The sequence below is a fragment of the Eschscholzia californica genome, unplaced genomic scaffold (genome assembly GCF_041429995.1).
Source record: "Eschscholzia californica isolate CP2 unplaced genomic scaffold, dmEscCali1.0.p SCAF_4, whole genome shotgun sequence".
Taxonomy (NCBI): Eukaryota; Viridiplantae; Streptophyta; class Magnoliopsida; order Ranunculales; family Papaveraceae; genus Eschscholzia; species Eschscholzia californica.
The window spans coordinates 2,143,697-2,280,471 of NW_028238461.1; the positions used below are offsets into that span (position 1 = coordinate 2,143,697).

The following is a 136,775-nucleotide window of genomic DNA, read 5'->3' on the forward strand; positions in this document are numbered from 1 at the left end:
TTACAAGGCATTGATACATCATGAAAATGCGATGAGCACGATAACAACCTAACTTAAACAATAATGAAAGAAACCTAAAGCCCGCCAACATAAAAGAAGCCTAAAACTCGACAAACTTATTATATTATTTAGTTTATATATTGCCTAAATTACATGAGATAAATTTTGATGACAAACTGCTTCCACCGAAACTCGATCTCACGATCTCATTGGCTTAAGAGGAGTGTCCAATCATTGCACCAAAGGGCGGTGAACCTTTTGTTTTCCAATGATTTAAACTTCTTTGAAAAGTGATAGGCTAATTCTAAAGGGGCCTTCTCCAAGTGCTCTTACCGTCCCGATTACACATAAAGGCCTTTTGACTTTTACTTCTGAAAGGGTGGTGCCAAAAGCAATAACTAAAGGCTCCTATAGATCCAGTCGATGTTGAGAGGGCCCGGCTAAAGGCCTAGCCTCCGGCAAGTTGTTATTCGCATTCGGGGGAGGAGATTGACTAAGATTACAAATACCTATTGGCGTCTGGGTACGAAGGACATGGTATTTTAATGGTCGTTTTGGAATCTTCGATTTCAAGAAAAGAATGATGCCTCTAACTTCTCGTTGTAGATCAGAGTTGGTTTGAAATCAAAATTCTTTCCATGATGATTTTACTCTCTTTCTCTCTTTAAAATAAAATTCTCTCTCTCTGACTCCTCGATGTGGGTCGGTAATTATAGATTTTGGATAAGGTTGTTTCAATGATATTGTGATGATGATGATAAGAATGGGAAGATATGAATTACGAAGGAGAAGAACAAGAAAAAAAATTAGGGCAGTCAAATGTTGGCGCTTAGGCGCGTTCCCCGTCTTTACTGAGTGAAGATAGACCCTGATTGTGGATAGCAATTCGGCCGGGTGCTATTAGCCAGACCCATGTTGAGAAGGACATTCCCACGGATTCCTCGTGTTTATTGAAGTGACAATTGAACTTCTACTGTAGCGCTTAAGTAATTAGGTGTAGAGCCCACAACTAGAACCCAAACTTGAAATTCATTTTTATGGTTTTCCTAGGAAGCGTAACACATTAGGGTTCCATCAATTTCTTTTGAAACAACAAGATATTACTTGAGTCAGCCGCCCGCGGCCGGCTGCGTCTTGACCCCTATCCAATTTTTGGGCCACTTCCCCCTTCGTAGTACCAAAAATGAGATTCTTGCGGAATCCGAGTTTGCTGCTCCAACCATTACTAAACTAATACCTATTCTGTTTAGTACTTCGGGGGCTTCTGTAGCGTATAATGTAAATCCTGTAGCGAATAAATTCCAACGAGCCTTTTCAAACCTCACCTCTTAAATGGTGAAACATACATATTACCATCAAATTATACCATTAAATTATAGTAGGATTGACATTTTTAAGTTCCAAGGACGACAGAGGCTTTGGGCCTGAACCTGAACTAAGGCCCTAATGTATTCGGTTAGGGAGTACTTAGGAAAATGTCTATGCTTTAAAAGAGTAGAAGTTACTTTAGGAAAATGTCTGCGAGATTCAAATGTCAATAGAGATCAAGTTACATACGTCTTGCTTGATTCTTCATGTGATCAGAAGATAGACTGCAATCTAATGGGCTGGGGTTGTAGCTATGAACTCGTTATCCTTCTCTCAACAACTCATCTCAAGGAGAAGACGACTTCTCTCAATAAGGCAGGAGACAAGCACCTTATCCTCACTCCTTATAATGACACAAGTGGACTTTTTTCCATCACATTGTCCATATAAAATTTATATGTAAGCCCATCTACATTAATGGGTACGCGATACTAGATTAACATTAAAATGTTAATGGGTTGAAGATTGGTTTGGGGGAAAACCCATCACATGTTAACTCATATGGGTCATTCGATAACACATTCTCCCACTTGGTCCATACAACCACTTTCAAGCAAAACAAACTTTATCCATTAAAATTATGTTTATAAAGTCAGACCTCACCATGAGCTTACTTTAGAAAACGACAGACATACATACACGCAATAAATCAATTTAATCCCAATCCTTTCACTATCTAATTAACCATACTATCAACATCAAATGAATCAGTAACTCGTTTTCGATATTTAAGATCCCAGTGTAGTTGCTAGCTAGGTTTTTTTTGTGATGCAAGGTAAGGAATTAAGCAACATCATCTCCGTGGACCACAACTCTGGCGTTTGGTTGGAGACATTTATACGGAAGAAAACAAACATTAGGATAAAATGCCTACATGAAACAATAAAATTCTTTTTCTTGAACTTCCTTTTGCTTTTCTAACATATCTTGCTTGGGTAAATATATCATAACTTCACATGAGATGTTCAAAGTCTGAACTCCGAACCCAATAGATACTGGTTGGTTAACTCAAGTGATAATAACGGTAAGAAAAACGAATACAACCCATTAAGTTTGAACATAACTTTGAATAGTTTATTTATCGTATGCTGCATGTGCTGCCTAACATCCCTAAAAATAATAGACACGATCTAATTGTGGTCATGATACTTTATTGGTAGGTCATATTCTAATGATATCTCAAGCAGAATTTATGACCAACTTTTCACATACTTAATTGAACCAGTGCCAGTGGGGATATCTTTTTCTTTTTGATTTTGAATATTCGTGGCAAGTATGAAGCCACCCTCTCCATCTAACTTTTCTTTGTTGCCCAAGATATAAAAGGAGGAGGACTTAATTTGAATATAATTAAAAATTGAAAATACATAAATAAAATTAAACGTGTCTGTTGTTTATTTGGAAAATAAGCTTCAAATTTAGGTCTTTAAAGTCAAATGTACCACCCGATTAAATTGGACTTTGGTGTAACTGGTATTCTCTTATTAGAAAATACCTATTTGAGTATATAGATAGTATTTAAGAAATGGAACATTTTATGGATTATGGGTCAAGAAGACATGATCTAGGTGGATACTTGACACCCCCCTTATGGGCAAGTCACAAGAGAAACAAAAACCAAAATTTGATGTGTCAACCGGGACATACAAGCAAATATGACATCTTCCAGTAGTATAGATACTGTCTGGTGGATCATAAATGCATGAATATGATGTACCAAAAAATATGAGGTTTTCAATGGAATAGGTAACAAAGCGACTTTGCCGATTATTGCTACTAAACCATCACCTTCCTAAGTCAAGCTGGTGCTGGTTGTTGCACTAAATGTTGAAGCATGAGTGTGTTGTGCACATTGAACAAAGATAACATGATTGTAATTGATAGCCGTATCTGAAAACATATCTTAGTGACGTCCTAAAGCTAGCGCTTACTTATTAGAGGTTTGCATTTAAATATTTTGTTTATTTGCTTCGTCAAGATGCTCTCATTGAAAAGAGAAGATGACATTTAATGTCCTATCGTGTCAACAAAAGAAAAGGTCTAATGCCCTATCTATTTGGTGATGATAACTTGGAGTACGATGGAACACTTATTTAACTATCTAGTTAATATCATTCGTTCAGACAACTAGAGTTAGTTTATACACAGTAGCGTGTGGTGGGGGGTGCAGGGCGTGCTCCCGCACAGGGCCCCCCACCACATGGTCCCCAATTTTTTTTACTTTCCTATACTTGTATAAGGCTAGAGTTACCCAAAGACCCACGTGAGAAGTTATTAAGTTTGTGGTGACTCACAACCTTAGTTACTCTTCCAATTTCACTTTCCTCTCTCCCCTTTTGGCTATATAATATTCTCTCTTATTACCTTCTCTCTGACCAGTAATCCAGTACCCACATTGGGCGAATTCTTGACTCCTTGTTACCTTATCTCTCTCTATCCATGCACATCAAGTAAGTCTTCTTTCTCTAGATTATGTAAAAACTGACAAACTACTACTGCTCACTTAGTTTTGTTTGTTGTTATAAGCAATAAAAAGTAGAGATTGACAGTGAAGGTTTAATTGAATATTTTGTTCAAAAAATGCGAGGAGAAAAAATATCAAATAAGAATATTAAATGTAATCATTTAGTTCAAAATACGACCTTCAGATTCAATTTGTTGATGGAGTATTTTTTTTATAGTTATATTATTTAAAATTTTATGTTTATTATTCTGTGTGAAAAAAATTTATGTATGTAAAAAGTCCCGTTAATATTTTGGCACCGGACTCCCAATTTCTCAGCCACGCCACTGTTTATACATCACCCCACTCGTTTTCTTCAAACTTTGGCGTTTCTAGTATGAATACAACAATTTAACTATATATGTTAATAGTCGAACAAATATTTTTGTTTCTTTTTTAAAAACAGGTGATAGTTAGGAGGCAAGATTTTATACTCAAATTGCTTTTGAAAAGAAAATAAAAAGTGTAAGTGAAGGGTTTCAACCTAGGACATCTTGTGCCTCAACTAAATCAACAACCACTAAATTACCACATTTTTTTAAAAGAGTAATGCATTCACAAATATGTATACACAAGAAACTTTTTTTTTTCTACGGACTACTAAAGAAAAAGGGGCGCAGCCAAGGGAGCCGACACACCCACACCCGTGGATCTACCCTTGTATACAAGTTTAATACCTAATTGGAGTAAAGATATTACTCCGAAATTAAGAAATCCCGTAATAGCCGGGTTCTATTACTTCAATCAAATTTGTATTCTATCATGAATAAAAATACAAACTTAATATTGTGGTCAGGGTGGAACTAATACAAACTTAATACTGTGGTGAGGGTGGAATTAATTAATGTGGGAATAAAAGACATTATATCTTGTCATGCATACTATTATCACATCATCCATCTTTTTCTATTCTGTTATTGTATTTTAATGGGTGACTATGAGATATAGCAAAATGCAAAACAAGTTCTTCTAAAGTAGTAGGAATATGTCTTTCATAATGTACGTCGTGTTAGACGAACGTGTGAATTAGCTCTGGAACAGCCCCGACAAGCAAACAAGGGTTTAGGTGAGCACTAAAAATAGAGATATTTTTGTTGAAGTGGACATTTAATTGGAAATATAGAAAAGAATAACCTTAGTTAGGACCATTATTTAAAATAGTCACATTTTTTTCAATTTTATAGCCGTCTGTGCATCGACTGTACCATCTACGACTACCCTCTATCGTAAAGTCAATGTTGTCCACAGCCTAAGCTTTACAAACCGCGACAACACCATCAATTCTCTCATACAAATTTAATTAAAGTGAACATATTGTTGATAAAAATATTGGAAATTATCAAAACAAAATTCAATATTACCTTCCAACATAGAAATTATAGAGATAAAGATTGTGATTGTCTTACATCGATTAATGAGAGAGCATTTGAAACTTGGGGTTACATGCCTCATCCGTGTGCAGCGTTTTTAAGCTTAGTTAGTGTTATGCCTTTTGGATGGGCTCCTGGAAGTTACATATATCATGAACAAAATCCTGTACTTGGTCCCAACTAATGTTAAATGTATGTAAAATATGTACAAGAGATTGGACTAGAATCAATATTACTATGCATATAAGAATAATAGACCCTCATAGCAAAAAAAAATCTATAATAACTAACTAATAACTAGTCCTCATGTCAAAATATTTGAAAATCCTTGTTCCCAAAATCTCATATTCATACTTGTATTTGTTCTTTTGTGGAAAAATTTACTCTGAGCCGAAATTTTGTTACTATGCTACGCCAACGCCGGCATTATATACTCGCAAATTCCATCATTCTATGTTGAAGAGCACAAATCCATCTAATAATAGAATTCAAAAAGTGATTGTTTGAATAATGATAAAGGGAATGAGAAATTCACATCGAGCTACTACTCGTCAAGCTAAGGCAGCTACTAAACAAATTAATATATAAAAAAAAACAATAACCATTGTTAATGATCAAATATTTTGTTCAAACTATCACTGCTTGACTTTCAAAATCCTAATTAGTTTTTTCTATTGTTTTCTTAGCCTTTTCTACCCACATTCCAATTATTTTAAAGGGTCCATGGGCTTTAAGTCCAAAATAAAGTTCAAAAAGGGTTTAAGGTCCAATCTTCTCAGAAAATGAGTTTTTAGTCCTTTTCCGTTTTGAAAAAACATTGTTGATACATAATGTGTTATGTATGACACATATAAAAAAAATAAAATAAAATATGAAATAAAGTATGAAACTTTAACAATAAATAACAGGTAATTTACGGAACAAAACAAGAATCGATAAACTGAAAAACACTGTAACCTTGACATATAAACATACTTTAACTAAGTTGGACTAAATATCCATTATAATTATTATTTTGGATTAAAATCCTATATTAATATTAGGGTGGACTAAATGTGTGTTTAGGGATAGATTTTTGGACTAGAAACCCAAAATTTAAGACGAAATAGGGCAAGAAATGTAAAGGATGATGCTAGAAAGAAGGTGTTAAAAAAGACTCAACATGGTCTCTCTCAAATTTATATTCTCATTTGGGATTTGTTACAATAAAATAACTTTGCTATTAATAGAGTGGAAATTCATAATGTGTAAGGCAGGTGTAGACATAATTCTTTTTTGTACCCCACCACCCACCAAATGAAACCAACCTGGAAGCTCCTCTCTAAATTTTCCTATAAAAATGGAAATTAATGACATTCACCAAAACATCTCATCTCCTCTCTTCATCAGCTCAATAAACATATATTCATAATTGTCTATTCTGATCAAGAGAAGGAAGACATGGCTGCAGCTATGAATATTGAGATGATAGAGGAAGGAGTAGTACTACCCCAAGAGAACATGCATGCTCAAAATGACAAACTCTCTGATCAATTTGATCATGAAAAGCAAGTAAACCCTAACAAGTCTCTCTTTGCTAAATGGGGTCTTCTCTTACTATATTGTATTTGTAGTGCTGTTGGTACCATTGGAGGCCCTTTACTTCTTAGGTTATACTTCTTACACGGCGGAAACCGAAAATGGATATCAAGCGGATTACAAACTGCAGGATTCCCAATTCTACTCATTCCACTTGGATTTCTTTACTATAAACGCGATCAAACACCCGGTTCTCCCAACTTCTTTGCCTCCCCAAAGCTCTTAATCTCAGGAATTGTATTAGGTTTATTACTTGGAGTTAACAACTTCATGTATTCTTACGGGTTATCGTTCCTTCCTGTATCAACTTCGTCGATCCTAATCTCTACCCAACTCATTTTCACAGCTTTATTTGCTTTCATAATGGTGAAACAAAAGTTTACTTCTTTCTCTATCAATGCCATTGTGGTTATGACTTTGGGTTCAGTACTACTAGGTATAGGAAAGAGCGGTGACCGACCTCAAGGTGTTACTAGTTCACAATACTTGTTAGGGTTTATTCTAAGTATCGGTGCTGCTGGGTTAGGAGGATTCATTTTACCTTGTACTGAAGTTGCTTATGCTAAAGCAAGTAAATTCCTAACTTATTCGATCGTCTTACAATTCCAATTTTGTATGGTATTTTCAGCAACAGTTTTCTGCTTAATTGGGATGATTGTGAACAAAGATTTCTCAGCTATGACAAGAGAAGCAAATGCATCTGATTTAGGTGCAACAAAATACTACTTGGTGTTGGTTTTTAGTGCAATTGTTTGGCAAGTTATGTATATTGGAACACTAGGTATAATCTTTTGTACAACTTCGCTTTTCGCCGGAGTTATCAGTGCAGTTCTCTTACCTATGACCGAGATTGCCGCCGTGATTATCTTCCATGAGAAGTTCACAGGAGAGAAAGGAATGGCTTTGGCTTTGGGATTATGGGGATTCACTTCTTACTTCTATGGTACTTATAAGGAGTCTAAGAATGTAAATCTTGATTATGATCAGAAACCCAACAAGAAAGAAGAGACCCTAGAAGATTAGTATATATATCCAAGGCTCCAACTGAATTTGAATTTTAACCTTCATATATAAAATTTTTCAAGATTTTTTTTTTTCAAAATAATGTAATGACTAAATTAATAAGGTCTTAAAGACAACTAATAGAATTTGTAATGATTTCTCACCTTGATTATAAATAATAAGATTTGGTTTGTTTTAATTTCATGGATTGATTCATTTCTACTTTTGAAGCTCGGGATTATCTTAAGTTGGAGTACTATTCTTGATCTGAAGATGGAATGATTGAGATTGATCAAAGCGATTAAAAAGTTGGATTGAGGTCTGTCTGGGGATACAATGGTTTAGACTTTAGACTGATCACACATGATACTGTGGTGACTCGGTGAAACGATCTATAAAATATATTAATAAATTCTTAGATATTAAATATATTTTGATTTTTTTTAAATATATATTAATTAATGTGAGAGGTGCTCTTTTCTTAAATAGTGACTGAAAATCCAATAATGAACCGCCCAATACTCAAGCAATCTGAAAAGTTTGAGGGATTTAGACAAGTTTTTGACACTAGGATTTCTAAAATAACCCGTGCCATTAAACCCTGAGAGTCCAAATGGACAAAGAGTTTCAAAACCCGACTGAACGTCCCAACTAATGATATAACCTATAAGCCCCGCCCCTATCAAAGCACGGATCAGAGTTGCCCAAATCGCAAAATCAAGATTTATAGGTAACCTATTATGCTATGCACATTTTATCTCAACAAATAGAGAAACTATAGGGGGACTCCAATTATACGTGGCACAACCCCCAACCTCTATTGGGTTCCACTAGTTTGGGTTAATTTTGTTTTGGTCCCTAACTCGTGACCAATTGACTGTTTTGACTTTGTTGAACTATTCAATTTTACCCCTAGACTTTTTATTTGGTCTCTAAACCTTTTTTAACCTCGCAATTCTATTTTTATGACATTTCTGTAATTTATTTACTTTTTTCTTTTTGTCCACCTCACCCAACAATTCTCACCTCACCTTCTTCCACATAAGAAGGTCACCAGTGAAAGTCACCGCCTGACTTTTTTTTTCGACGAAATTCAATTTTTTTCTTCTTTTCCAACCTCTGGTCTCCTCCACTTCCTTTCTCTCCAATCTCTCTCTCCTTCCTTCCTCTTCTCTTTCCCCCTCCGCTCTCTTCTTTGTTCCAGAAAAACTTTAGAAAGATTATTGAGAAAGAAAAAAAAATATTTGCAACAACTACAATTGTATACCGACTATTATTCTAGAAAAATTCTCGTTTCTCTCTCTAAATCTTGTCTGGCTACATACTTCGACAGAAATTCGGTGAAAACAGTCCGCTTGGCATAAAATCATTTCCCATATGAAAAATGACAAAATTTGTTTTTCCAAGGTCAATAGGTATTTGTAAGTCTGTAACTGAATTTTTGAGTGTGGAATTGTTGGTTTATTGGAGACGGGTAGGGCTGGGAAAACGGTCCGGAAACCCGCGATCCGGCCCGTTCGGCCCGAACCGTGAGAGACCGATGACCGAAGCAGCCCCGAGCCGGGCTAACCCGGCCCGATATATCGGGCTAATAGGGCCCGGACTCGGACAGGTTCTCAATTCCGAGTCCCGGCCCGTTAAGCCCGTCCGAAGCCCGGCCCGATAGGTAGCCCGTCCGACCAGCTATATATACCCCTCGTTTCTCAGGTAAAAACCCTAATGCCTCTTAAGTTTTTTTTTTCGCCGAAACCCTATCATCTCTCTCTCTTCCGCCGCTCTCTCTCTCTCTTTCCGCCGCTCTCTCTCTCTCTTTCAGCCTCAAACCATTATCTCTCTCTAGTATCTCCATTAAAGAACACTTCTAGGGTTAAACAATTACACCTTCTCATCTATCCAACTAATGGAAACTAAAGTTTGATTTCTATTAGTAGTTCTTAATCTATTCATTTGATTTCTTTAACATGTTGTGATGTAAATTAAATTTTCGAGATGTAAGTAGTTCTTAACCTTCTTTAAAGTCTTCATCTTCCTTCAATTTCAGATAATTTCTTTTAGCTTTTCGGCATGAGTTTTGTACATTTGAAATGGGTTGAAGAAACTGTGAGAATAGAAAGGGAAATGATGGTGAGACTTGAGAGAATGTAGTTTGTGTATAGATCTATAACTTTTTGTAATTTTTTTGAGATGATGTTCTAAGTTCTAACTACATCTGGAATGGATCGAGAACTTGAGATTGTTTATGTTTTTTTTGGTAATCTAGGGTTTGCTGTTTGATGTATTCTTTTATAAAGATCAAGGCCTAAAAGAGATGTATGATAATTGATTTATTATTTTGATGTTTAGAATAGATGATTCTAGGGTTTGTTTTTTTTTTTTTTTTTGATATATTCTTTTATAAAGATCAAGGCCTAAAAGAGATGTATATGAGTGATCATTGATCTATTATTTTGATGTTCAGGATAGATGATTCTGATGTTTAGGAAATTAGGATAGATATGTATGTTATCAAAAATTAATTTATCATTGATTTAATAAAATTAATAGGCAGATTTTTTTTTAATACTCTTTTAAACAAAATTACCCGAGCCCGTCCGGCCCGAGTCCGATGAAGCCCGTTCGGGCAGGCGGGCTCGGACGGGCTACGGGCCCTGAATTTGGTGAATCTGTCCGGCCCGATCCGCCCGGTAACTAGTAGCGGGCTAGGCATTGTAGTGCTCGATCCGCCCGAGCCCGAGCCCGAGCCCGAATGTATTATGCCCGAGCCCGTTCGCACCCGTCCGATTCCCACCCTTAGAGACGGGGGAGGTTTTTTTGGTCTGTTGACCAGTAAAAAAAACGGAACCGTGAACTACGTTTCAGAAACCAGTAAAAAAAAACGGAAGTTCTTGAAGTAGTAGTTGGAAAGTGCAGGTTGAGTGAGTGGGTAGAAATTCTAATAACCATTCATTCCAACAACCACCACCCACTTCTTAGGGTAAAAAAAGAAACTGAGAGTCGAATATCCGGGAAAACCTAATCTCGGAAAATGGCACTTGCCGGAGTTTTAGCCGGAATCTTTCTTTTGTTAGCTCTCTATTGTGGAACTGATCCTTTCAAGCACAGTTCAATCGCTAATTTCCCTAATTTTGTAACTAATAAGGTCGATTTATATCCATGGTCTGAGCTTCCTAAGGATAAAGATACTGATAATCTTTTGCAGAAATCAGAAATTAGGTTTTTGAATCAGGTTCAAGGACCTGAAAGTATCGTTTTTGATCCACTAGGTCGTGGTCCTTATACTGGTATAGCTGATGGACGGATTGTTTTCTGGAACGGAGATTCTTGGACTGATTTCGCTTATACTTCACCTAATAGGTAGTAACTTTCTTCACCTTGTTCTTCTAACCCTTTTTTTGGCATTTGTTTTTCTCTTGTTCTAAATTTTTTAGGGTTTTAATCTATTGTGCTATTACCTGTCTTGATCCTGACAATGTTTATTAACAACAAGAGACTGTGAATAATGTTATAATTGTGATTGAATTCTTAAAACCAGTAATGGAGATCAAATTGGTTATGGGACGAATCTGTGAGGCGAGCCAAACCGCTCTTGATCTAAATGAACTTACTTGACACTTGTATGCATTTTATCTACACCCAAAATTTGGTAAAAAAATGTTTGATAAATTAAATCTAGAATCCGAGGATGATTGTATAGGTTAAGCCATGCAAGCCTATTGCTTTCTTTTAATGAGCATATCTTGTTAAATTTATGGACATCTAACTCAAAACCAATTGACAATGAGTAGAGAACAAGAGATAACCTAGATATTATATTCTTGGTTAGTGAAGTACCATTTTCCCGTGCGGGACTATTCTCACACGCCCCCTCATGTGTGGGTGTGGCTCTTTTGAGCAACACATGTCTTTTTGTTGGGTGAAGTGGAACATGTGAGGCTATTTTGACCTATCACTTCTGGCCCTAGCTCTGATGCCAAATTAAAAATTTTGACACCCAATTCAAAATTGATTGGCGCATAATAAATTGCACAAGAAAATGGGACTCATATTCCATTGTAGAATCATATACGCTTTATAGAGAACATGATTTTTGACAAATTTCTCCAATAAAAACTGTTCGTTTTTTCTTTTTGCTTTACGAAACAACAATTATCTTCTTCTTTTGTAATGTCTTGTGGACCTGTTACTACATAGGTTCTTTGAGTGTAGTTTCTTTTCTAAATTACGCTATCTTGGTTTGGATTTTTAGGTCAGAGTTGTGTAGCCCGAAACCATCACCTTTTGCTTACTTGAAGAATGAGCATATCTGTGGCCGGCCACTTGGGCTCCGTTTTGACAAGAAATCTGGAGATTTATATATTGCCGATGCTTATTTCGGATTAATGAAGGTGGGTCCAGGAGGTGGTTTGGCCACATCACTTACAACTGAGGCAGAAGGAGTACCTTTTAGATTCACAAATGATCTCGACTTTGATGATGAAGGCAATGTTTATTTTACAGATAGCAGTGTTAACTACCAAAGGAGGTATGTTTTCCTTTCGCACTCTTCCCTACTATGTTACCTCTGCAGTTATTCCTGTTTAGTGTACACTATTGAGATTAGTTCCTGGTTTTCGAGGTAAAATGAGGCTAAAAACCATAATTCAGTATATTCCTTCTTTCTGAGGGTTGTTCTTGTTGGGGTACAATACATGATTCGAGCTGAAGGATATACTATTCTGGAAACTGGGAACATTTGTTGCTTGTCTATGACGTATTATTGGTTATGTTCTTGGTTAAATGGGTCTCACCAAGATGATCTGTTCGCTGAAATGGATCCTGGCGATCTAAGAGACCAATGGTAGGAAAAGAACATAAATGTGTTAATTGATCCATAAGAGAATCAAGACTGCTTTAGTGTCATTTAACTGCTTTTGTACATAATCTTTACATATTTCTTAGAGCATATGGACTTCTATGTTACAGTTCTCATGTTCTAATTGATGTTATTCACATAAAGTTGCAAGCTGACAGCCCGATGAAGAAAAGTTATCGTCCGTGTGAGCCGTTGGTTTCCCTGGTGTCATAAATGGCCGAAATGCTTTCCTTTTCTGTTTTCCTTATTGATCGTAGTGCCAATTTTTTTCTAACTATAACTTATTGTATTTGCTCTTAGGAATTTCATCCAGGTAGTTTTATCCGCAGACAACACAGGGAGGCTTTTGAAATACAATCCAACTACACAAGAAACAACTGTTCTTGTCCGGAGTCTCCAATTCCCCAATGGGGTTTCCATGAGCAAGGACAAGTCTTTCTTTATCTTTTGTGAAGGATCCGTTGGAAGGTCTCTCTCTCTCTCTCTCTCTCCCCCCTCTCTCTCTCTTCTTGTGAAACAGAGAAATTAGTATATAAAAGAAATTTAGTGATGCAAGGGTTCTCACAACAGCTACGAAGTCGTGAAAAAAAAAACAAGAATAGACTCCGAACAGAAAGAAAAAAGTGCAAATTCATAAGGTTGCTTTTAGGGCTTGCCACTTAATTGACAATCCATAAATGACAAATGTCTTCCCCGAAGGTTTTTGTTCTGTAACACATACTTTTCTCAAAATTCTCGACATATGAGCCCTAAGCTTGCTACATGGTTGACATGCATTCTCAGGGTACAAGTTGATGTTGTTTTACTTATTTTTAAGGCAAATAGTTGAAGAAAGTACAAATCTTGTACGTTCTCATATATGAACAACTTTTACTTGTGTTGTTGTTCAGGTTGACGAGATACTGGTTGAAAGGAGAGAAAGCAGGGACCTCAGACGTATTTGCTGTCCTACCCGGATTTCCAGACAACGTGAGAACCAACGAGAAGGGAGAATTCTGGGTTGGAATTCACTGTCGTCGATCCATGTACTCCTATATCACTGGCCTATACCCTCGGTTAAGAATGTTTCTGCTCAAGCTCCCAATTCCAGCCAAGATTCACTTTTTATTGACTATTGGAGGTCGACCTCATGGGGTGATTGTTAAATATAGCCCTGAGGGTAAACTTGTACAAGTACTGGAGGATAGTCAAGGAAAAGTAGTTAAAGCGGTAAGCGAAGTTGAAGAGAAGGATGGGAAGCTCTGGATTGGGAGTGTTTTGATGCCGTTTGTAGCCGTATACAAGTTAGAGTGAGGTAATAGTTCACCACCATGCTGCTTTCTACTTGCCATCTTCGTTTTACATGTCGAACTTGACAATATCGTATTCTAGACTTTATACGTTTGAGTTTGATAGAATTAATATTTGTACTGATTAACAATTGAGAATTATATAGTATATAGTATTAACGAAGATGTTTGTGTTTGAGTTCTATTTTAACTTCTTGATACTTGTTTTTTGCTGGTTGACAAGGACGATGGGGCTCCTGTTAGAAAGGTTGTGAGTTCTAGACACTCAGTTACAACTAAAGTTGAGTTGATAGAAAATACAAAGATTACAAAGATGAGAAGTAGATGGATCTTGCAATAAGAAATAAATTATAGCTTCTCTCTATCTAAGGAGAACACACTCAACAACATTCTCTCTTATCATAGAGAACATTGTAATTATGTTTCTCATACAAAAGGAAAATCACAAGTATTTAGAAAATTGTCTTTCCCTAATAATCTCTCTCCCACTTTCTCTTCTTGTTGATTTGTGAAGATGGATTGGGATGGGGTGAATTTGATTTCAAGATCTTCAACCCTTTTATAGTAGGGAGAAGGAATATCAAGTAGACACCTCACCTATTGAGATGTCATTATGCAATATTGGTGCTTTCACTAGAAGAAAACATCTCATGTGACTATCTCTAATATGAACACTTTTCATAGAATTGACACCTCACCACAATGAGGTGTCTCACACACCATGGGTGTTGCGGCACGTTGTTGTCTGGGAGAGAGTTTAAGCACTTCAAATACAGAATCTGAAATGGCAAAGTAAGAAAAGTAGATTCCTAAATTGTCTCTTTTCTGCTTGGTTAATATTGAAAATCCCCTTAATATTTCGGTCCATGTGCAAAAGCACTTCTTGACGGAGATTTGGCTCTCCCACAAAAATGTTGAAACAAATGCCCAAAAGGGAGAGATTGGAAATCCCCCCCTGTTATTTTCTCGCGATTTCAAATTGAATTTTTTGATGAAAGGCCCAAATTTTGGGCCCAAATACAAAAAAAAATCCAACAAGGATTAATATCCCACCCAAAACCCAATAATCAACTAATAACTCATATCAAACCCAAATACACATCCCTATGCTCCATCCCTTCCCAACTTGTATCTCTAAGACCTAAAGACTTCTTCTAATCCCTCTTTTGCCCTCCCATATATATCCAACTACTCCCTCCCTTTACAAATCAAAATTTCTCTCTCCAAAATATCTCTCTTCCTCTCATAATCTGGGTTTACTTTCTCTCTCTACCTCCCAACACCAAACCCTCTTTTCTCTCTTCTCACCCGAACCTCACCGGCCATCTCTTCATTCTATTCCACCTTCATTCATCATCTTCTTCTCTGTAGACTATAGAAGCCGACATAAACTTCATCTATTCCACCTTCATTCATCATCTTCAATCTATTCCACCTTCATTCATTCATCATCTTCTTCTCTAAAAAAACCGAGACCGAGAGAGATAACCCTTTTCACGTTTTCGTGGTTCAGTCATCACCTTCATTCATCATCTTCTTTAATGGAGGTTAAAAAAAACTTCAAATCTTGTTTTAGGGTGTTTTCATGGTGTTTTCATAGTTTGTAGAGAGTTAAATATATTTAGATTTGTAGATCTACTTATTTGAAGCTCCATTGGTGAGGTTGTTCTTGGTTTTAGGGTATTTTCATGGTGTTTTCATTGTTGTTCCGTACAGATTTGTTAATATTAGCAACCACTTCTCGTTTTGTAAGTAACACTTTACAGTTTGTTTAAACATTTTACGGGATGTGTTAACACTATTCCGTACAGTTATGTTAACAGTAGCAATTGGTTCTCATTTTGTTCAAAACACTTTACAATTTGTATTAACATTTTAAAGGATGTGTGAACATTTTGAAAAATGTTCACCACAATTTTGTATTAAAGATGTTCAGATCAGTCTAACGTTTTCTAAGCATTTTAAGCAGTGTCCAAACATTTGTTAAATTGCAAAGCAGAGTTCAATTTAAAATACCTACTCTTCTTCACTGATGAGAGAACTTTTGATTTTGAAACGGACATACTCCGTCGTTGTGTAACATTTCCGAATATATTCTGAAATGGATGAAGATTAGGTAACTTGCATGCTACATTATACATAATGCTCGAGGAACAATTTATGCAATTCTTAAACATTCTTGAAAATGTTCTAACATTATCGATCATGCTCCAACATTATTCGAATTGTTTGAGAAACAACTGTTGTTATTACCTTGCACCCCTAAACATTATTTACAATGCTAGAACACTGTCAATAATGCGAGATTATTTTACAAATTGTCGGGACACTACCAATAATGCGAACACATTATACTTAATGTTAGACCACAGTCAATAATGAGAGGACATTTCAAAAATCTGATGCCACTGTTTTCCCCAAATTTTATCTTTTTTCACAGAACCTTATGTCATTTCGTATGCATTCTTAAACATTATGCAAAATGTTTAGGAATGCATCTTGCCTTGGTCTGTGATTCAGTCACCTTTAATATTTTTTTTGCCTTTTTTACTAGGCCCTGCAGTTGTTGTCTCTTCACTAACCCTCTTTCTAGAGCTAGCTCTTTGTACAACCTATTGTCTTGCTGCTGCTGCTTCTCTTTTTTAAATGTTTTGCACAAAATATTTCTACACAACCCAAAATATCAAAAACATATCATTTTTTACTCATTAATAACCACAAAATCCATCAACACCCCACTAAATGTTAAAACATAAACCAAATTGTCTACCACATTGACCAATAACATTACTGTAATAATCAAGTAAAACTCCCAAAAATCATAAACAAAGTACTAAATGTCTCAACATAACCCCAATTTCTCGAACACAACTCAAATTATTAAAACAACTCATTCATTTCATCAACATTCCAGAGAACAAAAATTGGACTACAAATGCTTCCAAATTGTCCCTTGCTACCTTGTGAACTGCAATTTTTCTTCTTTTGCTCACTTGACTCTGTACGTTGAGCCTCCACCATCTGCTATTTCGATTTGGATGTCGCAGATCGATGCTTCAAACACAAAGTAATAGATATGTTAGATCATTCAGCAAAATGTTCCAACACGACTACAAATGCTACAACACTGTAAGCTGATGCCAATGATTTTCAGAACTTTTCACAAAACCCTAAGAATAAGAGTACGAATAAGTGAAGCAACATTTTACGAAATGCGAGACCACAAACAATACTGAGAGGACAAACTCCAAAATGTCTCGAAATTATGTAAAATGCTTAAAAATGGTTTGAAATATTTATAAAATATTTAAAGTAGTTTTCTTCTTAAAACAAAGAAGAAATTGAAAATCAAAAATAGTTTTCTTCTTCTGCTCCCTAGCCTCTGTTGGTTGAACCTCCACCATTGGCTCTCTCGTTTTCGATGTATACGATCGATGCTTCACACAAACAGTAACAGATATGTCAGGGCATTCACCAAATTGTCCAACACTACACTGAATGCTACATCACTATAAATAATGACAGATCATTTTGCAATGTGTCTACACAATAAGCCTAGACCAATGGTCTACACAATAATGACAGATCATTAAGTGAAGTAACATTTTACAGAATGACAACACACTAACAAATATGTCAAACCATTATATGAAATGTGAGAGCACAAACATTAATTAGAGGACATTCTCACAGATGTGTATAGACTAACAGACCTTAGCTTGTTTAGGACTCGCTACTTTCTTGCCTTTTTTGCTAGGCCCAGCGGATGATGGCTCTTCACTAGCCCTCTTTCTAGGGCTAGCCCTTACTGGAGTATGTTGTCTGCTTGCTGGACCATCTCCTTTTTTGGTTGCAGCTTTTAACCATCTTGGTAAATTTATCTGCAAAATTTGTTATGTTTGTATTAGACACCCACATGTTTGAAACAAGCCCAAAATGTATGTACACAACCAAAATGGCTAAACATAATACTAATTTCTTTTACACAACCCTGAATCTTAAAAAAAACCATTCATTTCATCAACAAAGCCAAACCCCCATAAATCCAAATCAAAGTACTAAATTTCTCCACAGACACCTAACTTTCGTATCAAACCCCTAAATGTTAAAACAAACCTAACCTAGAAACTTGATGAAGATTCATAAACACCCAAATTACCTTCTGTGAAGATGCATGCTTCTGAAATCACAAACAACTATCAAAATGGCTAAACATAATCCTAAATTTCTTTAACACAACCCAGAATGTTAAAACAAATTATTCATTTCATCACCAAAGACAGACCCCCAAAAATCAAAAACAAAGTACTAAATGTCTCCACAGAAACCTAACTTTCGGATCACACCCCTAAATGTTAAAACAAACCTAACCTAGAAGCTTGATGAAGAACCATAAACACCCAAATTACCTATAGTGAAGATGCATGCTTCCGAAATAACAAAACAACAACCAAAATGTTTTATCACAAACTGGAGAGCAACTTAACCCTAAAACTTTTTTGAAAAACAACCCAAAATATTTTATCACAAACTCAAGATCAGAGTACTGAACTTGAAATAATAAACCCTAATTGTTTGAAAACACACCCAAATTTTCGAACACCCTAAAACTGTACCAACAACCCTAAAATATTACCAACAAACAAGATCTGAAAGAAGAAACCCCAAAAATGTTCTAACAATCCAAATAATTTACCAACAACAGAGAGAGGATCAAGATTTAGAGGAAGATTAGAGGCGTACCTGTGTTTGAAAGAGAGAAATAGAGAGAGAAGCACCAGATTTGTTGAAAGAGAGCGAAATAGAGAGAGAAATAAGTAGATCAAGTTGCTTAAACTGCTTTTCACGAGAGAGAGAGAATCGCCGGTAACGTTTCGATTCTCAGTGGTTAATGGCTGCAATGGTTTCAGTTGAAAAAAAGATAGAGAGAGAGATAGAGAGAGATGGAGAGGAAGCGTTTGAATGAAGAGTGATAGAGAGAGATGGTTTGTGTGTAATCAAGAGAGAGGGTTTGAATGAAGAGAGAGAGCGCGGAGAACGAGAGAGAAAGAGAGAGGCTGGCATGTGAGAGGGGTTGTGTCAATCAAGTCAGGGATAGAAAGAGAGAGGCTGGTTGTTTGGGCGGGAAATGAGTGTGGGACAAGAGAGGTAACGTTTTCTTTAGGAGGGATAGGAAGGTAATCTAACATTTTGGGTTTTTTTTTGGATATAATTCCCTATTGGGTTGGATTTCTTATTTAGGCTCCTTTTTTGGGCCTTAGATTTATCCTCTCTTTCAAATTACTACCGTTAATCACCGCAGGCCAAACCGACCCTAAAAGACAAACACCCTTTTGGGCTCTTCCGATACGGTAAAAAGCTTTCCGCATAATAAGTTCACTTCGAGAAGTTTCTACTGACACGTGCAAAACTCACGGGCGGTGGTGGAAGAAAGGAATTGAAAAGTTGAAGCAGTTATTTAGATTGGGCTCCAAGAAAATAACAAGAGAAGGAAAATGGGTTGGGTATGGAAGGACGAAGGAGACGAAACCAGTTCTCAATTAGGGTTTCGAGGAATTAGCGATATAGATGACGACTCTAACAACAACAACCCTAGATCGGACGATAGGTGTTCTACTAGAAGGATTGTAAAATCTCAATGCAAAACTGAAGAGGTGGAACCTGGAAAATTCATAAGAAAATGCGAGAAGACGGAGCAGATTCTCAAAGATTGTGTTGGAAGGTAAAAAAAAGTTCTACCTGTTTATTTATTTATTTATTTATTCCTTGCTTTCTGTTAGTAGTTCTTTGTTGTGTTCTCTTTTGATCAAGAAATTTGAGAAAAATTAGACAATTTTAGGATTGTTTCAGGTTATTAGTTAAACCCTAATTTTAAAGAAGAAACTAATTACAAACGGAGAAGACACCTCTTTATTTATATATTTATATTTATTTATTTATCGCTAATTACAAACCAATTAGGGATATAGATGAAGACACCTGCTCCGCCTACCAGAGGTCCCAATTTCGATTCCCGTGGAAGTGGAAACCCATGATTTATTGAACTTGGGTATAAATAAAGTAGTAGAGAATGGAATAAATGGGCTCTCATGTCCCGTGGGGTGGTCTTAAGGGTCTTTATATGGCCCTTAGGGCGCAAGATGTCTTTGAGAATGTAGTTCTTGAGCTTATTCAATTCGTGATGTATCCATACCATGTAATGATGTAATGACTCTTGAATGCATATAAAAAACCATTATAGGGTGGTTAGATGTAGTCAAAAGTTTTTAATTTCGTTTAGAGTTGTTTCTCAAGTCTAGAAGTAGATGTAGTTTGAGATGTCAAAGGGTTGGTTGGTTTATGTCTCTTTTAAAGGTTGTATTTGTGATTTTGGAAGGAATATAGAAATTTCAAGAAGTATTCAGCTATTCTAGTTTGTTTATGATGAAAACCTAGGCCTGTGTGTAATGCGGTAGGCATCTAGATGTGTTCCCTAGGTTCTACTAGTGTGATAGTGTAAACCTACCCTTAGATGTGATACTTAGACTGCTAGTAGTGATTCCTAGATTCTGTTAGTGTGATTCTAGTATTTATCTATCATATTATATAGTAATAGTATTCTTGTTTACAAATTACAACCAATACTCGTTTCCCTTCTTGTCTCCCATCATAGTTCTCTATATAATTTTGGGAATGCGAAATTTGGTAAAGTTAACTGTGTAGTTTAGTAATGTCCGATGGAACAGTTTCACTTCTAATAAAAGATATCTTGTTTCAGAACTTTCTTTGCTGTGCTAAAAAGTTAAATTGTTCACAATATGTGAGTCGTACCAAGTGCCTGAATAACATGCCGAGATGAACTATGTGAACAGCTGAACCTTAAAAGTGATTGATCTGCTTCAGTTTGATACATTAAGATGCATGATGTTAGGTACTGCATAACCGACCCATTACTGTTTTTTCGTATTAAGCTTTGTTTTCTATTTATGCACTTTCAGACCCACAGAAGTGGTGAAATCAACTACAGAATACACTGAAGATGATGTTACAGATGACATGGGCAGAGGAGCATTGTCCTTTGATTCTTCAATAGCTGGACCCTTCGACTTCCCTGGACTTCGGAGCGACATTGAAGCTATAGAGAGGAACGTGTTTGGTGGTCTCAGTCGTTTCTTTGACGCAGCTGAAGAGATGAAGAATGAGTTTTGTCAGGTGTTTGGTGCTCCACCGCATATCTTTGAAGATGATTCCCCATCCTCATCTTATTCCAGACGCAACATCCCTATAGAAGACGAAAATGCTCACAAAGAAAAGAACGATGAATCAGTGTATTCTGAGCTTTCTGGGCAGATCAGAGATGTTTGAGTTTTGCTAATGTAACAAGTAATTTTACAGTGGTGAATCTACCTAAACAGTGTTTTAGATAAATATAGTTCTCTCTTATTTACCTTTACTCTTTTTCATAAACAAAGCCGAACCCAACAGGATTGGGATAGGGAGTATCATGGTCACAAAAATTTTAGCAGACCGGGGCATGAATAAAGGGACGCTTGTAACAGATTGAGAGTTCCCGGCGGTGAAGGTGTTGTCAGATTATTTATCTCTCTGAGTTAAATCCTCGAGAGAAATGGTGGTGGTGATGTGAAGGTGGTGATATTAGCGAGAAGATGCACAGAAACAGGAAGATGGAGCGGAAGAGTGCTTTCAGACTTCAAAATTGAGGTGATTTTGAAACCCCGGCCAGTAGTTTTGTTAATAGGTGCGGGGGCTCCATCAGGCGAAGTGGTCGTCCACCTCTCTCCAAACAGGTTTCCCACCTTTCTCTGTTGGGACATTGGCCTAAGTCAAAGGCGGGTGGGAATCATGCCACCCACTACCACCATTATGCTCCAGACCATATCACCACTAGCAAAGGGAACCTGGCATTTGAGAGTCAACTAATCTCATAAAATGATAATAGTGAACTTCTGAAAACTTAACAAATAATTTGAATGAGTCATACGTGCTAACCACTAAATAACTTATAGACTAGGTTCAAATTGGTAGCGGAAACAGAAACTGGAGGGCGCGTTTGTCGTTTAAGTTAGACGGCTACTCTGGCAGTTTAGTGAAAAAAGAAAAGAAAATTGAAGCAGTTTGAACAGTTCTTTCAGTTGGCAGTTAGGAATCCCTCGTCTTCCACTTTTATACTCTTTTCATTTTCAGCACTCTTTGTGCTTCACAAATTGAATTGAACCACAGTTAACAAAAAGACAATCTCGAGCGATCCAACAGTCTACATTATCAGAAACTCCAATTCAAGAATTTTAATCGAACATGAACGAAGAGAACAAGAAGATGAGTAAAGATTTGGAAGTGTTAGAAGCCTCATCTACCTCTACCGCCCAGATCAAGACTTCGAATCTTTCGAAGGTATACTATGTACTAAACTTTGTTGTGTTAATTTGTCTTGTTAAATGGATGGATAATGGATCTATGTCTTTGTAGAATGCTCAAGTTGATGCTGTTGATAGTTTAGAGAAAAATGTTAAGTCAACGGCTCAAGCAATTGAGAAAGGTCAAACCTCAATTACCCGAAACCGAAAACCAAGCCCCTCAAAGAATGTATCTTTTCCATCAAAGCAGAGTCTACACAATGTTTCGAAAAACATTGATGTGAAAGTCATGAAAACCGATGCTAAAAGCTCTCGAGTAAATATATCAGTGGTGGAACGATCCGTCTATAATCGACATCTCGCTTCACATGAGAGTAGTGAAGAGGCAAACTCAAGCGATCGTCAATCTATGGTACAATTGTCGCTCTCTTTCTCATATTTGTGTAATCTATCTTGCCCGACAATTTATGATCTTGAATTGGAATGTTGTTTCAAACTAGACAGGGAAAGTTGTCTCCGTATATGATCAAAACCATAAGCTAATCGGAAGGTTGATTAAGGACAATGAAGATAATCGTTCTACTACCTCGTAATCATTTTCTCTTTCATTTACATCTGTCTGCCAGGTTCTATGTTCCTTCGCAGTTTTTTAATATGTTTATGCTTTGTACAAATAGGACCAGCGCCCCTCGTGAGCCACATAGAAGAAGTGGTTCAGGATTTACCTTCAGGGTGTCTGAACGGGCCGAAAAAAGAAAGGAGGTTAGAGTAGTTTGTATTATGTTACACATTTTAAGCATCTTTTGAATTCGCATTACCACTAAGAATGTTAGTTAACTTCGGTTGAATTCTCTAGTTTTATTCAAAGCTAGAAGAGAAAGCTCGTGCTCGTGAATTGGAAAGGGAAAACCTGCAGGCAAAGTCCAAGGTACAGTGAAGAAGATTTCGTGTTATGAAATCTGACTCGAGATCTGAATTGACTTGACTCGGATTTCAAAGTGGTCACTTTTGTATGTTTTGTGACATCAGTCTTGTCTGAATAGTAGATTCTGATTGTTTTGGGTCCATTTACTCCAAACGAGTCAGATTCAGACAATGAGAAAACTAAGTACCGCCTTAGTTGATTTAGTTAACTCAAAGAGACACTTTACATCTATTTTGCAGAAGTGTGAGGAAGTGGAAATCAAACAACTAAGGAAGAGCATGACTTTCGTAGCTACTCCTATGCCAAGTTTCTATCGAGAACCACCTCCTCCAAAGGTTGAACTAAAGAAGGTAAAGCTTTCAATTTCATTTAATCCAAGCATTAGTTTTTTATTGGGAAACAGTAAGATTCGAATCCCAAATCTCTCTACTGGAGAAACGTACATGTTACCATACCACCCAACCGAACTGGAATATGACAAGTCCAAACACTAGTTGAAAAGGATTAGCCACATAAATGATTCGAAGCCCCATGGCAATCAATACCGAGTAGATAACTATCTTATAAATTATGATGTACTTTCACTCTTGATGTTAATAGCTACCGACAACTCGTCCGATATCACCGAAGCTTGGAAGGCACGTTAAAATCGCTATTGCTGGGTCAAATACTTCAGAAACTAGTCTAGTTGAGAGCTCACGGCGAAGGGCCCATCTAGACCCAAACAAGTCAGAAAAAGCGAACATCATAAAAAATACTAGTGTTTTAAGGAAACCCACACTGAAGTCACTTGCTAAGCTCCCATCCAAGAGATCCAACACCAATAACTCTGAAGCAAAGCCTCTCAATACAAAGACAGAAACAAGTGAACCAGAAAACTGTAACCAGAAAATATTCAGAGAAGAATCTGAGAAACGAAATGAAGCCACCATCAAGAACCCCTCAGAAACCGAAGCTAGAACTTGATCGGGTGCTGCCATATTACCCATCGAAAATGAGATAGCACTGAATTTATCGAGCATTAGTATCATTACTGCAACGAAACTTTGAAAAGGTTTAGGTATGATTCTTGGTCGTGCAGGTGTTTACATTGTGCAGATTAAACATTTGAAGGTCTTGTGACTAGTGAGTGTTGTGTGATTTTGTATGGTGTTCTTCACATATTTCATGTGGTGACCCCGTCGTATCTAACATCCTGTCCATATTGATTTTGCTGTTGACCCAATATCTGACAACTTACTGTACAGGTTTTGGACGCTTCCCTAAGGGATGTGGGACAATGACATTCACTAGTCTCATAGACGAATTAGGAATTTTGATGCTTTAATTATTACTCAATTGTTTACCAAGCATCCAGTAAATTTCAAAAGATTGTTTTTTGTGTCTTTTTTTATAATTTGAGAATATTTTTGTATGTTAGGAAGAGGTGTGTATAAAGTGAAGAAGTGTTTTTTCAGGTATAAAAGGATAACATTGTGAATGATATTGTTCTTCCAATTTTACTAGATCGACAGGCTAAGTATATGTGTGGGGGTAGGGAAATGAGGGGAGTTGAAGAGAGAGAGGTGAGTTGGAGAGAGAGGTGGGATGGAGAGGTGACGTGGAGAGATATGTGGGGGGGGGGGGGGGGGGGTTGAGAAATGAGATGGAATTGAAGTTTTCTTTTTTATTTTATTTTGAAAAAATATTTATAGGAATGATATTTACATCGAAAAAGTGGATCATATTTGAATTTACAGAAAATAGGGGGTCATAAAGGAAGATGCTCACAAAATAGGGGGCAAATAGAAATTAAAGTAAAAAAAATATTTGTATAACCATTTTTCTATTCAATTTAAGATTCGCATGGGTATTAAATGGAGTTATTTTAGAGGTCTTTATTGGAGACACTAGCCAATGCACTAGCATTTCTTCGAAAAAGTCGTGTTCTTAGCCGATAAATCAGTCTCCCACGAAGTGTAGATTCATTGAAAAGATTACCTCGTGATACTATTCAACTTTAGTAGCTAATACATTTCGATCTGCGAGTTCGAATAAGAGAGTCGTCCCGAATACACATGGTAAGACATGGACTTCCCTTATCCTCTCCGGAACCTGGTGATGCATTCTACCGAAGTTCCTAAAGCTGAAGCAAGGGTAGGAAATGCACATATAGAAGCCATCAGAGCAGCTGGTGACGCTGCTGCGGAAATCGTCAAGACTGCTGCTTTAGAGGTGCACCACTCATATTCATGGTTACTCTTTTCGTATTTAAAATACTATTCTTAATTTACTTCAACTGAACTTGGAGGTGTTCAAAAGCACAAATGATGAAGGAGATGCATTTTCATCTGCCGCTGAAGCTACAGAAACTGTGATTGATGCTGCCAATGCAACCGAAGTCTCAAGGTAAAGCTAACATATATTCCAGTCTCATATGTCTTTTGCTCTTGAATTATGCTCTACTAATTATAATTGGTAACATGATCTTCAAGGATGTGAAACAATTTCCAATGCTAACATAGCTTTACCTTGGGGAATATGTTGAATTTCTAAGGTCATTGTTTCATGAGAAGGGGGTAGACGTCTGCATTGCACTACTACAACGGTGTTCCATAGAAAAAGATGTGTCAAAAGTTATGATGCCTCTGCCTGATGGGCTGACGTTTATTAGTTCATTCGGTGCTCGTCGAAAATTTGCAGCACTTTTTGTTGATCGTGGTGGTGTTCACAAACTTCTTGCAGTGGGAAGATCTGGCCATTTCTTTTTTTGGTCTGTCATCTTGCTTATTCACTATTGATTCTCTTCATGTAAAAGTTTGGTGTTCAAGTTGATAGTTCACTCCTATTATCAGGGTTATATTGTTTCACTCATGGTTCTTGAGTTATGACTTTACTTACAAGGGTCATGGAACGTGTTTGTGCATTTCCTGATGAGGTTGTCCACCAAGTTGTTGAGTTATCACTTCAGCTTACCGAGTGCAAGCAAGACCTGGAAAGGAAAAATGCTGCTTTATTTTTTGTTGCTGCTTTTATTTTCAGGACGATTGTTGATTCTTTTGAATCCGATGAGGGTTTGCACAAATTATTGAACATTCTACACGATGCAGCTTCTGTGAGATCATGAAGTAATTCTAGGGCATTAGGCTTATCTAATGGGGGTTCACTGACAGTTTTAGAGAAGCAGGTAGTTTTTCACACCTGTGTTGCACTGAGGCAGTATTTTGCGGATCCATCATCTTCACTGACAACTTCATCGTCATTTAGCTCAACAAAACCATATATCTGCTACTAGATATATTTCTCATTTAGTATTGTTCAAATATTCAAGTTGGATTGTTGGGGCACTTCACAGTTCACCCTCTATCTTTCAAGTTGAGATCCTTTTATGAGGTTGTTACCAAGTCACTCAAGAAGAAGCATGGGCTAAGGTGAAATGGATGTCGCGATAGTCTTTCGTCAAATTTTTTAAATAAACCTGTTATAAATTATAGTTTTGAAGTTTCATATTCTTTTTCAACATTAGCTTCCGTGTCGGAGGCACGGGTCATACCTAGTGATCTTTCAAAATCAAATTCATTCATATAGTTAAAGGAGACGTGTATCTAATTAATGTATTTATCAAACACGAAAATGTAATGACTAAGAGTCATCATACAAAGCAGAGGGTTCCCAATCATGGTTACCACACAATGAGAGCGGTCAAAGTGCACAACCGTAGACCTCCGGTTGGAGGCACGAGCACCAATGGTGAGTGAACCAGACTCACAAGACCTCATGACTAGTGATGAACCGCCTCACTGGCCTCACATGGGTGGCACCCATGTCTTCGTGCAATCAAATTGGGAAGGCACAATCATGGGTCCGATATATACATAATCACAATAAAATAATTGCATGATCTTTCTCAAATCACATCACTATTAGATTGCCCAAAAAAAGTATCAGGATTAGATTTCTTTGACAAAATTTTCGACAAATTTTCATAGTTTAACAAAATTTTGCAACATAATGTACCAGATTGTGCAAATAAAATATCAAAAATAAAGAAATAAGAAAGCTGAGCATCTCTTTTTCTGTTTTGAAATATGAAAATTATGTCACAATGTTCACTTTAAAGATTTCTCTGTTCTATAATTCACCACTACATGGAACCACCTAGCTTTGTTCAAGTTCCAAACCAGATCAACAACCATGACTTGAATTTGATATATTGTTGACCATTCGGGACCGTTGTTTCCGATATTCTTTATTATTAGATGATGGCTCCAAAACATCTGCAGCAAATCTAACTTTCTTTTTCGATTGACATCCTTTTCTTTCCCCTGTAAATAGAAAAAAGGAAATATAAGAACTTATTTGGCATCTCTAATTATTAAAAAAAAAAATTACAACAAAACTTCAAATACTTGATAGATAACGAAAATTAGATAACATAAAACGAAATGACGTGTCCTAAAAATTCTCCCACCAAGGCGTCGCTCTAAAGACTAACAACGTGTAAGAACCTTGAGTCATATCTAATTTCGTTTGAGAGTGAAGTTGATTCTGTAATAAAAATACGCAATATATCACATAATTAAGGAGAGTTTGAATTTAACTTATGAAAAGGGAAACATTTATGACTTGATAGAGAAGGGTCCAAAATGATACTATTAAAATTTCATATATATTATGTAAGTAGATTTTTTTTGTTGAAATATTATGTAAGTATATTAGTACAAAATTATTTCTACCATATATACCTATACCTATTTAATGTACAATGGTGAAGAGATGAGATGAAATGTCTGATAAGGTATTATTGTCTTGACTTAACTTTGTTCTCCTAACTTTTTAGGTAAAGATATGAAGCGATAAAAATAAAACGCTAGTTGTCCAAAAGACAAAGTAATTTGATAAGTCGTACTGACGTTATGTAAAAAGTTTGCCTTGTTGACCAAATGTAGATGAATTTTTGTTGAATCAAATAACATAACGAGGTAAAAATAAAATTGAACAAAAAATGGTTATGGGGAATCAGGCTAATGTAGAGAGAGAAAGATGAGCAAAAACTTGTAGGTGGTCATATAAATCAATGAAGTCAAAGGGAGAGGAAGCCTTCTAACAAAAGAAAAGGTCAAGGGGGAGAATATGATGTCAACCTGTAAAAACCCACATCCCATTTCAAAAGCCCACAGAGAGACATTCCAGATAATATTGTAATTTCAAATAATTTGATTCTTGAAACAAAACCCCCCCATAAATAATATTACAGAATGAATTAGGGAATTTGGGACAGAGAAAAAAAAAAACAGGGGAAAGAAACAGAGAGAGATCAATTGACGATCTAAATAAAAAAAAAAAAACCCAAATCATTGAAAAGGAAGAAAAGGGAAATTTACCACCGAATTCGAATTCAACTTTCTTCATGAAATCAGAGAGAAGACGTTTATGAACTTGAAGAGCAACCAAAACAACGCTTCCTGATACTGCAAAAACCGTCATAAATCCTACTGAACGTTCCATCATTCCTCCTAAATAAATTCTCTCTCTGTCTCTCTTTTCCTCTCTTTCTTTCTCTAACAATTTATCTATCTATCTCTGTCTAACTAGTATCATGAATGAGTTGTCATCAAGATGATTTCAAAACCCAAATCGAGATTGGATTAATTGAAGAATAAAAGAAATTAAAGAACGCCATATTTTAAACCCAAAAATATGAAATTGAAAAAAGGAAAAAGAGTAATGGGGAGGAGAGAAGGAGAAAGAGAGAGGAAAGAGAAAGAATAAGAATTTGAGATGAAGAAGAAGAAAGATATTAAATTACTATTATATGTACGAACATTGGAATCAACACCTACCATTGACTTTCTTTAAACCCTCCAATTTTAAGGCTCTCTCTTTATTTTTATTTTTTTATTTTTTATTTATTTTTTATTTTTTATTTTTTGTGGGGAGGGAGGGTTTTCGTTTTTTTCTTTTAAGGATCTCTCTCATTGTACCCTTGTATTGTGGGGAGGGAGGGTTTTCCTGTTTTTCTTCTAACCTCTTATTAATAATGTAAAACTTTTTCTTACACCCCACTTACACTCTCTTAATGTAAAACAAAAATGATGGCAATGCCATGCCAGTTTCCAGTAACTCGGCACGATGACGTGGTCGGCCCAGATTTAGGAAGGAAAAGTGAAAAACTCTCTCTCTCTCCCTAAATCTGGACTGGCCACGTCACCTGACCGAGATTCAACCAGGAGATTGATCGGACTTACCGTCACCGTTGTTTTTAATAATCTTTGACTTTTTACTATTCAGGAAATTGGGTCGGAGTCCCAATTTCATGTGTTTTTTTGTCAAAAAGACAAGTTATCTTTTTGTCCTTTTAAGCCCCATATATAGTTTGGAAATAGGCTTGAAGGACAATTCTAAAAGCACTCCCATTTCTAATGCCGAAATTGCCCTTGGAATCTTAGCTTGCGAAGCTTTGCAAACTGGTTTGCAGTGCTTTGCAATCTGGTTTACAGAGCTTTGCAAACTGGTTTGCACTGGTTTACAATCTGATTTACAGAGCTTTGCAAACTGGTTTGCAGAGCTTTGCAATCCCGTTTGCATTGCTTTGCAATCTGGTTTGCCTTGCAATGACTTTGCATACACTTTGCAATCTGGTTTGCAGAGCTTTGCAAACTAGTTTGCACTACTTTGCAATTTGATTTGTCTTGCAAACTGGTTTGCAATCTCGTTTGCAAACTAGTTTTCAATAGGGTCAGTTTCGTCTTTTCCCTATATTAGATTATTTACAAAAATGTCACAGGGAACTGAAGCCTATAAAAAGTTGATAAATTCTTTTTAACCAAAACTCAATTTTTTTAGAGAGTTTTAACCAAGTTTCCCATTTTTATTTACCTTATTTTAACAAGATGATATCGAAAATATAATACTATCAGAATCAACAAAGATAAATTTTATACTAATATAGTCGTTACGCAATAACAAGATAAAGCCTAGGAAAAGTGTGAAGGATTTGATATAAAGGATGGTCCAAAAAAGTAGTGGTTGGTGTTACAACATATCATTAAAAAGAGCCGTTCCAACTACCACTAGAAGAAGACAGGGGAGGGGGGAAATCTTAAGAGTTTCACACGTCTTCTTATATATATATACTAGGCATAGCCCGTGCCTCCGGCACGGTAAAAGTCTAATTTCAAACTTATAGTACAACTACCATACGCTTGTGAAAAACCTTAATCTTCTGTTTTTTCGAGCTTCTCCCAGAAGGCACGGTGCAAGTCTAATTTCAAACTTAAAGTGCGATTATCACATGTTTGAGAAAACCCATGATCTTCTATATTTTCGAGCTTCTCTTAGACCCTCTAAATATCGACAAAAGAACACTATTCAAACGTGACTGGAGACATGAATCCCATATGATATAGAGATGTGTAGTTATTGAGAATGAAAGCGAAAAATAAGGGAGACCAATTGAAATAGAACAATGTGAGAAAAATGGTTAGATATACATCCATTTTTAAGGAACATGTCGATTCAAATAATTGAGAAAATTAGTCACACTTATGAAAGGTGAGATTTAGTAGATTTAGATATAAAGGGGTAAGCGTACGATTCAAGAACCAAAACTATATGCCTACTGAGAGAATGAAGAAAATTAGATACAAAAACTGGAATCAAAGGATAATCGTAGTGTGAAGGTGTACTATAAGAGAAAATTAGGGAAATGAGAATAGCTATAAGTATTTCTTATCAAATAAGACTGTCAAATTTAAAGATAACAAAAAAAAATGAGATAAGCTGTAAACTGCAAAACTTTAAGAAGGTACTTCAACAAATTGATTCCATGGATTATAACAAATAGTGATTTTTTACAACATTTTGTCTATTAAGTTTCATTAAAATAAATGCGTATAACACAAAAATTTAAACTTCATCACATGTAGAACATGGCCATTTTCTTGTTTGCTCACCTCAAATTTAATAAAAACCCCAAGCTTTTTGTATCTTAGCTCGAGTATCCACTCCTAATTCATTTTCACATCATTGGAATCAGACATTATAAAGCAAGCAAGAACAACAGAAGCTTTACCAGTACTTGAGGCTCAAGAGTCTTTATATACTCTATTGAATCCTAGTCTACCTAATAATAACAACATAAATCTCGAGTTAGCATTGGAAGACAAACTCTAAACGATACAAATGTAATCAAAAGAAAACAGTTAACACTAACTGCATAACTATTTATAAACAATTAGGTTGATTTGTAGAAGGAGAATATTGTGCCGGAATTGTTGTGGCACTTATAGTATGCCTAATAGGATTTTAGAAAACTTCATTGCCTCAAAACTCGACTAAAAAACTATAACATGAAAGAGAATTATAAGAAAAATATGGTAAAATGCTTCTTCCCCATCTCGATTCATGTAATTCTCTTTTGAATTTGTATAAGGGAAGCTTTGAAACTTAAATTTACAATTAATTCTCAATGAAATAGCAATAGATGCCTCAAATAAGAATTCAGACCAAATCATTCACATAACACCAAAGAGACAGAAGGTCCCTTATTTGTTCAAACAAGAGATGAGATTATCTAACAATAAATTATTAAGTTACCTGTGAGCAATTACGAAAACTATTCACATAACACAAAGTCTAGACTCTAATAACGCAATAACAATCAAGTTTAACTAAAACATAAGGATATACACAAAATTATTTAATTGAATTACACAGAAGAGTACACGGACGAAAACATTGAGCACTCGAAATTAAGAAACGGCTGTAATGTTTCATTTACATAGGACATCACTGAAATCTCAAACACCTATGACCCAAGAAATGATAATCATTCAAATTTTTCAATGTTGAACTACATTAAGACTGAATGTTTGATTGTATAATAAGGCATAGTACGTAGAAGAGATCGCCTTAAAAAGAACATGTTATAGAGCATTACCGGAACCGTGTATGGTTTTCTTTTTTGTACCAATCAACAATAACAAACATGTATAACCTTACTGGTATAAGGAGAGACAGAGAGTAAAGAGATAAAGAGAGTGAGGAACATTACTACCTGAAGAAGGGACCCCTCATTTGTCTCTCAATGACTGAGAGTGAGAGACATTACTACCTGAAGAAGGGATCCATCATTTGACTCTGAATGAGTGAAGATGTAACTTCGATTAGAATGGTAATACATCATCTTCTTTGCCATGTCGCTGTATACGAAAAAAATCATGAGATCCTTGAGTATAATTGTGAAATTTATGCCTTTTATTTTCAAATTGAAATTTTCTTTCTCTATGTTTTAAAATTGGAACCTTACTCTTTTGCGAGCAACAATAATGGAGTGAAGATGATAAAAGGTTTAACGACCAAAAATCTAATCTATCTAACTTATCCAAGAATCAAATTTGTCGATAATGAATAATCTTGTCGTCATCAAAGGATAGGATTGGAGGTGACTCGAACATATGGACAATTTGGAGTTAAATCACTAAACTGATGAACACAATTAATTAGGAACAAGAAAAACATACCCATATTTGTGATTTAGTTCTGGATCCAGAAGGCTTCTTGAGTTAAATATATATGTCTATTTCCATGGGTGCAAGAAGGCAGAGATAATAAGAAGGGAGAGGTAGGGGAAGAGGTCTGAGTTAAATCAATGATCAATTGAACTATCTAATTGAACCATAAGTGAAACTCACTAAATTGGTCGATCAACAATGGAGAACTATCAAGAAAACAAACAAAGGAAAATGAATAAGTTTAAGATCTTTAAAGTGAAAAACATAAATATTCAAGAATCAACCCAAAAATCAAATAAACGCTTAATCTTTTGTTGAATGAAAAATTAAACCCTAATAAGATGAATTTGGTTTTGGAAGTGGCAGAAGAATGAACTGTACCCTAATAAGATGAATTTGTAAGATGAATTTAGTTTTGTAAGTGGCGGAAGAATAAAAGAGAGAGAGGGAGAATGGGTGGAAAGATAGATGGAAATATGAGAGCGTAAATGGAACGTTTGGAGAGAAGGCGGAGTTACAATTAGATTGAAGTAGTTGAAACGTTTTGAGAGGGTACAGTTGGATTGAATTAATAGAAACGTCCGCATAGACTGTAGGGATTTCACAATCTTCTAGTCTGAGTTGGCAGAAAATTTGGAGGGACGGTAGGGACACCGTTAGATTTCACATAATCTTCCAGTCTAGTTGGCAGGTTTGCTCTTTTGGTCCTAATCAGCTTGTCCTAGTCACAACTTTTGTGTTTTGTTATATAGATTAGGTTCCGAGAATAGGTGTGAAGTTAATGAGGGCCTAACGGCACTTGACTATGCCAATTAAGGAACATTGATAGAGGTGAAGTGAATCACTAAACTAAAATACTAGAATTAAGATGTTGATTTTCAATCCCCAATCCTTTGCCTATTTTGTTTGTAGGGAGTAATAAAAAGTCCAAATTTGCCTAACTTAAATTTGGATTTTCAGATTATATAATATGGCTGATTAATTTGATTGTCCATATAAAGATAAGTAGATAACTAAAGATTCTTCTAACATGTGCTTTAACGGGTATATCTTAGTAACTTATAAAAAAAATTACAGTATATCTTTTGATATAATAACTGATTTGGTAAATTTGGAACATTAATTTTAAAAATATGACTGTATAAGTCAAATGATTGGATATAACAAGCAAAAAAATGAGTACTTTTGGAAATTACTATAAATGTCATGTTTATTATGCGTAACTCAGACGTGTTGAGTTAGAAGAGATATTTTTATACTAGTTCATATTTTAAAACGATTAGCTACGTAAACATTGTTATTGTAAATTTTAACAAAAAAGTTGGGATAAATTCTCATCGACAAGACATTGAAGAAGCTCGTGTTGTTCCGACCATAACATTAACTACCTTTCCTATTATAACGAAGAAAAGAAACTACTTGAATCTGAATTTCATCTTTTTAATCTCTTGTAGGGTTGCTCAGGAATGCAACAACATGTGCTCTCCCATGAGACACCACATACATTGACTACATTAGAGGAATTTGAATTAATGTGGACTTGGAAAAGAATAGAGAGCTATATATAAAACCCACCCATTTGAGGGCTAGAGGGAATGCTGGATATGCTATTCCTTCACCTCTCCCATAGGTTATAAGTATAGATGATCTAAAATGAATTGATTGAAAGAGTTTGGAGGCTACATCAAAGAGTCATGCATTTCAACCAAAAAATCAAAGAGTCATGTGAAAGGCAAATGAACAGTTTCACTTGAGATATCAGATATAGCAAAGGCAAATTAAAAAAAAAAAAAAAAAGTTGAGGTGATGTGAAAGTAAGTCTACAGCCTACAGGTGGTGGTGTGGTGATGAGCTTCTTCTCTTAAACCTCTCCCACTCTTCTAACCAAAGGGTTTATGCTTTTTACGAACTCCTCGTGACTGAGTGGTGGAAAGTAGGTGACTACTAGTTGGGTCCCACTTAACACACCCGTCAGGTGTCTTGCCACGTAATCAAATCGTTTGTCCGGTCCCACGGATCTAACATCAAGTGCATAACACACCTCGTAGGATTATTATTACGTGGCAGTGCTTTTTATCAGAAGTCAAACTTCCCAAATGGAACCTAACATCACTTGATAACAGCCATATATATATATATATATATAGGAAAAGCTATAAACATGTAAATCTATACATGGTTTCTTGTTTCTGAGTAAATGAGCTTGTTTGTTAGAATTTGTTCGGAGTGATAAAGAAAAGGGGTGCCTTTAAAGGTGGAGCTCATCTCTCTCCTGTTTGCTTCGGACTGAACAGTCTAAGACCCCACGAATTAGAACAGTTGGAAACCATGAATTAGGGCAGTTTGAGAACCCACATATTGAGGCAGTGTGAAGGCACTCAGACTAGCCTAATCTATGTTCGCTTAAACTCGCCACATATTAGACCCAGTTTGATTACCATGGGATTAGCCACTTACCCCAATTCCTAGGCCTCTTTCATTAATGGTTTAAATTATGCGGTTATCGTGTTTATCACATCTTCATTATATATCAATGCCTTGTAACGACTACCGTAGATCGTAGTCGATTTTTCTCAGAAAAAAATAAAATTAAAGGGATAACGTACTCAACTCCGGCACTCGGCCATGTGACCCAACTAAACTCAATCAACAATGAGGGTTGGCTAGGTTCAGTTTTTAGTTTGATTGTTTGGTTTTCTTTTCTTTTTTGTTGTTGAAAGTTTGATTGTTTGGTTCAACTTATTACAAAACAAGTTGGATCTGATTGGTTCAGTTTAGTTTGAGCCCTTCAACTGTAATGTCTCACTCTATTATTTAGTATTTTGTAGTAATAAAGATGGGAAGCCCTAAATGCTCTCTCTAGCACTTTGTGGCACTCTATTTTATCACCATAAAATTAGTACTACTAGCTACTATACTTGTTTAAAAAAAAAAAGAATCAGCAAAATAAAACTTTAATTAATTGATTATGCTAACTCAAATCAAATATACAAATCCAAATATCATTTAAGTGTAGATCACAAGTAGAAAGAATAATATCCCTAGCTAGCTCCCTTTTCACGAAGGCTAGCTGCTGAATGAAGCCTTGAGTAATCATGAGGGTTTAAAAGATGGAGCTGCCTATGTCAAGCCAGTTTGCAGGGGAAGGCATAAAATCAGCAGTAAATACTACTCCAGAAGGTGAAAGCATATTTGAAGAAGACAACATCATTAGAGATGACGATGAAACACCACCATGAGACGTCCTTATTGTATCTGCTTTCTGTTTAACCATCTTTATATTCTTAACTTCATCACCAGAATTATCAATATCTGTGCAATTTGATGTTAAGATCTCATAACTAGTAGTAGGGTTATAAGAAGTTGAGGAATTCGATTGGATTCCGGTAAGTTGTTGTACCAAGTTCATGAAATCTTGAGGTTTAGTATGGATAATCTTTGGGGACTTCAAGTGAATTACAATGGGTTGGTGCTTCCTAGGTTGACGGCTACCTAATTTATCGTGGGTATATCGCCTACTAGTTCTATCATTTATCAACTGATGATGAGTATGAGAATGATTAAAGGGTGGTACTGGTTTCTTCTTGGTCATGATCATATGGCTGGTAGAGGAGACATTAAGTGGTGGAGGTCTTGGTCCTTGCAATTCTTTCTTTGAGGAGATCATCTTCATATTATCCTCCTCACTACCTAGAACAAAACTACTCTTAAGACTTTGAACTGCTTTGTTAACTCTCTTTGGAATTCAAAGAGAGAGAGAAAGAGATTCTGTGGAGTAAGTGAAGAGAGAAAGGTGGTTTTTGTAAGTTCTCTTTGAACTCTAACTTGTCTCCCTATTTAGCAAGAGAGAGAAAGAGAGAGAGAGAGAGATAGGTCAAAGGATTAGAAGGTCTTCAAATCACTGCTAGCATAAATAAAGTTGGAGTGCATGGCCCAATTTATAAAGACAGAGACCTCCTTGATGAAATAGGACACATTACTTGACCATAACCATGACCTTTAGTTAGGTCTACAATAAATTGTATAGAAAAATGTTATTGTAAGACAGTAGAAAGTAAAAAACCAAATAAGAGAGGTAACAGGCTAAGTTGAAATTAAACTAGAGGAAAATTTAAATTGCAGTTTTAGTAATAGACTTTTAGCTGTAGATATATCTCATTCTCTCTATCGTGTCAGATGTATATGAAACTTATGCATTTAAATATGATTTTAATGATCCTTGAAACGAGACTTATTTTTATTTAGTTTTATTGTTTTCTTATTTTGGCAAATAGCCATAAGAACTTTTACCAATATATTGTGAAATTGTCAAACTCTATTCATTTGTGAAATTATAATACAAGTGTAAGAATGAATTATGCCAGATAGATATGAGGGAAACTATCAAAGTCTTAGCAATTATTTGAAAAAGTTCAACCACAAAAGTCAAAATTGTCAAGTCAGCAAATTATAAAATAAAATGTATAATAGGACTGAGAATTAGGTTTTGTTAGTATTCTCTAAGGGTCAAAGCCGAGTTACTTTGACTTTTGACTTGGTATAGTCTATTTCCCATGACTTTTGAAAATTAAACAGTCAGACTTCTCAAATCCTCCTAGGACTTGAGTGACCTGGCCAAATTTCACCCACATAGACATAATGATGTCAAAACTCATAAAAAACAACACATTTTCAATGTCCTTCTTATCTAATGGAACCCTAGAATTTGTGATGCTTGTAGTTTTTTTTTTTTTTGTTGTTGAAAATGTGATACTTGTAGTTGGGTAACTTAGGTTTGCCTTGTGTAAAGCTTACAAATGCCATAGTTTGAGACAATTTATGTCAATGTTCAATTAACACTACTGCATTTAAAATTATTCATTTTTGTACAAAAGTCCGAGGGTTAAACCGAAAAAGTGAAGTTGTTCCTGGTTATGTAGTTGAATTACCCGAACAAGATAAACCTTTCCAATGGATACAGAACCTAGTGCTCTTTGTGCAATTACAACAAAAATAGTACAAAAATGTCTTTTTTTTTCATTAGGTAATTAAAAATCTTATTGACCTTATTTGAAGTTTGAGCCTTTAGAACTCTCTCTATATTGGGAGTTGATGGACAAACAAATACTAAAGAGGACAAGAAGTCTCATATAGCTAAAAGTGAGGACCAGAGAGCATGGAACACTTCTAGGAAAGAGTTCATTTGGAAAATTTTGATCTCTTCATCTAAAAGCAGTTTTTGTGCATGAAAGTTGTAAGGCTCTATTATTGGTAAAAAGAAAAAAAAAAAGTTCTACCTTCTCTTTTTGTTAAGGTTTTCTTTTGTAGGATCCACAAAGAGATTGAAAATTCTATTACTCAAGAATCAAAAAAAAAAACTGAAATGAAAACAATCCAAGTAGAAGACATTTTTTCGAACTGCTTTTTTGTTTGATTGCCCCAAAATTCAAAGATTATAACTTTTCACCCCACAATGACATTTTCATGATAAATTCAACCGTAGTTCTTCAAGCTTTCTAGAACCTTCTATTTAGTTCTACTGCAATGTCATCTTTTCAACCACGGAAAAAGTTTTATACTTCTTTAAAAGGGTAGAAGTTCCATTTTACGTGTAAATTTGGAAACCTGACTCACATCCTTATTTGATTCAAGACAAATGTTAGATCTGTTATAATTATGGTAGACGATATATAGATAACTTATGTGGACAATTATTTTATATGATAATGGAAAGAGACAACAATTTTTAAAGAGACATCAATCTAAACATTTAATTCATGCCCTCTAAATATCAGATTTTTATTTTAAATCTTCTTCTTCTTTCTTCCATGAATTATAGCATTCAGTGATGTGTTCAGTGTTGAATGAAATGATAGAATCTACGGTTAAAAATTGTATTCTGTCCATAATGTTGAAAATTTGGCATTGAGTTCAGTGAATTATAGCTTACCCAGCTTGTTAGATAATTTGTTGTAAAAACCTAGAAAGTTGAATTCATCTGCATGAAAGGAAGCTAATGCCCAAATAGAATTCATTTAAGTAGAGCTTGTAGACTACACATATATAATTGCAGAAACAAATAGATTAATAACACACGTATCAATTGGTGAAGTTCCAAACTTGTCGTGAGATGTGGAACTACTTAGCAGATATGTTTACGCGGTCGAACTTTGCGAGTTGCAACACCGATATAAGTAGGAAGCTGATATTAGAGATATAAGTATTCAAGAATTTCATTCCGTAATGCTTGATCTTTGGGATTAGTTAGTTCTTACATAATCTGAAAAGTTGCAGGCGTTTTTAACTCCTTATAGTGCTCGAAGGGAGAAATGTCGTTTTGTTCAGTTGGTGATGGCTTTGCGTAGTTATTTTGAATCAATTTGTAGCACAATTTTGCATAGTAAGCCACTTCCATTTGTTGCTAAAGTTGTAATGAGCTTATGGCTGAAGATACACGTCTCAAATACCAAGCAGGAAAGACATTCTTCAAACACCTATCAACTGTGCTAGATGTTCATTCTAAGCCAAATCAGAATAGTCAGAACCCTATACAAGGGTTGCTATGAACGAATGCAGCTTCTGTAAGCAAAAAGGTCATTGGAAGGCTCAATATCCCAAGTTTCAGACTGAACAAGACAACTAAAATCAGCAAAAGCACAAGTCTTTTGAGTATAACACTAAAGGGCGGAGAGGATTTAGATATTATATGCTTAGTTACTAGAGTATCATTTTCTCATGTGGACTATTTTCACATATCTATAATCAACCTGAATTAGCCATACAAATTAATCAGACATCACAAATTAGATAAAAACAGACGATCTGGAATCTAACTTAGACTCAATTCAAACTGCGAGTGAAGTGAGCTTATGTGCAGAAAAATAACACTACCTAAAAGAAGGATTTCATCTGGTTTTATACATTTGAGTCAGACCTTCATCCCAAATTCAGTACAATGTTGAAGTTCAACAATCATCTTAAAGAACTGACTCGACGGAAGGTGTAAGAATTCAAGGAAACCAGATTAAAACACAAATATACATTAGTCATATTCAGATGCCTAAAGCACAGAATGACAAAAACCACCAAACCCAGAGATACTACTGCAAAAGTGGATCCCTAATACTCAGATTTCAAGCAGAAGTTCTCGCCAAGGGCCTTTGAGAAGCTAGCTAGGCAGCTGAATTATCTAAAAAGCAACTTCATTCAGGGTGAAATGTTTCCTATGTAATAACGGATGTCTTACCAATCTAATAGATGCATTTGAAGTTTAAGAGTTTCCTACTTTTTTGATATAAAAACAAGATCAATGAAATATAACTGAATTAAAAATCGATTAGTTTCTAGATGAATGGCTAACGATTAACAACAAGATAAACAGCATTGCTTTATTCAAAATGATTAAAGAAGATTCGATCATACATTCAACGTACCAAATTCGACAAGAGATCCGGTTATTTCATTAATCTTCGACTTTCTAGCCCCCACTTATCGGAGGAATGATAGCTAACTCGTCTTTGTTTCTAACAACTGTAGACTCTGGTTTATATTCTTCGTTCAGAGCAACGACCATGCAGTGTCGGATTTCTTCCAGTTTAGGGAACTTATCAAAGATCTTAGTTAGACAATCTTGAGCTGTACTACCAAATGGAACTTGTAGTATCATATCGGTCAAGCCAGTAAGATCTCGAGCTCTTGCAAAGAACATAACCTTTATCACAATATAAGAATTGTTATTTGCTTTCTCTCCATCATCCATGGTTGGGATCTCCTCCTGCCTACATACATATAATCATCAATGTAATACTGCAAAATCATCCTAAAAAACGAAGAAAAATGGGTTGTTGTTGTTGTTGTTCACAAAGTCCGGACGGAAATAGCTAACGGTGAGAACACAAGTAAGGACTCCTAAAAAGTCAATGAACCCAAGTTCAAAAATGAATTAAGCAAGACAAGGGGTGGGTTTTTCTCAAATTTTGATTGCAAAAATTGGAACCTAATAAAACTCGAAAGAATCAAAGAGATTATTATACCTAAGAACTGAAATTTGCTCCAATCCATCGGAATTGTTTTTTGTGTTGGGTACACTGCTTGCTTGTGGATGATACTCAATCTCCATGATTGATATCCTCCCTGCAAAACAGAAAATTCGAACCCGAAAACAGCAATCCCTTTAAATTCCAAAAGAGAATAATATAGTTCATAAATCAAGCTGAATTAAGCCTCTCCTTGGTTTAAAATAAAAGTTATAAAACCAAAATATTGATTGAGCATTAACTTAGTGAGTTTCAACTTTCAGGTTTAAAGAATAAAATTCTAGGGTATACCCAAAAATTAACAATGATTTAAATGGTGATTCATATCAAAAGGAGCTCATAGTATTATGCTTTTCCAATAATTAAGCAACCAGTTAGTAATCAATGCAGAAACCCCTTCTTTAATCTAGAGATGAGGTATGCCCTAAAAGACCTGAGATTTGTCAACACCTCCATCACTAAAATGGAGTATAAGAAATTTACAAATAACTAGAAGACGAGATGAAAGTAAGGTGGGTGGGAGAAGAAAAGGGATAATTTTGGAGTACCTACCTGATCAGTTACAGCTGATTTTGTTCTTCCGAGGAAGTGACAAATTGAAGTAGCAAGTAGCCTAGGCCTTAGGTTTTGGTCAAGTCTTACTCACCATACACACTAGATACAACTTAACCCTAACAATTCTTTGCCATCACTCTATTGTATATAGTGGTTTGTTTCTCAGTTTCTTACTTTCTTCTAAACAATAATCTCAATGGCTTCACAATGTCTGTTTTTAGTGTTTTAATGGTTGACTTGGATTGATTTTAGAGCTATTCGAGTCAGACCCAAATTATGTATAAATTGAGATTCATTATCTAAAACAAAATTGATATGACTATTGTACTCTTGAGAAAAATAAGACGGATTTAGACTCGAACAATAAAAAGAATCACCAAACTGTAGACTCGAACAATAAAAAGAATCACCAAACTGTAGACTCCGACAATAAAAAGAATCACCAAACTGTAGTCTCGAACAATAAAAAGAATCAGCAAACTGTAGACTCGGACAATAAAAAGAATCACCAAACTGTACGTCTGTACGCACATGAATCCCGCAAGTAACCAATGTGTTTTTTTAGGTGGGCTTACGAGAGCTCAGACAAAGAAGAAAACTCCAACTTATGTTCATGTACGGATACATATTAGAAGTTGCAAATTTTGGTTCAACTTGCTTTTGAGCAAATGATTTAGAACATATTGAGAGAGCAAGAGTTTTTTTTTTTTCGCAACTACAATATTAGTCAAGATGCATATTAGTGAGGATGGTTAAGAAATAATCATTTCCTTTGTTATAATCAGTTTTTTTCTTGAAACTGAAACTGAATTTTGTCGAACATGAATGCCCTTGTTTATAAATTTGAAACAGATTAATCCAATTAACAATACAAAAACACAATAAACATCAAAATTTTGAGTTCAGCTACCCTCTTAATATCAGCATCCTTCCTGGTTTTTTTATCTTCCAGTCACAGGTGCTGCTGTTTCAGAAAGAAAACTTGAAAGCTCCAAACTTAGCATCTGTTACAGATTCCCAGAAGGTTGGTTTCTTCTTTTCAGCTGCTTTCTCTTCAGCTTTCAGTTTTAGGTCTTCAATAGTTCCAGGGAAAGAAGCTTCAATTGCGTTTTTGAATTTGTCGTACAAATTTACTCTATCTTTTGTTCCTGAAACAAGCTCACACGCATTTGGTTTCTTTAGGAAATCCAAAACATTCAACAAATTCCTCCTGCATCACAACAGATAAAATGCTTTATTAGGCCCAAAAATCGTTCAAGCCGAAGTAATCAATTTCGTTGTTCACTCTGACAATAAGAGAGATTGGAGGAACTACTTATGCATAAATTTTAGTTCCTTACTCTCTTATATATATATATATATATAGTTGGCATTAATTAAAGAAGTATAACCAATTCACCAAGTGCCAAAGCCTCTTTTTTTTATCATCATTTTAGTGTTACCATCAAATATCAATGAATAAGCAAAGATATCCATAAAAGACGAGTTAACTTCCAATTCTAAAAACAGTTTTTTGTTCCCTCACGACCTCGGACCTCTAAAATTTTTAACGTTAACAGCACTATATTGTACTATCAGATATCAAGTGCTTCATACACTAGTGGGTTCAATCATAGCCTTATCCGGTCTCCACAATGAGCTCGGATGCTTTTGGTCCATCTTTGGTCTTCGCTGAATGCAGACGGAAGGGATCTCTTCTTTTAGTTTTTTCCGCTTGTTATAGTTTTTGTATGTGGGTGTTGCCTTGCACCTCCGTTGCCCCCAAGTTCTCTTGCGCTTCTCTCACCCCAAAAGCTAGCTCAAGAGGTGAGGTTTTCCCTCTTGCGTATAAAGTGACCACCACCCCTCCTACAACCTAAGTAGAACTAACTCCAACGGTCTTTCCCTTCGCACACTGGACCTGGAAGGCTGGAATACTATTTTGACCACTCCACAATAGCACCTGGTTCGGTAAATTTGGACTCTGATATGTTCTTGGCGACCTTCCCCCCCCCCCTCCCAAGAGCAACCTCAAGAGATGGAGTGTTCCCCTAGAGTTATAAAATCACAAAAATGACAACCACACCCTCCCACACCCAGTATCGGACTAACTCCAACATTGTCAATATAGCGCACGCGTGATCCGAGAGAACATTTTTTTCCAAAAACTTCGATAAATGAAAAGTATTAAATGTTAAACATCTGTGAAGTTAAAAGATGTCGAACTAGATGTCATCGTCGAGTAAACCATGAGGCGAATTCAGGTAAGAAACCACAAAAAAAGTACAGAAGAACATTACCTGCTAACATAATTCTGAGTAATGGCAATGGATTCCTCAAGATTGATAACAAGATGCCACCATCCATTAGGCACAAAAATCACCTCTCCGGCCTTGCAAACACACTCTACAGGCCTCCTCTTCCAATTCTTAGTTGCTCCATAAAAATTCATGAACCATTCAATTATTGATACAGGACAAGCAACCTCGGCACCATCTGGGCTAGGATGAACTCCTGGTGGTACAACTTCAGGTGGAAACAAGATCCATTTTTTAGACCCCTTGATTATAGCGTTCCAAGCTGAAGTTGAATTCGGATCAATGTGAAACGAAGAACCTGATCCTGCTGGCCCGATTATAACCCATCTATAATCTGGTCTCTCATTACCCAAAACAGCAAACAAATCTTCCCTAAAGTATATCGGAACTTCATAATCAGAATCCAGTATAGGAACTTTCTCTGCGAATTTGGGATCGAATAGATATAAAGGTCGTTCTTCTTTCGCTCCCTCTGAATACTTGAAGTACTCATTGAGCTTCATCTCTACAGGCCCAACAGAAAACTGAGCATCCCCACAAACCCTAATTAGATAATCCTTGTCCCATTTCTCCAAAGCTGGCCAATTGTCAATACATCCTTCTAGTAAAACTGGTTTATTTGGTTCCTCATAGTTTAATACAAATTCCTCAAATGAAATTCCATGTTTACGATCAATATTATCCCTTTCAAGCCATTCAGGTTTCATTTCAAGATTAGCACATAACCAGCTCTGAAAAAGATAATCTGAATAAAAATCTCTAACTTTGAAACTTGAAGAACCCAAATTTGACAAATCAAAAGAAGGATTGAAAGTGGAAACATAAGTAGTTTTCCAAGATGAATTAAAAGAAAACCCATCTTTGAGATTATCCAAAACTAAATTTCTCCATAGAGGTTCATGATTGCTGAAAATATAAAAGGATTTACTCACTGTAGCTAAAATACCTAAATGGGTACCATCTAAATACCCTAAAACATCAATAACAAGTTCATCAGTGAGTGTAAAAAGATTACCCAACCCTGTGTTTCTTGAGTTGCATGAAGAAGAACTGAGTAGGAAATTTCCTAAAGGTTGAACACCATAACTCTGTGAAGGGGCAGAGCTTTTTAAGCTAAACCCTTCATCTCTTTCTTCTTCATCTTCTTCTTCTTCATCTTCTTCAATTGATTCTTGCCTCTCAAAATGTTGGTTTTTGTTTTTGATAAAGGTGGGATTTTTATTCTTCTTTTTGTTCTTCTTCTTTCTCTTCTTCTTCTTCTTCATTAGGGTTTGAGATAGTAAGTTCCTCTTGCAGCTTAACATTCCTACGCTGGAAGAAGCTCCTCTGCTACAAGTTTTGGTGTTCGGAATTTGGAAGAGAAACTAAGAAAGAGATTATTTATACCAGGCCAAGGACATTAGTGGAACTGGATCCGGGTCGGGTTATGCATTTTGGATTATTTATACCCAAGCCTATGGAAAATGCAGTATGGTATCTGATTTAGGGCAGACACCCAAAAGACCAAACCCAAAATTGCGTAGTAACTGTCTTACTAGTGTGTTCTTCTCATAAGTTAAATCTCTTTGGACTATTCAGTTTTCTCATCGATTAAGGGGATCGGTTGTGGGTCGTGTTGCATAGACACAACACTTTTGGGGCTTCAGAAGGGACGCGGTGTGTGTTACTGTTGAAACAGCTCCTTGCGCCAAGCTTCGCGCCCTTCCCGAACTGCGTCAATGCGCAGCGGAATGCCTTCTGGCCACAACAATACAGGATGTTCGTCGTTGGCTGCAATAAAATCAGCTCGGAAACATCGTGACTTGTGATTGACTTGATGATTGAAGAAAGAGTAAAGGAGAGAAAGAAGACCATAATTGAACCAGAATGACTGTAATTGGAGAGTAAGAAGACCAAACCTCTTAATGGTGGAAGATGAGAAATCAAAATGGAGGAATTATAATTGGTAATATAGGAGAGAAATTAAGTGAGAAGTTATGGGAGAGATATATTAAGAGGTAGTGGGAGGAGATACATGGGAGAGAACTTAAGAAAACAAGGGAAGATGAGGGGATTTAAGGTTGATATCATCAACAAACTCTGTTTTGATATATAGGTGGGCATTGTACACTAATGTAACAGAAGCTCTTAGATTGTAAAGGTTATTATCAAGGAGCTGAGCCTCTCGGCCAATGGAATTGGTAGGTAGTTCCGTTTCGCCAAATTCTACTGTGAAGTCCTGGATTATGTCTAGCTTCTATATTTACCAAGCATTGAGACGAAATGAAAAGCTTGTCCAAATTAAAAGAAGAAAAGATCTTTATAACGAATCATAGTTGGTGCAACTCTCTGGTGATGGAGCAAAAAAAGATAGAACTTTAAATCTGATTAAACCCATAAGAAAATATTCTGCCCCTTGTTAAAAATGAATACACAACAAGAATACTGCACAAAGCAATCAAACTCCCAACCTTGCAACACTATTATGGAGTTCAAAACAAATTGAACAAACATATTTCTAAGTGGGAGATTATAAACAAGAATCCACACGACAGACAAACATACAAGACGTAGAGATGGGCATTGGGTCTGCAGGTTACTTCAGAAGACTTGCTTCACATTTGGGCTCTTGTAAGACATCTTCGTTGTCTCATGTTGCGACCTCTCTCGAGCAGCAATAGTAGACCCACATTATTGGCCGACAATCCAAACATGTACCTGCCATTCAGTTTAAAAAGTATGAGCCAATATTCTTATATTTATGGGAGGATTTAGCAAGCACAGTTAAAACCATATATCCTATATTTTCTGAACTCAAAGTGAAGAAAACCAATGATGTTCATAATCAGTTTGATGATTAATCAAATATACTTGTGCTTTCTTGGTTATAATACACCGGAGTGAAATAACATAAATGACGATGTTCTTATTTTCGTCATTGTGTTTGAAAGAAGTGTTCACAAGATAGCATAAAGGACTTGAAAAATCTCTCAATCAATAAACATTGCCGATGATTATCATTTTGAGGCAAGGAATGAGTAACTTACTTGCTTCGGTGTGCTTTGTTTTTCCGGAAAGCAAAGGATACGATCCACTGGAAATAAAGCAAAACAAGAGATTGTAACCCGTGTATGAAGAAATCTTAAAGAAAAACAACTGCGACATGAATGAGTTAGATTGAACTATATAAGAATGCAGGAAATCTAAAATCCGTCATCGCAACAAGTAACGTATTTAATGAATGTTGAGAATTCAACATCATAAGAACTTTCTCGTGCTATTAATTATTACTTCGGCGGCCCCAAATTAATAGGAGTCGAGGTTCACATTATCCATAAGATTCACTACATATCAGGCAATCACGTTTTGGATAAGAAAAACAATCACATCAATGAGTTTCCACATTCAGCACTCCATGGTCTTCTTGGGTAGTGATGTTGATTGGAATGTCCCACACAAGCCAGACCACCTCAAAATCCTAATGGTGATGGGAGTACTAGGCCACTAGAGAAATATGTATTTGCATTCTATTGGGATAAAGCTTAATGATAGTGAAGCACGTGGGAAGGAATGAAAAGAGAAGCACTTAAACCATGCATGGAGGAACCTAGGTAGATGCAAATCACCGAGCTTCGAGTCTCAAGGAGAAAGAAAACCTAATACAGGCTACCAACCAAAACGAGCAATTGTCGTTAAAGATGAAAATGTAAGGTAACTCCCGACGTTATTTAAACGTGTAGCCGTGTAGGCTGACTCCTCCTTCCTCTAGCAACTTGTTTTGATGCTCAAGATTATTTGGACTTTTCCTGCCAATTTTACTAGATATAATCTATCTCACGATACAAATGAGTAATAAACTAAGTTTCCCCTATTTTAGATTTGGATTATTTAACCAGAAGAGGAAAGATAAGATGGAGACATAAAAGGATAAGAAAAATAAATAACAGAAACTATTCATTGCAAATTACTTCCATATATAAGGCTTAAATAGGATTCGAGAATCGTATAAGGTAACCATAAAGAAACTATTTGGTAGAACTTATAGCACTGCGAGGTTCTTATTATTAGTCATTGGAAGATAACCATAAAAGAAAAGTTACTTATTAATGAAGGAGCTACTAAAACGCAAATAGTACAAAAAAACAGATGATAGATAAGTAACATGCAACAGACAATATAAAATGAAATTACCTTCACTGCTGACATAAAGGAGAAACGGCCAAGTAGTGATGTCTTCTTCACAGGCATCCTCCTTTCTGGTGCCAAGTCTTTATATAAATGCTGAGCTATTTCTCTCAGTAAGACCAACTGAGCTTTCTCAGTCCGCATGGAAATAATTGCCTGCTGCATCGACTCCCTATCCGCCTCAAGCAACTGAAGTCTCGTGTAAAGTTTTTTGATATCTGGATTTCCTATATCAGTCTGATCTATTGACTCCCTAGGGGTAGTCACATAATCATCACAGATTCCAGCAGCACTTTTGCCTCCAGAAAAATTACTAGTGTGAGTTCCGGGATGGATGGAATCAATTGTATACACTCGATCACTCATGTCATCTCTCAAATTAGTACAATCCTCTGTTTGAGGAAAGTATTCTGTCTTTCTGAAGCTACTACTGGCTAACGGACTTCCCTTGTTATAATAATCCTGACCAATCTCTTTTACGAGCCCTGAAAATGAACTTGAACTATCGTTTGATAACCTTCTATTGTGCCTTGATCGCCTTGGAGATTGCCCAATTACTACTTTTTCTAGAATAACTTTTGTGCTACTTTTGGGGGTTTCATCAAAAGTAGAACGAGGGACCTCATAAATATGAGGAGTACCACCTAAAGGAGCAATAGGGGTTTCACTGGAAGGACACTGCATCTCTGGAGGGATGTTTGAGATGTCCTCAACATTTTTGGAACCATGGTTCTCATTCATGTTGCATCTTAAGGGAGGATAATCATAAGGAGGGAGTTCAAACTCGGCGTCATCGTTTTCAGCCATGCTTCTAGTACGACTATAAACACCTTTTTCACCTTCTATCTCTTCCTCTGTGAACCCATAACTCAACATCCTGTGTTTATACATCTGAATCTCACAGCTGAGAGACTGAATAACTTCTTCTCTCTTAAACAACATATCTTCCAAAAGAAGAAGCTCTTGTTGATCATGGGTCATTTTCTCTTCCACATATCGTTTAAATTGTCGAGCTTCCATCTGAATTTCAGCCTTTTCTCTCTGTAATCTCAATATCATCGACATAGCCTCATTAGCAGCTGAAGCTGAAGCATTTCTTTCCTCTTCTAATTCAGTATAAAGGGCGTGTATAGATTCTTGCTGACTACTGAGTACCTCTCTTAGAGCTACGCATTCATTCTCAATTTCAACCCTAGCCACAGTGTTTTCAGACACAGGCGTTCCATTTCGCCTATTTTCTTCGATCTGCTCAAGCTTCCTCTTAACAGAACGAGACCACGTACAAAGAGCTGAATTTTTAACCAATGAACAACTACAACCACAACTAGAACATTCCAACGGATTACTCGAGGGAGAATCCATATTCCCTCGGACATCAAATTATAGCACTAACCAAATTCAATCCAACAAATTGAACTATCATTCTATTGAAGAAATTACAAAGAAGGAGGAATATCTAATCCTCCTAAAAATCATTGATCCCAATTGTTTCAATTCCTCCATTTCAAATAACAACCAAGCTCTCTTTCCAGATAAAAATATCCATGAAAACTCATCCAGAACAGATATAAAAAAAAAACCCTAGATATACAGGAAATCCAATACCAATTTAAAAACTTGTTGTTCTTCCACCTTCAACAACAATCCTAGAACCGAAAACAAAATCAAAATGTGTCCTTATAAACAGTTTTGAACATAAAGAAATCTTCACAATAACAAACAACGAAAACGCAAGAATATCTACTTACCTTAAATGGAATTCGAAAAGATCAAGAACCAAACAAGGGGAAAGATAGCTCAAAATGGAGATAATTTCCTGTAGTATTCAGATCTATAAACCCTTCAAACGGCCAAACCTGATTAATTCCTCAAGTTCTTGGAATCCTATATGGAATTTAGCAGGAATGTCGTTTGAGGAGCGGGAGCTGGAACGACAGAGAGGAATTTGAAACCCTAGATTTATTTGTTTTGTTGTATTTCTTCATTTTCGATTTTTTATTTTTATTTCTTTCCTTTTTTTTCTCATAGAAAGAAAGACAGAGATATGATATTGACTGGCGGGTAGTTACCGAGGAGATTTCAGTTTTCAAATCGCAAGCCAGGAGAACAACACGTGCGAAATGTTACTGTCTAGATAGGGTAGGCCCCGTAGTAAAGTTGTGATTATTTTCGCCGGATGCTGCGAGATCTAAATTTTATTGTCGCAGATTTGTAATAAAAACTAATTTATGTTTATCACTGACGACAGGAATCCCTTCCCATACCGATAAAATAAGTTGGGTTGGATGGTGCCAAAATTGGGCCACAACGTCCCAAAATGCTAGGACGTAGCATTCTCGTACTCAGAAAATGAGTATACTACATCACCTTTGATTTCATACTCTAAACGACATTTTCGAACTGTATAGTATTTTGATTCTTGAGCAGATCCATTGAAAAAGCTCTCAAAACTATTAAAAGAGATTTTCACGAAATGTTGTGGACTTGTAGTTGTGACTTGTGATGCATTGAGAAAAAGTGTTTTCAATGGTGAAATCACCAGATCAACATCTCGAACTAAACACACAAATACGAAAAGTAATTAATATTTTGTTGTTGTCTTCGAAACCAGTCAAGTTGACTGGTTTTATACGAGAATCAAAAACCTCCCTGTATTATTTATATTTTATTCTTACATTGATTTGTAAGAAGTCAATGATAACAATATCAATAAGAAGCCAACACTTGATTTTCTAAGTGGTTGATAGTGTTAATAAAAATTGCGAAATTATGAAGGTTTCAAGTTCTATTTTTTATTTGACGGATTTTAGACCACTAGTTTAGATGCCCTTTAAGCCTGATAATTTAAAATGTTTATTACAACAGTTATAAACATAACAAATCAATGTAGTGAGTTATAGCGATCCTGTTACGGTGAAAACATATGCTATAATGCTCAATTGGGTGACGTTTGGGAATTAGATCGTGCCACTTTCCAATTCGATGGTGTTTTCCGTAACAGTCTAAGGGGTTGGTTTACTTTCGGACATACTGCATTTGCTTTTCTAAACGTGTTTATCACATCTTGATGATGTATCAATAATACCTTTATAATGACTTCGTGGACTCGTAATCAACCTTCCAAAAAACAATATCAATAAAAAGGTAATAATACCTTTAACAAAAAAAAAGGTAATAATAATAATACTCCCTTGATGGACATAGATGTCGAAGATAACCAACATTATTAAAATTACTTTAATTCAAATAATAAAATAAAATAAAATATTCACCGCTATCACGAAATAATTTTGAACTATTAGTAAAAATACATTGTTCCATATGATAAAATGATAAAAATATTATAAAAATAAATATCCACTAAATTATCTATTAACATCTACAAATATTCACGAAAGTGAGATGATAATTTTGAAATGTCATTAAAATTATTTTATTTATATGATACGATAGTAATAGTAATAATAAATATCTACAAATTATGTATCGATGTCCAAATATTACACGAAAATCAACAAATATTTTTAACAATATGAGTACAAGTATGTTTTTTTTTTTGTTGAAAAATACAAGTATGTTGTTATTATGATAACAATACAAATATGATAGTAAATATCTAATAATTGTCTATCAACGTCCATGAAAGGCCACATAAATTTTTGAATAGAGTTGTTCATTACACATTTTGTGTAAAGTAATGTCTTGAAAATATATTCAAAGCTTTTTTTTTTTTTTTTTTTTTTTTTTGGAAGTCGACTAAGATCTACGTATGTCGTTACATTTGGCATTGATACATCAAAGATGTGATACGCTCAATAACTGCCCACTCAAACTGAAACAAGAACCGGGCCTATAGCCCAACATGACAATGACCTAAAGCCCAACTACATTATTTACACCCTAATAATCCCAAATCAAATAACCAAAGATTCCACCTTCTCTGGGATTCGAACCTGAGACCTCCAGGGATTTCTGGAGTTTATGTCAACACCTTGGAACCACTTGGACTACCAACTGTTGACATATTCAAAGCATTTTGTATGTGAACTCAATGTCTTGAGAATATCTAGAAACTTAACAAATACCTCCACACTTTGGTTCAAGCTTTCATGATACAACTTATAACATGACATTAAAAACATTTTAATTTAATAAATAGTTAGATGACATAGTTCAACAAAAAAAAAAATAGTTAGATGACAATGATTAATAACTTATTTTCTCTTAGTTTATTTCGACTAATTATTTAACCAAATTTTGGGTACACCAAAGAAAATGGGTAGACTTTCATGAAAAAAAAAGAAAAAAGAAAATGGGTAGTTTCATAAGCACTCCCTATTATTGCTACTTTTGAGTAAAATTTGAGACCTTAAGAAAGAAGACTCGTCGGGTCGAAGAGAGACAAAATGGATCCAACCTCATTTTCAACAATACCCACCATTGACCCGAATAACCTGTCCATTAACCCATTCACTAGCATCCCCAGCCAAAAATCCAACAACTGGAGCCACATCTTTTGTCTCACCGAGTCGACTCAGTGGACACTCATCAATCACCTTCTTCACTTGTTCTTCCCCTTTTCCGGCAAAAAACATATCAGTGGCTATTGGACCCGGAGCTACACAATTAGCAGTAATCTTTGTTCCTTTCAATTCCTTCGCCAATATTTTCATCATGGTTTCCACCGCCGCTTTAGACGCCGCATAAGCTCCAAACCCAGGTTTTAACCCACCAACCATGGAAGATGAAAGCAATATAATCCGACCACCACCACCACGTTTCAGACGATTCGCAGCTTCTTTACTGCATATAAAAGCTCCCCTTGTATTAACTCTGAAAATGGTATCGAAATCTTCGATTTCTGTGTTTGAGATGGTTGGGTATTTGGGATCTAATACTCCAGCTGAGTTAACCAGGATATAAGGTTGTGAGTTGAATACCTGTTCGGCTTTGTCGAAAAGGGTTTTTACTTGGTCTGGATCGGAGACATCGGCTTGGATTGCTATCGCTCTAGGGTTGGAAGAGGAAGATGAAGAATTGATCTCGGCGGCAAGGAGGTCGGCTTGGGTGGAGTTGGTGGAGTAATTAATGACGAGTTTAGCGCCGAGAGAGGCGAGATGGAGGGCGATTTCACGTCCGATTCCACGGGAGGCACCGGTGACGATGGCCACTCTATCGACCAGTGGGAGAAGAGGGGAAGAAGGAATTTCGGCCATTTCTAGGGTTGTTGATGATGAGAAGTTTTTTTCTAAAGAATTGGTAGTATAGATGTTTAATTTCCAAAAGAGTAAAGCTTACCAATTCAAACTCATGGTCATTCGAACTCCCGATGAGTGATTTTATCAGTCACACTCACCCAACTCACTACTTAGACCCGTTTTTACGACCAGTGCTCTTTTCAATTAAATTGGAAAGATGCATTTGACTCTGATGTTTGAATGTCAGTACTCATCTTACTCAATCTCAATCGAAGCAGTTTATCACCAAGATTTATCTCATGTAATTTAGGTACTAAATAAAATAGATGTCGTCGGGTTTTACGTTCTTTGTTGTAGAACTTTAGGCCTCTTTAATTATTGATTTAACTTAGGTGGTTATCGTGCTTATCACATCTTATTGATGTATCAACGCCTTGTAACGACTAACGTAGATAGTTGTTACATTAAAACAACATTAAAACATTAGGTGGTTTATAAGGCAATTGCCGACTCCATATAAACCAAATGTGAAAAACATTAAAACATGGAAGTGCATATAAACACAATGTAAACTTTCTTTCACACTCATTTGTCAGTCGTTGAGCAATTTACTCAGTGTATATAACTTTGATCATGAATAAAAAATTAGAAAATAGTTGTATTTTATTACTGATGAAATAGTTGATTAATACAATCTCACGATTTTCAATAATGCACAAAATAGATCTGAGCGTATCGGATACTTGAGAAGCAATAACGTACATGGTAGCTCACGAATATGTTCTCTTACCCATTGACAGTTTACTGTCAAAGAGTCTATGTACCTATCAAACTAGTGCGTCTGATAAGTTACCTTGTTCATGTTTTTTCTAACTAATGCACCACTTTCATTGAAAAAATCACTTGAACTGAAGATTATTGGATGTTTCTATACTTTTTAGTGGGTAACTATCTTCTATTTATCATTTTGTTTAGATTATACGAAGGGTTTGAACTTTCTCAATTTTCCATGGTTTTCACCATTTTAAAATGCAAAATGACAATATAGAAGATGACATTGGAGGAACACAATTGTGTGATCGTGTTTCCTTAACTTACTAGATCTTTGACCATTTAGGAGTTGGGGTCTCTCTAGTTTGCCACTGTAAAATAGTCTTAAAGGTCTTTATATGACTTTTAGGGCTCAAGATGTGTTTAGTGACGGTAGTTACATGATATATTCAAATTCATGTACCCATGACATATTGAATGTAATGAATCTGGGAGTCCAGGTCGGAAAAAAAAAAAGAAACAAACTATCGGCTAACAAGATTGTGGTAGATCATATCTCGGTTTTTACGAGTAAACTATTTTTCAATATTCCCTGAATGCGTCTGACGTGATGTCTATGCTCGCTTCATTTGACATCACGAGGGCCCGAGCTTATACAGAGACGTGCATGCACAATGATGTTCATTTCACAATTTTTTGGCGGTATGTGGTTATCTGTCGTTAGAAATCAGTACGTGATTTCATTCGAACTAGTACATGATTTCAGATGACAGAAACTCTTATGACCCTACTACATAGTGTGAAAACGAGCATCACTGCGTTACTGCGTATGAACGTCTGCACTTAAACTCGACTCAACGTCGCGTCAGACGACGCACACATTCGTTCCAGTTCCACAATACCCACGCTCTAAGAATGCTGGAAACACCTTGCCCGTAAACCGAGCAATGATCTAGTACAATGACTTTAGCCTAGAAGTTTATCTATTGCCCCATGGGAGCTTTGGTCAGAAACAAAATACTAGTAGTAATTTCAAGTTATTCCCGACAATATAATAAAATTGCCAACACCAATCAGGAAGAAGTGTTCTCAACAAAAAAAAAAAAAAAAAATCAGGAAGAAGTGAATTTAGCTCTTCAATCAATTTCCGGAAAGGAAAAATAAACACCATCTCCCTCCGCGTCAAACAAGACCGTCTATCCTTTCCACTCGACGAGTATTCGAAAGAAAAAAAGAGGAATTTCTGAATAAACCCTAGAAACTGAGAAACAATGGCGATTGCAAGAACAGGAGTCTTCGTTGACGATTATTTGGAATGTAAGTAAAAAAAGCTTCAATTTTATCTTCAATATCTTAATCAATTACTGTTCCTTCGTTTTTTTGTTATTTTTCTTCGGTTCTTCTCTAACATTTTCTGAACCCTAATATAACTTTCTTGAATTTCACAGATGCAAGCACCTTACCAGCGGAGCTTCAAAGGCTTCTTAACACCATGAGGGAGCTTGACGAGAGATCCCAATGTTCACTTTCTCTCACTAAACATTTGTGATTTATTATGTTTTCATCCTTCTTTTCTGGATCCGTTTGAAGTATAATTTATTTATTTTTTCGTTTGTTGATGTTAATGGAAGCCATGATTAATCAGACGAGAGAGCAAACAAAGTACTGTTTAAGATACCCATCTTCTCATAGTTCAAAGAAAGGTAACCAGGAGGATGAAGAAGCAACACTTGAGAAAATGAGAAAGGATATCGAGGTGAACCAGGAAAATGCATTGAGTCTTTGCACTGAGAAGGTTTTGCTCGCGAAACAAGCCTATGATCTTGTAAGCATTTCTGGAACTTATCTATCTAGTCTAAAATTGACATTGCTTGATTGAATTATACATGCATGAAATTTGTTTTAGGATTAGATTTGAGTTATGTTCAATGTTGAATGAAATGATATAATCTACTGTAAAATTGGTATTTCTGTCGATAATGTTGAAAATTTGGGACTTGGTTCAGTGAATTATAGCTTATTCGGATGCATTTATTAGATGATTTGTAGTAAAAACATAGAAAACCGAATTCATCTGCATGGGAGAAAGCTAATGCCAAATAGAATTCCTTTTAGTAGAGCTTGTAGACTACACATATATATTGCAAAAACATTTAGATGAAATTACTCATAAAATGTTTAGAGTTGGCATTCAACTTTTCAAGATAAACAATCTTCAAGTTGGTCATCTTTGTGTTGGAACTTTGGCATTATCTCTTTAACCTGCATGACCCCAAGGTTTAGTTGCTTTAGGCATCACATGTTATGAATGGAAGAATTTAATAAAAGCAGAGGGAAAGATGGTTGTATTGATTAACTTGAAGTGTTAGGGTGATACTTATAGAGTTCACAAAAGAGATTTTATAAAAATATATTGAATGTGGAACGATTTCCTCACACTCCTTACGCTATCTCCTTAGACTCCTGTCAAGCGAATAATTCTTGCAACTACGGAAAATCATGAGTTTGCGCTAAAGGAAGAGTTGAAATTGCTTTTTAAATGGGTTTAAAGGAGATTTAGAAGTATTTCTTGATGTAGGTAAAATTACAATGGGACTCAAATGTGAGAAAAGTTTAAGGGTATATCGGACGGTTCATAAGTGTTCAGATCGTCAACTTTCTTATCGTTCATCATCATTTGTAAGGATTATCCTTTAGAGGTTTTGCATATCTTGTCGTAATCGTCCTTTTTGTTTCTTCTTCATCCATAACTTCCTTACAGCCCCCCCTCTGGCTTTGCAACCAAATATGTTAAGAAGACATCTTTCAGAAATCTCCCTTCCTACCCTTTATATTTCTTTGAATTTAGTTTCGGGTTTAGGTTAAACATTTCCGGTCGTTGTGATCTTGGTGAACTAGATCGCTTTAACTCGTGGCTACTATGACATTAAGACCCGTGACTTCATTTTTAGAAATTTCGTGGAGATACAAATGAGTTCTTCAGCTTTGGCTGCAACAATGAATCACTGATCATCGCATAAACTCAACCATTTCTCATCAGCATTGTCCCGTTTCTACCACCATTCTTAGGTAGGTTGTTGACAAAAATTGACCGAAAATTTCGATAAGATACCCATAAATTGTCCAAACGTGATTTGAGAACAATAGAACATGAAAACAAAAGAGATGTTGGCCCGTCCATATGATTGCAACCATCGAGTCTATTCGCAGAGCAGTAGGCTTGCTATTGCAGAAAACAATTCGTTTGCAATCAACCTGGAGCTCTGATACCATGTAAGAGTCAAGTAGAGTAGATAATTTGATGATTGATGATTGATTTGAGGTGTTACCTTAGGTGATATTTATAGAGTTTACAAGAGAAACTTTGGAGAACAAATACTCAGTGTGGAAATACTTTCTTGCACTTGTTAAACTATGCCCTTACATGTAAAGAATTGTAAAATGAGCGTAACAATAGTAAAATAGGATACATCCTTATTCTATTATTGCATGAAAAAATAGTCGCTCATAGGCATACTCCATGTTATCCTCACTCTTGTTTATATTATAAATAACTCATCATGTAATGCCTCAAATTCACTCAATGCAATTATCATTTTCTCCGCCTTATTGAATTCTTTCATGGTATTTGAGCTTGAGGTTGATTGTGGACCTTCATTCTGCAGTCGGAAGTAGCAAGTCCATTATCCTATGTCCAACTTTTTTTTTTTTTAATGTTCTTGTTCTTAAACAATCTCTGGGTGTCATTTACAAGATTTTGTCCTTCCCTTTCGAAGTCATACACATTTTCTTCCTCACCGTAACAATCTTTGTTGGAAGAACAAGTGGAGAAGAACATAAGTGATTCATGGAGCTTCAAGCCCATTTGGCCAAGCCATAAGCCCAAAACCAAAACAAAAACCCTATGACTTTCATTTTAGGTTTCAAAGACTTTCATCATTTTCAGTATAAATGAAACTAGGACCAAATCAAAACAAATGACAATATCAAAACAAAAGTGATACTGCACTCTAACAAGAGCAACAGAAAACAACAACGCAAGGCAAGCAAACACAATCCAAGAAGAATACAAGAGCAACACAACAATAACGACACACACAACAACAATTTCGACTCAGCTTCCGAAGCAAACTCATGACCTTCAGGGGGAGTGTGAGGATTATAAGCAGAGTGACAATGGTAAAGAAATTTAGTATCACTAAAATAGGATTTTCACTTCTTATTCTATTATACACGAGAGAATAGTCTGATATGGGCATATTATCTCTTCTCTTTACTCTTGCAAGCAATTTAAGTAGCAAATAATGTAATGCCTCAAATTACTCAATTCATATATTCTATAGTTTATCAAATTCTCAAATTATGTTTTAAGACTTCGAGCCAGGATAATGAATTGTTATTTTTTGCTAGAAATATTGTTCAGATGACGAGTCTTCTTTTATTTATGAATTTAATTATCATTGTAAATGTATAATAAATTCACCACCTCATCTTACTAAAGGTTTATAGGATTCGTTAGTAATAAATGCTATTAGTATATTAATATATCGCTTTTACAGTACATCATTATTGATAATTTTCTCAAGATTGAGAACATTTTTGTACTTCCTGTAGATAGATAGCCATGTAAAAAGGCTCGACGAAGATCTAAATAACTTTGCAGAAGACTTAAAGCAAGGTACGACTTACTAATCTAATATGGTCTACAATACCATCATCAGTTTTAAATTCTCAACTGAAATGCAAATTGGCAGCTGTATGATATAATTGTCCAAAAATGTGGAACTATAACATATGAAACAGCTTCACTCCAGCTACATCTTTTTTCCGGCTCGTAGTTGCATTTGGCAATAGAGTGGCCAAATAGGCAATTTTCAAAAAATTCAAAGTTTCCTCGTGTCCCATTCTTCAAAAACGATCTTGTTGACATGTTTTAGCAGCCTTTGGTTGTGTAGTGTATATCATATTTCTAGAACTTCAACTTGGCAACTAATGTTATTTTTGCACCAAAACTGGGGTATGCAACTTGTGCTGCTTTCGTAGAAATTTTTTCTAAAGATCTCTCTCTCAACCAACACCCTACAAATCATTATGCTAGAACGTAGTATTGGAGTGGTGGGGCCCATGTGTCGTATAGTAGTTTAGACCAATATTTTTAAAAAAATTCAAGGCGCACGCCTTGAGGCAAGGCGCACGCCTTGAGGCAAGGCGGGATCACCCGATGCCTCGAGGCGTATGTATTTGAACTCGAAAAGAAAGCTTGCGCATTTGAACTTGAAATCACCTGTTATTTTTGAATCGTAAGCCAACACGAAGTTATTATTATTTTTTGTTTATTAAACACTTAAACTTTATATTATGGTAGTAAAGTAGAAAAACTATGTTATGTTTTTAGTAATTGATTTCATTTTCCTTACAAAAAAATATTTTACGCGTTTTACGCATTGAGGCGCCGGCCTCGCCTTGTGGGAGCAAACCGCTTTGAGGCGTAAAAACGTGTTTCAAAACATTGGTCTAGATTATGGTCTTACATATTAATAATTTTATATTAAGGTGATTTAAGGAGAGGTTTCTGTCATTTTCTCTTTTCTCCTTTCATTCAGAGGGAAAATTACCACTAGATGAGCCAGCTATACTTCCTCCACTACCTTTAGTCCCAAAGGATGAAAAGCGGAAATCCTTCTTTGGGACACCTCAATCCAAGAGACTTGACTTCAGGGACAGAGAGTGGGATAGAGAGCGTGATAGAGATTTTGAGCTAATGCCACCTCCAGGCAGCCTTAAGAAGAATGTTCCTGCACCTGTTGATGTTGATCAACCAATTGATCCAAATGAACCAACCTACTGCATTTGTCACCAGGTACCAACTACCTAGATTTTTCACTTTCATGCTTTGTACAGATTGACCAGAGTCAATTACCTCTTCTCATATCTGTATTGTTTTTTAATTTTTGTTTCTGAATCTCAGGTGTCTTTCGGAGACATGATTGCCTGTGACAATGATAACGTGAGTCCCATTTTCCTTCCCATAATCTTATATGCAGTTTTAAATCGTTATAGATGTCAGACTTTTGCATTTACTTAACATTATAAATGTCCTCCTTTTTTTTGTATTGCGTACAAAAGCCAAGAAACACATACAGAACCACATAGAAGATTATATATAGCAGTATAGTCTGAAGTTATAAGATACTAATAATGTAAATGTTTGATATGATTCAGCAACAATTAAGGAACACAATAGAAAGTTTTCGATTAGTACACGAATATGTAACAGACAAAAACTTCAAAATTTGTTCTATTCTTGTCATGGCCCATCCTGAAATGTGGGTCTTGTTGTTACATAAATATAAACGTGTGTATGGTTGATTTTGCTAATTACCAAACTTGAACTTTTCATGGACAGTGCCAAGGCGGCGAGTGGTTCCATTACTCTTGCGTTGGGTTAACACCAGAGACGAGATTCAAGGGGAAGTGGTATTGTCCAACCTGCAGATTGCTACCATCTTGAATTAATTGTATACATACTTTAGATCCTGAAGGCGATGACTATAGATAGAGTTAAAAAAACATGCGTACATGTTCTTTCTTGAAAAATAGGACATGTTCTCACTGTCAAATCTGTGCAAAGAGAATTACATAGTTCATATTTGAGTCATTGGTTCGATCTTTTTGTCGACTTCTCTGTAATTGCTTTGCTCTCTCTGCTTATTAAGGTCTTTTTATTTGGGGAACTCTCTTTTGTTGAAATTTCAATGATAAATGAGATTTTAGACAACTAAGTTGTTTACTTCTATATGGTGTGTTGCTTACTTATAAACTGAAGGATAAAAAGAACAAATTATCAAACATAACAGCCAATTTGATTTTCAGTTTATGTTATCTAGCTCTTTTGGATGTGGATTTCAGTACTAGTAAAGAAGTCAGTCGGGTCAGAAGACTATGATCTTCTCATCTCTAGAGTTTAATGCCCGTTTCCAAAGATGAAAACTTGGTGAGATACTAATCCTCTCACTGTGGAGATCCTTGCTATAGGCGAATAATATTAAGTTTGTATATTACGTTTGTTGGTTCGGTGCCACAGATTCTAACGGAAAGTGTTTCTCTTGAATTATCAAATTCCACATCTTTATTTGAAGTTTTCTCTCAAATGATCAAATTCAACATATTCAATAGAAGTTCTACACAACAGGAAACCATATGGTTAATTACTGGAAGAAACACTTTAATGGAAAACTATGGTTTTATTGAAAAACAAGAATCATTGTTGAGTTTTACATGGAGGGATGCTCATTCTATTTGAAACCCCTAATCTTTTACAGTATTATTTTTGTACACATTTCTCTTAGACATCTTCTTCCTTGTCTTGTTTCTCTCGGTTGAGATACGAGATGCATGAGACGGATCGAGAAGGAGAAGATCCGACGATCAAGTCTAATCCAGGATATTAGAAGATATGGATCAAAATATCTCTTATAACTATGTAATGGAAATAATAGATAGATATTATCTAGTATTCTAGTTTAGTTAGGAGAAACTAGAAAAGCCTAAACCCTAATTTACTCTATAAATGAGAGATGAGTTCTAGAAGTTTATTCATTCGATTACTTTTCAATTTATTGTAACGAATTACCACAATTGTGAGGAATAAAGTATGTAGTATTGTAGTTTTATCGAGGATGTAGGTCACGAATATCCGACTGAACCTTGTTAAACACACACACACACATATATATATATATATATATATATATATATATATATATATATTTTTTTTTTTTTTTTGTTTTGCATTAACCTTGTTAAATATTGTGTCATCTATTTCATGTTCACCTACATCTGATTAATATAATCATGAATTTAATATTGTCAATTTAACCCTTTCTATAGAGCTCAAAGATCGAATTACTAAAATCAAAGCGCCATCCATTTCTCAAAAAAACAAATACTAAGTAAAGAAAATCACTTACTCGTTCTAAATCCTATACCAATTTAGATTTGTTTGTAGTTATTTCTTTTTTGACCTCCTAGTTCGTGACTATCTTTTTTGCCTCTCGTTTTTCGTAAATTTAAAATTTATCCACTTTTGTTAACATCATCAGTTAATTTTAATGGTTATTTTTTTGTTTTCATAATTGCCCTTCTTATAAAAGAGACTTTGTAAATTCAAAATTGGTACCCTTTTTAATATAGGTTAACTCCAAAAAAAAAATTCAACTTTGGGGCAAAAATGAAATTCATTTAAAAAAATGTAACAACATTAAAGACACCTCATCTCTCCATCTCTCTCCTCCATTTCATCACTTCTCGTCACCTCATCATCTTCTCTAACAAAGGTCGCCGATCAATCAAATTTTCCAGTCAATTTTGAATTTACTGAAAACATAAAGTCAAAAAAGAAATTAGTCACAAATTGGAGAGGCAAAAAAGAAATACAGTAACTTATTTTTACATTGTTTTAATCTAACTTGTCTTAAATAAACTTAGTTTTTTTTTTTTTTTTTTTTGGAAGTCGACTATGATCTACGTATGCAGTTATCTAACTCGAATTGTTTCCCTAAAAAAAAGAAGGGAAGAAAAAAAACTCAATGTTGCTAAAGTGATGTAGATTGTTGCGGAAGCGAATTAACTAAAGAACTCATTGCTAAATAACTAAATTAAACAAGATCAAACTAAATAATAATAAGAAGAACAATGCAATCAAGGAGGATTTTATTCGATATTCAATTCAATGTTTTAATAGACAGACTGAACTTCTCTTTTATAGAGATTATTATTTTCTAAATAGACTCAAATAAGGAAGAAAATAAAAAGAAGATAACAACTTATGGACACTTTCCTTGATTGCTAGGACTCTTAATTATAGAAACTCATAATACTAAAATACGGAAACTATATTAATATAGCAACTTGGCCATTGGGCCCCATAGTGTCTTGGCCGAGAGGCCCACTTGCCGGATGGTCTCCATCATACTCCCCCACCGAGGCAGAACTCGTCCCCGAGTTGTCATAAATAGGTTCATCCGGGTGATAAGGAAAGATGTCAGAGACGTTGAACGTGGACGAAATATTGAATTCCGGAGGAAGATCGATAACAAATGCGTTGTCGTTTATCTTAGTAAGAATCTTGAAAGGGCCGAACTTCTTTTGACCAAGCTTCTTGTAAGTCCCGGCTGGAGTTCTTTGCCTAGAAATATGGACCATAACCGAATCACCCACTTCGAAGGACCGAATCGTCCTATGTTTGTCGGCCGAAAGTTTGTACGCCGAATTAGCCAAATCAATGTTCCGTCGAACCTCATCACGGAGGCGGAGGATGGACGATGCTAGGGACTCGGCATTGGAGTCGAATTCCGGTATTACCGGTAGTGGGACGAGATCCAACACGTGTTTAGGGGTGGACGTATACACAATATCAAACGGAGCCTTCTTCGTCGTTCGGTTAATAGTACTATTGTACACAAATTCGGCATGCGGAAGAGCAGTTTCCCAATTAACTCCCTTGTCACTTGTAATATAACGAAGTAAATTCCCTAATGAACGATTAACGACCTCAGTTTGCCCATCAGTTTGAGGGTGACAAGTACTGCTGAAATTTAATCTAGTATTGAGACGTTTCCATAAAAATCGCCAAAAGTGGCTTTGAAATTTCACATCGCGATCGGAAACAATACTCTTCGGTAAGCCATGAAGACGAACAATTTCCCAAAAAAATAAATTCGCAATGTTAGAAGCATTATCTGTCTTCTTACAAGCGATGAAGTGAGCCATCTTACTGAATCGATCAACCACTACTAAAATTGAATCCCTACCTTTCTGTGAACGGGGAAGACCTAGTACGAAGTCCATTGACAAATCTTCCCAAATAGTTACCGGAGTCGGTAGTGGTGTATAAAGACCTGTATTCTGAGTATTACCTTTACTTGTCTGACATGTATAACAACGTTCAACTATACGGGTTACATCCCGTCGTAATTTCGGCCAAAAAAAACGATCAGGCACAAGTGTATAAGTCTTATCTCTTCCCACATGACCCTCGTTATGTAATTCCCGAATAATATGTTCACGAAGAGAAGAATTAGGAATACATAACTGCTGTCCATGAAAAAGATAACCGTCAGAAATAAAAAACTCACCCGTAGACCGGTTTGTAGTGCAAGCCTCCCAAATAGGGCCAAAATCCGGATCATCTTTGTAGGAGGTAGGAAGTGATTCGAACCCCGGAACGTGGACTGCCATAGTCGTTAGTAGACTAGCTCGACGGCTCAAGGCATCGGCTACCGTATTAGTTTTTCCCGATTTGTGTTTAATCACAAAATTAAATCTTTGAATATACGAAATCCATCTCATATGCATTGGGTCAGCGGTACGTTGATCATTCAATGTTTGTAATGCTTTATGGTCTGTATATAACACAAATTCCACACCAATAAGAAAACGGTTCCAATGTCTCAATGCCCGGTAAAGGGCATAAAATTCGGACTCGTACACGGTCCACTTACGACGGGCTTCACCGAGTTTTTCACTCATAAACTCTGTAGGACGTTTCTCTTGGGAGAGAACTGCGCCAATCCCGAGGCCTGAAGCGTCACATTCCACTTCAAATAATTTAGAGAAATCCGGAAAAGCTAATACCGGAGCTGAACATAATCTTTGTTTAATTAAGTGAAAACTCTCTTCCTGTTGACTTTCCCAGGAGAATTTTCCTTTCTTCAAACAATCAGTTAAAGGGGCCATTATAGTACTGAAGTCTCGTATAAATCTTCGATAGAAAGAAGCTAAACCGTTGAAACTACGTACCTCAGATGGTGAAGAAGGGGTTGGCCACTCAGAAATTGCCTGAACTTTTGCCTGATCAACTTTCATACCTTCTTTACTAATAAAAAAACCTAAGAAATATACCTCATTGAGGAAAAAGTGGCTCTTCGGAACATTCATAAATAATGAATTAAGACGCATTGCGTCGAAAACTTCTCTAATATGTTGAAGGTGGTCACTTCTAGTTTTACTGAAGATGAGTATATCATCAAAGTAAACAACCACGAATTTATTCAAGAATGGCTTAAGAACTTGATTCATGAATCGCATGAAAGTACTGGGTGCATTAGAGAGTCCAAAGGGCATAACCAACCATTCATAAAGACCCTCCTTTGTTTTGAAAGCTGTTTTCCATTCGTCTCCCTCACGAATACGGATTTGATGATAACCTGCTTTTAGATCAATTTTTGAGAATACTGTAGCCCCGGAAAGGTGATCCAACATATCTTCAAGTCTTGGAATCGGAAAACCGTATTTAATTGTAATTTTGTTAATAGCCCGACTATCAACACACATTCGCCAGGTTCCGTCTTTCTTTGGTACTAATAATGTTGGAACTGCGCAAGGACTAAGACTTTCACGGATAAAACCTTTGTTCAATAATTCTTCCACCTGTTCTTGTAGTAATTTATGCTCTTGCGGGCTCATCTTGTGATGTGGTAAGTTTGGTAAGTTAGCTCCAGGTATAAGATCGATTTGGTGTTGAATTTCTCTTAATGGAGGTAACGACGGTTGGGAAGAGGAGGGGTTGAGATCGTTGTACTCATCGAGCAATGTTTGGACCTCCGGTGGTGGGTGGTTGCCGACGGTGGGAGAGTCCTTCGTTGCGAGGAGGAAGCCCCTCGGTTCGGTTGCTCTCGGTGGAGACCGATCATCCTTCCTTGTTGGTTGGTGAGGATGTTCGTCCGGTAGTGGTAGAAGACAAATTCGTTTATTTAACCAAAGGAATTCGAAGGTGTTATCTCTACAATGGTGAGTAGCATCTACGTCATAAATCCAAGGTCTTCCAAAAATAATATGACAATTATCCATGTCCACCACGTCACAAGTAATTGTATCATGGTAATGAGTACCGATGGAGAAGGAAAACGAGCATTGTTTAGTAACTGACAGCTCTCTCTGATTAGATATCCAACCTATTTTATAAGGAACCGGGTGATTAATTGCCTGTAGTTGTAGTACTGCAACCAAACGACTAGAAACCATGTTTTCTTCACTACCGTTGTCGATTATGAAGTCGCAAACTTTGTTGTTAATTGTTAGGCGTGATTTAAACACCTTGTTTCGTTCTGGATGTGTTGGTGAAGAAAAAAAATTTGTTATTTTCTCCTCAGGATTTTGAGGGCTCATGATACCAGCTGATGTAGATTGTTGCGGAAGCGAATTAACTAAAGAACTCATTGCTAAATAACTAAATTAAACAAGATCAAACTAAATAATAATAAGAAGAACAATGCAATCAAGGAGGATTTTATTCGATATTCAATTCAATGTTTTAATAGACAGACTGAACTTCTCTTTTATAGAGATTATTATTTTCTAAATAGACTCAAATAAGGAAGAAAATAAAAAGAAGATAACAACTTATGGACACTTTCCTTGATTGCTAGGACTCTTAATTATAGAAACTCATAATACTAAAATACGGAAACTATATTAATATAGCAACTTGGCCATTGGACCCCATAGTGTCTTGGCCGAGAGGCCCACTTGCCGGATGGTCTCCATCATAAAGGTTGGGCTCACATGGCTCGAACCAATAGCTATATCTGGAGATGATCTATTCCTCTATTACATTCTTGGTTGCTGGATGACCATTCTCCACTGTGGACTATTTTATACACATAAACATTCTATTTGTCGGGTTTTAGGCCTCTTTCACGTTATTAAATTTTAAGTCTCTTTCATTATGGTTTAAATTAGGCCGTTATCGTGATCATAACATTTTCGTGATGTATTAATGCCTTGTAACGAGTAACGTGGAACTTAGTGGATCTCTGGACAAAAAAAAAAAAAAAAAAACACATTCAATTTCTCTTCTCTTATTCCAGTCAGAGTTTGATAGATTCAATAAAAAGCCAATAACATAAGAATCCCTAAGAGTCCCGGTCCATATTCATGCATACCTCACTGCTTAGTAGGAAATTGAAATACCTAATTTGTCAAACTTCAGCCCAGATGAAGTTGCCCAATATTGTGTTCCAATGCGGCTTGCTATGATAGAATGCCGTGATTGAGGTATAACCATCAACTTCAGATTCTGTCCATTTTCATTTCTGAATCTTAATCTGTTTTCATTTTTTACATCCATGGAATTGAAATGTTATACATTTTGTTTAATCAATTAAGCATGAGATTATGTGGGTGTTTGTTATTCTTTCTATATGATTCTTTTGAATTTGAGATGTTCCACCTAAATGGACCTAAACCTAACCCAACATATATTTGAAACTGAATTGTTTGATTCAAATAGACTTCAAATCAACTCAAATAAATCACAAATGAGATAAAATATATAAACTCTAAAATCTTACTTAAAACAACTTAGACATCATGTGATAGTCCCACATCGCTTACGAGAGCATCCAGAATCTGGGCTATAAGTGTAAGCTCAAGTTTAATAAGTACTGATGTCTTTTGGGTTGTCTTGAGGAGCTTTCGTCAAGATCGAAACCCATACTTGTGGACTGGGTTTGATGTGGTTAAAGCGGAGACAATATCGACAACTGCTAAGGTTGGGGCCTTGGGGGCGTCACAAGTGAAAATTTAGATTGGACTCAGAAAACACATAAACAAACACTTACCTATGTTAAAATAGGTCAAACTTTTCGTAAATTTTGCAACCATCTACAGCAAAGCTAGAAGAGTCAATGTCATTCGTATGATACTCCATGAATGAATGCGATTGTAAATATCTTATTTAATATTGGTGGTTACATATAAACTAGTAGAATGAGATTGTAGCTCTCTTATTTAATACAATGATATATCTTAAGTTGTGCATTATGACAAAGCAGTACTCTATTGATTTAGCGACTCTTGAAGTTGAAAAGTACCTTTTATACCTATCCAGTTTAAGTTCCTCCCATGAATGGGCGCATCTGTTTCTCGATCAAATGGGTATGGCTTCATTCTTGGCTTAGTTGCTTCTAAGAGCTTCTCAATTGGAATCTTTGGTTTTGATCTTTGTAATGGAACAATGGGGTGGTAGTAAATTGATGGGTCTGGACATTGTAACTGAAATTAGAAAAACACCTAGGTAAGCATTTGACCTCATTATGAATGTATTCTCAAAATATTTTGTTTTTAATGAATGGGTTACCCACCTGATCAGCATGAAGTTTCATCACAAATTTCTTGAACCTCGTGAAATTGTTGTCTCTTATGATACTGTTGTGTCGGACTCGGAGTAGTTCATCTGACAAACGGAGGTACGTTATAGCAGCCAGCCGCAGTTTCGGCGGTCCGTATCTGTTAATACCGTTCGGCCTTGCATTCTTCAACATCTGATTGTAAGCGTGCTCATCGTATCTTGATCGGGCATTCTCTCCAACTTCTATCCCCTCTCTCCAGCCTGCACTAAGGACCTATACCAGCCAAATAGTTCAAATACTTAGAACTTCCAATTGCAAAAAAATCCCATAAAACTTTCAAATAGTTCACTGAGATGATGAGACCTAGGGCCTCACTGGTAATTACATAAAGTTCCATTATGTTTAAAATCTAGAGTTCATAATGTTTAATTTTTCTCTATTTCTCACATAAGTCGTGGTTAGAAACGAAGTTTTTAAAACTAAAATGTATATTATGATATGCTAGTCAATTTTGACTTCCGAGCCATGTTCTTTCTGCTCTACGAGCAAAAAAATTTATACCTGTTGAACAAGATTCTCAGGTGCAGACGCTCCAGTGCGTTCCGTGTTTCTCACTTCTAGACAAGTGAAATTCAAAATGGCATAATGCCTTGATAACATCCTTGCTATGGGTCTGTACCCATCTCTATCGTCCAAGTTGTAATATCCTGTAGTAAGCTCAATTGCATGACTCGGATCCTTATACCTCCAATGAGTTCCCGCGAGCTGTTTCAAAATCAATAAGGTTCTATTGGTTAGTATATAGTCTCAGTTTTAAATTTTAATAACTAGTTAAAGCTTATGTTGTTGGTTTTGCTTACTTTTATTGCAAGTTTAACTTCATATCCTAAGAAGACCTTATTAGCTTCGTCAAGGATCTGATCACCATGGTTTATTAACTTGTTGGAGTACCATGTTAGGAAGAACTTGCCTTTCTCAGTTACATAAGTGCCATTCGATTTGAAAAACCCTGTTTCTTCAGGTTTGCTATTATATGTCCCTGCATCATCTGGCATTTCCCATTCACTGTGGCCAGCACATACCACTGCTTTTTTGAATTCTGCCTTGAGATATATGTCATAGCACTACAAAATTATGACTTTCAAGTATGTCAATCAAGTGTTGTTAGTTGTGACGGCAATATTTACAGATACACACGTCTCACAATCTGTTTTACCTGGAACTCTCCAATTCCGGGGGATGCCCAACCCAGATTTTGTTGATAGGAGGGATACCTGAGCTCCCCAGCTGGGCCTAGTCCTATTTCAATATCTGCTATGAGCCCAGCCTCCAGCAAACATGCCATGTTCTTTCTAAAGCTCTTCATATAGTCGGTATACATCTAAACAAGCAGTTACAAACATCGGATAAACATAATAGATATAAACTAGAATATATGATAAGGATAAGGCTTGTTTCATGGCCTCTTCCTTATCAAACAAGTTTTGTAAATCAAATTGGCCATTCTGTTAAAAGTCGGCCATGACCAAGTAAGATTTCATGGTTATATCTATACCTTGAACATATCCAATTTGTTAGCTCATTATGTCTATATACCTATAAATATGTTGGGTGACCGGATGAGCCAAATGAACGCTCCGAATTGTCCTAGGCAGTATATTCTTTAAAATTGACTAAGATAAAGCTCGACTTATTATTTATTTGGCATGTTTCCATGATTTCTCAGAACTCCTATACCCAACATTCAGATTTATATTTGTATCTTTTTTGTTCTTCTTTTTTACTTTTACTGATTTATGATGAACTTGTTTTGCTTGTTCCTCTTCTTAACTTGTTTCCGTATTTTACACAATTTTGTGCCTAAGTTATATGGTTTTCCTTTGAGTAACATTGCCATTTTGATTTACCTCGAATTGGCTACCAACGTCGTTTAAATTGGTTCACGTCTGAATACCGATTCAACTACCTGCTCTAGCTTAGCCAACAATGGGATGGTTCAGATTAACTAAAATCCGTGAAGATCAAGTTCAAATGAACTTAGATTCCCATGTATCAACGTTTAGATGAAAGTATTTATAGTTCCTTATACATGAATCAAATAGACTTCTGATTAATCAAATCAAACCTCAACTGCAGTTCGTCCTCCGAAGAGTGCCAGGTTATCCACACCAATTGTCAGATATTCGGTGTCCCTGTTACCTTCTTTGTCAGTGTAGAAGATATCAGGGTTCGAAGCTCCAACGGCAAGGACCCATTTTGGTAACGGTATATTCACAACGTCTCCTATGTTTCCACCACATCGATGGAACGACATTATGGCCTGTACTTTCAAGTTTCAATCCAAATGTTTGGGCTAGTTGAAACAAGCTCTTGTAAGCATTCCAGTCATACTGTTTAGGACCCTTGGCTTCAACAATCCCCCACCACACGTCTACCATGATCCCATCAACTCGTGCTTCTCTTAGCATCATCAAGTCTTTCACAAGTTTACATTTGTTTTTGAAAACATTTTTTTCATCAATCACATCCAGCTTTATCCATTACCCAAGAACGCAAACATAAATTTCAAAAATAAGATATAAATGTTAGAAATTAGATGATCAGTATACAGTATCAGAATTACCATATGAAGGCCTTGAGATATACTTACAGGAAGCATGACATAGAGAGGAACATAGTTTGGAAACAAGTTCTGTTTTTGATTGCAAAACAATACTGGTGACTGCATTTTTATTTGTTGTAAAGAGAGGTAAGATTTCTTCAGTTTTATCGTCCTTGCTATGAATATGTTATGTTTTCTGTATTAGTAACAGTTTTCTATTTATACAGAAATAAAGCTTTATTTCTAATGTCGTCTTCTGCGTACTTTACCAAATGATTATTAAGAGTGTATTTGAGAAAAATTCTCTACTATTTGGGATGGGACATATGAAACCATTATCTTGAAATGAACGTGATCTTTTTTGTATCCGCTCTGAAATTTCTTTGATGAATGTGGAAGACGATTTTTTTAGTGGACTGGATTTGTCATTGGGGGACCAGTTCTGTATTCAACTTAACTGCAATCTCTATGTGTACGAAACTATATTCAGGCACATAATAAAATGTGTAAGGTCACATAAGAAACTAGGTATTTGAGACAAAGGCTTTTTTATGTGCATTCGTCATTTCGCCAATCGCCAAATCTATGAGACATTTTGTTTTAGTCTGCACTGCAGGTGCTGGCTTGATACAACGTGGATCGAGTTTCATTATGATAAGGTTATATGCAATGTAATTTTTTTTCATGAATATGTTATTTTTATTGAAGAATTATGTGGGCAGATAGCAAAATCATAAATTCCTTTCTTTTCAGATTCTTTCCTTTTCTGTTTTATCACCGCAAACCGACAATACCCCTTTTTTGTTGTTTGATTCTCATTTATCCTCACTTTACTATCCATATGACAAAAATTATTGTTCACCCGCGTTCCTCACAAGGACCTCTCTTATCTCCCTCATCTCTTCATTATCATCAATGATGGTCTAGGTAGCTTCTAGTTTATTCCTAGTCAAGTTTCAGGCATTGTATATTCAAAAAAAAAAAAGTTTCAGGCATTGAGTAAAATTCATAAGCATTCACAGGAAAAAATGTATTTGAGACAGTAGTTTTTTTCCTATATGCATCCATTGTTTCTCCATTTCTTGTACGCAGGTGCTGGCCTAATACAATGTGGAGTGAGTTTCACGAACATTAGGTAATGCAATTTTTTTCCTGTGTTAATATTTTAACTGCAGATATGGGCAATCATCAAAAGTCATAAATTCTTTTCTTTTCAGATTCTTTCCTTTTTTCCTTTTTTATCCTTGCCAACCCACGATATAGATACTCTTTTCTTGTTGTTTGATTCCTGTTTATCATCACCTTAGAATCCATGTGATAAAATTCACCCTTAGCCCAAGTTCTCCACTACCGTCATCCTTATCTCCTTTATTTGTGCACCAGCATCAATGCCATGATTCTGATGATGGTTACGGTAGTTTATATCCATGGTTTCTCGGATATTCTTAGTCCATGTTCGGCTATTCTCAAAAAGTAGATATAAAGTTAGTATAAAGGCTTTTATTTCAATTGTAACCAACTATTGCGTAATGCTCGCTAGGGACAGTTCACAGTCTTCTCAGCTTCAGAAGGAAGCTTAACCCTGAAACAATCACAGGGTAATGCAAACAATAACAATGATCCTTGACAAGGTAAAGTCCCAAGAAAAGTGTATTGAGTGTACCATTCAAGCGTATGAACTTAATTTTTGACATTTCCCTGACTAGTGTGCTGATATGTCAGCATCTATGATACAGAACTTAAGCGCCTCAAATGACGAGTTACCATGTAGTGTACATCTTATCATTTTTTTCTCAACGCACTGTTTTGAGTTTTAAACTGTGTACGAGGTTTTTCCGTCACACAATTGATGGGACTTCTCTTTCTTATTAGAGAAAGTTACTGACTATGATAATTCCTAATATGAACAAATATATAAGTGGAGATAAACATAACTAATTAGATCTAAAGTTTTAGTCACTTAGTCTGATTTTATCGAAGGTATATGTGTACCCAAATGAGGTCTTAACATCTTATTATTAAATTTATATGACACTCAGCAGGCATATTCTTGGTATTACATTATCATTGCTGATGGGGCGACCAAGGGGTGGGATTTTGGCGCGGGACCCGTATCCGTCCACAACCAAGTGGACGGTCGCTGGTAAGAAGGCTAATAGGGTGTTTGGTCTTTGCACTTATTAAGTGATTTTCATTTATCAAGTGCGAGTAAAAAATTGTAGGTCGTTTGTTTTTTCACTTCTAAGTGGTGGTGGCAAAGTAGGTATGGAAATGAGTTCCAACTTCCACCCAGAAGTATACAATTTTCTTTTTGTAGGGTTCACATCACACATTCAATTTGTCTTCTCTTGTGGCAGTCAGAGTTTGATAGATTCAATAAAAATCCAAGAACATAAGAATCCTTTACTGTCCATATTCATGCATACCTCACTGCTTTGTCAAACTACAACCAAGACGGAAGTTGCACAACATTGGGTTCCAATGCGGCTTACTATGATATAATACCGTGATTGAGGTATAACCACGAAATTCAGATTCTGTCCATTTTCATTTCTGATTCTTAATCTGTTTTCTTGTTTTCATTTTTTGGATGATCCCATTGTAGTTCTGCTAGTCTATTACTCTATTAGTCTTCTGATGGACTAGGAATTTGGTTTTGTGATATAAAGATAAAGAAAACTTGGTGAGAGAAATAACAAACAGATAGATCTTTATCACTCAAGTGTTTCTATGAGCAGCATTTTTGGATTTCAAAGATTTTCGAAGATGAAGATGAAGAGAGAAAGAGAGGGAGAGAGAAAGAATGGAGTAAGAGAGAAAACACAGGGCAAAAAGTATTTATCTCTTTATTTTCAGGTCCTTGAAAAATGCATCACGATAGCAAAAAAAGTATGAATAATTCAATCGTTGCCACGAAGTGTTGGATAATATGTGTCTTGGGAGATCTAATTATTTTACCTGATGGAATTGAAATGATATACATTTTTCTTATCCATTAAACATGAGATTATGTTAAAATGGGTCAATTTTTTCCGTAAATGATGAAACCATCTAGAACAGAGGCATATGTCATTCTTATGATACTCCATGAATGAATGTATTATCTTTAATTGGTAGTGGTATTAATAATATCGGCGGTTACATGTAAACTAGTAAAATGAGATTGTAAATCACTTATTTAATACAAGGATATATCTTAAGTAGTACATAAAAAGCAGTACTCGATTGATTTAGCCTACACTTGAAGTGTTAGTTTATCTTTTATATTGAAAACACCTTCCAATTTAAGTTCCTTGGTATTTCCATCAATGGGCATATCCGTTTCTCGATCAAATGGGTAGGGCTTCAATCTTGGCTTAGTTGCTTCTAAGAGCTTCTCAATTGGAATCTTTGGTTTTGACCTTTGTAGTGGAACAATGGGGTGGTAGTACATTGATGGGTCTGGACAGTAGGCCTGAAATAAGAAAAACACCCAGGTAAGCATTTGATCTCATTATGAATGTAGTCACATTTTCACATATCTCGAAATATTTTGTTTTCAACGAATGATGTTACCCACCTGATCAGCATGAAGTCTCATCACAAATTTCTTGAATGTCCTGAAATTTTCTTGTTCAAGTAGGTCGTCTGACAAACGGAGGTATGTTATAGCAGCCAGCCGCAGTTTCGGCGGGCCGGTTCTGTTAACACCGTTTGGCCTTGCATTCTTCAACATCTGATTATAAGCTTTCTTATCGTATCGTGATCGGGCATTCTCCCCTGCAACTTCTATTCTCTCTCTCCAGCCTGCACTAAGCACCTATACCAGCCAAATAATTCAAATACTTAGAACTTCCAATTGCGAAAAATCCCATAAATAACTTCAATAAAGAAAGCAAACAATTACCATGGTTCGCTGAGATGATGAGATCTAGGGCCACACCGATAATTATGTATTGTTCCACTATGTTTAAAATCTAGATTTCATTAAGTGTAAGTTTTCTCTATTTCTCACATAAGACTTGGTTAGAAACGAAGTTTTACAAACTTAAACGTATATTATGATATGCTAGTCAATTTTGACTTCCCATAACACTGAACCATGTTCTTTTTGGTATACGAGCAAACAAAAGTTATACCTGTTGAACAAGATTCTCAGGTGCAGCCGCTCCAGTGCGTTCCGAGTTTCTCACTTCAAGACAAGTAAAATTCAAAATGGCATAATGCCTTGATAACATCCTTGCTATGGATCTGTACCCATCTCTATCATCCAAGTTGTAGTATCCTGCAGTAAGCTCAATTGCATGACTCGGATCCTTATACCACCAATGAGTCCCCGAGAGCTGTTTAAGAATCAATGAGGTTCTATTGGTTAGTATATAGTACGAGTTCTAATAACTAGTTAGAACTTATGTTGTTGGTTTTGCTTACTTTTATTGCAAGTTTGAGTTTACATCCTAGGAAGACCTTATTAGCTTCCTCAAGGATTTGATCACCATGGGTTATTAACTTGTTGGAGTACCATGTTAGGAAGAACTTGCCTTTCTCAGTTACATAAGTTCCAGTTGATTTGAAAAACCCTGTTTCGTCAGGTTTGCTATTATATGTCCCTGCATCATCCGGGAATCCCCAGTCACTATGGCCTGCACATACCGCTGCTTTTTTGAATTCTGCCTTGAGATATTTGTCATAGCACTGCAATATTATGACGTTCAAGTTTGTTAGTTAAGTTTTGAATGCTTTAAACTATGAAAGTGAAAATTCTCCTATCCGTTTTACCTGGAACTCTCCAATTCCTGGGGATTTCCATCCGAGATTTTGTTGATAGGAAGGATATCTGAGCTCTCCGGCTGGACCTAGTCCTATTTCAATATCTGATATGAGCCCAGCCTCCAAGAAACATGCCATGTTCTTTCTAAAGCTCTTCATATAGTCGGTATACATCTAAACAAGCAGTTACAAACATCGGATAAACAGAACATATATAAACTAGAATATATGATAAGGATAAGGCTTGTTTGATGATCTCTCCCTTATCAAACAAATTTTGTAAGTCAAATTGGCCATTCTGCTAAAAATAGGCCATGCCCAAGTCAGGTTTCATGTTTATATCTATACCTTGAACAGATCCAATTTGTTAGCTCATTCTGTCTGTTTACCTATAAATGTTGGGTGACCGGATGAGCCAATTGAACGCTCCGAATTGTTCTAGGCAGTATATTCTTTAAAAGAAGGAATAGAAATTCGCAAAACGTTTCCTAAATTTAGGTTAGGTGCACGAAATCACACTTACAACTATTTCTTGCATAGTTTCCACCAACATGAGGGAAATTTCGACCAAAATTGTTGAAAATTTCAAAATTTCCACCGAGGTGATGGAAGTTTCGACCGACATATTAGGAATCTAGCAAAAAATTTGGAGAAACTAATACTAGAAAAATATCTCTCCCTTCATCTTTTTCATCTTCATTTCTCATAGATATCTCTTTACTTTTATGTTATGTTTTATTGTTTTTTAAATCTATTTGAATGATTTACCCTCTGATTTAACTGCCTAATTGATTTTATCTTAGTAATACCTCTGATATAACTGTGTAACTAATATAGTTTGCTAACTATTAACTAATAATCAGTAAGAATGTTATCTTTTGGGTGTTATAGCCGAAAAGTTATTCAATTTACCCCCGAACGTAACTGTCTAATTGTTAATATTCCCTCAAACTAATAGATTATGTAAACAGTAAACTAATAGATTATGTTAATCCGTTAGAAACATCAATTTTATGCTTCATTATAGTTTGACGATCTTATTATACATAATTGCATCGTATTTTTATCATTTCTGCAGATTTGTAAGATTTCCACACTGACTGAAACGTTTCTACTTTTGGACCGACCGAAATTTCATTCCTTGCTTTAAAATAGACTAAGATAATGGCTCGCCTCATGGCCAATATGGCATGTTGCCATGATTTCTCAGAACTCCTATACCCAACATTCAGATTTATATATGTAACTGTTTTCTTCTTTTTTTTACTTTTACTGATTTATGATGAAGTTATTTAGCTCGTTCCTCTTCTCAACTTGTTTCCGTGTTCTACTCAATTTCGTGCCCAAGTTATATGGTTTTCTTTGAGTAACATGGCCATTTTGACTCGGGTACCAACGTCATTTAAACTGGTCGACGTTGCAATACTGGTTCAACTACCTACTCTAGATTAGCCAATAATGGATGGTTCAAATGAACTAAAATCCTTATAGATCAAGTTCAGATGAAGTTAGATCCCTATTATCAACATTTAGTTGAAACTCTTGATAATTCCTTGAACATAAACCAAATAGACTTCTGATTAATCAAACCTCAACAGCAGTTCGTCCTCCAAAGAGTGCCAGGTTATCGACACCAATTGTCAGATATTCGGCGTCTCTGTTACTCTCCTTGTCCGTGTAGAAGATATCAGGGTTTGAATTTCCAACCGCAAGGACCCATTCTGGTAACGGTATGTTCACAACGTCTCCTATGTTTCCACCACATCGATGGAACGACATTATAGCCTGCACTTTCAATCCAAATGTTTGGGCTAGTAGAAACAAGGTCTTGTAAGCATTCCAGTCATACTGCTTAGGACCCTTAGCTTCTACAATCCCCCACCACACGTCCACCATGATCCCATCAACTTGGGCTTCTCTTAGCATCATCAACTTCCTCGCAATTTCACATTCGTTCTTCAAAACATTGTTATTGTCGATCACATCCAGCTTTATCCACCACCCGAGAACGCAAACATAAATTGCAAATACAAAAAAAAAAAATGTTAAACATTAGCTTATTTAGATGATCAATTACAATATCAAAATTACCATATTAAGGCCTTGAGTCGTACTTACAGGAAGCATGACATAGAGAGGAACATAGTTTGCAAGCATGTTTTTTCTTTGATTGCAAAACAATACTGGTGACTGCATTTTTATTTGTTGTAAAGAGAGGTAAGATTTCTTCAGTTTTATCTTCCTTGCTATGAATATGATATGTTTTCTGTATTAGTAACAGTTTTCTATTTATACAGAAATAAAGATTTATCTCTGATGTCGTCTTCTGCGTACCTTTTCAAATGATTCATAAGATTCCTTTATTAAGAGTGTATTGGAGAAAAGTTCTCTACCATTTTGGGTGGGAGGTATGAAACCGATATTTTGAAATGGACGTGATCGGCATTTGGATCCGCCCTGAAATGTCTTTGATGAATGTAGGAGACCATTTTATTAAGTGAACTGGTTTAGTTATTGGATTCGAATCAATACTTTTAGCAATTACCCAAAGTCTTAAATTCCCTTCTTTTTAGATTCTTTCTTTTTCTGTTTTATCCCCGCGGTCCCCGCCAACCCTCGCTAGATACCCCTTTTTGTTGTTTGATTCTCGTTTATCCTCAGTTTACTATCCATAAAACAAAAATCACCGTTAAACCGCTTTCTATACAACCACCACTCTTATCTCCCTCATCTCTTCACCATCATCAATGATGGTGTAGGTAGTTTATATCCATGGCTACTGGGTTATTCTTAGTTAATTTTCAGGCATTGAGTAAAATGCATAAGCATTCACAAAAGAAAATACATATTTGAGACAATAGGCTTTGTTTAAGTGCATTACCGTTTCACCAATTCTAGTATGCAGGTGCTGGCCTAATACAACGTGGAGTAAGTTTCACGAACATAAGGTAATGTCCAACTTTTCCTATGTTAATATTTTTATTGCAGTCCACCAGCCTTTGGTGCAGTGGTTGGACACCACTCTTAAGCCCATAAGGTTGTGGGATCGAGTCTCGCTGGAAGCAGTTTGCCATCAAGATTTAGCCCATGTAATTTAGGCTATAAATAACGTAATAATTTGTCGGGTTTTAGGCCTCTTTGTTGTTGGGCTTTAGGCCTCTTTCATTCTTGGTTTAAATTAGGCGGTTATGGTGCTTATTACATCTTCATGATGTATCAATGCCTTGTAACGACTAACGTAGATCGTAGTCAAATTCTCAAAAAAAGAAATATTTTTATTGCAGATGTGGGCAATCATCAAAAGTCATAAATTCTTTCTTTCAGATTCTTTCTTTTTTCCTTTCTTTTGTTCTCGCCGACCCACGATATAGATGCCCTTTTGTTGTTGTTCGGTTCTTGTTTACATCAGTGTGATAAATTCACTCTTAGCCCAAGTTCTCCACTACCACCATCCTTATCCCCCTTATCCGTTCACCAGCATCAATGCCATGATTCTGATGATAGTGACGGTAGTTTATATCAATTGCTTGTAGGTCATTGTTAGTCAATGTTCAGGCACAGAATAAAATGCGTAAGCGTTCACAAAAGTAATCACATATTTGAGACAATAAGCTTTTCGTTTATGTGCATTTATCGTTTTGCCAGTTCTATGAGAAATTTTGTTCTAATATTGCAGGTTCTGGCTCAATACAACTTGAAATGGGTTTCATGAAAATTAATATTCAATGATGTTTCTCTTCTGTTATTATTTTAATTGCAGAAGTATGTGGGCAATCATCAAAAGTCATAAATTCTTTTCGTTTCAGATTCTTGCCTTTTCCCGTATCCCTGTCGACCCACAACATGGATACCTTTTTTCTTTATTCTTGTTTATCATCACCTTAGTATCCATATGATAGAATTCCCCCTTAACCCAAGCTCTCCACTATCACCGCCCTTATCTTCCTTATCCCTTCATTGACATCGATGAAATGAACCTTATGATGGTGAAGGTAATTTATATCCTCCTTTCTAGGCTATCCTTAGTATATGTTGGAATATTATCATAAAGTGCATCTAAAATCAGTAAATAAAGGCTTTCATTTTCATGTTTAACCAATTATGGCATAATAGTTTAGTCACTTGGGACAATCTTCTCAGTTTCCGAAGGAAGATTAACCCTGAAACAGTCACAGGGTTATACAATAACGTAGATTCTTGACAAAAAAATTGTATTGAGTGTACCATTCAAGCGTATGAACTTAAGTTTCAACGCTTCCTTGACCAGTGATATGCTAATTTGTCAGCATCCATGAATTTTAAGTGACATAAACTTAGTGCCTCAAATGATGGGCCACCATGTATTTGTACATCTTTTAATTTTTTTTTATTCTCAACGTACTGTTTTGAGTTTTGACACTGCATGCAAGGTTTTCTAGTCATGAAATTGATGGGATTTTTCTTTTTTTTATTAGAAAAAGTTGCTACCTATGAGAAATCCTACTATGAACAAATAAATAAGTGGAGATAAACGTAATTAGATAATCTACAGTTGTAGTCTCACAGTCTAATTTTTTTTTTTTGAAAGGTCAGCATGCCTTAAGGGGTATGACTATGTGACTCAAACCCTTAACCTAGAGGGTGGAAACCAACTTGGTAACCACTCCAACCGAAGGTTCTTGACCTAACAGCCTAATTTTAATCTAAGGTTTCAACATATAATGTTATTTATTAAATTTATATTATACTCGGTGTGCGTATTTTTTGCATTACGTCATCATAGCTGATAATAAACATAAACTTATCAAATAAACTACTAATGCGAGCAATTTCTTTTTGAGAATAAATGTTGTAAAAGTAAACAAAACCAAAGGAATTAGCCTACCGTTACATCATATTAACTTTTGCTGATTATATAATTTTATATTAAAATTTTAAAATGTTTCGTGTGGATTTCAGGTAATGCAACAACCCACAACCAACTGACCAAGGAGAAGCAATATCTAATCTTGATAACTGAAGGAATGAATTCTGTTTTCTTGAATTCACAAGGTAAGTACGTATTCTTATTAATATTGCTTGTTACATTCAAACTAGTAGGAGATTGCTATCTCATATTTTATAGGATAATAGCTTAAGTTGTAAATTATGACAGTAGTACATTAGGAGCTGTAACTTATTCTTAGGTATTATTCCGCCTTTAATATTAAGAAAGCATTCCTTAAATATTTCCCAGCCAGCCCCTTAATCAGTTAATCGTCATCAACGGGAATATCTGTTTCTGGATCAAATTCGAATGGTGGCAGTGGCTTTGTTGCTTCTAAAAGTTCCTCAATCGGGATCTTTTCTTTTGACTTTTGCAGTGGAACAATGGGGTTGTAGTACTTTGCTGGATCTTGACTGTATGACTGAATCAGAAATGACATACTCTGTTAAGCATTTTGATCTCATTATGAATTGCATTAACACATAAATCATATTTAGTTTTTCAAATTATTGTACCTGATTAACGTGCAGTTTCTTCACAAAGTTTTTGAATATCTTGAAGTTCTTTTGTTTAAGTAGCACATCTGATAATCTGAGATATGTTATACCAGCCAATCGCAAGTTTCCATGAACACCATGTGGCCTTGCATTCTTAAGCATCTGGTTGTAAGCTTTCGTATCGTACCTCGGAAAGGCATTCTCTCCTGCGACTTCTATTTTCTCTCTCCAGCCTGCAGTAAGCACCTATGCAACACAGATATTTCGAATACTAAAACCAATCTATTATTTACCAAAACAAACCCATACTTGAGTGTGATAAAGAAAGAGAACACCATAGACCATGAAGATTTACATTGTTCGCTTAAATCTGTAGCCGCTTTTATTACGTTTGTTAGGCCATAGATAAGATCTAGTCATCTAGAGTTCATAGAGTTTATAATTCTGTCTCTTCCTTAGTGACCAAACTCTTAATATGAGGCGAAATTGCAAATAAAGCGAATAGTATATTATAATACGCTAGTTGAGTTTTGAGATAGGAAAACACTAGAACTTTACCTGCCGTACAAGTTCTTCAGGTCCACTCTTAGCTATGGGACTTTGTTCTGAGTCTCTCATTTCAATACATGTGAAATTCAAGATGGCATTATGCCTTGCTAGCATCCTTGCTATGGGTCTATACCCATCTCGTCCCTTTAAGTTGTAGTATCCTGCAGTAAGCTCAGCTGCATGACTCGAATCCTTATACCACCAGTGTATTCCTGATACCTGTTTAAGAATCGATAATGTTCTATTCTTTAGTAAATTATCTAAGTTTCAATATCTAGTGATAAAAATATTGTTTTTGGTTTGAAAATTTGGCTTACTTTAGCTGCAAGTTTGACTTCACATCTTAGGAAGATGTTATTAGCTTCGTCAAGAATCTGATCACCATGGCTTATTAACTTGTTTGAGTACCATCTTAGAAAGAACTTGCCTCTCTCAGTTACATAAGTCCCATTCGATTTGAAAAACCCTGTCTCGTTGGGCTTGTTATTATAAGTTCCTGCATTATCTGGCAATTCCCATTCACGATGTCCTGCAAGTGCCGCCGCTTTTTTGAATTCAGCCTTGAGATATTTGTCATAGCACTGCAATTTTATGACTTTTAAGTATGTCAAAGAGAAGAAGCCTTCTTTAGACTAAAAAAAATGAGAAGAAAAAGGTTCAGTTTCACCTGGAATTCTCCAATTCCTGGGAACTTCCACCCTAGTGTTTGTTGATAGGATGGATATCTGAGCTCCCCGGCCGGACCTAGTCCTACTTCAATATCTGTTAGGAGCCCAACCCTTAAAAAATCTGACATGTTATCCCTAAAGCTCCTCATATAGTCAGTATAAATCTGCATAAACAGTAGTCACATGCTTAGGGTATATATATATATATATATATATATATATATATATGTTGCCTTAGATGATTTGAAGGGGTGAATATTCTAAATTGTCACTGGCAATAGATTTTCTAAAGCTATCTTAGATAAAATGGAGTTCCGCTTAATCCAACCTCAATAGCAGTTCGTCCGTAAAAGTATGGGAGGTTATCCACACCAATCGAGATGTATTCTTCGTCTCTGTTACCTTCCTTGTCAGTGTAGAAGATATCGGGGTTCAACCTTCCAATTTCAAGGACCCATTTTGGTATGGGTATGTTCACTTTGTCTCCAACGTTTCCACCACATCGATGGAACGACATTATCGCTTGCACTTTCAACCCACATTCTTGAACCAGTTGAAACAAACTCCTATAAGCATTCCAGTCATACTCCTTGGGACCCTTAGCTTCTACAATCCCCCACCATACATCCACCATAACCCCATCTGCTTCAGCTTCTCTTAGTTGCTTCAACTGCTTCGCGAGTTCAAATTTGTTTTCAAAAACATTATCATTGCTAATCACGTCCAACTTTTCCCATCACCCCAAAATCACAAACAACACAAGAGCTTATTTAGTTATTTTGATGGTCAATATAAACTATATTTGTTATCGAAGTAACCATATTAAAGGCTTGAAATGTACTTACAGGAAGCATCACATAGAGAGGAACGTAGTTCGAAAGCAACTTCATGTTTCCAGGGCAGAGAGATGGTGCCTGCATTCTTTCAAGTTAGAAAATGTAAGATTTCTTTATTTCTTACTTTCTTATAAATGAATATGCTTTGGTTTCGAGATTAGTTTTACTTCGTAATTTATAGACAAAAATGAAAAGCTTTATCTCGGATTCTCGGGTGTGGTTTTTCCCAGTACCTTCCAAAAGGATGAAGGTTCCGTCACTTGGGTAGAAATTTTAGCGCTAAGGAATGACCAAGAAGTATGTGATCGCTAATCAAAAAGTCGTAAATTTTCTTTATGTCCTTTTCAGATTCTTTATTCGTTCCATCCGAACATAGATAAACAAAATTCGTTCCTTTTTTCAGATTCTCATCAATCATAACTTGCTTTCCATATGACAAACTTTGTCCTTAACTCCATTACCGCCTCCCGCATTTTCCTTCACCCCTTCATCCTCATCATGATAAGGATGTAGTGAATGAGTGATAGTGACTTTGGTTTGTATGCTTATTAATTTCCCAAGTTATATAGTCTATGTGAAACTAATCTCAGCAAGTAGATAAAATGTCAGGGAAATAAACCTTACAGTTTAGGACTAACCAAAAAGAATGCTCTATGTTTTATATTTCATTCTATCTTCTTTACGGTATGTTGTGTCGCTACATTCTTACTATAGGTGAAAATCATTCTTATCCATCCGCGAAAGGGCAAGTAGCATCTCATACAAATTCCCTGAATTCCGATGAGAATCGACAAACTGTACATCATTGATCGATTACTCCACTTCATAGTATGCATCATTCCTAGTGATAGATGATTGGAAACCTACCAGGCTAGCAATTTCTAGCATTATCTGATTTCCGCGTTTGGATTGGACCTAGTGAAACATATGTTCAATTGTAATTTTGAGGGAGATCTTGAAGCATCTCTTCGATTATAAGGTGGTGTAAAAACTACTTTAGTTTGTCATGTTGATTTCTGATCACCATAAACCCCGTCTTTTCTTTCCCAAAATCATCAGCTTTAAATCATTAGTTGTTCTTTCCGCTTTAATTCCTTTCAGGTCGGAAACAAGAAGAAGATGAAGAAAATTTTGGTTCTGCCATTTGGGTGTGTACTTATGAGAGTTCATGTCAAAAGCAAGGTGGTGGCTCATCGAGGTAAAATGTAGAAAAGAACCAAAGTAGTTTAACTAAAATGAATCAAAGTAGTAGCTAACAATGAACAACCCAAATAACTAATGACATACAAACCCTAACATACAATCACAAAAAAAGAAGTACATTTGAGATGATTTCTATATATGTAAATCTACACAAAACATGTCACCAGAAGGAGAACCAGATAATTGTCACAAACTGTAACAAAGCAAAAGGAGAAGCAAGAAAGGAAGAAGTTGAAGCAATCTGAATAATAAAATTGCAGGTCCCTTGTGATGCATTCTGTGTCGTTGTTATAGCTAAACCTTCAAAATTACAGCTATCTTCCATCTGATTCTTAGCTTGAAAATACATATTGAATGCATAAGATGCATTCCCTTGTGCATCTAAGTTATTACATGATGATCCAAACCCAAGTGAAGTACAATCTGAGTTACTACAAGCATAAGTAACAGTATCTCCTAGTTTACTTAAATCATTATTTGAGTTAGGGTTAAAAACACACCATTTCTGAGGTAAATATTTGACGTTTTTAGCTCCAACTAGGTATGTATTTAAACCCTGACCTGAGAAGTCCATAGGAAACTTGGGTTGTCCGTCGTACCGAAAAATACCCCAGTGTCGTTCAAAATTCCCCGGATCAATACTTTTAGCATCTTCATCGATTAATCCGAACAAGTAAATTTCGATATCACTAGGTCTCATTGGTGTTCCTTGTTTCATTGCTAGTTTCTTCAAAAGTCCTGTGTAAAATCTTTGGGCATAAAGTATATTTGCATTTTTATCTCCATCAGTAGGCCAACCTACTTCTCCAACTAAGATTGGCATATCTCCAAATCCTGCACCTCTTAGAGCCCAAACTAGAGTATCGAAATTGGCATCGAAAACATTAGTATAAGAAATTCCATTATCGTTAATTGGGTTATTGACACCATCAAAGAAGGCGTAATCTAAAGGAAAATCATCGTTAGCGTAGAGACTAAGAAACGGATAGATGTTAACAGTGAAAGGAGCATTGTTTTTGTTAAGGAATTGAACAATTTGAATCATGAGGTCACTTATATCGGTTCTAAAACGGCCGGTAGAAGGGACAGGGTTGCTTGTTGGTGAGTTATAGACATCGGCGTTTAAGGGCACAGTGGCCTTAATTGTGTCACCTGCACCGACATCGTTTAGGGCATTTTGAATGTTCTGCAAGGCTGGGAAAGTGGTGTTTAAGAATGAATTGTTGTATGATGATAGGAATGGCTCATTTCCAACTGCTACATATCTGCAATCGTAAAACATCAAAAAGAAAAACACAGAAAAAAGAAGAAGAAAAAGGAGTCAGATTCAGACAACGAGAAAAAATAGAACACCACCATTGAAGTAAAGATTTAGCTGATAAGATCAGTATGTTTGATATTCAAATTACTTAAAAATTGAACTGAAAGATGGAAAATTTCGAAGAAGAAGAAGAAGGGTTATACATACTTGATGTTTACTCCTCCATTGAAATTATATCGACTAACGTTTTCGCTAACCCATTGTTTAGCTTTTTTGTAATCAGTCATGTCATCAAGCTGATCATTTGGAATGGCTACCATGACTTCAAGTCCACTTCCAGCTAAAGCTTTCATGGTAGATTCATCAGCATCAAATAGTTTTACTTTCTGAATTCCATTATCTTTCAACATCTGAACTACGATTTTCGGTGGTAATGGATGAGTTGCCATAGTTCCCCAGTTCACTCCTAAACCTTCAACACAAACTAAATCTAGAAAACCAACTATAAGGAAATTTGAAATCCACCATAGGAAAAAGAATTTCCTACCCATTTCGAGTTCAACCCAAGTTGGAAATTTGATCCAGGAAAAGGAAATCAATAGAATTGGAAGTCTGAAACAGTTCTTCTTCACTGAAACTGATTATTGAAACTTGAAAGATCAGAATTTCCTTGATAACCAGGAAATCATGAAAAGCTCAGATTAGAAACAGAGGAAAGAAAATGAAAAGTGAAAAATCAATAGACAGGTAGAGAACCCACTAGAAATTAAACACCACGATGGAATGACGTGGAAATCGGATTACAAAAGGTGGGTTTGCAGGGGATTATAAGAATCTTAATTACTTTTTATACGATGAGTTCATCAGAGATTGAAGATGAGAGAGATTTTTAAAAAGAAAAAGAGGGAAAAAAACAGAGCAGAGAAAGCAAATTTTATACTTTTTTTGCTTAGTAGAATTGCTTTAGCCTTTAGAGGTAGTACTATTTTAGAGGCAGTTTTTTTAATATCAATTTTATGAATTCAAATAAAATATAATATTTTATATGTTTAAAGAAACTCAAATTGATATCAAACGTGAAATCCACAAACAAGTTAAAAGAAAATGTCAATTGAGGTCACTATCCAAGTTCTCAACTCAAGCACAATTGGAAGGCGTTTGCTTTTCTAGCTTGTTCTCGAGTCATACTATCTAGGGTCACGACTCTTCTTTGGTATTCCTTGTCTTTCTATACTTTTCTTTGTCTCTACTATATTTCTTGTATAAAGACATCCAGTCATCACAAGTTTTAGAATTTTAACCAGTCTAGATGACCCGTCTCTTTGGACTCCCACTTGAATCGCCTATAAGAGAAACAAGGGTTTCTCTCTCCTCTCACATGTTCAGTCACGTGGAGAGAGAAATCCTCGTTTCTCTCTCATGTGGTTCAAGTGGGAGTCCTTGGAAGCGGGTTGAGTATCTTCTTTGTTAGAATTTAGGTATGTTGTTTGGGCGGTTAGTTAAATCTCTTCGCGAGCCAAATGTTCTTTGGTTGAGAATATAATCGTTAATATGTACTGATCTCTGATGTTCTTCTGTGTTTTTTCTCCACTGATGATGATCTGTCATTTAAAAAATACATTACGAACGAATAATTTCCCTTATGTTAGTGGTTATTAAACTCAAAACTAATTGAAAATGACAATAATAGAAGAATGTGATCTTAGATTACTTAGTGATCAGATTATCTTTTTTCATATTGGGTTTATCACGTACATGCGTTCTTTCTTTTGCCATATTAATTTCTCGAAATGTAATTCAAATCAACATGCAATGAGTTAAATATCCTATATAAATATTCTCTTGATAATAAGACTTCACTGTGTTAATGTAAGAACATTCTCACAATGATCCAGTTGTAGTGATACCTTGTAGACTCCTAAGATGGTTGGTTGTATCAAGTAAGAGTTCCTCAACATCAGAAGGAGATATATGTTTTAGACTCGTCAGATGCAATTTGATACACTATAATATGATTATTTCTCCTTATAGTTCATTTATGAGATTTGTTTTTCAATAATGATAGGGAAGAAGAATTTACGGACAGAACCTAGGCAGAATGGCCACGTGTCTCTGCCACGTCGGCATTCTGCGCTGGTTGGCGCATGACCGTTCCCACTTCTCCAATATTACAAGTTGGTCCGTCAGTTGAGGCGGATTTCAAAACGGTCCCTATACATATATTAATCTGGACCGTTGATTTTATCAGCGGTTCAGATTTGATCTACTAACCCTAAAGAGGAAAAAAACCCAAATCTTTTGCTCAGCTCTATTTGATCTTACCTCTATCTGTTTCTTTTTCTTTCTTCATTAATCCCTCCAACAACATTATTGATTTTCTAAACAATAATGTTCCCATTCTTACTGTTGGAGTATTACTAAAGGTAACAACGTCCATTTTACACATCAAACATTACGAGCCAAAAATAGAGATGATTATGCTTGATGAGTTAAGCTAGTTTTTTGACAAAAGAATTCCAATTCGTCTGATAACAACATTCATAAAGAAGGATTTGTATTTTGAATTCAACTTTAAAAATGGAATGATTAACTTTATGAAATGTTGCAAAAAGATGTCCAATCAAACAAATGAGGAAATAAGAAAAAAAAGAAAGAATCAGTGAAAAACTCAAAATCTACACTCTCATAGGAAAAAAAAAGAGTTATTTCCTATTTGGCCCCCTAGTTTGTGACCAGCTTCTCTTTTGGCCCCCTTTTTTTCCTAAATTCAAAAATGGCCCTTTTTTTGTAAAATCGTCAGTTAACTTTAGCACCTGATTGTTTTGTTTCTTTTATTACCCTTCCACTAAAATTAATCCTTTTTTCATTCTTCTCTCTCTAACCCTTTCTCTCACTAATCTTTTTTTTTATTATTATTTGTTGGTCAACAAACTTACCTTTGTCCGTGGGAGAATATTTTGACAAATTATAAGAACAGACATGAACTTGACCAAAAGCAAAAATGCATAAATCAAACAACTAGTTGGGAACGGTGTGAAATTATTACTAGTTGTTGAATACTTTCAGCGAGTTATTCAACTCTATCAACCTGCCTAAATAAGTTTTAGAGTGCCTGGATTTGCCTATTTCATCTCTTCTTGAAATCCTGAGATATTTTCATGGTATAGTAAAAAGGGATGAATCAATAGTGGTACCTTGACAAAAATAATAACAATCTAGAAAGATGAAAAAGCTTGCTTGTACAATAAACTCAACACCACCTTCATCAAATCTTAGCAACTCCAGTGCATAGTTAGCAAAACCGGGCATATAATATGCCATTAGATTTTAAAAATACAGACTTGGAGGAATAACACAACAACCTTTCCGAAAAAACTTTGAGCAGGTAGTAGTTGCTACTCCCGATTTAGCAGTTCTGTAATTTCAAATATGGAATCAAAACCCTTCCCAATACCATCTAATACTGCAAGAACAAAAACTATGTTATGAGAAAGAAGTTCACAACCAACAGTAAATACCTATCAAGGTTACTTCAGCTCTATACTAGAAAATGTTCAAATGACCAATGTGAAGGTGGCAGGAAAATGAAAAGGTTGGTACACATCAATGGTCGATAAATCTTCTCCTGTAACTGATAACAACACTATTGTGTACCAAAAATCCTCGTATTCGTACCATTTGAGAGTATAAACAGATAGAGAGAGAGAGAGAGAGAGAGGGGGAAACACTTCAACTTCCCCAAAATTGGAACCTGAACTGATACAAAATGAATAAGCCTTCCATCTTCTTTACTAAAAATTGGAGTTAAACTAAACAAAACAAAACCCAGAATTGAGTTGCCATCTTTCTTATAACTCAACGAACTTATCTAAATTGCTTTTTCTTCCCTAATTGCCTCTCGAATTTCCCGTACTGATCTCCTATTAGTTTAGGTCCTTGAAGTGTTCTCCATTTCTTCTTATAACTTCATCTCTCAAAACCCCAGACATTGAGAAATCCTTTACTAGCAAACACAATTGGGTGCCCAGAAATTGAAGGATCTGTTATGGTAAAGTAATGTGATAATTCATCAAGAGTTTATGAACTTCATGGAGCCACAATGTATAACAAGAAATAATTCATCAAGAGCTTCCTGTACTTTTATGTTATGAAAATAATACCCAATGGACCAAGGTAAGTTTGTTGACCAACCAATAATAAAAAAGGGCCAGAGAGAGAAAAGGGTTAGAGAGAGGAAAATGAAAAAGAATTAATTTTAGTGGAAGGGTAATAAAGGAAACAAAACAATCAGGTGTCAAAGTTAACTGACGATTTTACAAAAAGGGGGCCATTTTTGAATTTATAAAAAATAGGGGGGCCAAAAAAGAAGCTGGTCACAAACTAGGGGGCCAAATAAGAAATAACTCAAAAAAAAAACATTCAAAAATAATTATTCAAAAAAGAACCCAATTTTTGAACATTTTACAAAATGTTGACAATATATGTAATTATATTGTTAACAAGACAACCATATTTTCTTCCATAATTTTATTTTTACCCTCATATGTTGACAACATATATAAATATGTTGTTATAAATTGTTGACAACATATATAATTGTATTGTTGTAAAATGTTGACAACATGTGTAATGATGTTCTGACTTGCTATAAAATGTTGACAACATATATAATTATGCTATTAACAACATATACAATGCATTAGTCAAAATATTATTTGTCCATTAGTGGGCGTGTCAAATACAAATGATAATATGCATAACATTTTAATTTTTGCAAAAGACAAATAAAAAAAATGCTTCGTCTAAATATTTTCGTCGAAAGCAAAAAAAAAAATGCGGTAACCATTTCTTTCTTCACAAGACAAATCAGAAAATGCTTTAGCCAAAATGTTAGTGTCAATTTGTGTATGTCAAATGCAAAAGACCAAATGCGAAACATTTTTCCAAAACAATTTTGAACAAAAACAAATTTGTTCAGAAATTTACAAAATTTTTGAGAGCAAACTAATATTTGTTCAGAAATTTCCAAAAATGTTTTTGACATTGATTTGGGCGGAAAATTTCATTTTGAGAGTAAAATTGTATTTTTACAAAAATGAATTTTTTTTTAAAATATTATTCGACTTTGGACCTAATTTCCTATTATCCCCCAAATTTTGGATCTTGTAATCCTCCCATCCTGGGATTGCTAGGCCTTCTGTTTAAAATGATCTGCTCGATAGCTTCAACCTCCAGATGGCAAGATTAGATGCAAGAGTATCCAAGGGTGGATCACTAAATGAGCTAGTATTACATCTTCTCAAATAGCAATATCCAAATACTTAGAGAGACCAACAAATGTCACATAGGATCACAATGGACCCAATGGTGAATATCTATCTACAATGGAAACTGTTCATTATAACAACTCTTGAGATCACTATAAAGGACCTTCTAAATCTAATTAGAAAAGCATGTCAGGCCGTCAGGACAGGATTAGGACACGACATTTCATTGTTACATTTTTCGGAACAACTGATAAAAGGTTATAATAATTTTTTTTTCTTGCATGAAAAAACACATACTGTTATTTTTTTTTTTGATGAAAGACACATACTGTTATTTTTCTTTTTGTTGAACTGACACATACTGTTATTTGGTAAAAAAAACGAATGAAACACAACTTTTTGCAAGAAATAAAAACACATCGAAATAGAGACACGAAAAAAACATCCCCCCAACTCCAACCCCATCACCACTTGTTGTGTTGGGTCTTCTCTCTCTAAGTTGGAGCAAGAAAAAAAAAGGTTCGATCTTTCCGAGCTAAGGAAGGAGAAGGACCCCTTTTCTGTTTTGATCTCTCTACTAAAATTCATTGAAAAGAAGAGAGAGAGAGAGAGAGAAATCAGCCACTGGTGAAGAATTTTGATGTCGACTCCTGCAAGGAAACGATTGATGAGGGATTTCAAGAGGTTACAACAAGATCCACCAGCTGGTATCAGTGGTGCTCCCCAAGATAACAATATCACCCACTGGAACGCTGTCATTTTTGGGTACCCCCATCATCACTTTTTGTTTCTTTAATTTTCATTCATTTTTCTTCAACTATTGATTTTGGGGTTTGTTTTGTTTTTGCAGACCTGATGATACCCCTTGGGATGGAGGTAAGGGGATTTCATTTCCTTTTTTTCTTTTCTGTTTTGATTTAGATGCTTACAAGAAGGAACCCTAAGTTCATTTTTCTTCTAGGGGTTTTGATTGTTAATGAGTTTCAACATACCCCTATAGATTGACTCAAGATCAGGAGTATAGTAATAATCTGAACTATTATTACCACAACAATAAATTACATAGCTTTTGAGCTTCACAAATTTCAATTTGATTACCCAAACAAATAACCTCTTCTAGATTCATTTATGTTCTGATTGTGAAGTCTGATTGGAAAGAGAAATTTAATTAAAATGGTCACTCTTTAATTTCCTTTGTTTAGCTTCTAATTTTCTTTGGCTGGGAATTTTGATGATTTACATTGTTAGTATTTTTCCTACTAGTTGGTTAGGTAAACCACGAAAAAGTTCACATACATACATGCTTAAAGTGTCTGGGTTTTTCTTCCTAGGTTTGAACTGTTTCATAATTTACGTGTTTTATAATTTTCATAATTCAAGTCTGCACATTTATATCTGGAGTTTGCTGACTATTGCTTGTTCTTATTGGTTATGTTTTGCATTGGCCATTGATTGCATCTAATTACTCTTTTTATCTCCACAGGTACGTTTAAGTTGACACTGCAGTTCACAGAGGAATACCCTAATAAACCTCCAACAGTGCGGTTTGTCTCGAGGATGTTTCATCCAAACAGTAAGTTCTTACACGTCACTAGCTTATCTTTCTTTCTTCAGTTTGGTTGCTTTCGATGCTCATAAATGCACATATACACCCATACAAATATGTACATAGATATATATTTGTCACACAAATGATTATGTTAATGTGTCCCCTGAAATTGCTTTTGTGAACTGGTCAGTCTATGCAGATGGAAGCATTTGCTTGGATATTTTGCAGAATCAGTGGAGTCCCATTTATGATGTTGCAGCTATACTGACTTCTATTCAGGTACGACTTCTTCTGATATATCAGGTTTTTCTTTGAGCAACGAAATAACCTCGTGCAATAGCAATTTAGTAAGTGTGGCAAAGATTTTCGCACCGTAACCTTGAAATTTTGAACCTATACTCCTATATATAAGACGGAAATGCTCTTTCAAAATTTTTAAAAATATGATATTTCATTCAGAACCAAGTCATTTTTTGTGAAGAGATGTAACATGTAAACTCCATAGTTGACAATGATTAATATCAAAATTTCTTTATCCGTCTTTTGTCCTTAACCTCTTATTTCAATGATAGTGATAGATATTTGTGTCTTTCTTTCCCTTCAGTCTCTGCTTTGTGATCCAAATCCAAACTCTCCTGCAAACTCAGAGGCAGCACGAATGTTCAGTGAGAACAAGCGTGAATACAATCGGAAAGTACGTGAAATTGTCGAGCAGAGCTGGACAGCCGACTGATAAACGTAAAAGGTAAGTGGTGATGCTGTTGGTCTATAGACAGATTATGTTCCGTCAAGTTGCACACAGATGTTATTGTTCTTAACAGTTCTATGCACTTAAGACTATTATATACTGTTTGATTTAAGTAACCAAAACTCACTTTTATTTTCTACTTGACTTTCTCTCTCTCTCTCTCTCTCTCTCTCTCTCTCTCTCTCTCTCTCTCTCTCTGGATCAATGTGAGTCATCGTCATAAGCCTTGGGGCTGTTTTCTTTTTCATATCGTTTGTTAAGGTGTTAAAGTTTAGCTGGAGTGGCTTGTCTTTTACTTGGGGGTTCAACTCGGGAGAGTTGGTTTAGGTTTTAAGTTTGCCCGAGTCCAATCGAAATTTCAAATCAAACAACTGATTGTTGGTTTGCTAAGTCGAGAAAAGAATGACAACGAAGAACGAGAAATATATTCTTTATAGTTTATTCTTTACTTAAAGATATCACATAACAGCCTGTTCGCAAACTAAAACATTATCTTTAGGGTCTGAAAACTGCTTCTAGTAAGAAGTTGCAGGGATTAGAGTTGGGAAGGCGAGATAGGGGAACTCTTGATGCTGTCAGAATCCCCACTCCATTCTTCTTGAACTTGAGCTGCAAACTGCAAGTTCCAGAGAATATCTTCAATAGATGGTCTCTCTGTTGCTTCATTTGATAGAGTCCCGAGGCAGATATTTATAACTGTCTTCATTGATTCATCAGAATATTTCTTTTGAAGTACTGGATCGACCATTTTCTTTCGAGAGTCATCATTGATAAGGGCTACTTGTATCTGCATATAATATGATAATCAAATCATGGCTCTAGATAATGCTTTGGAAAAGGACAATGAAAGTTTCCTCTGATATCCATAGAAGCAATAAAACTAGTTTGACAATGTGCTGGCCAGTGGCAGTCCGTGAGGCAGCACAGGAGCGACCAGTTTACAGGAGGCACGGCTTGTCCGCCCATGAGGGTGTTTTTACCAAAATGCTCCTACCCCCCCCCCCCCCCCCCCCCCCCCCCCCACCCACCCACCCACCACCAGCCATGTAACAGCCTGTTCTGAAACAGTAGATCAAGGCAATAGTCTAGAATTTTGTGTACCTGATCTTTCGCGATATTAACTTCATTCCTAGTCACAATTGATCTTCCTAAGATGATTTCTAGTAGGATTACTCCAAAATCGTAGATTTCGATCTTATCTTCATCCCTTTTACTGCATCTCAGCAGAATAGAGGTCAGTACATAGAATAGTCTGAATCACTACACAATTTTTACAACCTTGTTCTTGTACAGTAGTAGTTGTTACAATCAGATAACGTAAACTAAAACGGTGATTTGTCACAGTTTTACAAACCTTCCTGGAAGAAAACAGTCTCTCGCTATGCTAGAAGGAACTCCACCCACCTGCAAAAGGTATAAACCATACAAAAACTATCAACAAAAGAAATATTTTTGTTCATACAAACCAAGAGCAGAGAAGAACCTGTCTGGAGTCTGGACATACATTGATCGTATTTTCAGGTAATAAAGGAAGATTATAACTGTTGATTTTCGAAACAAGACCTTGATCCAACAAAACATCAGTTATCTTCAAATTAGTTGAAAATACACCAGGGACAATTCCACTATGAAGATATTGAATCCCCTTCGCTATGCCAACTGCAGCTCCAATCCTTTCTGCCCAGTTTAGCTTTTCTCTTTCTTTTCCTTCTGCAGAATGAACAACCAAAAACATTACTTCCCATTTTTCGGATGTTATCTGAATATATATATGATGTGGAAGATCGTTATACTTGTAACATGGTCTCGGAGTGTTCCATTTGAGATGTATTCGAAAACAAGAAATATTCTGCTCACACTTGAATCATCCAGGTAGCATTCAAAACAATGCCCAAGAGAACTAACCAAATGCTGATGTCTGAGTTTTGAAATTAGTTCAATATGATGCTTAAAGCTCTCAGTACTTCGGTTTCCTTTCACTTTCAAACATCTAATTACGACAAGAGACCCGTTCCTTAAAATACCTCTGTACATCTGACACCAAAGTAGAAGAAAGTTAGACCTACTAAATTCATAATGTCACAGATTGTACTTCGATTTTAAATTATCAAGATTTCAACTTGAACTTGATGAAGTATGTGGTCAAGATGATGCTACACCAACTTCTGAATCAAACCCTGAGTAAGACTAGCTAAAGAAGCATTTCTTATATCCGAAACGGGAGATGGGAGACTTACCTGACCATGAGAACCATCCCCTAAGAAAGCTGAAGAATCGAAGTTGTTCGTAGCTTCCTCAAGTTCCTCAAGAGCAAATGCTCGATAAGAAGGAAGGTCGAGTGATATTTGTCTCATCCTTTGAGATATATACCCTTCAAACAAGAAAGTGAATAAATGGAAATGATGAAAAATTCATGTTATAAGTGAGAAAATGCGAAGTGAAAGATGACACCTTACTTGCATCTAAATGCAGGTTTTCAGTATAACCAGTTGAGATATTCTCCTTCATTAACCCTTTCGATGATGTTTTCATTGTCTTCTTGCCACGTTCGTTCCTCAGATACCAGAAAACCAAAAGACCAACAAGAGTGATTCCTGCTACAACTCCTCCAACTATAACTAATGGAATCAGTCTTCGCTTTTTTCGCTTAGAAGGTAATATACCCACAGCTAAAGCTTCATTCTGGCAATGGAAATACGGATGCTGATATTGATTTTCAGTAGTTAGACAGTTCCCACCATACCGAACAATTCTGTTCTTAGAATTAGAAACCAGACAAGTAGGCAATTTCCCAATCAAAAGATTTGATGACAAATCGACAAACCCAAGTTCCGAATTGCAAGTCATATTCTCCAACAGCATTCCAGTGAACATGTTATTTGCAATATTAAGATAAGTAATTGAAGGTAGAGACAATAATGATGTTGGAAATGGCCCTACGAATCTGTTCGAAGAAATGTCCAGCCGTTTGAGTTGATAATAAGAGCTTACTTCGTCGGCTTTAATTGCAGAACTAAACCTGTTCTTCCTCAACACAAGGGTAACAAGTTTACTCCCCAAACTAGGGAAATTAGGTCCAAAATAGTTATCTTCTAAATCCAAAACTTGAAGATTTGTCAAACCACTAAGATCAGGAACTTCCCCTGACAGTCGATTCTTCGAAACTGCAAGAACTCTAAGAGTTCCCAAAGAACTTAATGATTTTGGAAAAGACCCACTAAATGAATTGTTCCTCAAACTCAAAACAGTAAGAATTGGAAGCTCATTAAGCCAATCAGGGACATGACCAGTGAAGAAATTATCATCTAGTACAAGTGTTTGAAGATTAATCAGTGATGAAATTTCTTGAGGAATTTCACCATAAAAGAAATTTGAACTTATATTGAGAATCTCAAGGGAAGATAGAAGATTGATTTTAGAGGGAAGGGTACCCCATAAACCAAGAGAAACTAGTGAGAGAACTTTCAATGTGGGTAGTTTAGTAAGTGTTGAAAAAAAGGATTTGATTGAGAAATTTGGAGGTAATGAGGGAGTTCCTCCTTTATTCCCATAAATGTGGAGTTGGGTTATGCTTTTTTCATAACAAACAACAGTTAGAAATGGAGTGGGTTCGATGTTGCAGAAATCTGTGGTGTTATTCCAGCTGATTAATGGAGTAGGAAAATTTAGAAGTTTGTGGAGTTTTTTGAGTGTTTGGGTCTGAGAAGATGGCAAGTGTTCTGTATAAGAAAGGTCTGAAAATGAACATATAATCAGAAGAAGAAGAAGGATTGAAATGGGGATCCTTTGTCTAGCCATGACCATGATTCCTTAGCTACTTAACAAGTGAAGACTCTCTCTCTCTCTCTTTCTGAATACTGATTAGTTGGATTAGGGTTTAAGAAGCTTAAAAAATGGAAGATGAGACAGTCCCAAGTGAGAACTCACCTACCCAAGACCATATAATCTCTGCAACAACTAAGACAAAGCAATTAGGAGCTTATAAAGGATTAATAAGATAAATTCCAACTTCTAGTTGTTGAGAGCTTGTGATATTTCTTGGGTTAATAAAAGTTAAGGGTAAATGTTACTTCAATAGAAGAAGAGAAAGAGACATTTTAAAAGCACGGATTAATAAACAGGCAATCGTCCAAAATAAATAATTGATGGAATTGAGTAATGGCAAACAAAAGAAGACAGTCTCTCTGTTTCTTTTCCAAAAAAACAGAGTAATCTTTCATTTCTTTCATGTCAAACTGTCAAATAGACGCCACCAGTTTTTTTTTTTTTGGATATGAAAAAGCAAAAGAAAAAGAAACTTAAACAAGAATCATAATGAGAAGAAAGAAGTTGTTATAGAGATTTTGTTTAGGTATGGGGGAAAATCAAAAAAAGAGAAGGTTTTTCTTTCTCTTTTAGGAACAGAGTTTAGTCTATTAAGCTTTTACTTTTATCACATTTTAGTGGCCCCCCTTGCTTTGATTTCCTCTCCTTGGGTTTGATATTCTTCACCTTTGCCCTTCTGAATCTTTAGCCATTCAAAGGTGGAGATAGTGAGGGTAAACGGTAAAAAGAACATCCTGGATAGATTAAGAAGTATGTCCTTTCAACAACAAAAAAAAAAGTATGTCACCCCAGTGGAGGGTCTAGGGTTCAAATTTTTGTGTTTCTAAAACAAATAAATATACGAACTTGACGAAGTTAAAGTAAATCTTTGGTCGTATGGTCCATAAAGTGCCACATAGAATTGTAAAAAAATTTAGGTCTTCAATTTTTAACCAACACATAATTTGTGTGCATCCACAAAAATCTTGTTACTTTTAGTGAATCTTTACGAAAATTTTCGGTGCTACCTTCTCCTTCATCTAATCAACATAGAGAAATACTATGTGTACAAAAGTTTTGACTTAGTCTGTGACTAGTTGACATCTCTCGGGTAAAAGAACAATCCAGATCGTAGTTAAATTTTTCAACCATTTTGTCTAGTAAGTCACAAAATTAAGTCAATTTTTTTGTACACATAGCACTAAAGATCCAACGAAAGCAACCACTTGTTTCCTACCACTCCCCCAAAAGCAACCAATTTTTTGTATACATAGTACTTGAACAACTTATTCATTTTCATACTATATTCCTTTATGTCTTAACAACACCTACCTGTCCAAAACAATTAGGTTAAACCAGAAGCCCATAAAGTTAAAATGTTACAACAATGTATAATGAACCTCACGAGGACCCTACAAGTAGATAATCTCCTTCCTGCAGCGTGTCAAGTTAACACATTAGTCGATGAAACATAGTAATAGATCTTTCTACCAACATAGCTTCTTCTCTCGCTGACACTGCCAGAGCTGCCAAACCTTTGAAGCAGAATAACTCTGATTACAGTAAGCCTAGCTGAACCATGATCTATGAGAACTTGGTCTTCCAAAAATAATTAAGGTTGGCCGTTCCCCAATTTGCCATCTATAAGTTCCCGGGTTTCAAAAATCTACTGGATCATCACTCATCCACCAAACTGGTTGCTTCTACTACACACGGGTCATGAGATCCTAGACCCACTTCATCATACTCGATGCCCTTTTTGTGAGGTTTCCTGATATCATCAGGTAAAGATTTAACACCATTAGGATCTTCAACTTCTCTTGTAAACCTCTGAACTGGTGTCGAGAATTCACCCATCTTCCAATCAGGCTACAAAAGCATAACAAAATTAGAAACCATACAACCTGAATTAAGAAAAGACAACAAAAATTATGTAAGAGAAATTAGACCTTGGAATAATTCATGCATTCTCGTGCAAAATGTCCTTCCTCCCCACATTTGAAGCACAAAGTAGGTGACTTTGAAGTACTCGTATCCCCACGTTGTTTTGGACAGTCCTGTATTAGTACATTTGCTTAAGAATTGAGTGTTGGGTAAATGTAGACATTCTGTAGTGTCTGCAAGTTTTTCTCAGTCAGATCTAAAATTTGACTTGAGGTCTGACATGACTTGAGCTAAATTTTAGAGTGTGGTTTGTTTTTTGTCTGACTCATAATGTCTGAATCGTTTGAATGGTTGATTCCGGATGCATTTGGTTTACTTCATTCAGGCGATTCAGATTCAAACAGTGAGAAAAAAAACACCACCGTCAATATAAGGGACAGAGTACCTAGGAGCTTATATTAATTGAGTAGCAAAATGACTTACCAAACCATTATGGCCAGACTGACCACAGTGATAACAAGAAACCTCTCTTCGACCAGTAGCTATGAACTCAACACAACAAAGGTGACCAGGACTTTTGCAAATATAACATTCTATGTCCTGTCCAAGTAAGTAACAACACAAAAAACGATTAAACTTTACCAAATACCAAAATGAAATAGTAATTAGTTAAAATTAGTGTTGAGAAGTTTGTATATACCTTGAGATCCTCAGGGGCATAATCCCCGGTGCATGAGAATAGAGTATGCCCAGGATCTCCGCATCTTAAGCAGATACTAGAACTCGGGGAGCTCCCTTGGTGTCTGTCTGGACATCTTTTGGCACAATGGCCTGCCTTATTGCATACGTAGCAAACTCTTCCCTGAAAAAATACCGAGCGAATAACTTAATGACTGATCAGCTAGCAGTTGGGGGTGGGAACAGGTCGTTGGACAGCAGTTGGTCTTCGATTCCCCTCGACCGAGCTGAGCCGAGTAACTCGGACGGAATTTCATTAAATTATACGTACACCCATATGGAAATATAGTTATCAGTAATGTGACCTGAAGCTAGGAAACCCCATTTTCTGTGAAGCAATAAACTCTTAGAGAGAGTAGGGAAATTTGAAATTCTTGAGGTATACAGGTAGAGATGGTCCATATTGGACATTTGGTAACATGAGCTAGCAAAAGCTTAAACACTTCAAAGTAAAAATCGCAAGATCATGACATAATTATCTAGGCAACCCTAAATCTCTAAGATGAATCCGAGTTTACAGTATATAAGCCAAACACATTAATACAATATACTTGTTAGATCATGTTTTAAACTCAATGACCCTGTAATGAAATTTTGAACTCATTTTTAAACATATGGAGCTAGATAACTATTGATAGTGATCCCGTGACGAAATTTTGAACTCAATGACCATCACAAAAATGGTTGAGTTTCCTAGCTACAGAATTTCTTAATGCATCGGGAAACCCTTCTTCCCCTTCCACATCCCTGTGGCACAAAGAGTGGAAGAAAAATTCTCTGATTAATCAACATCTCCATTTTGTGAAAGAAAGTCAAGGTAAGTGCCCACCATTTTGAGATTAGCCAAGCTAATCCAAATGGTAATACTAGAGAATTGGCCTCGACCACATGTATGACCCGTTAATTCGAGTATCAATGGGAATAGCGTGAAACAAAAAGAAGCTTGTAAAACAGAATACCTGTTTGCAATGCCTGGGAGCATGCCGAATACTCCCACAAATATAGCAAGGTTTCCTACGCCTTTTAGCTCTACAGCTAACGGCCGTATGACCTTCTCCACCGCAGTTATAGCATGCATGCGTACTCCAATTGTTATTTTGAGGATCGAAATACCTTGGGCCTCTCTAAAACCAACAAGAAGAATAAAAACGGAGCTGAATTCATATGCATATGGATTCAGCTTTATAAACTTACTCAAAATTTATATCTCAACAGTTCGACTCACAAGAAGTTTTCGCATCACTATATTATCCACCATATCAAGACCTTCTGTTTCTGTGGGTTTAGCTCCCACTTCTACACCTCTGTCGATACCAACTGTTCCTACGAGCTTAGCTCTTTCAGTTACTTCTACAGCTCCAAACATACCAACTATTTCTGGTTCCTTAAGTTTATCTCGCTCTACTACTTCCGTCACGACAATACCGACTGGTTCTGGTCCCACAGATTTAACTTCCTCTGACCTCTCTCCACCCACAAAATTGAGCTACATATCAAATAAAACACTATTGGAGATTTGCAATCTAAAAATTACTATATCGAAAAACAGAAGCACAATATCATATTCAAATCAAAGCAATATACTTTAACCAACTAAATCATGATTGCCAAATTTTCAACAGTGATTGAGAAAAGATCTAAAATTCCTTTTTTTTTCTAGTGCCAATTGAGTGGAATTCAAATTTAGGCATTGTTAAGTGAAATTTTAATTAGGCATGTCCAAGTTAAATTAAAAAGAACTGCAACAAGATAAGTGAATATACTTACAATTTCCCCCTTTAGGGTTTCTTCTTCTTGTTTGTTATTATTATCTTCATAGTTTTTCTCCTCGGAAATGAATGTACTTCCGCCATTGCTTAGATCTGCAATTACCAATTCATCTGAAAAAGAAGAAGATAAATCTTCACCTCGTTTCCTCTTACCCTCTCTAACTTCATCTCTTTCCGGGATTTCAAGTGCCAGATCCACATTAACCTCTTCGTCATTACTAAATAAAAGTAGAGACTTTTCCGTCGTATCTTCATTATTTTCCACTACCTTGGGTTTAATTTCCTCTTCAGTCATCACTTTCAGATAAAAAGTAGAAAAGAGTATGACCAATCGAAGAAGAAGATCAATCGGAAGTCAAATGAACAGAGGAATGAACAAAATTGAGAAAAAAAATTCAACTTTAACTGAAAAATTTGAAACCCTAGCCTTTGAATACTTCAAAAATGTTGAATTGGGAAAGAAGGAAAAAGATCAGAAGATGAAGAAAACCATGGCGGAAGTAATCAGAGAAGATCCTGCAGCATTTCTAGGGTTTCTTGTTTAGATTCAGATGACGTTTACGGTTGGGTTGTTGTTTTTGGTTTGACTCGTTGACTATTAATACATCATCGGCGTTGACTATTAATTTAAGTACCAAAATTGTACATTTTTTTTTTTTTTTGTTGAGGAACCAAAATTGTACATAATGGCCAGAAGGCTGAAGCCCTGAACTTCCCTTTCCTCATAACATCATGAACTTCCCTTTCCTCATAACATCATCTGGGTGAGTTGGATTTGATTGGGAGAAAATAGAGCATCTCTCGCCCAATATTCAAAAAAAAATATATGTACATTAAGGTTATTTTTCAAAAGGCCAGCGCTCTCGGAAAGCTAAATAGTTTCCGGGGTGTGAAATTTTAAAAGAAATATGTAGAATTTTGAAAATTTTTCGGAAAAACATATTTTATGGGGAATATTTTCTAACACCTCATGTATTCGCCACCTCATCGTCTTCACCGGTGAAGGTCGTCGGCCGACGACCTTCAACCTTAAATTTTTTTTTTTTCCTTCTCCTCTCTCTAGATCAGATCTAGAGAGAGGAGACCTCCATCAATGGGTCTGTTCGGACCTTCAATGGGTCTATTTTGCTTTCCACCTAAATAAAATTGTCGAACAAAATTGACCAATTTTTAACCAAGTCTTCACACCCCGGAAACTATTTTGCTTTCCCCAAAGCGCTGGCCTTTCAAAAGGCCCGCTACTTTATGACCAACTTCACGTGTCGCCCCATTACTTTATCAAAAGTATCTAGATGATCCCCTTTTTCTGTTACCGTTAACTCTCTCTCCTCCATCTCATCACCTCTTTGTCACGTCATCTCTCTCGCCAACTCATCTTCTGCGATAAGGTCACCGACCAGACAAAATTTCTGGCGACCGGTCGGCGACCTTCACACTTAACAAAAAATCTGTCTCTCTCTCCACTAGGATTTGAAGGATATGGTGCCTGAAGTCTGAAGGAATGGTATCCTTCCGAAGGAGTGTCCTTCGACCAAGGATGCAATGCGTGCAATTTGGCTATTAGGATCTTAATGACCTTATTCGGAAGATCATTAGTCCGGTCCAATTAGGGGTCGTAATGCTTAGCTAGAAGCCAACTACGATCGTCGAATCAAGAGTTGATTCGCGGCTAACATAGACCGGATCCTACAAGGGTTACACAACAGAATAATGATTTGAACGGAGAGAATTGACTAGATGGATAATGGCAAATAAGTGGATTGGATCCGTTATTGGTAAGTCCAGAAAGATTCGGAGAAGTCCGAAAGAGATAAACATGTCCGGGCCCAAAAGGGAGGCCCGGAATGGCTTTAGGGAAGCCGGCCATGTGATGGCCGGCCAAGGCAATAGGGCCGGCCATGTGATGGCCGGCTAGGCCCTAAGTGGGCCGGCCAAGGAAGCCCATAAAGGGCTATGTTGGCCGGCCACACTTAAGTGACCCAATGGAGGGTATTTTGGGTGTTGCCTAATAATTAGGTTTATGGAATCCTAGGTTGAGTCTAATACCTCTTCTAGGGAATTCTATATATACCTAATTATACAACCTAAAGAAAGAGCAATGCAACTGAGTGTCTGAAAGAGTTTCAGAATATACATCTCAGAGAGAGAGAGAAAAGGAGTTTTCTCAAATATCTAGTCAAGAAGAAGGAGTTCTTCATCTCAACCTTCAAGAAGGTCCTAGCTGACTGAAAGGAGGGAGTTCAAGTCATTATTCGGTGTCTCAAGTAGAGGAGCTACACTTGGAGCTCTTATCTTCCGAATACTGATCGGAATTTAGTTCGTGGGAAAGCGATTAAGAGGTAATCTTCTTTCCAATCTAGTTCATTGGTATGTTCATGTATAGATCCTGGAATTAGTGTTAAACATATGATGTTTGAGATTCCGCTACCAACACTAATAGACAATTAGGTGTATGAGATACACTAGGTTATTCCCATCAGTGGCATCACGAGCCGTTTGCATGAACTATCTTTGACTAGATGAATTAGATTCATACTTGAACAACTAGATATTAGTGTTTTAATGTTTGAATAGAGATTTAAACATAAGTTTGATGAGATCAAATTAGGGTTTTGGATGAGATTCATGGCCTAGAAACACTAGAAACAAAGTTTTATGAAAAGAGTTTTCATAAACAAGTGTTAGGGTTTTAGAATTTTGATAGAAATCATCAAAACCATGAAGATTGGTTGATGAATTGATCAAAAACAGTACCTAACAGCAGCTGGAACAGAAAGAAAGAAAAGAAAAAGAAGTTGGAACGGCAGGAATTTCCAAAAAATTTGGAAACCCTACTGGCCGGACCGGCCAGGACGCGTCCAGGACGCGTCCGGGCCGGACCAGTACGTCTCGGACAGACAGTCCGAGACAGACAGGGACACGGACTGGAAATCCCAGTCCGTGAAGGACCGGGAATCCTAGTCCGAGCTGGACTAGGAGTCCGAGACTCTCGGGTCTCGGACATCCCAGAGCGTCTAGGACGCGTCTGGGAATCCCAGTCCAACACGGACTAGGAGTCCGAGACTCTCGGGTCTCGGACGTCCCAGCGCGTGGGACGCGTCTGGGACATCCCAGTCCGAGACGGAATAGGATTCCGAGACAGGAGCGTCTCGGATATCCCTGACGCGTCTGGGACGCGCTCGAGGGAACCTATTTAGAGTCTCGGTCTAGGACCGAGACACTGGACGGGCGTCCGGATGCATCGAGGATGCGTCTGGAGCAACCAGAAGCATCTCGGATGCGACTGGAAGCTTCCGGACGCAACTCGGATGCGACCGGAGCATCCAGAAGCGTCTAGGACGCGTCTGGACGCGTCCAGAAGGCATCCCAGATGGGATGGCCTAGCCGTCTGTGCACAGAAGCGTCTGGGACGCGACTGTGGGGCACGGATGCATCCTGGACCAAAAATCCGAGATGGCACGTGTGCTGTCCCGAGACCAGACACGTCGGGGACGCGTCTGGGAGTTCCAACAGCTCTCGGATTAAGCGTCCGAGAGGCATATGCAGCAACCGGATGGTCTGGACGCGTCTAGGACGCGACCAGGACGCATCCTAGACATCTCACCCGAGATGTCTATGGTCTGTCCTAGGACAGATGCGTCTAGCTGGGCTAGGACGCGTCTGCCCGAGAGACATAGCACGGCAGGAAGGTGCTGTCTCTAGGACCGGACCTTGACCAGGCTGAGTCAAGAGTTGACCAGAGACCAGTCAAGGGGCTTTGACCAGGGTTGACTCAGATTCTTTTGAGTGAGACTCAAGGGCCTTTTGGGCCATGATCTGAAAGGGAGTTTTTCAGACTTTTCTCCCGGTTCCGAGCATAATTTTTCCGACTTAGACCCGGGTTAGAGGAGTACCCGAACAGAGTTTTTCCTTATTTTGATTTTGGAAACAATTAAGGAAGAAACGTAATGTTTTAGTTTAAGTATTGAGAATACGAAACTTTAGAAACATTAGACATAGAGATGTCACAAAATCCCACGAATAGCTATGCGATAGCAAAATCTAGAAACGAATCTAGGATACATACTTTATTTATTATGATTGTCATATTTTTGTATGTATGGATGTATGTGATTGCGTAGAATAGTATACCTTTAGATAGGATTATCGTTTCTTGTTCTAAGCGCAAGGAGTTGTGCCCGAATAATACTTAGAGTATAGGGTCTTAGAATCTATTGACGAACTGAATGATGAGATCATGGTTCAAGTGGGAGTAGTCAATAGAGGTTCTTGGATAAGAATCCAATCGAACCATAGGCGAACAAGAAATAAACTTAAAAGATGGGATCTTTTAAGGGGTAATACTAAGATTTAACAAATCATTACGCAAACCCACATAAACTTTTACGTAATAAATCATGAATGGTTATGCAAGAGTTCACAGTAACGCAACTTGATAAATTACGTAATAAGTCCCAAAAAGAATTTTGAGTAAAGCCTACCCAGATTAAGACACCTGTTGAGCCCTTGTTCATCGATGGTGGGTCATGCCAAAGCAGGGTGCCATCTTTTACCTCGGGACAATACGAGTAGATCTATGAAGAGGTCTACATGTCTAAATGGTTATTCTCAAACGAGTCAGCAAAAGGGTTTTGGATTTCGAGGCTAAAGGACGATTTAATGTTTAAATCGTTAACCAAGAGTCATATGAGATATGATCAGTAAGGAGTTACTCACCCAGGAGGGTGAAGTTAAGGGCAGTGCCAAAGTACGCTTAGCTTCACAGGAATGGGATCTTGGAATTATATTATTCTAAGGGGACAACAAAAGTAGAATAATATAGGCAAATTAGGAAAATTGCCAGGATAACAAGTTTAATCACTTTCGCATTTCTTACATGTAGTTTAATTATGACAACAAACATCTTCAACCTCTACACCATACTTGAGAAATTGAACGACACCAACTTCGTTCAATGGGAGAGGAACCTGAGAAAGGTTCTAGGAAAAAGCGCAGAAATATTGGACATTCCGATCCCCGTGCTTTCAGAAACTTCTTCTGATGAAGAACGTAAGCAAGTAGACGATATTCGAAGGAAGTCAGCGCCAGTAACCGGTTTAATGCTAATGGCCATGGAAAGAAAATATATAGATATGTTCATTGAAATGGAGGCATACACCATTATTCGACGGCTAAGAGAAGTGTTTGGAACACAATGTCGAATAGAAAGATTTAGAATCACAATGGTGATACTGGGGATGAGACTGGAGAAAGGGAAACCCGTTCGTTATCATGTTTTGGAGATGATTGATCACTTCAAAGACATGGAATGGATGGGATCTCCTATGCCAGTCGAACTGGCTGTTGACATTATCCTGAATTCATTGGATGAAAGGTTTAAGGATGTAGTAGCAAACTTTGAAGATAAGTTTGGACGGGTATCCTTCGAAAGTCTACTGGCGATTCTGGAAGTTGCTGAAAGTGGTTTCAGCACCCCTGAAACTCTAGAAGAGATTCTAGGGATTCAGGAAACTATAAACACGGGAACGGAAGACGTTAGGAGAAGGAAGCCATCTGGCAGGAGAATGGGCAAGAAAGCACCAAGACCCAGAACCATCCTTCCTAACAAGAGATGTCTTGTGTGCGGTAGTACATCTCATATTCGATTAAGAGATTGCCCGCGATTCTTGGAAGAACAAAACGACGGAGCTGGGAGTTCCGGTCAAGGTAAAAATTGTTAAAAGTTATTCAATTAAATACACATTCCTCAAGGTATGCGATACCTAAAAGACTCTTATCATTGTGAATGACAGGAGCGAGAGGGAGCTGAGTATTTATTGAAGAGGAGATGAACCTGTCGAAAGCTGAAGAAGGCAAGAGTTGCTGGAAAAGCTCAAGAAGGATCATAGACTCGATAGGCAATACTTTAAAGTAGTTTTAGTATTTCTATTTCTTTTTAGAACATTGACTCTGTAATGAGATTATGGGAGTGAATAAAATATGAGATATTTTATGATGTTCTTAAAAGAGCCTATCTAACTTTTAAGTAAATTTTAACGGACGATCCGACTTAGTCATTCTAAATCTTGTAAGAGTATACAAGAGTACAGTTAATCGTAGAAAACAATGTTGGACATGAAAGTCTGCGATTAGTGTGATTAGAATGGACATAAGACTTGATTGTGGAGGAGTTTTAGAAACAAATCCAAAATCGAGAAGTGGATCTGGATGATTAAAGAATATGATGAGATCATGAGTTCGATAGTCATCGGTCTTCCAAAACACAAAGTCTAATACGTATCTGCCAAACCACTAAAAACCTAAAAGCTATAGTGAATAATTGAGTCCATACGGATATGGACATCATTTTAGAAGGAGTTCTAAAATTATCAATTATTCCAATGTCTAAAGCGTGTTAGACATAGGTTCTTCAAGAAGAAGAACGGGGTTTTTCTCGCCAAACATCGGAACACAATGAGATTGTTGCTCTCGATGGTGTCTTCATTAAAAGGAGGGTCCTTCTAAGAAGACAAGTGGGAGGAAAAATCGAATGGGATTCGATAAAGAGCAACAAGAGGAAGTAAGGAGTTACTTGCCTTTAAACAAAAGAGAGTAAGAGTTACTCGACTTAAAACGAAAGAGAGTAAGAGTTACTCGTCTTACGTGACAAGGGATGTCGACTTGAATGGTTCAAGGGACGATCGCCTAGAAACTTCTTAAGGAGTTAAGAAGGTTGCTCAAAAACCCCAATGAGTCTTGGGAAGATTCAAAAGAACTATAGCAGAAACCACTCTGAAATTGGATCGGAAATCCAAAGAGATAAGAGTAAGAATGGTTGAATCTTGTGAGACAAGAAGGTAAGTGGGAGTGAAACAAGAGTTGTTTCAGGTCCTGTATGTGGGAGACATACAAGAAAGGACAAGAAGACGAGGGTGAATTAACCATGGGCATCATAAGTCTATGGAGATAGACCTTAGATGATAAAGACTCGTTCAAAAGGAGTTTTGGAGAGGTCTGAATAAGAAGTTCTCTTGGAGAGAAATTCTACCCAACTCCCGTGATAAACACAGGAGAGACACTTATGTTAGGAAACATAAGAACGATCATGAGATGATTGTTGTTTACCCGTACATCTAAAAGGTACTTGGAGTACGAAAAGATGTCGTCGCCCATACAAGTCAGAAGATTGAAGAAAGTCATAAAAGTAATCTTCCGAAAACAAAGATAGGAATCTTTTAGGAAGGGCTAACAGATGGGAAAGAGTTTTCCATGCTGGGAGTCGTTACTTAACTCTACTAGATAAGAAAGTAAAATTAGAACTTGGGAAGTACTAATTTCAGTGGGAGAAAACTGATAATATCATAACAGCTTACGAAGAGTTCGAAAGCAAGATAGTTACAAAGCGAAGTGAAAAGGAAACTAAACTGTCACCTTAGAACGATCATGAGATGCTCGGGTCTAAGGAATTAGGATCCAGGAGGAGAATCCTAAAAAGACTTGTAAAATTGAGAACGTGAAGGAGTTCACGCGGGTGCTCAAATTTTACAAACTCTTGTTATCCGAAATAAACTGGGTTTATTTCGTCATCTAAATTGTGGTTTAGAATTTAGACGACAGTCCAAAAGGATGGAGTGTTCCAGGTAGGTTTATTAGATACGTGATCTAATGAAAGAAACCCTACTAAGTGAACATGGAAGCACATCATCCTACTATCCCTAGTCCAGGTCATTAGTTGGACAATAATGACTTATGAAGACTAGCATGAGTGATTGACAAGATAGCGCTGTTTCTTGGGCTATGGGAATAGGAGTATTCAAAGGTCAACTTCATGGGTGTATAGTTGATACACTGGAAACCCGCCGAATGAGAGTACTTCAAGAGTTGAAGTTATAAGATGTCATAACTCTCATTTAAGCAAATTGGAGAGATTCCTCAAAACATGAGTACTCACTCAGTTTATGGAAGGAATGTCGAACTTTGGTACCGTCAAACGCCATCCGTAAAAAGTGGTTATAAAAGCGGCATACTGGGGGAGACAGGATAGACATGAAATTGAGTGGGAGTACAAGAATGGATTATGTTTTCCTGAGTAAAATCGGGATAAAGTATCTCCGGGCCACTTGATGAGAAACAACTGAAAAATGCATGGCCGTGCTCAAACGGATTAAGAGTTAATCGTTTGGATTGGAAGTTGTTCTCGGGATCAAGAGAGTCTGATAAATATGACATATCAGATGAGATACGAAAAAACATGGGAATCGAGCATTGCACTTGTTCTAAGTACAAGTGGGAGACTGAAGGATATGGTGCCTGAAGTCTGAAGGAATGGTATCCTTCCGAAGGAGTGTCCTTCGACCAAGGATGCAATGCGTGCAATTTGGCTATTAGGATCTTAATGACCTTATTCGGAAGATCATTAGTCCGGTCCAATTAGGGGTCGTAATCCTTAGCTAGAAGCCAACTACGATCGTCGAATCAAGAGTTGATTCGCGGCTAACATAGACCGGATCCTACAAGGGTTACACAACAGAATAATGATTTGAACGGAGAGAATTGACTAGATGGATAATGGCAAATAAGTGGATTTGATCCGTTATTGGTAAGTCCAGAAAGATTCGGAGAAGTCCGAAAGAGATAAACATGTCCGGGCCCAAAAGGGAGGCCCGGAATGGCTTTAGGGAAGCCGGCCATGTGATGGCCGGCCAAGGCAATAGGGCCGGCCATGTGATGGCCGGCTAGGCCCTAAGTGGGCCGGCCAAGGAAGCCCATAAAGGGCTATGTTGGCCGGCCACACTTAAGTGACCCAATGGAGGGTATTTTGGGTGTTGCCTAATAATTAGGTTTATGGAATCCTAGGTTGAGTCTAATACCTCTTCTAGGGAATTCTATATATACCTAATTATACAACCTAAAGAAAGAGCAATGCAACTGAGTGTCTGAAAGAGTTTCAGAATATACATCTCAGAGAGAGAGAGAAAAGGAGTTTTCTCAAATATCTAGTCAAGAAGAAGGAGTTCTTCATCTCAACCTTCAAGAAGGTCCTAGCTGACTGAAAGGAGGGAGTTCAAGTCATTATTCGGTGTCTCAAGTAGAGGAGCTACACTTGGAGCTCTTATCTTCCGAATACTGATCGGAATTTAGTTCGTGGGAAAGCGATTAAGAGGTAATCTTCTTTCCAATCTAGTTCATTGGTATGTTCATGTATAGATCCTGGAATTAGTGTTAAACATATGATGTTTGAGATTCCGCTACCAACACTAATAGACAATTAGGTGTATGAGATACACTAGGTTATTCCCATCAGGATTTGGGGAAAAGCCAAACCAGATCTGATGAAGCTTCACTGTTGAACCTTCAACAGATCTATGGTTTGCCCAGACCCTAATAGAGAGAGATTATTTTATTTTATTTTAAGTATGAAGGGCGTTGGAAATTTTGACAGGTCAGCGACCTTATCGGAAAAGATGACGGGTTGGCGATAGAGATGACGTGGTAGTGAGAGGTGATGAGATGGAGGAGAGAGAGTTAACAGACATTTAACGGAAAAAGAAGACCATCTGGGTATTTTTGATAAAGTAGGGGGCTACGCAAGAAGCTGGTTATAAAGTAGCGGGACTTTTGGAAAATAACCCCAATTATTAAGATTTTTCATTCCAGTATAGCAAAATAGAAAACCTTCAACCTTTTCATTTCTCTAATGTAAATTTTTAAAATTATTTTGTTTATTTTTATCGCGTTATAGTTTTTCTAAAGATATAAAAATTTGATATCTATTGGCCTAAATTAAAAAAAAAATTATGAATTGGATCATTAGAGGATATCTAAAAAAGACACTCTGAAATTCTGATATTTATTATCACCACGTTATCTTAGAGATCCAAATTGAATTTTGAATTGGAGATAATCTTTCAATAAAAACTATAAAATTCTAAGTAGCACTTAGAGCATCTCCAATGCAACACTCAAATTGAAAAACTTAAAATGTCCCTTTGGCGAAAGCCTATGATAGAATTAGTTGGACTTTTCTTGAGTCCATCCTTAAGGCCACTGGGTTTAATGGTACTATGCTGTCTCTTATTATGTCTTGTGTCACCACCACGCACTTTAATATTCAACTTAATGGCAATCTAGTGGGAGATTTTACAGCCTCTATAGGCCTTAGGCAAGGATGCCCTCTCTCCCCATACCTATTTATCCTAGCCTCACAATCTCTCTCTCTCTTGATTTCTATTTATGAATCACAGGGAAAGTTTACAGGATACAAGGTAAATCAGGTCGCCCCAACTATTTCACATCTCCTATTTGCGGATGACCTGATTATTTTTGGGAAAGCAAATACTGAAAACCTTGAATCTATATTACAAATTATGGAGATATACTCTAAATTCTCAGGACAAAGTGTCAACTTCAGCAAGTCATCTATCCATTTCAGCAAAGGTGTGCCTTCCAATATTAAGAATGATTACACGGCCAGACTTCAAGCTCCTCTTATGGATGATCAATCCAAATACCTCGGGTCTTACCCATTTAGAAGGAAAATACACAAAGTCTCTTGCAAATTGGAAGCAAAAATTCATTACCCAGGCAGGCAGAACAGTACTAATAAAGTCTATTTTATCTTCCTTTTGTACTTACCCATTTAGTTTCCAAATCTTACCCCATACAGTTATACAAAGATTAGAAAAAGCTGAAAGGAACTTTTGGTGGGGGCATGACATTAATGACAGGAAACTACATTTCATTAGATGGGAAATATTATGCAGTCCAAAGAAAATGGGTGGATTAGGCTTTCGATCTCTCAAAGAAGTTAATGAATCCTTGTTAGCTAAAATGACATGGAAGTTACTAAATAATCCAGATAGTATATGGGTTAAATTGGTCAAGGCTAAATATGTATATGAAGACAATTTTTGGACCTCTCAGAGTCCAATGTCAACATCAAACTTTTGGAAGGGGATTCTGCGCACTAGAGAGGTCATGTATAATAATGTCATTTGGATCATTGGAGATGGCACAACAGTTAAAATCAAACATGACCCATGGATTCCACAAATTCAAGGTCATAAACCACAATGTATTCAAGAACTACCACAAAACATATTTTGGGTCGCCGATCTAATCAAGACAGACTCGTCTACTTATGAATGGGATACAGACATGCTTACAACATACTTTGATGAAGCTACAGTTCAGGCTATTAGAAATATCAGACTTCCGCAACATCAACAGAGAGATAAACTTATTTGGAGTTGTGTAGATAGTGGAAAATTCTCAACTAAATCGTACTATCATCAAATTAAAACAACTCCTATTCTGACAGAGGAAGCATACAATTTTCCATGGAAATTATTTTGGAAACAAAACAATATGGATCCTAATATTCGATTGTTCATTTGGAAGTTGGTTCATAATGGTTTGCCAAACTTAACTAACATTAGCAGTAAGGTTGACAACGTACCAAATTTTTGCCAGCTTTGTGATAGACAGGAGATAGAAACTAGAGATCATCTGTTTAGTACCTGCGCCAAATTCAAGGAGCTTATCATATACACAAATATCCCAGATCTGGAGCAACTTACTGTCGATTTGCTTGGAACACTCAAAGGTATGCTTTTAAAAGCTAATGAAAATAATATGTGGTTACAGGCTACTTATCTTCTCTGGTCATGGTGGAAGTCAAGAAATGACTTGATCTTCAATGGAAACCCAATTGACATAGCTACTTGCTGGAATCATACTCGAGCATCTCTAAGGTATGTCATCTTTAACTCAGTTTCTGAAAACCCTGATCAAGATTTGCAGGAAACACAATGGATTCCGCCTCCAGACAACCAAATAAAGATAAATTGTGATGGATCGTTCCGATCAAATGGTGGTTCATGTGCTGCAGTAGCAAGAAATAGCTTCGGTTTTGTTTTAAAACAAAAGACAAGACTCATCTCTCCATTAACTGCCTTAGAATGTGAAATGGAAGCCATCTTCTTAGGGTTAGAAATGGTGGCTGAAATGGAAATGGGAGCTTATATAATAGAGACGGATTCTAGGGTTTTAGTTAAGCTAATCTCCACCGTAGATCCCATCATACCTTGGCGCATCTGGACGGCTATCAATCATCTGCGTGACATCTTCTCGGGAGCCCACGTTCATATCACTTACTGCCCACGTATACAGAATCGGTTGGCACACGACTTGGCTGCCTCCTGCTTTAACCCTCCATGATTTCTAGGTGTTGGTTATGGTACCTGATGTTAACTTACTTTACAGTTTGATCCTTCTTTTGTAATCCATCCTTTAATAGGATTAACTCTGTAATATTTTTAGTTTTATTGTATTTCCGTTTCAAAAAAAAAAAAAAAAAAAAAAAAAAAAACTTAAAATGTCCCCTAATGTGACATCATTTAATGTTGAGATATCTCAAGAAGAAACTCAATATTTGAGATTTCTTTTGATGATCTCAATTTACCACTCAGTATTAAAAACAAATCTACTCATCTAGGAAATGACACCTAAGTTATTTTTAAGTTTTTAGAGTGTTGTATTGGAGATGTCTTTTGAATTGAAGATATCAAAATTGACATCTAGGAAAGAAAAATTCAATTGAACCTTGACACATAAGACAATTTGAGTTTTTTGAAATTTTGCATTGAAAATACTCTTAGTGTTAAGATAAGGGTTATTTCCCTAATGGCCCCCAACTTTGTGACCAGCTTCCTGCCTAGCCCCCTACTTTACGAGAAATGCTCATATGGCCCCCTCCCGTTATAACACCGTTACTCTCTCTCTTCCATTTCTTTTCTCTCTCCTCCAACATGTTTTCTCTCTCTACCACCTCGTTAAAACCTGCCAACTCATCATCTTCTCCGGGAAGGTGAAAAAAAATTTTAGTTGAGCTAATCTCCACCGTAGATCCCATCATACCTTGGCGCATCTGGACGGCTATCAATCATCTGCGTGACATCTTCTCGGGAGCCCACGTTCATATCACTTACTGCCCACGTATACAGAATCGGTTGGCACACGACTTGGCTGCCTCCTGCTTTAACCCTCCATGATTTCTAGGTGTTGGTTATGGTACCTGATGTTAACTTACTTTACAGTTTGATCCTTCTTTTGTAATCCATCCTTTAATAGGATTAACTCTGTAATATTTTTAGTTTTATTGTATTTCCGTTTCAAACGAGGTTTTAACGAGGTGGCAGAGAGAGAAGATGATGAGTTGGCAGGTTTTAACGAGGTGGCAGAGAGAGAAAACATGTTGGAGGAGAGAGAAAAGAAATGGAAGAGAGAGAGTAATGGTGTTATAACGGGAGGGGGCCATATGGGCATTTCTCGTAAAGTAGGGGGCTAGGCAGGAAGCTGGGCCATTAGGGAAATAACCCTTAAGATAATCCCACATTGATTGTGGAAGAAACATGAGGTGAGTTTATAAATGTGGAAAAAATCTCAATACGGTATATTAATGTTGGGTGATTTTGAGTCTCTCTCGCACACTTACTATATACTCACCCTGTGGCCCCTCCACAACCAATGTGGTATTATTGCAACACTACGAATTGCTAAAATCGAATGTCACTTCGAAAATGGTTTTACCCAAATCGACCCAACCAATTTAACCGAACAAGACGATCACTGGTTTTAAAAAAACCAAACCAGCGAACCAGATTGCATACGAACTATTATATTGTGTACACATGTATTCAAGAATTTAAAATGTATGCTTCTGCACTGAGTAACTGATAGGAAGTTTTCAGATAATGATTCGTGTTAGTGAAAATAGAGACAAAACGACACCTTTTGGGTTGGATTTTGGTTCCAACTTAGGGTACATGATTTCTCTTTTTTTTGATGAACGATGTGAAACATGTGTGGCAATAAATATGATCCATATATTATAATCTTGATTACTAATTCACTCTTTTTTCGTGGTGGAATTATTCCCACACCTGAAACAAATTTCTACGTAATACTGATCTTGGCTCCACAGGAGGCCCTTTTCTTTTGGAGCTAGAACCCAAAAATTAGTCAGAAACTCTAATCATAGATTTTGAGACTATTTACAGAACTAACAAATACTTCTAGTTTCAGAACTCTGATCTTATATTATTACTCATATTTCAGCTCTCTTCTCTCTTATTGTACTTCTTAATACAAACACAGTTCACCTAGACTCTACATCCCTTATTTACTACGGCCTATAAGCTTCATCTTCACTTGGGTGGCTTCACAATAAGGATGGGGCACTTCACATGGTGCGCGCAATAGTCACTAACACTTCCAAGAAAAGCTCTGCAAATACAATCATATATTACAAATCAATAAAGTTTACTTTAGTAGGGTAATAGCATATGTCTCTATCCAAGGCAGAGACCGGAGTCTGAATTTTACTGCCAAAAAATATATTATAACCAAACCATAGCCTGGATTGTCTCTCAAATGCCAGTCCACTGGCTCTCCTCCAATTTGAGGAGAAATTGGTGGGTTTGGAGGGGAGACTTCCAAGTGTATTTGAGGGGTAGATTGCCCTTGGGCCTGTGGCCCTTGCAGAACCTATTGTTCTGTACAAAATTATAACAATATTTTCACGAGGAAGAAGCATAAATACAGAGTTCGCACCTTACAATCTCTTAAACAAAATGAAGAACTTACCTTTTGATTTTGCTCAGACCACGACTCCCCACGACAAGAAGATCCGAGTTAATCTGCTCCACCGCTTGACATATCATGTCCTTCGGATCTCCGTCCAGAATTAGTGTCTCCGTTTTGATCTAGTATAATTCAATGACTGTTAATGACCTTTGGACCGTCGCCTATGGTCCTAGCTATGATACCATATTAAGTTTAAGACTTTTCAACTTAAAAAAACTAATAGGTAATGAGTGGAGGGAGATGCCCAACCACCTAATCTACCCATTATCGAAATAACACAAATTCAATCATGCACTGATCTTAGAGAAGGGAAAAGATTGCTGAAACTTACTGGTCTGTCTTTGCAGATTTGTAGTGCACGTGACAGCAACGTGGAAGAGTTTTGTTGTTGAGCCTTCCTTGCAGTCTCTATCATCGAAGTTGTTGCGTAAACAGCGCCTCCATGTACATATGTATAAAAGAAGGGAAAATTGTTAAAATTGTACATAAATACACATTTCACCATGCATTTCATAAGTAAGCATAGTCATCATCTGTGAAATCATTCATAACTAATTTTAGATTAAGAGACTGGACGGATCAAGAAAACTCGATTAACAATTGAGATGGAACGCCTAAACCCGCTTACTTAAAGGGTAGAAGTTACCCGGCCGAATTGTCCCATTTACATCCCTAGATGAAACTACAAAAACTCTTAGTGAACCGCCCAAACCGCCTTTCTCTCTCCTCATGTGACTTTACACGTGAGGAGAGAGAAACATGGGTTCCTCTCTCGGGCGGTTCACGAAGCCTTGTTGATGAAACTATACATGCTAAATTTCCACTAGTTGGTGTCGGGAACTGCACTTTTTTGTTGGGGAGCTATTGTGGTTGGGAAAAGTTAGTCACATTTAAACCTCATAACTTCGGAGGGTTTAAATTAGAACTTCTCAACTCCAAAAAAAAAATGGTTTTGTACTACAGTTCCGCAACAAATGTTCTTAGATCCCATACCAGCTGATTTTCAAAATTCAATTAATCGGCCTAAGTTAAGGACTTATTTTCACCGAGTAGTATTCATTTCAAGTTTTTCAAAAAAAAAATTTAAATTAACAATTAAAGATAATACCAAACAAGAAGAAATAACTTTTATTGACTACTAACAAGATTAAAAAAAAAAAGTAAAAGAACTTCTATAACTACTAATCCATTATATATTTACTAAGGATTGAAAATCTGAAACTTAATGTTGAAGAATGTGGAAGCTGATGGAGCTATCCCTCTCTCTATGTTCTTTAATTTCACTACTTTCACTAATATCACTTTCTTTGTCTCTTTCTTTCTATCAACCTTTATGTCCAGTAACTCACTGGAGAGAAGCGAAAGATCCATATAATTATTCTGATCATATGTTAATACCCTAGAGTAACTCTATAGTCTTCTTCCTCGTGCATTTAGATTATGTTCAGGGAGCAATATGAGAGAAACATTTGTTAGAGAGAGAAAATTATATTATTTTTCTCTCATATTAGAGCATTTCTAATGCAACAATCAAACTCTAAAACTCAGAGTGTCACAAAAACTCAAATTTAATCTCTAAAATGATAAGGTAACATTTATTATAGAGATCCTTAAGAGAACACTTAGATGTAGATGTCCTCTTGAGTATCTCGTGCCACATAAGCAAAACAATTAATTTTACAATTAAGTCTGGACAACCCTTCATTTGGAACCGTCTCCTTGACACCTTGCCGAGGTGGAAAAAACACATAAAAAATTGAATCCCGAGTGAATTTGTTGTTCCACATGAGAAGAGAGGAATGAGGATAAGAAATGAAAGACTTCACCCTATTTTCTCTCTCCTAACGTGGATAAGAAATGAAACACTTTTACCCTTCCCACGTAAAGTTTGGACTTTCAATCTTCCCACGTGAAGTTTGGACTTTCAATCTCAGACATCTAAAAAATGAACGATTGAGACTAAAAGTCCCAAACTTCACCGGGAAAAGATATAAATCTGTTCATTTCTTATCCATGTTAAGAGAGAGAAATTATTATTTTTCTCCTCACGTAGAACAATTTGTCTTTTGTCCACCTCGACAAGACGGTCGAAGAGCCGTTCCTAAATTACGAATTCTCTAGACTTATTGTTAATTTTATAGTCAAAATATAAACTTCAGAGTTGTTGCATTGGAGAAGGCTTCCCACTAGAGTATCTCTAAACGGAAACGCTATGGTGCCTTAGAGGGTGACTTAAAGGATGTCCAGTCCGGTCACCCTTGTGACGTGGGATTTCCATTGAAAATTTTGACCGAGATCTGGTCGTTCAATCTTGAACGGCCAAGATTAAAAAAACTCCAATACCACGCAACAAACCCAAATCAGAACCCGACATCTCCTCCCGCCCGGCAGTCTCTCTCGTCCCTCTCAATCTCTAAGCAATAGCTTCAATGGTGATTGATACATAACATCAAGACTTCCTCACCTCCCTAAAAATGTTATGAACAAACCCTAGAAATGTTATGGACATCCCCTAGAAGTGTTATGAACGAACCCTAGAAATGTTATGATCAAAACTCTAATTGTTATGTGTCAATCATCTTCTTTTAAAACAGTATAGTAAATGTATCAATTGTAAGAACAACCTCTAGAAATGTTACGCCCAAAACTCTAATTGTTACGTATCAATCATTTTCTTCTAAAACAGTATAGTAAATGTATCGTATCATTTGTTATGAACAAACCCTAGAAATGTTATGATCAAACCCTAACGGTTATGTATCAATTATCTTCTTCTAAAACATTTCAGTAAATGCATCAATTGCTATGAACAACCCCTAAAATTTTTTTTGGTCACTACAAAAGAAACCTACCATCTCTTGATCTAATTTGAAAAGATTAGACTAGCTACAAAACCATCTCTTGATTCTGATTTAAGCAACAACACACCTTGAAAGATCACCAAACTCAATGCTCCTGACTTCAATCTCTTTTTTTTTTTTTTTTTTTTTTTTGGAAACCGATTACATTGTCGTACAATTGGCATTGAATACATCAAAGATGTGATAAGCTTGCTACCCGCCCACTCAAACTCTAACATGACCTGGCCTATAGCCCACTCAAACATAACCTGGCCTATAGCCCAACTACACTACCTTATTTATACCCTAATAATCCCAATTCAAATAACCAAAGATTCCACCTTTGGATTCGAACTTGGGACCTCCAGGGATTTCTGGAGTATATGTCAACACCTTGGAACCACTTGGGCTACCAACCGTTGACTTCAATCTCTTTTCGGTGTTAGGATTTTCGATTGGGCCTTGATTAAAGAGAGAGGTAAGGATAGAGAGGGAGAAAGCTTTGATGTTATGTATCAATCACCATTGAAGATCCTTAAGAGACGGGAGAGGGACTGTCAGATCTCGCTCTAAAGTTTTTTTTTTTTTTTTTTTTTTTTAATCTTGGCCGTTCAAGATTGAACGCCAGATCTCGCTCAAAATTTTCAACGGAAATGCCACGAGGGTGACTGGACTGGGCATCTTTAATTCAACCTGTAACTCTCTAAGGCACCATGGCATTTCCTATCTCTGAATGACCAAGTAGTAAAGGATTTTTTTTTTTCGGAGTGTTCCACCGGAGATGCTTAAGAGAAACATGTAGGAAAGAGAATCGTACGTTCTTTCTCCTTATATAGGACCTTGTGATGCAATAAATTGAAAGGGATTTAAGGAAATAGTATTATCTTTCCTAGTGAGAAACTAAAAGGAGGTTTATTCTTTTAAAGGAAATTTAATTGAGAGTAAAAAAAAACTCTATAATTGAGAGTTACCAGGTCCTGCCGAGAACATGAAGTGCTGGAAAGGTTGTTGGACATGAAGGAGTACCACCATTCCTAAGCTCTGATTTTGATCATCATCATTATCAGGTACTGATAGGGTTGTTGAACCACCAGCAGCAGCAGCTGAAGCTGAGATGAACAAATTATCAAGAGCCCATTTGAGAGCATAAAAACTTCCTTCACTATCATCAATTGCAACCAACACCTTTATCTGTTTCTTCTCATCCAGCACCGGTACCTGTACCGGCATCATCACTTGCTCCTCCTCCTCATCCATTCTCCCCTCTCCTTTCGAATACTCACTGCTACTTGCCATTCTTCTCTTTTTCTCTCTCTCTCTACTGTTTTTCTACTACAGTATTAATCGAGGAGGAGGAACCCCATGCCATCATCGACGTGTCGATCTACTAAAGACACGTCTCCTACATGCATTGGTTGATTTGATACTTCCAGGTACGGGTACAAAACAGGCGGGTCCCCATGGGGTGGAATTGGTCGGGTCGGACCGCTGATTTACTAAACCCACACATCTCAGTATCTCACAATTCCTTCGACCGTTCAAATTTGCCAGATAAAACACAAAGGGAATTCGTCAACAGTTGATAGCCCAAGTGGTTCCAAGGTCCAGAAAGTCTTGGAGGTCTCAGGTTCGAATCCCAAATAATGTGGAATCTTTAGTTATTTGATTTGGGATTATTAAGGTGTAAATAATGTATTTGGGCTTTAGGCCATAATTAAGTTGCGCTATAGGGCCGGTCTTGTAAGAATTTGAATGGATGGTTATCGAGCTTATCACATCTTTGATGTATCAATACCAAATGTAGTGACTATCATTGATCATAGTCAATTTTCAAAAAAAAAACTCAAAGGATATTTAGGTATGAAAATCCTCACTCTCTTCTTAAAGGAATGGTGGCCATTTTTCTTCTGTTTCCTTCATCGCATGACTCTTTGCAGAGGTCGTCGGACGTGCCTGCAAATACAAGTCACTGCTCTGACCGACCAGATTGTCACTCGTTGACCTTGACTGTTGACCCGTTGGTTTTTGATCTTTTGATCGTGGATACTTTTTACTGTCTATAGTTCGACGTCCACCCGAAACACTGGTAACTAACAACTGAAGATATCAACGGAATGGAAGTCTCAACGTAATTCAAGCCACTGCTCTGACCGACCAGATGTGCTAAAACACCGAAAAGCTTAAAGTTCTGGAGGAAGAAAACACCCAGATGAAGACACACTAAAAGAGAGAGTTACAGAACTCACGGATGCCACTCCGGAGAGAACAACAACTCAAATTTTATATTTCCGTACACCTAAAAAATAAGAGGTCTTTCAAGCCAGTTAATTCCTTGGAGAAACACCCCCCCCCCCCCCCCCCCCCCACCGGATTCACCATTTGTATACACCATTCTTTTGGTAGAAATGCCGAAAAAGTTATCATTCTCCGGCGGTACATCAGATCCTAAGGATCACATCACTTCCTAGAAACAACGTCAGTGCACCACAACTATACCAAGATACCTTAGGAAACGTTTATAGGCAAAACCTTCAAGTCTCTAGCCTGACCGATCTAGCTCTGCAATGGTACACTAACTTACCAAACAACTCAATCACCTCATTCGCCAAGCTCACCGACACCAACATCGAACAGTTCACAAGCATTAAGAAATTGGAAAAGTTATCTGATGAGTCCAATAGAGGAGAAACGAGCCACTTCACGACTTTGTAGGTTGATTCAACCGAGAGAAAGTATGTATCCCCTACTGCAACCAAGAGACAACAGTAGGCACCTTCAGGTAGAGGTTCCTCTCCAATGTTGCGTTATACAAGGAACTCACCAAGTTCAGTTGACTTAAATGACCAAGCGGAGAGCAAAACCCAGAACTAGAGAACCATATAGAGGACCTCGTACACGAGACAACCAGAGATTGTACAACGATCGAGTGAAAATCGTTATGAACCCACTTGTGCCAGAGTTCTAAAATACAACCCCAACATAGAACAATGCATGTATTATGTTAGGCAAAAGTTTTACGAGCGTGATATCCCGTAATTTGTTACAAATTCAGTTTGTTGAAGTGTGTACCAATATGGTAATATATTTTGGAAAATGGCTAAGAACATATGGTAATATATCTTTGATAATGTCTAAGAACATTTTATGAATGAGAATCCACAAATGTTTGGCCCCATCATCTTCCCCTTCATAGTCTATCAAGTAGTATTTGGGAAGGCCACGTTTTGTTTGTGCTCCCAAGTTTTTCCCCACATATAAAAAACCAAGAACTTTCTATTCCCCCAAACAGAAAATAAGCATACAAAAAAAACCATATTAGATTTTCTTGTTTCCTCTTCATCATCATCAGAATTCTAAATCGTCACCCAAATTCCTCCCGTTTGGAACCCTAATTTACTCGATCCCGGACAAACCCATTATCGATTTCTTTGTTCTTCCAACTATTATTGGTATATCATTGTAATGCCTGACTTAAAATTATATCACTCTGAATTTTAACACAGGGTTTATTTCCCATTGAAGAACTAACAGAACTTCTTTTAGGTTTTTTCTGTTCGATTCTGTAATCTCTGTTTTACCGATTTCCACCAATCGATCTGTAAGTACTTACTCTATTTCTTTCTAATCTCGTGCTTTAATTTCAATCGTCATTTCCCCATTTCATTATTGTTTGTTTCCGATCATCATATTATTCTACTCAAGATATTCCTAATTAAAGACCATTTGAGCAAAAAGCAAGTGAAAAGTTTCAATTTTTATCTATATTTATTCATTCATGGGGAAGGTTGATGATCATAGTAATTGTTCTGATAAAGATTATATGTTTGTGGGTGTTCAAAAAATTTTAGAGAGAGATCAAGAGATTACTCAAATGTTATTGATCCTTTTCTTCTCTTAATTATTAGTACAGTATAACTTTTCATTATCTCTAATGTGAAGGTAAAACATAAGTTCTGTTTCTTGCAAATATGAATGGTGGAGCTTTTAATCTTATAGTCTAGTGGGTAGTCAAGTTTTCTTTTCTTTTCTGTTTTTTTGTGGTATCAGGTTTTAGTCCTATTTGTTACTGAAGTTGAATGATTTCAAACTAGGAAGTAATATTTGAATGATTAGTGTTTGAAAGCCAACTAATTTTCATGGTGATAGGATGCCAGAGCTACGAAGTGCAGTCCGTAAAGATCGACCAGCAAACGACCTTCCAGAAGACGACATTGAGCCCACACAAAACAGAACCAGAAGGGGAGTTGGTGGTGGGGTAGGAAGAGGTAGGGGAAGGGGAAGGGGAAGGGGTAGGGGAAGGGGCAGGGGTAGGGGAAGGAGTAACAATCCTGAAGAACTACAAGTGCCTGCAGCAACACCAGCAAGGGCAACTGGTGCTGGTAGAGGACGGGGTGTTAACCGGACTTTACCAAATCCAGCATTTCAAGGTGAAATTCATGAAGGAGGATTTCGAGTAGAACAGGATTTGGATGTAGTGGAGGTGGTGGCAGAAAAAAACCTAATGGAGGTGGTGGGTGATAGAAACTTAGTGGGAGGTGGATGTGCAGATAACCATGTACAAGTTGAAGAAGAACCAAGTGATCCAATTCCGGAACGGGTATGTCTATTCCTGAACCCCTCTTGTTTACTACTCCTCAGCATATATAATGGTCTTTCTACACTGATGTTGTGAAGTTCGAAGCTTTCATCTGGTTGTAAATTTCTAAATGGAGAAGAGTATTACCCCCTTTTGTTTTCAGGATGTTACATATGTAGCTCGTTATAAGTACTCCATGATAAGATTGAAACTCTCAGCTTGATTGCCTCTCTGTAGTATTGATTCTTCAAAATTTGTTATTGTCCTTGAGTCATTTATCTCAAAGTATATCCATTCTTGTCTGCTTACAGGTACAAGTAGGCGGTTCCCCTGTATATAAGATTGAGAAGAAGCTGGGCAAAGGTGGTTTTGGTCAAGTGTTTCTAGGTAGAAGGGAAACTTGTGGTAGAGATCGCATTGGTCAAAATGCAACTGAGGTAATATTCAGCAATAAGCATCAAACTTGACTGGTTTTTCTCAAGATAGGATTTGTATATAACATGATCTTGAAACTTACAAATCCTCGATAATGACTACAGTAATTTTTTTTTTGTAATTTGTAATGTCTATGATCTTTCAGGTTGCATTAAAGTTTGAACACTGTCAGAGTAAAGGATGCGTTCTTGGACCTCCTAGCGAGTGGGGTGCTTACAGGTAAACACATTATTTTTTATCTTCAAACTTACAATACCAGGTTACTTTTGTTGAACCTTTTCATACTCCGATATTGATTTTTTTTTTTACCACGAAGCTCTCTCAATGGTTGCTACGGACTGCCATGGGTTCACTACAAGGGTCGCCAGGGAGATTATTACATTATGGTGAGTTTGAGTTTAGACGTTAGAGCTTCGTATTTTACTACATGACTGATGGGTTATAAGGTGATGGAAATTTTAAACATACTTCAGGTAATGGATATGCTTGGACCTAGTCTTTGGGATGTTTGGAGTTCAACTGGACAATCGTAAGAACTTGAACTCTTCTCTATTCATTTTGAACCGATCAACTATGAGATTTATCTTTTCCTCGTATTGTCCTTGCATGTTTAAATGTTTCATCTTTGCTGCAGAATGCCTGTAGTTATGGTAGCTTGCATTGCTATGGAAGCAATATCGATTCTTGAAAAGCTGCACTTGAAGGGGTATTTTCTTTAAACAATTTGTGTCTCAAATTTATTTCATGGTTTTCAATCGTTTCCGATGGTTAGGTGTTAAGGTTATTACCTATTCGAAGTGTTCTTGTTTAGGTTCATCCATGGAGATGTGAAGCCAGAAAATTTTCTATTTGGCCCATCTGGAACTGATAACGAGAAGAAGTTATACCTTGTAGACCTCGGTTTGGGTATGCCATCTTTTTTCATCCCTCGTAGACCTTGTTTATTCTTTGTGCTGCAAGATCAATTAATATTTGTTAACTTTGTGGACATCCAACTCATTAAAAATTGGTAATAAGTGGAAAGGCGCTAGACACTAGACATTATATAGACAGTCCTTGGTCCATTGTCCATGTGGGGATATTCTCACACACCCCTACTTATGGCATTTTTTTAGCCTAACACGTGTGTTTGTTGGAACATGTATTACCATTGGGCGTATCATGTGTTAGCGGAGCTCTGATGTCATATCAAGTTTGTTGGCATCAAGCTTAAAACCAATTGGCAATGACTGGACATGTCCTAGAAATCATATTTTCTTAATCATGGGAATTTCTTTGGTCCATGTGAACTATTCTCACAATATGTCTATATGTGGTTTAGCATCTAGATGGAAGGATACCTCTTCCAATCAACATGTCGACTATGATCAAAGACCCGACATTTTCAGGTTTGTCCCTTCCTGATGTTTCTTCCTCAGTTTTTTTTCCATGCCTCCCTCTATATCGATAATTCTCTTCGGCAGGGGAACTGTGAGATATGCTAGCGTACATGCACATTTGGGTCGAACAGGAAGTAGGAGGGATGACTTGGAGTCTCTAGCATACTCATTGATATTTCTGTTAAAAGGAAAATTACCATGGCAAGGTTATGTGGTAAACTATCGTTCTAGCTCTTTAAAAACATGTTTTGTTTGTTTAGTCTGTTTTTTGTTTTTAAATTTTAAGGTAATATCGTGCAGGGAGACAAAAAGAATTTCTTCGTTTCCAAAACAAAGGCGGGTACTTCCGCAGATATGCTATGCTTTTCCTGCCCTGCTCCATTCAAACAGTTTCTTGAAATCGTTGTGAATATGAAATTTGATGAAGAACCAAATTATCCTAAACTTATTTCCCTCTTCGAAAGCATTACACGTCCATGCATAGATTTTCTGCCGATGAAGATTGATGGAGCCTTAAAGGTAACAAGTTCGAGAACATGTATGATATATTTTATTTATTACATGGAAATATACAGTAGCTCTTTCATTGTGTTTACTCTTTCTATGTATATATAATAGGTCGGACAGAAGCGTGGAAGATTACTTGTAAATCTCGAAGCAAATGAACAAACTAAGAAAAGAGTACGATTGGGTAATCCAGTTTGCCAGTGGATTTCAGTTTATAATTCACACAAGCCCATGAAACAAAGGTAAAGTTACACATGATTTTCTTATTAACACAATTCACTTTGGTTTTAATCACCTTAGGTTTACGCTTCTCTGTTTCTATTAGCACTTCTTTTCTTATATTATTTTTTCTTTCTTTCATACTTGTTCCTGCTCGTACCTTATGCAGGTTAATCTTCTATTTTGAATCGATCTAATAGATTTAATTCGTTAGGAAGAATTAAAATAAAGCTTTTTTAGTTCCCGCATATGCATTTTTTTCACCCTTAAATGCTGTTAGCTTTAACTAATAATTCATCTTTTTTCCCATTGGTTTTATTGCAGATACCATTTTAATGTAACAGATTCGAGGCTTCCTGGTCATCTAGACAAGGGTAGGGAAGATGGTTTATTTCTCAGCTCTGTTTCTTCTGCATTAGATGTTTGGGCCTTCGTCATGGATGCTGGAACAGGTTATACCGACCAGGTTTATAAGTTATCAGATTCGTTCCTCCACAAGGTTGGTCTTATTATTCCCCAAGTATATTACCATTTTCTCTGAGCAGATCAGTTCTGAATTCAACTTATATTGCTTTTATGATTCTCACCAGGATTTCATAGTGGAACACTGGGAAAAGAATTACTACATTAGTTCACTGTCTGGTTCGGATAATGGGAAGTCTTTGGTAGTTATGTCCAAAGGTTTGTTTGAACTTACCTTCATCAAATGAAACTACCGCTCTTTCATGAACAAATTCTTATCCAAATTGGTTATCTTCAGATATTCTGTTATTCTATGTGATCGATATTCAGGGTCATCCCAAGGCCCAAAGCAGCAAAAGTGTCTGTTCTCGTTTCCAACTAATTAAGAGCACCCATAATTCCTTATATTTTGCAGGAACCCCTTATACCCAACAATGTTACAAAGTCTGTGATTCATTTCCCTATAAATGGATTAACAAAAAATGGAAAGAAGGTTTACAAGTGACATCAATGGCCACTTCTGGCTGCAATTGGGCCGTAGTTGTGTCTAAAAACTCCGGTTATTCCCATCAGGTATTGTTGTGGTTTTCGTACTATACTACTATCTTTACGTTTACCAACAACTTCATCAGTTATCTATGTGAAAACCCTAATTACCTTTTTCCGTGTATGGAGGTTGTGGAGCTTGATTTTATGTACCCAAGTGAAGGAATACACTCTAGATGGGAGAGTGGGTATCGGATAACTGCAATTGCTGCCACTCCAGATCAATCAGCTTTTATACTTAGCTTCCCAAAACACAGAGTACTAGACGATACACAACAAGAAACGTTGCGTACCTCTACTTTCCCGAACAACCATATCAAGGTGAGTTCTTTCGGCTTACAAGTGGGTTTACACTTCACCACCTAACGTTCTAAAGCACCCATTAGTTCGTTGAATACATGTGTAGTGGATGTAAGTTCGAATGAATCATCGAGTTGATCTGTGTGATAATAACACTCTTGTTCTATATAGTCTGATTTGATCATATTGCAGGAAAAATGGGCGAAGAATCTTTATATTGGGGCAATTTGCTATGGAAGAACAATGTGTTAATAAATCCAGATGTAAGTGTATGTTTGGAGAAAAAGTATTCCATGTCACTTCTTTTTTACAGGAAAGTTGACGTAATCGACAGACCATTTTGAGGATCTTTTTCATCAGGTCCATGAAAACCGAAGGGCGAGATGGGGTGAATTAGTAAAATTTGGGCTGGTTAAAATAACTTATCTGTAGTAGGAAGTACTAGTCAATTTTGGATGTTGGGGATGAATTGTTCTACTTTTGACTTGTATTTATGGGGAGGTAATGAATGCACAAAGAAGGTTTTTGTGATCATTATTTTCTTCTGTTGGGGATCTTAATGTATAGAATGGTCACATCAACATAGAATGCCAAATAAATAAAATCTCAAAGCAGTTTAATTTTTGAAAATAGTTTTATGGGATTAAAGGTGCTCTCTCTATGTAATTTAGTGAGTTTAAACAAGTTTTTGACTTGATTTATGACATACACTAATTCGACATAAGAATTCAGAAGTTCGATACGATCTAGACCATTTTTTTTATGTGAGTGAACAACATGTGACAAATTAAGTCGAGACGTTTTTTTTTTGTTGAGAACATTTCCAAACTTCCCTGACAGAGCAGTATTTATGGAAGTATTTGTAGTGTGAATCGATTTATCAGTTAAATTTTAGATATCATCTCTAATTAATTTTTTTTTTTTACTTGCACTCCAAAAACCATTACATTCATTAGTACTTAGAATGGACAAATCATGAATATAAAATATACAATTACATCATAAATTGAATAATGACGGAACTAAGAATTGCACTGGGAGGGACTAAAATTAGATACAATAGGTCGAATCAAATAAGTTGGGTCTGATTGACAAAACACAAACACTTTCTTTTTATATACACTTCACATGAAAGATTTTGTTCAATTCAAAGAAAATGTGTGCATATGGCAAAAAATGATGTTGAAGAAAAAGGCCAGCGCTTTAACACAAAAGAAAAAGGCCAGCGCTTTGGGGAAAGCTAAATAGTTTTCGGGGTGTGAAATTTTAAAAGGAATATGTAGAATTTTAAAAATTTTCCGAGGAAATAAATTTTAAGGGAAAATAAAAAAAACACTCCACCTCACCTCACTCTCTCTCCACCTCACCTCTTTGTCTTCTCCGATTAGGTCGCCGGCCGGATCGGAGAAGATAAAGAGGTGAGGTGGAGAGAGAGTGAGGTGAGGTGGAGAGAGAGAGAGAGCCGAGATGGAGAAGTATTTTGCTTTTCCCCTAAATAAAATTGTCAAACAAAATTGATCAATTTTTGACCAAGTCTTCACACCCCGGATACTATTTAGCTTTCCCCAAAGCGCTGGCCAAGAAAAATATGGAACATCATATATTCCTTTCCACCAATTCCAACATTATTGTGTTTTTCTTAGATGTTCCTCATTTAAATTTTCACAAACCTTAATGCTCGTGGGACTCGATATAATATGAAATCGGCCTACTTGACATAGTAAATCGGATGTTAGAATAAGAACGGGTCACGTGAATCTGGATCTGGTACATGTAAGATCTTTAAATGAGTTTAGGAACCAGCTCAATCAAAATTAATATCTAATCCACAAGATGTGACACACAATTATGATAATTTAATAAGTCAACTTGCAATACATTTCCACTAACACACTATGGAAGCATATATATTGAGAACTTAGCAAGTAACCACAGTTGATAAATTTTGTCAAATGATCTTATTTTTATTTTTGTATTTATTTATTTGGTGAGGTACACATTTGCTATTTGACCATATTTAACCATTAAGGCATTAATATGAATTTATTTAGTCAACCATTATCTTTAATTATGGCATTTGCTAAACAAACTACAGTATTTAATTTATTAACTCCCTCTCCAGATTAGCTGATGCATCTTTATCTCCAATTTGGTTAAGGTCATGCCAACTTCAATCCTAATGTTATGGAGGGAAATTTAAGAGCTTATTTCAGCTTTCCAACATAAACAAAATGGTTAACATTTGGTAGTTCAAGTGGTCGATAATGTTGGCATAAATTCTTTTGAGATTCGAAACAGGGACTTCAACGGTTTCAAAGTTTATATCAACCACTTAGGTTATGTTTGATAGCAGTGTAGGGAAAGGAAAAAAATTAGAGAAAATTTTACTCGGGGAAACTTTTTCTTCGAGAATCATTTTCTCTAATTATATTTTCCTACTTTTCACCGTTTGGGTCGCCAAGGGAAAAATGTTTCTTTGATTTTTTTTTTTACTCTTTACTTTACTACTGAAAAATAATTAACATCAATTAATAAATCATAAACACAAATAAAGAAGTTGATGAGTTCAATATTCTTGTGTATTTCAAATCATAAAGTATTTAATACAAACTTAACAAATAAATTTGGGGCATCCATTAGTTCAAAACAAAACCCTGAGAGATGGATTCTTCCTCCATAACGTTTCCATGGTTGCATCTCTTTTCAATAAGCTTCATCACCATTCAACAATTACAATTTTTACAAAAAAAAGGAGTTGTATGATGAACATCAACCTTATTGACCATTAACCCTGACTTTATTTCTATTTTCTACCTTAGATATTGTATTTTAATCACAAACTTCTTCTTACTTCTACAATGGAAAAAGTAGAACCAGCCAAATCCTAACTTTTACTTGTTCCCGAATTTGATCTTCTTGAGAGATATAATTATTGTGGTTTTGCTTTGAGTTGTTCTTAGTGGGTTTCTAACTACAAAACCAACTCTTTCTTGCATTCCAGAGAGAGAGTAGAAAATACCCATGATATATTCTTCACACACTTATATGACTATATGAGTTTAGAGAGAGATATATTCAGAAAAAAAAAAAAAAAGTTTAGTTTAGTTTGAATGAAAAAGAATGAAAAGAAGAATCAGAGATTACCTTGACGAAGAAGAGAAAAGCTTGCAATGGTGATAGAGATTCTCCATAGCTGCATCTCTTACTAATTCACTAGAACAATTTCACATTCAAGACAACATAAAATATTAATCCTGCTTGTTTAGAGAGAGAGAGAGAGAGAAAGAAAGGGAGAGAGTTCTAGCGAGAGAAGAGTGTGGTAATGGGTAGCAAGTGAAATATAGACACCATAACTTTACATAGAATTGTCAAGCTCGATTTAGATTGTCGATGGCTCTCTGAGAGCTAAGCAGGGAGACTTCTGTAGAGAAAGTTTTTCTTTCATGAGAGTGGGGTCAAGAGATTCCCTCTTTTAAGGGAAAAACGGAAAAAAATGGTCACGTGAGGCCATTATATTTTTCCCTTAAATTGCATCAGCAAACATGAGAAAAGTTAGAGTTCGAAGAAATTTTTTTTATTTTCTCCGAAGGAAAACCCTATCAAACATAACCTTAGGAAACAAAGTGTTGACAATTCTATGATTTATCTAATTTTAGTTATTAAAGTATAAATAATGTAGTTAGACTTTAGGTCATAGTTAAATTGGGTTTTAGACGTGTTCTTATGAGAGTTTAATAAGTGTATATTTTTACTTGTAAACTAGTTCTTTGAGCAAAAGAATTTTACCCAAATTTGGGCACAATTCTTGCCACTATCTGTAATGGAGCCTTTGTCATCATGATTAGTAAACAAAATGGTATCAATTATCATGCATCTTCTTTCGAATTATTTTACAATTTACTCTTACTTATTTATTTTTGTAAAGATCACCAAGCTCACCCATTAGTACTTACTTTAAAAAGTATTGTAGTATGTCAATAAAAATTCAATTATTTGGTTAAAGATTGGAACTATACTTTTGACAAAGTTTTCTCACCTTTTTCTGGTCTCGCAAGTGTCGCAATTTTTAGTTTTTTTTTCCTTTTTAAAATTAAAATATTTCTTAGAAAATTAATATATTTTTTAGGATTTGATTAATAGACCTTGTGTTCCCTACTTTTTAGGACTTGGAAAATAAGTTCTTTTTGTTGAAAGAACTTGGAAAATAAGTTGGTGCTTAGAAACGAGTCACATTATAAGATATAGAGGTTTAAAGACTTCTAAATTTATTCATAAACATTAAATTATGTTTATTTTTATTTTTTGATGATAAATTATGTTTATTTCATTTTTGTTCTTTTTATAATTTTTGAGTCTATAGACCAAAAATAGGGTCCTAATAGGAGATTTAATCCTCTATAATCCTAAAAAGGATTTAAAAACCAAAATATTAATCTAAATGGATATCTAGTCCTTTTGGGTACATCTAGAGGGAAAATACAAATCCCTATAATACATATTAATTCATAATACCTAAATTAACCTTCCTTATATATAAAAACGGTTTTTCTCCCAAAATCCCTAAATATCTCTTTCCTATTTTATCTCCCACTTTCTCTCTCCAATCTCCTCCGTAACAGAAACCATATATTCTTTCTATCTAAAACTAAAATCCAAATCATTTTTCTCTCTCTCTAAAACCGCAACCCTAATGTGATTCAGAAAAGATTTTTCATCCTCCATTTTTTGAAGATCGAACTCTTCTTCCAATCTATTTCACCAACTCAATCCACAATCGTTTATTAATTGTTCCATCATCAAATTTCCAGGTTCGTATTCATCTTTCTGTTTAATATTTGATTAATCTTTGATTTCCATCGTCATTGAATCTGGTTCATCTAATTTCCAGGTTCGTATTCATCTTTCTGTTTAATATTTTATGTTTTGTATCATCATCTTTAAAGTTATCCATGATTTTCAGTATAATCTGGTTCATCTACCTCGTTTGATCTTTTAATCTGTATCATCTATGCAAATATTCATCATTATTTGTGATTTTCTCTCTCTAAGATCTTCATAATCGATTTATGATGTTCTCATTTTTTTTTCTCCAGATCCGGTTTTCAATCCGTACGGATTTATGAAACATTTGTTCTTTCGTACGGTTACTAATAACAGAATTTACAGTACATGTACTTTATCGTAAATTACCACAATTTAGAGGAAATTATGGGTAATTTACAGAACATTACTCGTGCTTTAACACCAAAACAGTACTCATTTCATTAGTAGAAATACTTCTCTTTATTATCAAATCTCGTGTACTTTACAATAAATTATATATAATTTACGTATATCTTCATGTTCTTACCATTATGTATATAATTTACGTATAAGTGCACATAAATTGTATATTATTTATTTACCATTACGTGTACTTTTCACCCAAAACAGTAGCCTTGATAAGTTTACCAAACTACTCAAAACCTTCAAATGATGTCAAAATTTGACAAACATTATATATAATTTACGAAACTATACATGTAGTTTATAATACAATATATGTTTTTTTTTTCTTTAATGTATGTGTATTTATGTGTGTAGATACCAGATGAAATTTCAAAGAGAATCATCAAATCAAAGTGAGTCAACGAAACTAATGGAGAGTACATGGATGGGCATCATTTTTGAACCAAAGAAGATTTTGTACTTTTTTTGTAACAGAATGTAAAGGACGTGTAATGTAAAAGAAATTATGTGTAATGTAAAAGAAATTATGTGTAATCTATTGAACAAGACCCACATACATTTGATAAATTATGTTGTATACTTGACAAATGATGGTTTCCTCGTCATAAATAATACATAATTTACGTATTTGTTTCATAATTTGTATTCAATGTGTATTTATGTATGAGTAAAAACGAAAACAAATGCTGCTTTAATGTTTCCAGAAAAATATACTATTTCCAAAACTGAAAGTTAAGTGAGAGAAAGTGATATATATGTTTTGTATATTAACCCCCAAATCACGCTAAATTGATCCTAGATTGATTCAGATAATAGGAAAGAGAAAATTTGATTTCCAAATCTGTTTAGAAGAGAGAGAAATTATGATTTGTTTCTATCTTTTTTTTTCTAATAAATCTCCATATTTTTGGCTAATAAATCTCCATATTAAATCTTGAAAGAAGAGAGAGAAAATTGATTTGGGAAAGTTTAGATTTTGTTTCTAAACAGATTATAGAAGAGAGAGAAATTTTCGTGAGAATCTAACCGTTTTTTCTTAAATTTATCCTAAAATCAAGGTACATTAAACCGATTGAAATCCCAAATGAAGTAGGTTTAGAGAGAAATTTTCGTGAGAATCTAACCGTTTTTTCCTAAATTTTTATCCTAAAATTTATCCTAAATTTTTTCCCAAATGAAGATTGGTATCCAATCTGTTTCGGCTGAATAAAGATCCCCCACAAATCACGCCCACGGGTTTTGGGAAAGTTTCCTAAAACCCTCGTAAATTCAAAAAACCCGGGGTTTTTTGATTTGAGATACATTTGGTATTACCCAATAAATTAGCCATACTTTATACCCTTCTTGTAAAAGGACCAAAAATCCATAATCTAAGAAGAATGGTCTATAGACCTATTATCAAATTAATTTTGGTCTATATACCCATGGACTCTTCTTTTTATTGCCCTTTCACTTTCCAAAAGAATTCTTTTACCTACAAGTCTAAAGATGTTCTTTTTTTATTTGACTTTTTGGTCCTCTTTTTCGATAGTTGGCCATCTTTGAGTAGTACAGTATAAATAAAGCCTTCTAGAATTGAATGCAGTTAAACTTTCTCTCCAATGAATTTACTTGAGCGGTTATGCACAAAAGAGTTACACTATCTATCCATACAACTCTAACATCAATCAGAATCAGGGGTGAAAATCAGGCACGTTCGAGACACCTATAGGTAGTTACGAATCGAATTTGGGCAGGTCCGATGGGCAAATAAAGTACACGACGCCCGAGGCGAGTTTTGTCCACCCGACCCGTTACACTGTGGTGTGTGGGCTTGGTCTCTACCTAAAAAATCCTCAGTTGAGTGCATAGCCCGAATCACGCACCCGGTTCACAAGGGTCGTTTTATTATGAGTAGTTCTAGGGCTTAATTCTAGGAACTACAAAAGGTTATCTGTTCGTTTCCTTTACCTTACCTAGTTTTCTTGGCTCTTGCCTTACGATTACGAATATTTGGAGCCCTGTTGTATGCTAACACTACGTGGACTTGGTGATAAAGAGATGATAATCCATTTGATCTAAATATTCTTACGAGTAAGAGCAAGATAATTGAATGACAATGGAAACAAAAAAGGTTTGGAAATGACGAGTTTATAAACCAAATGATTTTATAAACCGAATTAGTTTCATATTTGAAAAAATATGTAGGATAGTAGTGTGAACTAAATTAGATTTAGATTTTAGAGAGGTTGTTAGTTGTTACTGATTTTGGTATATTCAAAAAAAATTGTTGACATTGGTGTCCTTCCATTTTTTGTGTCAATGAAGATGTTAATCTATTTTGATTTTATATCATGTTAGATCAATGACAATGGTGAAGAAGATCTTCGTTTTTTTTATTAAAGTTTTTTGTTCTAATTTTAAAATGAGGTACCCGCCCTGCTTGAAAGCCATTTTGTCCATGGTAGATTTTTTTTGATGAAATCTTATTTTTGCCCGACCCGACCCGTCCACCAACTAAGTCGATTGGTTTTTGATATATAATTCTCGAAATGCTCGAACTCAGACTAAAGGCACTCATGGGCGCCTGAGCCCGACCGGACTCCCACACTTAAGTAGAGTACTTGTAGAACTTAGACGAGTTTTTTTGTAAACTCTTAGTGCTCAAATCAACCCATGCCCACCAAATGAGTTAGACTCGTAGGGCATCAGACGTCTACCTATCGAATTTTAAAATTTATGTGGGGGTAGATGACTAGGTATTTCGAGTTCGAACTTGTGCGAGCTCTTGGTTGGCCTCTAATACCCATGATGCCTACTACATCTAGCCGGTTAAGTGGCTATTACCCATCATCGAATTTTGTTTTCACAAGAGACCCATCGTCGGATTGAAGTGTCTACCGACTTCATCGGACTTACAGAAGGTGTATGATGTAAATGTTTTTTTTTTTTTTTTGAAGGAGGATATAAGTGTTAAAAGGTGCTTCCCTCAAAGCAAATTTGGGAGTAAATTGTGGAGGAAGGAAGTGCCTTTAACACTTACGGGAGGTTACAAAGAATTTTCTTCGTGGCCTAAGTTACATGGACACCCCTCTTAAGTTCATGAAGTTGTGGGATCGAGTCTTAGTGGAAGCAGTTTGTCATCAAGATTTATCTCATGTACTTTAGACGTGTCTATATAAAGTAAATAATATAATAAATTTATCGGACTTTACTACTTTAGGCTTCTTTCATGTTGTCGGGCTTTAGACCTCTTTCATTATAATTTAAGTTAGGCGGTTATCGTGCTCATCACATCTTCATGATTTATCAATGTCTTGTAACTACTAACGTACATCGTAGTCGATTTTTTTTTTTTAAAAAAAAAGAAAAAAGTAAGTGTACAAAAAGGAGCCTATTTTAGACAAGAGAACTTCTAGTGGGTATTTCAAACCGTTGGATCCTGAACATAGTATTCAAATCCATGGCTGAAATGAAGGATCAAAATTGTTTCTTTTGCACGTGAGTGGGCCCAAATTCTCCCAAAGCCCAAGATCTTAAAAAAAAAGAAAAAAGGATTTTTTAATCATTCATATAAACAAATACAATAAAAGAACTTTCTTCCTTATTGCCCTTCAAACTTCAAACTCAACACTCCTCCCTCCCTCCCTCCCTTTCACTCCTACCCTTTCAACAAGCTCAGCTTTTTTAGATTGAAAAAATAATGTAGTTAGACTTTAAGTTATAGTTTAATTGGGCTTTAGACCCGTTCTTATAAGAGTTTAATTAGTGTATATTTTCACTTGTAAACTAGTTCTCTGAGCGCAAGAATTTTACCCAAATTTAGGCACAATTCTATCTGTAATAGAGCCTTTGTCATTATGATTAGTAAACAAAATGGTATCAATTATCAAGCATCCTCTTTTGAATTATTTTACAATTTACTCTTTTATTTATTTATTTTTGTAAAGATCACCAAGCTCACCCATTAGTATTTATTTTAAAAAGTATTGTAGTATGTCAACAAAAATTCAATTATTTGGTTAAAGATTGGAACTATACTTTTGACAAAGTTTTCTCACCTTTTTCTGGTCTCGCAAGTGTCGCAATTTTTAAGTTTTTTTCCTTTTTAAAATTAAAATATTTCTTAGAAAATTAATACATTTTTTAGGATTTGATTAATAGACCTTGTGTTCCCTACTTTTTAGGACTTCATCGAATTTTGTTTTCACAAGAGACCCATCGTCGGATTGAAGTGTCTACGGACTTCATCGGACTTACGGAAGGTGTATGATGTAAATGTTCTTTTTTTTTAAGGAGGATATAAGTGTTAAAGGTGCTTCCCTCAAAGTAAATTTGGGAGTAAATTGTTTTCACAAGAGACCTTGTGTCATACATTTTTTAGAAAATTAAGTGGCTATTACCCATCATCGAATTTTGTTTTCACAAGAGACCCATCGTCGGATTGAAGTGTCTACGGACTTCATCGGACTTACGGAAGGTGTATGATGTAAATGTTCTTTTTTTTTAAGGAGGATATAAGTGTTAAAGGTGCTTCCCTCAAAGTAAATTTGGGAGTAAATTGTGGAGGGAGGAAGTGCCTTTAACACTTACGGGAGGCTACAAAGAATTTTCTTCGTGGCCTAAGTTACATGGACACCCCTCTTAAGTTCATGAAGTTGTGGGATCGAGTCTTAGTGGAAGCAGTTTGTCATCAAGATTTATCTCATGTACTTTAGACG

The 136,775-nt window shown here is 36.2% G+C and overlaps 17 protein-coding genes, 5 long non-coding RNA genes and 1 pseudogene across 27 annotated transcripts; 11 read left to right on the forward strand and 12 right to left on the reverse strand.

Moving 5' to 3' along the window:
- The first annotated feature begins 6,611 nt into the window (after positions 1 to 6,611).
- On the forward strand, positions 6,612 to 8,020 carry LOC147541438 (purine permease 3 pseudogene; annotated as a pseudogene). Its single transcript, XR_015223579.1, has one exon. The product of XR_015223579.1 is annotated as a purine permease 3 pseudogene (transcript).
- Positions 8,021 to 10,723: 2,703 nt separating this feature from the next.
- LOC147541439 (protein STRICTOSIDINE SYNTHASE-LIKE 3-like) lies at positions 10,724 to 14,144 on the forward strand. Its single transcript, XM_086632711.1, has 4 exons — positions 10,724 to 11,175; positions 12,068 to 12,343; positions 12,974 to 13,141; positions 13,564 to 14,144. Exons 1-4 carry the CDS (start codon positions 10,847 to 10,849, stop codon positions 13,964 to 13,966), a joined length of 1,176 nt encoding a protein of 391 aa, XP_086488837.1. The 5' UTR covers positions 10,724 to 10,846; the 3' UTR covers positions 13,967 to 14,144.
- Positions 14,145 to 19,347: 5,203 nt separating this feature from the next.
- LOC147541440 (Mal d 1-associated protein) lies at positions 19,348 to 21,388 on the forward strand. Its single transcript, XM_086637570.1, has 2 exons — positions 19,348 to 19,684; positions 20,940 to 21,388. The coding sequence occupies exons 1-2, from the start codon at positions 19,458 to 19,460 to the stop codon at positions 21,304 to 21,306; spliced, it is 594 nt and encodes a 197-aa protein (XP_086493696.1). The 5' UTR covers positions 19,348 to 19,457; the 3' UTR covers positions 21,307 to 21,388.
- A 659-nt stretch (positions 21,389 to 22,047) lies between these two features.
- LOC147541441 (uncharacterized) lies at positions 22,048 to 24,717 on the forward strand. Its single transcript, XM_086637569.1, has 7 exons — positions 22,048 to 22,353; positions 22,429 to 22,728; positions 22,817 to 22,905; positions 22,994 to 23,078; positions 23,173 to 23,244; positions 23,481 to 23,591; positions 23,842 to 24,717. The coding sequence occupies exons 1-7, from the start codon at positions 22,258 to 22,260 to the stop codon at positions 24,205 to 24,207; spliced, it is 1,119 nt and encodes a 372-aa protein (XP_086493695.1). The 5' UTR covers positions 22,048 to 22,257; the 3' UTR covers positions 24,208 to 24,717.
- Positions 24,718 to 25,350: 633 nt separating this feature from the next.
- On the forward strand, positions 25,351 to 26,770 carry LOC147541442 (uncharacterized). Its single transcript, XR_015224282.1, has 2 exons — positions 25,351 to 25,629; positions 25,778 to 26,770. It is a non-coding gene; the product is annotated as an uncharacterized LOC147541442 (long non-coding RNA).
- A 405-nt stretch (positions 26,771 to 27,175) lies between these two features.
- LOC147541443 (uncharacterized) lies at positions 27,176 to 29,000 on the reverse strand. The gene is made up of 2 exons (XM_086638333.1): positions 28,605 to 29,000; positions 27,176 to 27,545 (listed from the first exon to the last, which is right to left on the reverse strand). The coding sequence occupies exons 1-2, from the start codon at positions 28,729 to 28,731 to the stop codon at positions 27,406 to 27,408; spliced, it is 267 nt and encodes an 88-aa protein (XP_086494459.1). The 5' UTR covers positions 28,732 to 29,000; the 3' UTR covers positions 27,176 to 27,405.
- A 2,023-nt stretch (positions 29,001 to 31,023) lies between these two features.
- Positions 31,024 to 33,253, reverse strand: LOC147541444 (uncharacterized). Its single transcript, XR_015223708.1, has 3 exons — positions 32,745 to 33,253; positions 32,279 to 32,423; positions 31,024 to 31,345 (listed from the first exon to the last, which is right to left on the reverse strand). It is a non-coding gene; the product is annotated as an uncharacterized LOC147541444 (long non-coding RNA).
- Positions 33,254 to 42,076: 8,823 nt separating this feature from the next.
- LOC147541445 (transferring glycosyl group transferase) lies at positions 42,077 to 44,980 on the reverse strand. The gene is made up of 2 exons (XM_086638161.1): positions 43,585 to 44,980; positions 42,077 to 42,515 (listed from the first exon to the last, which is right to left on the reverse strand). Exons 1-2 carry the CDS (start codon positions 44,904 to 44,906, stop codon positions 42,275 to 42,277), a joined length of 1,563 nt encoding a protein of 520 aa, XP_086494287.1. The 5' UTR covers positions 44,907 to 44,980; the 3' UTR covers positions 42,077 to 42,274.
- A 970-nt stretch (positions 44,981 to 45,950) lies between these two features.
- LOC147541446 (myosin-binding protein (Protein of unknown function, DUF593)) lies at positions 45,951 to 50,012 on the reverse strand. Its single transcript, XM_086638162.1, has 4 exons — positions 49,515 to 50,012; positions 47,773 to 49,412; positions 46,629 to 46,675; positions 45,951 to 46,299 (listed from the first exon to the last, which is right to left on the reverse strand). Exons 2-4 carry the CDS (start codon positions 49,126 to 49,128, stop codon positions 46,197 to 46,199), a joined length of 1,506 nt encoding a protein of 501 aa, XP_086494288.1. The 5' UTR covers positions 49,129 to 49,412; positions 49,515 to 50,012; the 3' UTR covers positions 45,951 to 46,196.
- A 1,957-nt stretch (positions 50,013 to 51,969) lies between these two features.
- LOC147541447 (NADPH-dependent aldehyde reductase-like protein, chloroplastic) lies at positions 51,970 to 53,212 on the reverse strand. The gene has a single exon (XM_086638163.1). It carries the CDS (start codon positions 52,980 to 52,982, stop codon positions 52,191 to 52,193), a length of 792 nt encoding a protein of 263 aa, XP_086494289.1. The 5' UTR covers positions 52,983 to 53,212; the 3' UTR covers positions 51,970 to 52,190.
- A 1,460-nt stretch (positions 53,213 to 54,672) lies between these two features.
- On the forward strand, positions 54,673 to 60,513 carry ING2 (PHD finger protein-like protein). The gene is made up of 8 exons (XM_086638171.1): positions 54,673 to 54,818; positions 54,856 to 55,052; positions 55,184 to 55,255; positions 55,367 to 55,560; positions 58,350 to 58,413; positions 59,339 to 59,595; positions 59,704 to 59,742; positions 60,142 to 60,513. The coding sequence occupies exons 2-8, from the start codon at positions 55,007 to 55,009 to the stop codon at positions 60,244 to 60,246; spliced, it is 777 nt and encodes a 258-aa protein (XP_086494297.1). The 5' UTR covers positions 54,673 to 54,818; positions 54,856 to 55,006; the 3' UTR covers positions 60,247 to 60,513.
- Positions 60,514 to 61,985: 1,472 nt separating this feature from the next.
- LOC147541449 (beta-amylase-like) lies at positions 61,986 to 70,629 on the reverse strand. 2 transcript variants are annotated; one of them, XM_086638165.1, is made up of 8 exons: positions 70,518 to 70,556; positions 69,993 to 70,398; positions 69,084 to 69,248; positions 68,728 to 68,991; positions 68,429 to 68,632; positions 67,880 to 68,140; positions 67,610 to 67,790; positions 61,986 to 62,111 (listed from the first exon to the last, which is right to left on the reverse strand). In XM_086638165.1, exons 2-8 carry the CDS (start codon positions 70,179 to 70,181, stop codon positions 62,080 to 62,082), a joined length of 1,296 nt encoding a protein of 431 aa, XP_086494291.1. In that variant the 5' UTR covers positions 70,182 to 70,398; positions 70,518 to 70,556; the 3' UTR covers positions 61,986 to 62,079. The 2 variants fall into 2 exon arrangements, with proteins under 2 accessions (XP_086494291.1, XP_086494292.1); XM_086638166.1 differs by lacking the exon at positions 61,986 to 62,111 and having other exon boundaries at positions 67,450 to 67,790; positions 70,518 to 70,629.
- On the forward strand, positions 66,569 to 73,656 carry LOC147541450 (uncharacterized). Its single transcript, XR_015224230.1, has 4 exons — positions 66,569 to 66,791; positions 70,004 to 71,604; positions 72,509 to 72,984; positions 73,075 to 73,656. It is a non-coding gene; the product is annotated as an uncharacterized LOC147541450 (long non-coding RNA).
- On the reverse strand, positions 73,570 to 77,705 carry LOC147541451 (beta-amylase-like). The gene is made up of 7 exons (XM_086638167.1): positions 77,337 to 77,705; positions 76,809 to 77,207; positions 75,228 to 75,392; positions 74,880 to 75,143; positions 74,588 to 74,791; positions 74,029 to 74,268; positions 73,570 to 73,923 (listed from the first exon to the last, which is right to left on the reverse strand). Exons 1-7 carry the CDS (start codon positions 77,412 to 77,414, stop codon positions 73,705 to 73,707), a joined length of 1,569 nt encoding a protein of 522 aa, XP_086494293.1. The 5' UTR covers positions 77,415 to 77,705; the 3' UTR covers positions 73,570 to 73,704.
- A 418-nt stretch (positions 77,706 to 78,123) lies between these two features.
- On the forward strand, positions 78,124 to 84,527 carry LOC147541452 (uncharacterized). The gene is made up of 2 exons (XR_015224231.1): positions 78,124 to 79,210; positions 80,157 to 84,527. It is a non-coding gene; the product is annotated as an uncharacterized LOC147541452 (long non-coding RNA).
- LOC147541453 (beta-amylase-like) lies at positions 80,232 to 83,010 on the reverse strand. Its single transcript, XM_086638168.1, has 7 exons — positions 82,744 to 83,010; positions 82,227 to 82,625; positions 81,898 to 82,062; positions 81,548 to 81,811; positions 81,240 to 81,449; positions 80,700 to 80,927; positions 80,232 to 80,605 (listed from the first exon to the last, which is right to left on the reverse strand). Exons 1-7 carry the CDS (start codon positions 82,816 to 82,818, stop codon positions 80,450 to 80,452), a joined length of 1,497 nt encoding a protein of 498 aa, XP_086494294.1. The 5' UTR covers positions 82,819 to 83,010; the 3' UTR covers positions 80,232 to 80,449.
- On the reverse strand, positions 83,939 to 86,158 carry LOC147541454 (glucan endo-1,3-beta-glucosidase 8-like). Its single transcript, XM_086638170.1, has 2 exons — positions 85,406 to 86,158; positions 83,939 to 85,202 (listed from the first exon to the last, which is right to left on the reverse strand). The coding sequence occupies exons 1-2, from the start codon at positions 85,747 to 85,749 to the stop codon at positions 84,098 to 84,100; spliced, it is 1,449 nt and encodes a 482-aa protein (XP_086494296.1). The 5' UTR covers positions 85,750 to 86,158; the 3' UTR covers positions 83,939 to 84,097.
- A 3,611-nt stretch (positions 86,159 to 89,769) lies between these two features.
- On the forward strand, positions 89,770 to 92,901 carry LOC147541455 (ubiquitin-conjugating enzyme E2 2). The gene is made up of 5 exons (XM_086673023.1): positions 89,770 to 91,230; positions 91,316 to 91,341; positions 91,949 to 92,038; positions 92,205 to 92,293; positions 92,619 to 92,901. The coding sequence occupies exons 1-5, from the start codon at positions 91,106 to 91,108 to the stop codon at positions 92,745 to 92,747; spliced, it is 459 nt and encodes a 152-aa protein (XP_086529149.1). The 5' UTR covers positions 89,770 to 91,105; the 3' UTR covers positions 92,748 to 92,901.
- A 264-nt stretch (positions 92,902 to 93,165) lies between these two features.
- On the reverse strand, positions 93,166 to 97,164 carry LOC147541456 (putative inactive leucine-rich repeat receptor-like protein kinase At3g03770). 3 transcript variants are annotated; one of them, XM_086673020.1, is made up of 7 exons: positions 95,219 to 97,164; positions 95,000 to 95,133; positions 94,556 to 94,796; positions 94,267 to 94,472; positions 94,117 to 94,166; positions 93,864 to 93,975; positions 93,166 to 93,549 (listed from the first exon to the last, which is right to left on the reverse strand). In XM_086673020.1, the coding sequence occupies exons 1-7, from the start codon at positions 96,564 to 96,566 to the stop codon at positions 93,298 to 93,300; spliced, it is 2,343 nt and encodes a 780-aa protein (XP_086529146.1). In that variant the 5' UTR covers positions 96,567 to 97,164; the 3' UTR covers positions 93,166 to 93,297. The 3 variants fall into 3 exon arrangements, with proteins under 3 accessions (XP_086529146.1, XP_086529145.1, XP_086529147.1); XM_086673019.1 differs by having other exon boundaries at positions 94,246 to 94,472; positions 95,219 to 97,066; XM_086673021.1 differs by lacking the exon at positions 93,166 to 93,549 and having other exon boundaries at positions 93,935 to 94,166; positions 94,246 to 94,472; positions 95,219 to 97,066.
- Positions 95,046 to 101,088, forward strand: LOC147541457 (uncharacterized). Its single transcript, XR_015239671.1, has 2 exons — positions 95,046 to 97,365; positions 97,487 to 101,088. It is a non-coding gene; the product is annotated as an uncharacterized LOC147541457 (long non-coding RNA).
- Positions 97,814 to 101,580, reverse strand: LOC147541458 (uncharacterized). Its single transcript, XM_086673022.1, has 7 exons — positions 100,956 to 101,580; positions 100,414 to 100,674; positions 100,148 to 100,312; positions 99,151 to 99,312; positions 98,934 to 99,050; positions 98,516 to 98,623; positions 97,814 to 98,435 (listed from the first exon to the last, which is right to left on the reverse strand). The coding sequence occupies exons 1-7, from the start codon at positions 101,250 to 101,252 to the stop codon at positions 98,244 to 98,246; spliced, it is 1,302 nt and encodes a 433-aa protein (XP_086529148.1). The 5' UTR covers positions 101,253 to 101,580; the 3' UTR covers positions 97,814 to 98,243.
- A 13,463-nt stretch (positions 101,581 to 115,043) lies between these two features.
- LOC147541459 (universal stress protein A-like protein) lies at positions 115,044 to 119,727 on the reverse strand. The gene is made up of 4 exons (XM_086672916.1): positions 119,394 to 119,727; positions 115,914 to 116,020; positions 115,583 to 115,701; positions 115,044 to 115,222 (listed from the first exon to the last, which is right to left on the reverse strand). The coding sequence occupies exons 1-4, from the start codon at positions 119,716 to 119,718 to the stop codon at positions 115,144 to 115,146; spliced, it is 630 nt and encodes a 209-aa protein (XP_086529042.1). The 5' UTR covers positions 119,719 to 119,727; the 3' UTR covers positions 115,044 to 115,143.
- A 1,807-nt stretch (positions 119,728 to 121,534) lies between these two features.
- Positions 121,535 to 127,476, forward strand: LOC147541460 (casein kinase 1-like protein HD16). 2 transcript variants are annotated; one of them, XM_086672918.1, is made up of 18 exons: positions 121,535 to 121,881; positions 121,966 to 122,020; positions 122,569 to 123,019; positions 123,310 to 123,435; positions 123,579 to 123,652; positions 123,750 to 123,819; positions 123,907 to 123,962; positions 124,068 to 124,139; positions 124,245 to 124,339; positions 124,755 to 124,821; positions 124,897 to 125,026; positions 125,113 to 125,331; positions 125,431 to 125,561; positions 125,863 to 126,037; positions 126,129 to 126,219; positions 126,416 to 126,573; positions 126,676 to 126,867; positions 127,039 to 127,476. In XM_086672918.1, the coding sequence occupies exons 3-18, from the start codon at positions 122,570 to 122,572 to the stop codon at positions 127,096 to 127,098; spliced, it is 2,166 nt and encodes a 721-aa protein (XP_086529044.1). In that variant the 5' UTR covers positions 121,535 to 121,881; positions 121,966 to 122,020; position 122,569; the 3' UTR covers positions 127,099 to 127,476. The 2 variants fall into 2 exon arrangements, with proteins under 2 accessions (XP_086529044.1, XP_086529043.1); XM_086672917.1 differs by having other exon boundaries at positions 121,567 to 121,871.
- The last annotated feature ends 9,299 nt before the right edge of the window (positions 127,477 to 136,775 follow it).

Excerpts from the sequence above, each read along its gene's own strand:
- LOC147541439 (XM_086632711.1), top strand. The coding sequence starts at position 10,847 with ATGGCACTTGCCGGAGTTTTAGCCGGAATCTTTCTTTTGTTAGCTCTC. Across the intron at positions 11,176-12,067 it reads GCTTATACTTCACCTAATAG|GTCAGAGTTGTGTAGCCCGA; the intron begins GTAGTAACTTTC and ends TTGGATTTTTAG. Across the intron at positions 13,142-13,563 it reads TGTGAAGGATCCGTTGGAAG|GTTGACGAGATACTGGTTGA; the intron begins GTCTCTCTCTCT and ends GTTGTTGTTCAG.
- LOC147541440 (XM_086637570.1), top strand. The coding sequence starts at position 19,458 with ATGGGTTGGGTATGGAAGGACGAAGGAGACGAAACCAGTTCTCAATTA. Across the intron at positions 19,685-20,939 it reads CTCAAAGATTGTGTTGGAAG|ACCCACAGAAGTGGTGAAAT; the intron begins GTAAAAAAAAGT and ends ATGCACTTTCAG.
- LOC147541441 (XM_086637569.1), top strand. The coding sequence starts at position 22,258 with ATGAACGAAGAGAACAAGAAGATGAGTAAAGATTTGGAAGTGTTAGAA. Across the intron at positions 22,906-22,993 it reads GATAATCGTTCTACTACCTC|GACCAGCGCCCCTCGTGAGC; the intron begins GTAATCATTTTC and ends TTGTACAAATAG. Across the intron at positions 23,079-23,172 it reads GGGCCGAAAAAAGAAAGGAG|TTTTATTCAAAGCTAGAAGA; the intron begins GTTAGAGTAGTT and ends TGAATTCTCTAG.
- LOC147541443 (XM_086638333.1), bottom strand. The coding sequence starts at position 28,731 with ATGATGGAACGTTCAGTAGGATTTATGACGGTTTTTGCAGTATCAGGA. Across the intron at positions 27,546-28,604 it reads AGTTGAATTCGAATTCGGTG|GGGAAAGAAAAGGATGTCAA; the intron begins GTAAATTTCCCT and ends TTCTATTTACAG.
- LOC147541445 (XM_086638161.1), bottom strand. The coding sequence starts at position 44,906 with ATGTTAAGCTGCAAGAGGAACTTACTATCTCAAACCCTAATGAAGAAG. Across the intron at positions 42,516-43,584 it reads ACTCAGAATTATGTTAGCAG|GAGGAATTTGTTGAATGTTT; the intron begins GTAATGTTCTTC and ends GTTGTGATGCAG.
- LOC147541446 (XM_086638162.1), bottom strand. The coding sequence starts at position 49,128 with ATGGATTCTCCCTCGAGTAATCCGTTGGAATGTTCTAGTTGTGGTTGT. Across the intron at positions 46,676-47,772 it reads CCTTTATGTCAGCAGTGAAG|TGGATCGTATCCTTTGCTTT; the intron begins GTAATTTCATTT and ends CTTTATTTCCAG. Across the intron at positions 46,300-46,628 it reads AACAAAGCACACCGAAGCAA|GTACATGTTTGGATTGTCGG; the intron begins GTAAGTTACTCA and ends ACTGAATGGCAG.
- LOC147541447 (XM_086638163.1), bottom strand. The coding sequence starts at position 52,982 with ATGGCCGAAATTCCTTCTTCCCCTCTTCTCCCACTGGTCGATAGAGTG.
- ING2 (XM_086638171.1), top strand. The coding sequence starts at position 55,007 with ATGGCGATTGCAAGAACAGGAGTCTTCGTTGACGATTATTTGGAAT. Across the intron at positions 55,053-55,183 it reads CGTTGACGATTATTTGGAAT|ATGCAAGCACCTTACCAGCG; the intron begins GTAAGTAAAAAA and ends TGAATTTCACAG. Across the intron at positions 55,256-55,366 it reads GCTTGACGAGAGATCCCAAT|CCATGATTAATCAGACGAGA; the intron begins GTTCACTTTCTC and ends TGTTAATGGAAG.
- LOC147541449 (XM_086638166.1), bottom strand. The coding sequence starts at position 70,181 with ATGTCGTTCCATCGATGTGGTGGAAACATAGGAGACGTTGTGAATATA. Across the intron at positions 69,249-69,992 it reads GAGGACGAACTGCAGTTGAG|ATGTATACCGACTATATGAA; the intron begins GTTTGATTTGAT and ends CTGCTTGTTTAG. Across the intron at positions 68,992-69,083 it reads CCGGAATTGGAGAGTTCCAG|TGCTATGACATATATCTCAA; the intron begins GTAAAACAGATT and ends ATAATTTTGTAG.
- LOC147541451 (XM_086638167.1), bottom strand. The coding sequence starts at position 77,414 with ATGCAGTCACCAGTATTGTTTTGCAATCAAAGAAAAAACATGCTTGCA. Across the intron at positions 77,208-77,336 it reads CTCTCTATGTCATGCTTCCT|CTGGATGTGATCGACAATAA; the intron begins GTAAGTACGACT and ends TGGTGGATAAAG. Across the intron at positions 75,393-76,808 it reads GAGGACGAACTGCTGTTGAG|ATGTATACCGACTATATGAA; the intron begins GTTTGATTAATC and ends CTGCTTGTTTAG.
- LOC147541453 (XM_086638168.1), bottom strand. The coding sequence starts at position 82,818 with ATGCAGGCACCATCTCTCTGCCCTGGAAACATGAAGTTGCTTTCGAAC. Across the intron at positions 81,812-81,897 it reads CAGGAATTGGAGAATTCCAG|TGCTATGACAAATATCTCAA; the intron begins GTGAAACTGAAC and ends ATAAAATTGCAG. Across the intron at positions 80,606-80,699 it reads AGAAACTGCACGTTAATCAG|TCATACAGTCAAGATCCAGC; the intron begins GTACAATAATTT and ends TTTCTGATTCAG.
- LOC147541454 (XM_086638170.1), bottom strand. The coding sequence starts at position 85,749 with ATGGGTAGGAAATTCTTTTTCCTATGGTGGATTTCAAATTTCCTTATA. Across the intron at positions 85,203-85,405 it reads AATGGAGGAGTAAACATCAA|ATATGTAGCAGTTGGAAATG; the intron begins GTATGTATAACC and ends TTACGATTGCAG.
- LOC147541455 (XM_086673023.1), top strand. The coding sequence starts at position 91,106 with ATGTCGACTCCTGCAAGGAAACGATTGATGAGGGATTTCAAGAGGTTA. Across the intron at positions 91,231-91,315 it reads TGGAACGCTGTCATTTTTGG|ACCTGATGATACCCCTTGGG; the intron begins GTACCCCCATCA and ends TTGTTTTTGCAG. Across the intron at positions 92,039-92,204 it reads GAGGATGTTTCATCCAAACA|TCTATGCAGATGGAAGCATT; the intron begins GTAAGTTCTTAC and ends TGAACTGGTCAG.
- LOC147541456 (XM_086673019.1), bottom strand. The coding sequence starts at position 96,566 with ATGGTCATGGCTAGACAAAGGATCCCCATTTCAATCCTTCTTCTTCTT. Across the intron at positions 93,976-94,116 it reads GACTGTTTTCTTCCAGGAAG|TAAAAGGGATGAAGATAAGA; the intron begins GTTTGTAAAACT and ends GCTGAGATGCAG. Across the intron at positions 93,550-93,863 it reads TTAATATCGCGAAAGATCAG|ATACAAGTAGCCCTTATCAA; the intron begins GTACACAAAATT and ends TATTATATGCAG.
- LOC147541458 (XM_086673022.1), bottom strand. The coding sequence starts at position 101,252 with ATGACTGAAGAGGAAATTAAACCCAAGGTAGTGGAAAATAATGAAGAT. Across the intron at positions 100,675-100,955 it reads AAACCCTAAAGGGGGAAATT|CTCAATTTTGTGGGTGGAGA; the intron begins GTAAGTATATTC and ends TTTGATATGTAG. Across the intron at positions 98,624-98,933 it reads AGTCTGGCCATAATGGTTTG|GACTGTCCAAAACAACGTGG; the intron begins GTAAGTCATTTT and ends GTACTAATACAG.
- LOC147541459 (XM_086672916.1), bottom strand. The coding sequence starts at position 119,718 with ATGGCAAGTAGCAGTGAGTATTCGAAAGGAGAGGGGAGAATGGATGAG. Across the intron at positions 116,021-119,393 it reads CATGTTCTCGGCAGGACCTG|GCGCTGTTTACGCAACAACT; the intron begins GTAACTCTCAAT and ends ATGTACATGGAG. Across the intron at positions 115,223-115,582 it reads GGTCTGAGCAAAATCAAAAG|AGCTTTTCTTGGAAGTGTTA; the intron begins GTAAGTTCTTCA and ends TTGTATTTGCAG.
- LOC147541460 (XM_086672918.1), top strand. The coding sequence starts at position 122,570 with ATGCCAGAGCTACGAAGTGCAGTCCGTAAAGATCGACCAGCAAACGAC. Across the intron at positions 123,436-123,578 it reads TTGGTCAAAATGCAACTGAG|GTTGCATTAAAGTTTGAACA; the intron begins GTAATATTCAGC and ends ATGATCTTTCAG. Across the intron at positions 125,027-125,112 it reads TACCATGGCAAGGTTATGTG|GGAGACAAAAAGAATTTCTT; the intron begins GTAAACTATCGT and ends AATATCGTGCAG.